Below are 144,179 nucleotides of genomic sequence, written 5' to 3'. Positions count from 1 at the left end.
TCTGCTGATCACTATGAGGAATCCGATAGATCGAAGAACTAAAGTCTTGCCTTCCACTACGAGGACAGGTAAGGAACTGCCATCTAGCTCTGCACTTGATTTACCCCCAGTTATGAGTAAGTTTGCGACATCGCCTCCTGCTAGAAATCTTGATATGTCACCTGTGCTTGATGATGCTACTTCTGCTGCCCATGATGCTTATGATGATGCTATGCTTGATACTATGCTTGATGATGCTATGCTTGATACTATGCCTGATGATGCTATGCTTGATACTATGCCTGATGATGCTATGCTTGATACTATGCCTGGTGATGCTATCTTGATACTATGCTTGATACTGCTTTGCCACTTGGTGCATTCATTGATGCACATATTGCTAGAGTTGCTTCTAGACGTGATGATACTTCTAAAACTGCTGATACTATTGAAGTAGAACCTGCCACTATGCCTGAATTGCGTGTTATGCTTGATACGCTTTATGTTATGGACTTCGAGTCTTCAAAAGCATCCACCTACTGTCTTGCGTATCGCGTTGTCAGTCGGATCTCCTTCGACATGAGCTGCGGTGAATCACCCTTGGCGTTGAGGGTACATGTGACGTGTTCGTGTGTCTACACACTTTTTGGCGACTCCGCTCGGGACAAAGCTTTGAACGGTCTCCAGTCCGTTCTTGCTACGAAGAGATCGTCATCTAGGGTTTGCAATCTATAAAGGTAATATCAGTACCCAATTCACTTATGTAGATGCAAATAATGTGTATGATGTTGCTTGATCATTTAATGAGCATAATGTATCGGCTAGCCCTAGTTTTATTCATCATGCATCTAATTATGTGCAACAGCCGATTCAGAATAATCTCCATGCTTCTACCTCATATAATTTTTGCAACATGCAACATATGTATTAGAACTCCCATGCATCGGCAACCCCACAAATCCACATGCCGATGAACACAATGATGAGTTCGGTTAATCAAGTTGAAACACCCCATATAGGAACTTTTCGTAGCATGCAACAAAGTGTTTCAACTTTTTATCCAATGGCAAATAACTTGCAATATGTTGATCTAAACATGCTGATGGATGGGGGTAATTTCCATGCTACTACTGGTTATTCGGCCAATTACCCTCAAACATCATGTGCTACACCCCGTGACACTAATTCTTTGGCGCCATATGCAACTGTGGATATTCATAATTCGGCTCCGCATCTTCATGCTAATGGCCGAATAAGTGAAAAATCTACTAAAGCGGATGTGTATTCACCTAATACCGTAGCATATAATGTTGCCCCTCCGCAATTGTAGAATTTTGGCACCATATCATTGCCGAAAGAGTCTAAAAGCTTTGGGGGGCAACCATATCCATACTGGGTAATTGAGAACAAGCTTACATTCTCTTGGGATTTGTGCAACTCTGTTCGCCAAGAACTAATAGATGACGGGAAGCCTCATGATTTTGCCGTTGTAAAAGCTAAAGTTGTACAAATGATGCATTTTCCCATTGTTGTAGCATCCTATGTACCCCCTAAACCATTTCAAAGTTTCGTCACCTCATTGCCGAAAGAATCTCAAAACATTGGGGGGTAATCCCATGAAGAGTTGATTGGAATTGAGATGAAAAAATTTAAAGCTCGCCAAGCTGACATGTGAGCAAAAATTAGACAAGAGCAAGAAGCCTTGCAAATTATAAAAGCAAAAAGTATTGATTTAGATAACAAAGACAATCACTTATTGAAGAAGCCGAATCAAATAGTACATGTACCGAATCTATTCAAGAAAAAGAGGATGACATGTTGTTGGGGAGCTATTCAAAAAAGGAAGAAGATATCATTAAAGTGGTACAATCATCATGCTCTTTTAACACATTTGAAGAGGTATTTCTAGCAAGTGATTTACCTATTTTCAGATTTGGTCGTAACATTATTGTTGACGCTTCTATAAGAAAAATCTCATAAGTGATGTTGAAAGACTAATGAAGAAGGCTAATTTATTTGTTAGCAGTAAAATCATTATAGAACATATCGGTCAACACATTGTACCATTCATAGAGACCGATAGTGACTTATTATTGCAGCCAAAGCTTTCCTCATTGCTTTACTTAAAACTTATATACAAGTTGGTAGCTTTGTTTGTTTCATACTAGGCTTACACATGGTCTCAATTGAGACATGTATGTTCTAACTATTTTGATTTTAGAAACTTAAAGCCAAGTTTATGTTCTATTGATAAAACCGATGTTGATATAATATCTTATCCAAAGACATCGGAGATAGAGTGCAAAATACAGTGCATAGCCGAATGGGGAGATTCCAAATCTGAACCATTCGTTTGCTTACCGCCAAAGTTGTTCGTACACCAAGATCGGCTAGAAAACAAGAAGCATGCCTTCAATTCAAGCATGTGTGATCAAATATTTGATTTCTTGCTGAAAATCAATTACATTAGAATTCTAGATAACCATGTCAAGCCATCAATCCAAGTATTGTAAGTTGCATGATTGTTCAAGCATTATTTTGAGGATTGCAACATGTTTCGTCAAATGGTTAAATCGGCCATTGATAAAGGACGATTAAAATTTGTTGAAACACCAAGAGATGGCCAGTCTATTTCGATTACTCCTGGTGGAAAATATTTTTTGCATCAGCTTCTTGAAGACAATTCATTTAAAGATGAGAAGGTAAAAAATACACGTGATGGGATCAAGCTTTCAAGTAAAGAAGTTGTTCAACAGCAAAATGAAAATATTCTTGAGGGCGAGAATTCCATTGAAGATAAAATGAAGACGCCAAGTACTGGGGGGCAGCAAGAAAATCCAAAGATTGATGCGAGCACAACCAAAGAAAGGAAAGACCGAGGCAATCACAAAGGTAAAAAGCCAAAAGTCACTTTCACACAGCTATTGGAAAAATATCAGAAGATAAGTGAGGATAAGAGTGCTTGTCGGCCAAGCAAATCAAACGCATCAAGATTACCCCCTAGGAGAAAATCCGAAGACCGGTATTGGCAAAGGGCAAATTTCAATGCATCATATTCAAATCCATATTTTGGGCCGCCAATGCCAATGCCATGGGTACCTCCCTATGCTCATGTCGATCCAAATCTATCATGGGATAGGTATGATACAAGGGCACGTTCTCCATCTTATGTTAAACCATCTCACCAGTATTATGTAGCTCTGAGATGATCAATATTTGAACAATCACATGTCAAAGACCATTTTGATTATAAAGAATCGGTCCAGAGCACAAGGAAGAGGAAAGAGGTGGTCAAGCTAGTGTACCGCGTTAAAAGAGATGGTCGTGAGAGTGCTATTTTAGAGATGGTCTCAAATGAAAAGGAGCGAATGAAAATGTTGACATTGGTTAATAAAGACGACGAGGCAAGAAACCAAGTGCGGAATCTGAAGAGAAGAAGTTGAGAGTGCACAAGGCCAAAAAAGAATTGCCATTGAATGAAACAGAATCACAGCCGGCATGCCCACTTGGCTTATCATATTGGCAAAAGAGGAAATTACAAACGCTTAGTGCACAAGAACTTGAAATGAGGAACATGGCATGGGTTCCCAAACGAGGCAATCAAAAGAAAAGTGATGTGCAAGATCCGATTGCAACAAGCACAAGAAAAGCAAAGAACGAGAAAAATGAAAGCAGTAAACAATTCAGCCGAAGGTTTCCATCACCCCATCAAAATCTTTGGTCCAGACGTTATCCATATTCTTCAGCTATGCCACCGATGCGAATGCCATGGAGTTCATCCTCAGGTATGATTGGTTATTCTACCTGGACTTATTTTAACCCATGGATGCAATATAATCTCTTACATCATGCAAAGGTATTACCACATCATCATACATTCGATTAGCTGCACTTTTGGTGCTGATGGCCGATACACAATTATCATCCTAAGAGTATAGACGAATGATATATACTTACCGTCCAAATAATATACAAATGGTCGATGGAGTGTTGACATCGTTCTTAGAACAAACATTGAACAAGTTATTTTTCGGCATGCAAGCTTCGCCGAAAAATAGGTGGGCATGTGTTGACACCAGATTTTGGCATGCAAGAAAACATAATTAAGATGACTTCAAATAAGGAAGTGTTCTACATGAAAAAGTTCCCTAGTGTTGATGTGAATGTTATATAAGTTTCGGCTATCGTGAGCTGATTTCATCTCGAAGGCCGAAATTGTGTTCAAAGTCTTGATATTTCAAATTAAGAGTAATGTTCGGCCAATTAAGCCCGCAAGACAACATCATATGGAAAAATATTCAGCACGAATTGTCTTCGTCTCGTTGAAATGATTGATTTTGATATATAAATCGTCTCAATCCGAATTTGTATGCAATAGTTAAAGCCATCGAAGTGTGACCCTACCACGAGGTCTAAAGTGGCGCGCCCAATCACACACATGTCTCATAGGTAGCGCCACCGATTGTTTGCCAGACCAGAAGCTAAAGACAAGCTCAAATGACTATCTGGATGACCTTGTACATAAAAGTATTCTAGATGAAAGTTGTGCGTATCATCGAAACATCAACTTTTCTTTTGGTCTCATCATGATTTGAGATAATATACAGCTCGTAAAATCTCTACAAAACTCAGACATCCTAGTCAACTACAGGACCGAATCTGACTGGAAGTTAAAGATGATCTCGTGTAGTACTCAAGATGGCCTTATTTGGAAAATTGATCAACAGAAGAATTGTTCGTCTCGTCGAGCCGATTGATTTTGATATATAAGTCGTCTCAATCGGAGATCTTATGCAGATTTTATGGCCCGAGCAAGGATCAATACATGAGTTTGGGTCAGATTCACGTTGAATCCGAGTTAGACTAGAATTGGGATTCTAGGACGTGATTTGGGTAAGGAAAGCCTAGATTAGTCCTTCGCTTGTACACGAAGTCCAGCCGCCTGTGATATATATTGGAGGTGATGGCCGATTGAAACAACACACAATCGAACAAATTAATTAGCTACTTTTTAAATTTACCTTTATCTCTCTCCCTTGTTCTTCTTTCTCGTTCTTTGTTTGGAGGGCAGCTATCCACGAGGCCCTAGGGGCGGCCTGACCGACCTAGGGCAGCCCATAGCCGCCACACTCCCTGACGGGGGGTCCTGATACGTCTCCATCGTATCTACTTTTCCAAACTCTTTTGCCCTTGTTTTGGACTCTAATTTGCATGATTTGAATGGAACTAACCCAGACTGATGATGTTTTCAACAGAATTGCCATGGTGTTGTTTTTGTGCAGAAATGAAAGTTCTCGGAACGTCCTGAAAATTTACGGAGAATTTTTATGGAAAATATGAAAAATACCTGCGCCAAGATCCACCAGAGGGGGTGGGCCAGTGGGCCACAAGCCCTGTTGCCGCAGCCACCCCCCTGGCCGCGGCAACCAAGCTTGTGGGGCCCACGTGGCTCTGCCGCCCCCAATCTCAGCTCTATAAATTCACTTTCGCCTAGAAAAAAAATCAGAAGAGAAGATTTCGTCACGTTTGCGATACGGAGGCGCCGCCACATCCTGTTCTTCATCTGGAGGACAGATATGGAGTCCGTTTTGGGCTCCGGAGAGGGGAAATCGTCGCCATCGTCATCATCAACCTTCTTCCCTCTCCATTTCCATGAAGCTCTTCATCATTCGTGAGTAATCTATTCGTAGGCTCGCTGGGCGGTGATGAGTAGGATGAGATCTATCATGCAATCGAGTTAGTTTTGACGGGGATTGGTCCCTAGTATCCACTATGTTATGAGGTTGATGTTGCTACTACTTTGCTATGCTTAATGCTTGTCACTAGGGCCCGAGTGCCATGATTTCAGATCTGAAATTATTATGTTGTCACCAATATATGTGTGTTTTAGATCCGATCTTGCAAGTTGTAGTTAGTACTATGTGTTATGACTCGGCAACCCCGGAGGGACAATAACCGGAACCACTCCCGGTGATGATCATAGTTTGAGGAGTTCATGTGTTCACCAAGTGCTAATGCGTTGTTCCGGTTCTTTATTAAAAGGAGAACCTTAATATCCCGTAGTATCCTTTTGGACCCCGCTGCCACGGGAGGGATGGACAATAGATTTCATACAAGTTCTTTTTCCTAAGCACGTATGACGACACACGGAATGCATGCCTACATCACATTAACGAACGAGAGCTAGCCACATATCTCTCCATGTTATAACTGTTGTATGATGAATATCATCCAAACGAATCACCGACCCATTGCCTACGAATTTGTCCTACTGCTGTTGTTACTTGTCTTGCTCTACTGCTACTGTTGTTACTTGTCTTGCTGTGCTGGTACTGTCGTTACTACTGTCGCTTGCTACTGTTGCTACTTGCTACCGCTGTCACTACTGTTGTTCCTTGCCACTGCTGTTACTCGTGACACTGCTACTACCTGCTACAATTTTAATTCGCTGATCGTTGACGGGAACAGGCAATTTCCGTCAACGAGGCAAATTCTGGCGACATTGATACGACAGTTAGGAATAGTCTGCCGTCAACGGATCGTTTGTGACACCGTTGTTATCATACTACTTTGCTATTGATACTTTGCTTGCAGATACTAATCTTTCAGATGTGGTTGAATCCGACATATTCAGCTGCTAATACTCGAGAGTATCCTCTCACCTCCATTTGGCTTTTCAACAAATTGGGTTGAATACTCTACCCTCGAAAACTGCTGTGATCCCACGCGCTGGTGGGCCGTCAACAACATTCTTCTAGTTTCGTTACCAGGGAGTGCTAGCAGCATTCTTCTGGTGCCGTTGCCAGCGAAGGTCTGTTGTCACACGGAGTCAGGTCCCTCCAGGGCGTGTGGGGCTTCGGGTCTTCAAAAGCATCCGCCGACTGTCTTGTGTATCGCGCTGTCGGTCGGTTCTCCATCGACGTGAGCTGCGGTGCATCACCTCTAGCGTCGAGGGTACACGTGATGTGTTCGTTTGTCAATGCGTCTTCCCACACGGGCGACGTCGAAATATTCGAACCCTGTCAAGGTATCCCCAATGTCTCGCAGAACTCCATAGAAGTGGGAAGGTTTGCGATCTCTTCTTTAGATCGTTTGCAAGGACGAGGCAATCCACCTCAAGCACGATTGGGCCTCTGTACTGAACTGCCAAAGCCTTCAAACCCGCCAGTGCCGCCCTGGCCTCAGCTTCCTCAACACTTCCGGCTACGCCGATCTTCTTACTCACTTACACCACAACCTGTCCACTGTGAGTCCTAGCGGCCGCTCCCGCCCAGCACTGTCCGCTATCCAGGAGGAAAGATGCGTCCGAATTGATTTTTACGACATCTCTCGCCAGACCATACCATTTTGGGGATGACTGGATTATAGAGGACATCATGTGGTTGGACAAAGGGCACACACTTTTCCCAGAATCCGTAGTATAGCTTTCAGTATTGGCAAGCACCAAGTCCTCCTCATACTTCTGAAGAAACAATGTAGACTGTCTAATTGACTCATTTCCTTTACCATGAGTGCAATCATCACGCACGTGCCAACCCCTCCACGGTAGCATCAGCATCCTAGCTCGTGTATCATGTGATGCTTTATCTAGGAGCACTTGCAGCTAGTCAGGTCCCGTATATCTGAAATCATATTCAGTTGGTAGATCCCAATCTTTCCTCATCTCATATCTAAGGGCTCTACTTTTGGTTCAATAGACCACCATGTGGAATTCATCTTCCTCGCCACATCCACAAATATTGCACGTGGCGTCCACTTTTAGCGTCCTCCTCCGCTTACTCTTTTTTATAGCAAGCGTGTTAGTAGCAACCTACCAACTCAAAATTCTAACTTTTGGAGGAACCTTGGCTTTCCAAATGAGACCCCAGATACTTCTTGCATTTGGCTCCCCCCTTCAAGTAGCTGGAACCTGCCGAGATTGTCCTTCAATTGCCGCGGCGAGCTTATATGCACTCCTGACTGTGAATATCACATTCCTCTCATAGTCCCACGTGATTCGGTCTTCAGTATTTGATTTCGGTATGGGAATTCTGCAGATTCTTTCCGCATCAAAGGGCTGAAAATTTTGCTTCGCCAGGGCAGTATTCCACTCCTTACTCTCTGCATGTATGAGCTGGTTCACCCACCTTAGCCTTGATTTCCTGGTAAAGGATGTCGTCCTCACCCCATCCTTGTGTGGGATCCATTGATCTCTTTCAATCTTGATGTTCTTCCCATCTCCTACTCTCCAATTAATGCCTTTCTTTAGAAGTTTCAAACCCGCCTCGATCCATCTCCACACTGGTGAAGCCTCCGATGAAAAAACCTTCCAAAGTATGGTTGAGGCTTTTCACCGATTTGGCGATCAACGGTAGCTTTTGGGCCTGCCCATTAACGTATTCCAGTGTTTTCGGTTTTGGGAACCTTCTAAAGTTCGAGTAATGCTACACCTACAAAGCCATACGTAAAGATTTTACGTACAAACTGATGTGTAAGATTGTCATTGGTAATTGAGGGATGAGGGGCCCCACCCCCGCTGAAAATCGGGGGGGGGGGGGGGGGGAGAGAAGAGTTAGTTTGAAAGGTTAAGTAAACATTTGTAAGTTTTTGTAGGTCTAAAATCTTTACGTAAGCCTTTGTAGGTGTAGCATTACTCAAAGTTCTCCAACCGTTGTTTTCTCTGTTTCTTTATTTTTGTTTTCTTTGTTTTTTTGTTGTTTTTTTTAATTCTTTTCTATTTCTTTTTTATTCGTTTATTTCTTATTTCTCAAGTTTAATTTATTTTTCGTAAAAGGTTAGATTTTAAAATTTGTTCGAAAACTCAACAATTCTTCGTGCTTTAAAAAATGTTAAATTTTTTAAATATGGTCGTGTTTCCAAAAATTCTTCTTAAATTAAAAAATGTTCAAATTCTTTAATGAGAATTCGTGAATTTCAAAAAGTGATCGGATATGTTTCCTTTATTAAAAGTTTCATGTTTCAACAATTGTCCATAAAATGTCATTTTTCCATGATTTCAATAAATATTCACGTTTCGAAAATTATTCGTGATTTTCAAAAATAGTTTGTTTTCTCTAATTTTGTTCGCTATGTTTTTCTTTATATTCTTCACAACTTCTTAAAAACTGTTCGGAGTTTGAAAATTGTTCTTGCTTTCAAAAATATTTGACATTTAAAAAAAAATGATCATGTTTCCATTTTTGCAGGAGTTTCCAATATTATTCGCAAATTTTCAAAAGCGTTCATGTTTTCAAATTTTTTGGTGTTTTTGAAAAATTGTTCTTAAGGTTACTTAAAAAATATTTGGAACTTCATAAAATGTTCTTGTTTTAAAATATTATTTACAGATTTATTTAAAAAAATCACATTTGGATTCTCTAGGAGTTACAAAAAATGTTCCCGCTTCAAAAATTGTTCACAAATTCCAAAAAATATTCGTGTTTTAAAGTTTCCTCCATACTTTAATTATTTTCTTATTTTCCAAATTTTGTTTTGGAATTATAAAATATGTTCCCCTTTCAAAAAATGTTCATGATTTTCGAAAAAATGTTCCAGAGATTCAAAAAATGATCCGAATTTCGATATTTGTTCAGCTTTTACAAATAATTCCAAAGGTTTAAAATTATGTTCAAAATTTCAAAATTTGTTCGTGTTTTCAAAAAAATTGCAGTATCAAAATTTGTTCATGTTTTCAAAAATGTGTAAAATGTTAATTTCTGTTCTCAGTTTTCAAAGTTTTATTAGATTTAATAAATACATTTCTATTTTTTAAGATTGTTCCTGTTTTCAAAAAAATGTTCTCATTTTTCCAAGAATTGTTCACAGATTCATAAGATGTTCACGAATTAAAAAATATACGTGAACATGAAACTATGTTCGTGGTTTCAGATTTTGTTTGGAATTTCGAAAATTGTTTCTGTTGTGATAACTTGTTCAAAGATTAAAAATATATTTGGGATTTCAAATTTTGTTCAAGTTTCCAGAAACGTTTGGTATGCCAAAATCCATTGTCATTTTCAAAACAATATTCGACATTTAATTGTGTTCTAAAATTTTCAAAAAGAAAATTGTAAAGATTCTTTTAAATGTGTCGCTTTGGTGATATCTTCAGCAAGTAGTGCCTTCTGTACAAGTAGCAGCCGATATATGCACTGACTAGAGACACACGTTCAAAACTCGATAGTTGCAAGTTAGAATCCTGGTAGCGCCTCGTTCGTTTCTCTCATTTTTATCCTTTGTTTTTTGTTATTGGACCCGCTCAGTCGCGGGCCCTCTGTTCGTCTGCGCGCTGTTGGACGCAAATAGCGTCAAACTGGAGCTCCTGAATCGAACGACGCTCCTAATCGGTGGGTAGGTCGTTAGACGAAATCACTAATTGAAGAATACTCCTTTTAAAGATCACTTTCACCTTCTCACATTGCGATAAGTGGCACACTGCATGTGTGTCACTTGTCACAACCTGAAAGTTTTCTATTTTTTCGTAGATCCGTGTTTTCAAAATGTTTTATCTTTTAAACCGTACGTTTAAATATCGAATCGTTTTCATCATTGGGTGTCTTGGGTCGAGATATTCAAAACTAGATTCCATGTTGATAGATTTTGATGAACTTTTATTTTATTAAATAAACTGAAAGAAAAAAACCGGACGAAAGAACTGTGTCTCTTGTGATTAAAAAAAAAGAACAGCCATGCCTCTCACGAAGGCAAAATCGCGCCTCTCGAAAAAATAGTTTTTCTGTTTTCGAGAGGCACGGACGAAAGCAAACCGTGCCTTCGCGAGAGGGACGGTTTTACTTTCACGAGATGGACAGTTTTGCCTTCGCGAGAAGGTAGTGACGAAAGCAAAACCGTCAGTTGCCAAAACTGTCCCATATGTGCAAACTTTGAATGGTCATGCACAAAGTCCACGGCCAAACGTTTTCATATTGAAGAACATGTTTGAAATTGCATACATTTTTTGGAACACGTGAACATTTTTTCCAAACCGATGAATATTTATTAAATTTTTGCAAGCATTTTTTTTAAATTCAGTAATATTTTTAGTTTTTTAGGGACATTTTTTTAGTTCACGAATAGTTTTTGAATAAGCAAACAATTTTCATTTTTTTTGAACATACAAACATTTTTCCAATTCTTGAACATAGTTAGAATTCAACGATTTATTTTATCCATGAACTTTTTCAAAATTCGCAATTTCTTTCAAATTCTGTAATATTTTGTAACATCAAATTCTACAACATTTTGTAACATTTTCTAAATCCCGCACACGGGGACTGGGCTGTACGCGCGGTGGCTTGCCGGCGCATACGACGCCAAATAGGAGCTCCTGAGTAGAACCAGCGATCTTATGGTTTCAAATTCGATGCACTAATCACCCTTCCACCAAACCACACGTGATAACATTTCTTCCCTTCTTTCCTTCTTTCTACTCTTTATACCTTTTTCTTTTTTCTTTCTTCCCGGTTAAAGGAACTTTATTCAAATTCATGATTTTTTTCTTCAAAATTGATGACTTTTTCTCAAATTTGATGAAGTTTTTTTGTTCGAATTCAATAACCTTTGTATCAAATTCGATGAATGTTTTAAAAACTGAAGATATGTTTTTTCAAATTCAGTGAACCTTTTGCAAATTTGGTGAACTTTTTCCACTATAGTTGACCCTTTTTAAAATTAGTGTTTTTTTTTCAAAATTGATGGACCTTTTTTAAAACTTGGTGAACTTTTTTTCAATTTCGATGAATTTTTTGTCAAAATCGATGAATGTTTTCCAAAATAGATGATATTTTTTTCTCAAAAGTGATCAACTGTTTCCATTCTCATTAACTTTTTTTTAAGTTTGTGATATTTTCTTCAAAAATGACGAAGTTTTAAGTTTGTGATCTTTTCTTCAAAACTGATGATTATTTTTAATTTTTACTATTTTTCTTCGAATAATTCAAAAATCTAAGTGATACTATACATGGTTTTGAGCAATAAATAGTGTGACCACTCTTGTTCGCACATTATTGACACAATTATCAGTCACAAGTGTCCAATGGCTCTAGTCTAAACCAAAGCTTTATTCATCAAATGCCACACGTTGTGGGATATAATTGGGATTATGGGATTGGCCAAACGAGACATGATGCCCCAAACCCAAAGATAGTGCATGCTTAGCTAAATTATGTGCTTCATAATTAACAACATGACCCGCAAAAGTAAAATTACATTGAAATAAGGATGCTCTAGATGATATCTTGCTAATGATAGCTCCATACTTCCCACGTCCATTGTTGTTGATATCTGCTATGACTTGTTTCGAGTCCGGCGCGATGATGAAATTGTGTATATGTAGATCCTTGGCTAAAGCCAAAGCCTCTCGGCATGCTATTGCCTCCATCGTGACTGGATCGTCCACATCCCCAATGACAAGGGTCGAGCTTCCCAAGAACGATCCATCTGCATCTCTGCATACAACTGCTCCTTCTTTACCTCTCCCATTCCCGATCCCCATGTCAACATAGATATTTGCATACCCGTGTGGCGGTGCTTTGGGTCTATTTGTTGAGGAGGGCTGGATGGGACCTCTAGCACGGCGTGTCCCTTGCCCCTCCTGTATCATATCCAGTTCCATGATATACCTGATAATGAAAGCGTTTGTTCCTTGAGGGCTTTGGAAAATTCCTTCATGAATCTCTTTATGCCATGAAGACGAGATAGCCCACAAAGTTACAGAAAGCTTGACAAACTGTGCATGTGATATGACTCCAAGAGCATGAACAACCAACTCTTTGCATTTGATTCGGAGGTCAACAATAGGGTTTCAGCTAGCTCCTCATCGGCTAATGCCCATGTGCGTCTCGCCACTGTACACTTGATGAGGGAGTGTTTCCATGAGTCTGGGAGCCACAGAATCCACATGCACTGCTATCGATCATGTGCCTATGAGACTGGATATCATTTGTTGGAATCGCCACAGAAAGTGCCTGACCTTGCGTGGTACTTCAGTCTTTCACAGTTCCTTCCAACAACTTTCCTCCTTACTCGATGTGGACGAGCCTGAGGAACCCTCCAACCAAGCTTCTCTCCTCTCGTGTGTCGCCACAAGCATTATATATGTCGACTTTACAGAGAAAATGCCGCTTTTTTCATAACTCCAGCTCCAGAAATCTTCTACATTTCTTGTGCAGATTGGTATGCCCAAGATTGGTACGTCCAATGGCTCTAGTAGTTAGCTAAGCTCGGATAAGGAAACAAGGACGCGAGTTTGATTCCGATGATGGCTCTCTTTTGCAGTCTTGTGGTCTTTTGGCATTTGTTATGTTGCTCCTTCGCAGGCGGCCCAACAGGGCCCTGCAGTGTGCGTCGGGGAACCGGTCGAACGCAATAGGCGCGAAAGACACGCTCCATGTCTTGCTTACATCGAGACTAGCATCCAATTCGCTTGAAGCTTTCCTGCATTGCACACATGTATATGTCGGTGAAGTAGTGTGTTGTTCGTCGATCTATTCGTTGATGTGTTCGTTTATGTTTCCTTTTGTTTCCTTTTTTGGGGGGTGGGGGTTCTTCATTTTTATACTTCAGTTTTTTTCTTTCGATTTTATTTTATTTCCCGTGTTACTTTTATGGGTTTCATCGGTCCTTCTTTTCTTTCTAAGTTTCCTTCTTCTTTTCTTCTGTTTTATTTCTTTCTTTGTTTTCTTCCTTTTCTTTATAAGTTTTCATTGTTTTTATTTCTTTTGTACTTGTTTCTTTGGTTTTTTGGTTTCCCTTATATCTTTTTTGGTTTTTTCAGTTTTTTTTTGTTTTTTTCACTTACATTATACAATTATCGTATACATTAAGAACTTTTTCTAAGACACATGTAACATTTTTTAAATACACATTTAATATTTTAATACATGATCAACATTTATGTACACTTTTTTAGCATTTTTAATTTGTGATTAATATTTTTTAAATACACGAGTAATAGTTTTTAAATACATTGGGAGTTTTGTACACATTTTAACCTTTTTAAATGCTTGATTAACATTGTTTAATACAATATTAAATTTTTAGTACTTGGCCAACATTTTCTCTATGCACATTTATGCCTCGTTTGATTCGTAGGATTTGCGCAAGATTTTTTGTATGATCTAGATCCACCGGATTTTTTCCTGTGATGTTTTCTGATTTACAGGATCGTGTTCCATCGGGACCGGTCTTATAGGAAATCCATAGTTCAGTTTGACAGGAAAAACATAATCAGGTTAGACTACACGGAAAAATCCTATCGGGAAGAAAACGCGTGCGTGCAGGCTGGTGCCTCGCTCGCGCCAAAAATCGCATAGCTATTTCTTTGAATGTTCAAATATCTAATATATTACTAAATGCTCATGAGTTCATATGGTTTTCCTGTGCTACAATCAAATAGCAGTTGTGTGAGAACTCTGTTTTGCTATCCGGTTGATTTCACTCGACATGACATGCTATTCCTCTAGTTCTCATTTTTTTAGAAAACTCGCCCACTTTATTGATCCAAAGTATTCCTCTAGTTTTCATGTTCCTACATTTTACAAATCCTATAAATCAAACGAGGCCTTAATATTTGTAAATGCTTGATTGGCATTTTTTAAATGCAAATTTAACTATTCTTGAATGCATGGTCAATATTTTTTCTATGCGCATTTAACATTTTTAAGATGCTTGATTAACATTTTATTAAATGCTTGATTATTGTTTCTTAAATACATAATCATTTTTTTCATACACATTGTATTTTTTGTACGCATTTATGTATAGATCGTAAACATTTCCTCTATACACATTTAATATTTTTCAAATGCATGCTTAACATTTTTTCAAATGTATTAGTGTTTTTGTAATATATTTATTTGGAATATTTTAAAGTACAAAAATAAAATAAAATAAAATAAATAAAACAAAAATGTGATTTTTTTAAAGAGAGGTTGTGGCCCCCTGAGCGCCTGGGTCGGTCCATCTCGCACCTCCCTTCCGTAGAGGCTTCCCTCTGTCTTGCATGAAGCTAGGCATAGATGCGCCCTTTACCACATAGTGTTCTTGCAACTTGGCGCACACAGCCGGTTCGACCTCAAGCTCGGTCTATTTACCATTTTCTTCTTTTTCTCATTTGCACAATGGATACACCGTGTGCCACGCGTGCTAGGTCATCATCTTGTACGCTAGTTACTATATGTCTGGTCCATATAGAGTTTTTCCTCACCGTTTTGAAAACCTTCTAGAAGGAAGTGTGAAGGTCCGTCTTCCGGGAGACAAAATCCCAAAAAATCACCCTCGTGTCATCACCAGCCCCAAGATCATTGTTCGCTGGTGGAAACATCCTTGATACACATTGCCAAGTGGTTACAAGAATTTGGATACAAGACGATACAAGTCTAATAAGTACAACAATGATTTTTAACGGAGAATGAGAGACGCAACTCGTGGATCTCCAACATTGATGGGGCTCCATTCCCACATGATCGGTTGACCTGGATGACTCTTTTGTCACGTGGCTGCTATCTTTGATTTCCTAGGCTCAAAGGACATCTTTATAGCACTCTTCTTTGAATCATGACCTGACCACGGACAAGAGAGTGAGTATGTTTGAATGTACTTGAAAACATTATGAACAAAAGATATAATAAAGCACGCAAGATGCATGCAATTAAACTTCAAATATATTCAACAATATTATGACGTGAGAAGAATTAATCAAAGAATCCGATCCTATCACTAGTGGGGACGGGGCCTTTAGCCCCGGCCCGTAAGGGGCTTTAGTCCCGGTTCACCAACCGGGACTAAAGGGGCGGGACTAAAGGCCTAACCTTTAGTCCCGGCCCTGTTACAAGCCGGGTCTAAAGGTGCTTCACGTGGGCGCCTGGTAGCGCCCCAGGGGCAGGACCTTTAGTCCCGGTTCGTTACACGGGCCGGGACTAAAGAGTTTCAGATTTTGTTTATTTTTGGGGTTTTTTTTAATGAAATTATTTTTGGGTTTTAGGGTTTTAGGGTTTAGGTGTTCGGGAGATTAACGTGATGCCTCGTTTGGTGTTCGGAAATTAGTTTTCATATAATTTAAATAGAAATAATTATGCATATATATATATAAGGTTAACTTATCTTACAAGCGAGCATATATATACAATTATATGGAGATCTGAATTATCGGGACTAGAGCCCGTCTATTCGATTACATGGACGAACATCAGTAATGGCCCCTAGCTACACTAAATCGTCCTTTGTCATCTATAGCTTCCGTCCTCAGAAAGGTCGCAAGCTCCTCTGCAACAGCAATCGCGCGTTGCTCTGGTAGGACCTTCGTCGTCATGGCCGTGTGCTATATAAGAAGAGGAGATGAATATGAATATCAATCATGATAACAAAGAATGACGGGTAAAATAGAGGTGTGAATGTTCATTGCTTACGTCGAATCTGTGATCCTTGTGCTCAGAGGTAAACGTGCGAATGGTCTCGCAAACATAGTATCCGCATAGATGCGTTCCCCGGGGCTGCTGGTCGCACTTTACGAGAATAGAATATATATAATCAAAATAATAATCTAGCATCATAAATGTATTGAAAATAGAAGTATATCATACTACTACTTACCTGAGCCGCTCTAAAGGTCAGCATCTCATGCTCGATACCGGGAGTCACGCACTTGAACCGCTTCCAAACCCTGCCCGACAAGGATAATGATTTGCTAAGTTTTTCATTAATTGATATATCAGAAAATCATCGAAAGAGACCGATAGAGCGCAAGAATGATTGAAACTACCCTTGGAGCATGTCCGGCAGGCTTTGGAACTGTTTCAAGGGTCTCGATAATGGGTCGAAGGCATCAACTCTTCCCTTATCAATTTGAATGTCCAACAGAATCCAATGAAAGCTGCACATGTATATATATATATATATATATATATATATATATATATATATATATATATATATATATATATATATATATATATATGTGTGTGTGTCAGTAACTTATCAATTACACTTATAAGTGAATGGACACAACAGAGTAAAGACCCTCACCTGAAGTTGTATGGAAACAGTATGTGGTCACAGAAATTTTGATCTGTTAGAAACCTTAAAAGGTTTTCCTCCGTCTCCTTGGGATAATCAGTTAGCGTCGCTATATGTATTTTATCTGGGTCAATAAACCCAATATTTAGGATGCTCTTACTTTTACAATACAGAATCTTCATTCTGCATAATAGAGTACAAGTTATATATAGACAATGAATTGAAATAACTAAACAAGTTATATGTAGACAACGAATTGAAAAACTTACAGACAATAGCAACTCATAAGCGATTTGTCGAGGGCGTCGCCATTGTACATCTGGAAGAGTTCATCAAAGTCGATATGGATTTGTTCGGGGCGACCGTAGTACTCTTGTGGGACACTCAACACGATCATCGTTCTCTCATTCTTTGATTCACTTAAGTACCATTGATGCAAGTAACGCATATTTGTTGGGAGATCATCTTTGCTGACCAAAGGCTCACCCATGACAAACTGTGGCTTAGGGGCTACCACAGCCTTGGGTATCCTGTCGTCTTGGGAAGCCAGCAAATCTTCAACCGAGACACCACATTCAGCCGCCAACTCCTTTGCTCTTTCAAAAGCTAGCCCCTGCACCGGAGGGGGAACATTCTCGGTTAACACCTTGAGGGGTGGGATCGACTGTTTGGCCTGTTGTCCAAGCTGAGGAACGTCTAATTTTTTCTTGCTTGTAGTTGAACTTGATTTCCTCCCACTTGCACTTGCACGTGATCTGCTCTTTTTCACTTCCTTCTGCAATGTGCGTGTATAGTCATCAGGCTTATGGTGTAAGTCATACTGTGATGGAAGGGTCGTGAAGTATTTTGCAAATGCTATTTGCTTCTCGGTGTATTCCGGGCGGGGCTCGGGTTCCTTCTTTTTCATCTGCGCATCATGATGTTCCTTTGCTATCCTGGCGTTTTCCTCGGGGGTACGATCATAAGGTCTGATAGGAAGATTAGCATGACGTACCTTTGGGAGGGGCGACCGTTTGCGCTTTGGGGTGCTCCGTGGCTTAGGAATCGTCGGCGGAGCGTTCTTGGTGGCACGCTCCCGCTTAGTATCCGGAGCGGGCGGCGGCAGAGACGGACGACCCAAGTCCGGCGGCGGTGATCGAGATGTACTCGTGTTGTGCTGGCCGACGTCATGTGGAGGGCTTGCACGTGATCTGCTCTTTTTCACTTCCTTCTGCAATGTGCGTGTATAGTCATCAGGCTTATGGTGTAAGTCATACTGTGATGGAAGGGTCGTGAAGTATTTTGCAAATGCTATTTGCTTCTCGGTTTATTCCGGGCGGGGCTCGGGTTCCTTCTTTTTCATCTACGCATCATGATGTTCCGTTGCTATCCTGGCGTTTTCGTCGGGGGTATGATCATAAGGTCTGATAGGAAGATTAGCATGACGTACCTTTGGGAGGGGCGACCGTTTGTGCTTTGGGGTGCTCCGTGGCTTAGGAATCGTCGGCGGAGCGTTCTTGGTGGCACGCTCCCGCTTAGTATCCGGAGCGGGCGGCGGCGGAGACGGACGACCCAAGTCCGGCGGCGGTGATCGAGATGTACTCGTGTTGTGCTGGCCGACGTCATGTGGAGGGCTTGCACGTGATCTGCTCTTTTTCACTTCCTTCTGCAATGTGCGTGTATAGTCATCAGGCTTATGGTGTAAGTCATACTGTGATGGAAGGGTCGTGAAGTATTTTGCAAATGCTATTTGCTTCTCGGTGTATTCCGGGCGGGGCTCGGGTTCCTTCTTTTTCATCTACGCATCATGATGTTCCGTTGCTATCCTGGCGTTTTCGTCGGGGGTACGGTCATAAGGTCTGATAGGAAGATTAGCATGACGTACCTTTGGGAGGGGCGACCGTTTGCGCTTTGGGGTGCTCCATGGCTTAGGAATCGTCGGCGGAGCGTTCTTGGTGGCACGCTCCCGCTTTGTATCCGGAGCGGGCGGCGGCGGAGACGGACGACCCAAGTCTGGCGGCGGTGATCGAGATGGACTCGTGTTGTGCTGGCCGACGTCATGTGGAGGGCTTGGAGGTAATGGAGGTGTAGGTGACCTGCGACGACTCGGAGGCGGTGTTGTCCTTGGGGCCGAGCCTGGAAGCTTGATGTAGTTCTTGTCCCACAGGATGACTCCACCCAGTACTTCTCCGAGTGTCCTCTCATCTTCGGGTCCAGCTATGTCGAGCTCCATATCACAAAACCCCATCAGGATTTCATCCACCCCGACTTTAGCAAAGCCAGCTAGAATCTCACGGCCATGCCAGCGTGCATCAGGGCCAGAAGGTAAAGCTTGTCCGACGACCACCTTCATGGATATGTTCTTGAATTTCTGATGGAGTTCACATGAAGTTGACTCCTTGATTCCATCCACGGGGTAGCCGGGACCGCCCTCTATCATTCTTCGTGCATCGTCGGGCGGGGCCTCAGATTCAGCCACGCTGCTTTTCCGCTTAGATGGGGCGCCAGTAATATCAAGTGCAGGGTCTTCCTGGCGCGGTACTCTTCTAAGCTCATCAATCTGCTTCTGTTGCTCGTTAATCTTGGCAAGCAACTGGTTGAACTTGTCATTCTCCTCATCCTGCTGCCGCTTCTTTGCTCTCTCTCGGCTTCTGTAAGTGTCTTGGTCTCTGGCAAACCCAAGCCACCACGGGTAAGAAGGACCGAAGCCTCGCGTTCGTCCTCCATGTTCGTCATTGCCGAGGACCAGTGTGAGAAAATCTTTATCTCTATCTGCAGTGAACTTTGTTTTTCCCTCCTTAATTTCTTTCACTATCCTTTTCCAATTCTCCCTGGGTATCCTAAGACTGTCATTGCAGATGAGGTCCCCTGTTTTTTCGTCGTACGACCCACCATGCGCAAGGAACCAATTTCTTGCTCTCAATTCCCACTCATCACGGAGTGGTTCAGGTACGATGCCTTTATCTAGCAGATCTTGCTCTTTCTTATCCCACTTTGGGATGACAGTCTCATAGCCCCCTGGCCCCAGCTTGTGGTGATATTTCTTCTTGTCGGCATTTATCTTGTTCTTTTCTGATAATGCCTGGGCATCTTCTGACTCCTTGTACTCTTGAAATTCCTTCCAGTGATTCGCCTGCTTGGCTAGATACCCCTCGAATACTGGCACTTTCTTTGTCTTCAGATGTTTTTCCATAGCTTCTTCTTCCAGCTACGGAACAGTTCGGCCATCTTCTTTAGAGTCCACTGCTTGACTTTGGCCCTCAGTTTGTCTGCGGCGTCTTCATTCTCACATTCTGGCAGGTTGAAATGTGACATGAGATCATTCCAAAGATTATCTTTGTACCTTTCGGTGACATAGTCACTATCGGCTGCCCCTTTGCGCTTGTTCCACTCCCGAACGCTGATCGGGACGTGATCCCTAACGAGAACTCCGCATTGCTTCTTGAATGTGTCAGCAGCATTCTTAGGAAGCTTGGGTTCGCCCGTAGGCATTATCACCTCAAAGGTGTAATGCGTCCGTGCATCCAACTTTCTAGTCGGGCCTCGTTTCGTAGATTTGCTCGATGTGGAGGCCTAAGAGGGAGAAACATTCGTCAAATGAATGTATATGTATACAATATAGAGCTATCTCCAATATTTTTCACATATTACAAGTGATTGTCGAACTTCATATGTATACCTCGTCGGACTTTATTATTTCTTCACCGGCTTCTCCATCAGTGGAGCTATCACCTTCTCCGTCATTGGACCTATCTCCTGCCCCATCGGCTTCATCTTCGTGTCGCTCGACCTCCATTCCATATTCGGAGTCGTTTAGATATGACGACGGAGATTCAGCTAGTTCAACGTCGGGGCCGTCTTTGATTATATCTTCGAGAAGTTCTTCCTCTTCGAGGTTCCTGATATGTGGATCCATAGTTCTGCAAAAAACGGACATTTGATTAACTAATAAACTAACAAACTATATAAGAGGGGTTGGAAACTTCGAAGTGTCGTTTTATATAGGAGGACCTTTAGTCCCGGGTCTTGGCTAGAACCTAAACTCTAAAATACCAGCCGGGCGGAGCCCAGTCCCGGACACTTAAGCATATACAACAGCAAAATTAAACTAGTTCTATTAATTTTCTTGCTAAAAATAAACTATTAACACTTAAGCATATACAATAGCAAAATTAAACTATTAACACTTAAGCATATACAATAGCAAAATTAAGCAATAATCTAAGAAACACTATTAACACTTAAGCATATACACTATACAATAGCAAAATTAAATGAAAAAAAAATATATTTCTTCTTCTTGTAACCCTAAACTATTTTTTCCTCTTCTTCTATTTCTCCTCTTCTTCTACTTCTTCTTCTACTTCTACTTCTCCTATTCTTCTACTACTTCTCCTCTCCTCTTCTTCTCCTCTCCTCCTCTTCTTATTCTCCTTTTTCTTCTTTTCTTCTCCTCCTCTTCTTATTTTCCTTTTTCCTAATTCTACATATTACTAACCCTAATAATCTAGCACAAACCTAATAACAATAGGAATTAAATGACAAAAAAAATATTTTTCTTCTTTTCTTCCCTTTTTCTTCCTTTCTTCTCCTTTTTCTTCCTTTCTTCTCCTTTTTCTTCCTTTCTTCTCCTTTTCCTTCCTTTCTTCTCCTTTTTCTTCCTTTCTTCTCCTTTTTATTCTTTTCTTCTCCTTCCCTTTTTCTTCCTTTCTTCTCCTTTTTCTTCCTTTCTTCTCCTTTTTCTTCCTTTCTTCCCTTTTTCTTCTTTTCTTCTCCTTTTTCTTCTTTTCTTCTCCTTCCCTTTTTCTTCCTTTCTTCTCCTTTTTCTTCCTTTCTTCTCCTTTTTCTTCCTTTCTTCCCTTTTTCTTCTTTTCTTCTCCTTTTTCTTATTTTCTTCTCCTTTTTATTCCTTTCTTCTCCTTCCCTTTTTCTTCCTTTCTTCTCCTTTTTCTTCCTTTCTTCTCCTTTTTCTTCCTTTCTTCTCCTTTTTCTTCCTTTCTTCTCCTTTTTCTTCCTTTCTTCTCCTTTTTCTTCTTTTCTTCTCCTTTTTTCTTCTTTGCTTGTGCTGGCCGGAGTGTTGGGGAGGAGGGGGCGTGGGGCTTACCGGCCGGAGGTGTCGACGGCGCGCGGCGAGGAGGACGGCGCCGCACGGCGAGGAGGACGGCGGCGGCAAGCAGGACGGCGGGCAGCCTGACGGCGTCGTCGAGTTCGTCGCTGTGCCGCACCGGGCAGGAGAACGAGAGGAAGAAGAAGAGAAATGGACGATTTGGGTTCCAAATTTTCTAACTCCCGCTTATACAGGTGGATCTTTAGTCCCGGTTCGGGGCTCGATCCGGGACTAAAGACCCCTTTAGTCCCGGGTGGAGCCACGACCTGGGACTAAAGGCCCTTTTTCGGCAGACCAGAAGGCGGGAAGCAGGGGCCTTTAGTCCCGGTGCGTGGCTCCAACCGGGACTAAAGACCCCCTTTAGTCCCGGGTGGAGCCACGACCCGGGACTAAAGGCCCTTTTTCGGCAGACCAGAAGGCGGGAAGCAGGGGCCTTTAGTCCCGGGACGTGGCAAGAACCGGGACTAAAGTGTTGCCTATATAAACCCTCGCCCTGCCCACCATATCCCCTGTTTTTTGGTTGTTGAAGTGTGACCATGCCATGCTCTTGCCACTCTAGTTCATGCACATGACGTGTTCGATGAAATGCCCGAGCCACTCTACTTAAGCTTTCTCCTCTCCAAGCTCGACCTCCAAGCTCCATTTTCCTTAATATTTGTCTAGGTTTGGCCGTGCACCAACTGCACAAGTGTTTTAAAAGGTTAGCTACTTCATCCTTTCATTTGTCACTGCTAGTGTAGCTCATTTCAAATGCTCAAATTAACTTCTTAGAGTCTGCACATGCGTAGGGTGTCGTCCCGTGCCCGTCCTCACCATTGTCGATCGCCCCGTGCCGATCTCGTCGCGAGCACCACCGTGGTGAGCCTCTTGTTCGTATCTTCTTTTTAAAAGAAAAAAAATCTTACTTGTATGATTTAGATACATACTTGTATAAATTACTCACTTTCATTATTTTTTGTTATTATATAGTGCGATGGTTTTGGTATCGCCTCAGTCGGCCCTCGTCCTGTCTAAGATTCGGATGTGGTATATATTATCTTTTATAACTATTTGTTTTATTTAGTGTTTATGACAATTATGACGACCAACGTGACATATATTTTTTTAATCTAGGAGGTATGTGAACCGGAAATTCCAACCCACATAAAAATTCTTGTCGAGAAGTTAAATTTGGTTGAAAAAGAAAACAAATACTTGAAGAAAAAATTGAAAATAATTGAGGACAAGAATATGGAACTGGAGTTGCATGTCGCCGATGTCATCGATGATCGCAAGATGAAGATCGATGCGATGCGGTTGAAGATGGATGCAATGCGCTTGAAGATGGATGAAATGCGCTTGAAGATTAGGAATATTAGAAAACATGCCATTGATAAAGAGGCTTGGTATCATTATGCTGTTGGGTCAATTGTTACCTTAGTTGCGATTTTGATCGCGTTTGTTGTTGCATTTAAATGTTTTACATAGTTGTATGTTGTTTTATGAGAGAACTTTATGTATTTATTTTTTGCAACAGTAACATTTGATCACTACTGTTCTTTGGCTTTAATGTGATGATGAACTTGTATTAATTTGGTCATATGTTCTGCAATGGTTTTTTGATATATTTAATTTCATAATAGAGATGAATCGCCAATGATACTATTTAATTTCATAATATGGTTTTTTGAACTCCATACTTTTTGACTTCATTTGGTATATTTTGTGGATTTACTTATTTTTTTTGAGCTAGTTGACCCTGAAATTGAAAAGCACTACAAATGAACTCTGAAAATGTTGAAAGTTGGCATGCTATCATCATTTCACCCACATAGCATGTTTAAAAAGTTGAGAGGGCTACGACAAAAACTCGATGCACTTCGTGTACAAAACAGACAATCTCTCTCGAAGTATCAGGGTTTCGAACGAGAACTCATCTCTTACAAAGGGATTTCATTTTTTTGAACATATTTGAACTCCATACTTTTTGTGTGTTCAAAATACACCATTCAAAGGCACATCACAAAAATTCAACAATTTCTGACTTCATTTGGTATATTTCGTGGATTTACTTTTTTTTTGAGCTAGTTGACCCTGAAATTGAAAAGCACTACAAATGAACTCTGAAAATGTTGAAAGTTGGCATGCTATCATCATTTCACCCACATAGCATGTGTTAAAAAGTTGAGAGGGCTACGACAAAAACTGGATGCACTTCGTGTATAAAACGGACAATCTCTCCCAAAGTATCAGTGTTTCGAACGAGAACTCATCTCTTACAAAGGGATTTCATTTTTTTGAACTTATTTGAACTCCATACTTTTTGTGTGTTCAAAATGCACCATTCAAAGGCACATCACAAAAATTCAAAAATTTCCGACTTCATTTGGTATATTTCGTGCATTTACTTATTTTTTTTGAGCTAGTTGACCCTGAAATTGAAAAGCACTACAAATGAACTCTGAAAATGTTGAAAGTTGGCATGATATCATCATTTTACCCACATAGCATGTGTTAAAAAGTTGAGAGGGCTACGACAAAAACTGGATGCACTTCGTGTACAAAACAGACAATCTCTCTCGAAGTATGAGGGTTTCGAACGAGAACTCATCTCTTACAAAGGGATTTCATTTTTTTGAACTTATTTGAACAGCATACTTTTTTTGTGTTCAAAATGCACCATTCAAAGGCACATCACAAAATTTCAACAATTTCTGACTTCATTTGGTATATTTCGTGCATTTACTTATTTTTTTTTGAGCTAGTTGACCCTGAAATTGAAAAGCACTACAAATGAACTATGAAAATGTTGAAAGTTGGCATGCTATCATCATTTCACCCACATAGCATGTGTTAAAAAGTTGAGAGGGCTACGACAAAAACTGGATGCACTTCGTGTACAAAACGGACAACCTCTCTCGAAGTATCAGGGTTTCGAACGAGAACTCATCTCTTACAAAGGGATTTCATTTTTTTGAACTTATTTGAAATCCATACTTTTTGTGTGTTCAAAATGCACCATTCAAAGGCACATCACAAAAATTCAACAATTTCTGACTTCATTTGGTATATTTCGTGCATTTACTTATTGTTTTTGAGCTAGTTGACCCTGAAATTGAAAGGCACTACAAATGAACTCTGAAAATGTTGAAAGTTGGCATGCTATCATAATTTCACCCACATAGCATGTGTTAAAAAGTTGAGAGGGCTACGACAAAAACTGGATGCACTTCGTGTACAAAACGGACAATCTCTCTCGAAGTATCAGGGTTTCGAACGAGAACTCATCTCTTACAAAGGGATTTCATTTTTTTGAACTTATTTGAACTCCATAATTTTTGTGTGTTCAAAATGCACCATTCAAAGGCACATCACAAAATTTCAACAATTTCTGACTTCATTTAGTATATTTCGTGGATTTACTTATTTTTTTGAGCTAGTTGACCCTGAAATTGAAAAGCACTACAAATGAACTCTGAAAATGTTGAAAGTTGGCATGCTATCATCATTTCACCCACATAGCATGTGTTAAAAAGTTGAGAGGGCTACGACAAAAACTGGATGCACTTCGTGTACAAAACGGACAATCTCTCTCGAAGTATCAGGGTTTCGAACGAGAACTCATCTCTTACATGGATACTATGAAAATGAAAAGTGTTTGAAATTTAGTACATTCCATACATGCATTACATAAAAGGTTTAATACATTATTACATTATTGCACCAATATTCCTATCTATTATTTCTGTTTTCTTTTGGGTCGTAGCCATGGAGAATCTTCATCATTCAGTAGGATGCTTGGGTCAGTTTTCACTTTGAAGTGCGGAATTTCATGAAACTTATTATAATCTTCTAACATGTCTGTCTTGTCATCTACTCCCACGATGTTTCTTTTCCCTGAAAGAACTATGTAGCGTTTTGGTCATCGGACGATATCTTCTTTTGCGGATTTCTTTTTCTCGTTTTTGTAGACATGTCCTTGACATAGAAAACCTGAGCGACATCATTGGCTAGGACAAATGGTTCGTCCATGTACGCAAGATTGTTGAGATCAACTGTTGTCATGCCGTACTTTTGGTCTACAACTACCCCGCCTCCTGTCAGCTTCACCCATTTGCACCGAAATAAAGGGATCTTAAAAGTAGGTCCATAGTCAAGTTCCCATATCTCCTCTATGTACCCGTAATATGTTTCCAAACAGTGCCCATTCTCGTCTGTTGCATCAAAGCGGACACCACTATTTTGGTTGGTGCTCTTTTTATCTTGGGCAACCGTGTAAAATGTATTCCCATTTATCTCATACCCTTGGAAAGTACATATAGTCGAAGATGGTGGCCTGGCCAAACAGTACGGCTCATCTCCAACGGTGTCGTCATTCATGAGATGTGTCTGCAACCAACTGCCGAAAGTCTTCTCGTGTTCCCCTTTAATCCAAGAGTCAGCCTTCCCCGGGTTTTCGGAGCGTAGAATATTCTTGTGTCTCATGATATACGGAGCCACCATGGTGGAATTGTGTAGAACTGTGTAGTGTGCTTGAGAGAAAGAATGCCCGTCCATACATACTTTTGCTTTCCTTCCTAGTGTGCCTTTTCCTGTCAGCCTACCCTCATACCGAGATTCAGGAACACCAATCGGCTTAAGGTCAGGAAGAAAGTCCATACAAAACTCAATGACCTCCTCTGTTCCATAGCCCTTGGAGATGCTTCCTTCTGGCCTAGCACAGTTATGAACATATTTCTTTAAGACTCCCATGAACCTCTCGAAGGGGAACATATTGTGTAGAAACACAGGACCGAGAATTCTAATCTCTTCGACTAGGTGAACTAGGAGGCGTGTCATTATATTGAAGAAGGATGGCGGGAACAACAACTCAAAGCTGACCAGACATTGGACCACATCAATCTGTAACCCTGATAGACTTTCTCGATCGATTACCTTCTGAGAAATTGCATTGAGGAATGCACATACCTTCACAATTGCCAGGCGAACATTTTCCGGTAGAATTCCCCTCAATGCAACCGGAAGCAATTGCGTCATAAGCACGTGGCAGTCATGAGACTTTAGGTTTTAGAATTTTTTGTCTTTCATATTTACGATTCCCTTTATATTCGACGAGAAGCCAGTCGGGACCTTGATACTGAAAAGGACTTCAAAGAAGATTTCCTTCTCTTCCTTAGTAAGAGCGTAGCTGGCACGCCCTTGAAACTGCCCTGGATGCATGCCATCTCTTCCTTTATGACGTTCCTCGTCCTCCCGTGCTTCCGGTGTATCTTTTGACTTCCCATACAAGCCCAGGAAGCCTAGAATATTCACGCAGAGATTCTTCGTTAGGTGCATCACGTCGATTGCCGAGCGGACCTCATGGACTTCCCAGTAGGGTAGCTCCCAGAATATAGATTTCTTCTTCCACATGGGTACGCGCTTATCAGGGCCGTTAGGAACAGGTTGGCTGCCAGGACCCTTTCCAAAGATTACTTTTAAATCTTTGAACATATCAAATACTTCAGCACCAGTACGGTTGACAGGCTTCCCCCGGGGTACTGCCTTGCCATTGAAATGCTTGCCTTTTTTTTTCTTTAAGGGATGCTTGGGCGGAAGAAAACGATGATTGTACGGATACACATTCTTCCTACATTTGTCCAGATATATACTTTCTGTCTGATCCAAATAGTGCGTGCATGCATTGTATCCCTTGTTTGACTGTCCTGAAATGTTACTAAGAGCAGGCCAATCATTGATGGTTACGAAAAGCAACGCTTGAAGGTCAAATTCCTCTTGTTTGTGCTCGTCCCACACACGTACACCTGGTTCGGCCCACAGCTGTAAAAGTTCATCAATTAATGGCCTTAGGTACACATCAATATCGTTGCCGGGTTGCTTTGGACCTTGTATAAGCACTGGCATCATAATGAACTTCCGCTTCATGCACAACCAAGGAGGAAGGTTGTAGATACATAGAGTAACGGGCCAGGTGCTGTGACTGCAACTCTGCTCCCCAAAAGGATTCATGCCATCTGTACTCAGACCTAACCATAAGTTCCTTGCGTCAGCTGCAAATCTCGGGAACTCTCTCTCGATTTTTCTCCATTGCCGACCATCAGCCGTGTGCCTCAACTTATCGTCTTTCATACGATCTTCCATGTGCCATCGCAACAACTTCGCATGATCTTTATTTCTGAACAGACGTTTCAACCGTGGTATTATAGGAGCATCCACATCACCTTGGCAGGAACCCTCTTCCTGGGTGGCTCGCCCTCAATATCACCAGGGTCATCTTTTCTGATCTTATACCGCAATGCAGTGCATACCGGGCATTTATCCATATTCTCGTACTTCTCACCGCGGTAGAGGATGCAGTCATTAGGGCATGCATGTATCTTCTGCATGTCTAATCCTAGAGGGCAGACAAGCTTCTTTGCTTCGTACGTGCTGGCGGGCAATTCGTTCTTTCTTGGAAGCATCTTCTTCATCAGTACCAGCAACTTTCCGAATGACGAGTCAGTCACACCGGCCTCTGCCTTCCACTTCAGCAATTCCAGTGTGCTACCCAGCTTCTTCTGGCCATCTTCACAAGTTGGGTACAACAATTTGTTGTGGTCCTGTAACATCCGCTCGAACTGCAACCTCTCCTTTTCTGTGTCGCAACCTCGCCGTGCATCAGAAATGACCCGCCCAAGATCATCAGCGGGCTCATCTGGTTCCCGTTCTTCATCCTGATCTTCTTCTTCATTGTCTTCCATTGCGGTATCAGCATACTCAGGGAACATAGATCGGTAGTTGTCATCATCGTTCTCTTCTTCTTCATCGCCGTCTTCCATCATAACCCCTCTTTCTCCGTGCTTGGTCCAAACATTATAGCCCGACATAAAACCAGACCGAAGCAGGTGGCTCTGAATGACTCTTGAGGAAGTGTAATCCTTCTCATTCCAACATTCAACACATGGACAAAACATATAGCCACCACCATGCTTGTTCGCATCGGCTGCATCTCGAAAAGAATGCACGCCTTCTCTGTAAGCGGCTATGCGTCGATCACCGTACATCCATGGATGGCTCATCTGTGTTATACGACAGTATATCAAATACAATCACGATCCTAAAAATTAGTACCGCACGGTCTAAACGAGGAAATATAGTTGCTAACCTTTTAGAATAAGTAGAAATAAAGAGGAAGAGGTTTAAGCGTGGCTCAGGCATCTCATATCGTAGTTGTGTTCGGTGAACTAAAGCGGCATCGCTCTAACACACATTTCAAAAAACACCTCTAGTGCATCAAAAAAAGTGGAGAGCTAGCACACACCCACAATCCTCCATCCAAGAAAAATGCAAGGAAGAGGGGAGAGGGGGGCTGTGCTATATATAGGCAGAGGACTTTAGTCCCGGTTTGAGACACAAACCGGGACTAAAGATGGCGCACATGCGGGCTGCCCACCGCGTATCCCTTTAGTCCCGGTTTGGGACACGAACCATGACTAAAGGCTCCTTACAGGCCGGGACTAAAGCCTCGAGGGAGGCATTGAGAATTGGGGCGACGTGGCCGGGCCTTTAGTCCCGGCCCAGAGGCAGGCCGGGACTAAAGGGTCCCGGCCAAAGGCCCATTTTCCACTAGTGTATATAATTCTACATTTGCATAGGATTAAATGTTAGCCAACCAATTTTTGTGGTGTATAAAACAAAATTTTATAGTTGGGTTCATGAGGTAGAACCGTCCCGAAAGATCCCAAGAGGAAGTGTAAAAGAATGCCACGGCTGGGCGTCTTCGCGATGCACACAAAGGGCTTTTAAAGGAATGTAAAATAGAGCATACAAGTATTGACGATAGCATAGGGTTAGTTCATAACTATATTAGTGATAATAATCATCCATCATAATTATGGCCAATTCTTTGTTTAGTTAATTTATTCCAAGACCGGCATTAAGACCGACTCTTGATCCTTACTAGACTGTAGCCCTTAACCAGAGAAACGGCTATTCAAATAGATTTTTAAACTATGTAGAGGGTGCGCTCTTTACCCATAAGTAAATAATTTTTTTAGTCAACCCCAAGACGTTGACTAACTCCGATTACAGTCTCTGGGTTGAAAACACACCTGACGAACACACACCATCTTAACTTTTCTGATGCCCAAAGTCACCCAAAGCAACAATTAAGTAAGACTATAAGTGGGAAGGACACAACCTCCAATAGCATGGGTCACAATATTTATAATGCGCGCAAAAATAAGCCCCCCTCTCGGCCCCAACCAGATAGACCCATGCTCGTGACCAAGTGCCATGCCAACCATGGAACAGTGGTATATTTCACTATGGACTCTTTGTACGGTGTGTGCAGGAAAGGGGTTAACAACTTACTGAAGCATAACCTACCTCGAGTATGGACATGTGGTAACACAAATCAAGTTTGGGGGTTACCGGTGTTAAGACTCATTCTATAGTCGACTCGGGAGGTTTATTTCTTGCAGCGGTTAGCACAATAAAATTCCTTCACCATTACCAACACGGTCACAACCCAACATGTCCCAACATGCCATCATCGATCATTCTTGTCACAACGGGATTCTTGTCTCACGGTAACTTTTACTCGTGGCAGATTCTTTTCTACGGGCTACAAATAACAAGTGTAGGCATGTTTGGTATGAGGTAATAAACACATCCACGTATGTTTCATGTTTAAGTTCAATAAAAAATGGTATGGGATGAAACTTTGCATAATCATCAATTTGCAATTTTATTTGGAGTGACATAAACACGTTTGAAAAATTCTAGGAAGCAATTAACCAATCAGTCATCATATCAAGTGTTCAAGATGCTTGCCTTGTGTATGTAGAGGTATTGAGTACAACCCCAAAGCTTTAAAGAAAATATTTTCCTCCATTTTCATATTTCCAAAAATTTCCAAAAATCACATAAATCCAAAACAGTACTAAAAAGTTCTTTGGAAAATTTTGAAATAACTACTAAAATAAACTAGGTAAAAAGTGAAGGATTTTAGAAAAGAATTAATTCATTTGGTGTTCTGGTTTAAAAATTAGAGACACTCAAAGTTTGGTCAAAACTCTGACTTTTATTTAGACATTAGAACAAAACAATTAGGATGAAAATACGTTTTCTAGAGGAGGAGGCATACTTTGCATACTAGCTTTCCTTTAACCAGGTGACTTAGGGATCACATACGGTGGGTCCCGTAGGCCACTAGTCAAGTCCGACAAGTCCTCGCGTGGGAACATGGAAATGAGCTTCTGCCTGCAGAGATTGCCGGCGAACAACGACGATCCACTATGGGATGAGCACATGGGCGTGCTCAAGAGGTCGATGCCACCACGTGGAGGTGTGCCACAATCACTAGAGTGGGTGGAGTCGTCGTCGGCAGGCTAACAATGGTGATATTGACAAGTGGGATGGATCTGTGGTTCCTCAAGGAAGTTAGAGGTGAAGAAGTTGTCTACGAGGAGGTACTAGTTGCGTCGGAATTGACCGAAAGGCCATGGCTGCCGAAGGCGAGAAAGACAACCATCTTCGGCCGAACTACTTTTATGCGAAGCTTATAGAGGGAGGAGGGGATTTGGTGGTGAGCTGAGCGAACTCGAGAAGGGGGGCTTTTTATAGCCGGGGAAGGTCGGTTCCGCGGGTTTCAAAGATAAACATGGTTGTGGTGGCCATTAGTGTTGCAGGTGAGGTCGTTAAGGCTAGTGGCCGTGGTCGGCGGGGTCTGTGCTGGATGGTGGAGCTCTGGTGGGTGGCCATTAGTGCAAGGCCGTGCTGGCCGGCTCGGAAATGAGCCATGTGTCATGCGCGGTGGCATGCCCGAGACGCGGTGGCCATGGCCGATGCTGGTGTGAGCTGACCGGCGCTAGTGGCCAAGGGAGAGTGTTGACATGCTTCTAGGTCCATTTGGTCATCCGAAGGAGGGCCAGGACGAGGGAGGGAAGCAACAGGGGCTCGACTCCCAGCGGCTACAGTACAGTGCTCTAGCCATGCTATGGACATCCACTCAACGTGCTTGACGAAATGCCAAGGCAACCTAGGCTAGTCCACACTAGCTAAGTTTTAACATAATGATATATTACTAGTTCCTAGTGATGCTCGACGTGGGGTCCATAGGTTGCCAAATTTCTATCATCTCACTACAAGAAATATGCTATCTTCTGACCCTCCAAATTGGTCCCTTAATGGTCGTTATTTTTCATTTATGACATTTTTGTGACAAAAATAATTTGTCAAAAGTTGAGCTTCGTAAATCAAACTTAACGACCTTTTGTGAAATGGTCGTAGAAGGTAAGGACCAAGATAAAAGGTCACAAATTATACGGCCAATTATTTTGGTGACGTGACATAATTGTGACCAAATAGTTGGTCATAGATTGGAATCAGCCCGGTCTAGTTTAACCGTCTTTATGGTCCAAGCCGAATAATTCATCCCATTCAATATTTTTCCCTATTAATGTTGGTTAGCTACATGGTGCAAACCCACAAATTTGGCCTTTCTTGCTTTCTTAGCTTCGTCCAATTTTTTAGGCCTCCGCCTTTTAAACTCCATCTATTTTTTCATTTCATTTTTGAAATGGTTCGGTGCTTGTTGGTATGTGGCCTTTTTCAAGCCAATTATTTGTCAAGTGATAGATCTCAGCCTTTTGAAAGATAAATTTTGGACCAACATTTTGATGTTGAGAATCGTTTTAGTCCAAGACCTCTTTAGCCCAGTTACACACATACATCCACCCTTATTTCATATTCAAATCAGGAAAACTCTAGGTCAACTCCAAATCATTCATCATATCACATCACATAAAACATCTTTGAGCTTTACATAACACAACACATCATCTTAGGAATACATTTCCTTACATATGAATATAGCAGTAACGAAGGGAATATACAATAAGACAATTATGACACATCTGCTACTATCCTAACTGTACAATGGACCTAATTTATCTTTTATGAGACATGCTCCAGCTGCGACAACGTGGCATCCTACAAAATGAGGTATATCACAATGGACTTCATGAACATTATAGGAGCAAAACACACAATCAACAACAATAGCTTAATAAAGCCTTAGCTAGCATGCATTCGAAATTTAGATAGTTGGCATAACCTCATCAAGCAGGAAATAAATTACTCAAAGTAAACGAGGACTAGACTTTACAATTACAGTACACTATCAGAAAATTCCAGCAATCCACGAGGCAAAACATGAGAATCCAGGCAGAAAGGGATACCTATTTTGATCCAGAGGGGCCCGTGAGTGTGGCCTTCTTCTGGAAGAGGTTGACCTAACGCACCCGGGATCATACTGCACCCTAGATAAAAAAGGGCTCATGATCTGGGAGCTCATAGGTTGTCCTGGTTAGTGAGAAGGGCCTCCGCATCGTGGGTCATACTCCTAGCCTGGGCTAGGGTGCAGAAAGATCAGAGCAACAATTTCGACTTGGTTTTAGCGAACAGAGACTGTAAATCAATAGCGCCAATTTTCTTGGATGTAGAGAGAAGAGGAGCAACGCAACATAGAAAGGAGGGACAATGTCGTACCTATAGGTGATGTTCGAGCCAAGGAAGATACACGGGGTGAGCCTTGCATGTGTGATTGATTCACCTGTGCATGCGTCACCATATCAGCCAAGCAAATAAGCATCATCGACATCTACTCACCGCTTTCCGGCAATGAAGAAAGAGTAAAACAAAAAATATTAGACCATAATATGACACCAGGCCACATATCAATAACTTTGAATCACAAAGTGTATCTATTACAATAAAATAGTCTCACACCCCAGTTTTATTTGAGTATATCACATGTAGTTTATTTTCATAAGGTGTTGTATGCACGATAAGTCCAAAAACATGGAAGGGTACAATACACTACTCCCTCCGTAAAGAAATATAAGAGTGTTTACATCACTACTTTAGTGGTCTAAACACTCTTATATTTCTTTACAGAGGGAGTACTAATATACATTCATTATTACAATAGCTGGTGATGCTACAAGAACACCTACCATAGAATTCAGTATTTAGTTGTAACTAAAAATAAATGTATAAATGACAGGTAGAATACAATCCTACTACACATTCACTATCATTAAAGAAATTCATCATGTTACAACCTTACCTACCCTCAAAATTCAGCAACTGAGTTTATGTCCAGACAAATATCAATTGAAACAAACTATAGCAAGGAACAAGAAATAGATCATCTACATGTTATTTCTCATGCTTTTGAATATACACACCCCAATCGAACAAACATAAACAATGAGTCCACGCTGAGAGTTTGAGGCACACAAACGTGAGCCGCCATTGAAGTAGGTGGTCAAAACAATCATGCCCCGAGACAAAAAACCAACGACTACATCATGAGAATCAGCTAAACATGTGATAAAAACAAAACCTCGAGAATTAAGCATCTATCAGTGTAACGCCCCGGACACACCCGACGTTACTCCTCGCGGGATCTAAACTGGCCCCACATATCAATACTAGTCTTTTCTGCGCACTTTGTCCTCACTCATGCACACTCGGGATCAACTTCCCGGTCGGTCACCCATCCTAGAACTACTCCAAGTCGAGCACGCTTAACCTGAGAATTCTGTTTGAATGGGCTCCCGAAAAAAAAGGAATTTCCTTATTGATATGAGGAATCTATCATCCTTAATAAGCCACGCTATCACAATCAGCAAGAGTCTCTACCAGGAGAAGGATGACTTATCAACAAACTGAACTTACTCTAGTAGAAAATGGCCCATTTGTCACGGTTCCAGAGGCCCATTAGCCCCGGTTCCCGAACCGGGACTAAAGGGTCGGGACTAAAGCCCAAAACCTTTAGTCCCGATTCCTTTACCAACCGGGACAGAAGGGCCTCCACGTGGCCTGTGAGGGGAGCCCAGGCAGGAGGGCCTATAGTCCCGGTTGGTAATACCAACCGGGACGAGGAGATGTTTTTTTTGAATGGTGTGTGTGTTGGGGGGTTCTGGAGGGTTAATTTAAGGGTTTCATATTGTGTTAGCTAGCTAATAGAGAGAAGTGTCCTCTCTTTCTCCGTGATGTAGAAGTAATGACTTTAGAAAGTTATCCTCGGTCTCTTAGGTATTGTGGCGTACCGACCATTGATTTACAACATCTGGGATAATGAACCCAACGTCAAAGATTCATCCACACATGAATCTAATCCGCTTTCCTTCCCCCAATGATATAATAACCAATCATGATCATAACAACAAATCATCATGAAGACGGAGAAGTAGATGAGTTCTCCGGCATCGTGATGGCGCTCCGGTGGTGGTGAAGGATCTACTCTTGCAGGGCTCCGCCCGAGCTTCGCAGAAATACGATCTAGAGGAAAAACCGTGGTGTTTATGGTCGGGCTGCCGTGGGAAAAGTTGTCTCAAATCAGCCCTGAAAGTCCACTATATATAGGAGGAGGGGAGGGGAGGCTTGACTTGAGGGCCAAGGCCCCCTTGGTGCGCCGGCTAGGGATAGGAGGAGTCCTTCTCCAATCCTAGTCCAACTAGGATTGTAAGGTGGAGTCCTTCTCCTCCTTCCCACCTCATTTTTTTTTCTTTTCTCTTTGATTTCTCATCCTTGGCGCATAGGGCCCCCTTGGGCTGTCCCACCAGCCCACCAAGGGCTGGTGCGCCACCCCTAGGGCCTATGGGCTTCCCTGGGTGGGCTGCCCCCCTCCCAGTGAACACCCGGAACCAATTCGTCACTCCCGGTACATTCCCGGTAATGCCCGAAAACCTTCCGGTAATCAAATGAGGTCATCCTTTATATCAATCTTCGTCTCTGGACCATTTCGGAAACCCTCGTGACGTCCGTGATCTCATCCGGGACTCCGAACAACATTCGGTAACCACACATATAACTCAACTATACTAAAACATCGCCGAACCTTAAGTGTGCAGACACTACGGGTTCGAGAACTATGTAGACATGCCCCGAGGTACTCCTAGGTCAATATCAACTAGCGGGACCTGGATGCCCATATTGGATCCTACATATCCTCAGAATAACTTATCGGTTGAACCTCAGTGTCAAGGATTCATATAATGCCCTATGTCATTCCCTTTGTCCTTCGGTATGTTACTTGCCCGAGATTCGATCACCGATATCCGCATACCTATTTCAATCTCGTTACCGGCAAGTCTCTTTACTCGTTCCGTAATACAAGATCCCGTGACTTACACTTAGTCACATTGTTTTCAAGGCTTGTGTGTGATGTTGTATTACCGAGTGGGCCCCGAGATACCTCTCCGTCACACGGAGTGACAAATCCCAGGCTTGATCCATACTAACTCAAGGGACACCTTCGGAGATACCTGTAAAGGACCTTTATAGTCACCCAGTTCCGTTGTGACGTTTGATACACACAAGGAATTCCTCTGGTGCCAGTGAGTTATATGATCTCATGGTCATAGGAACAAATACTTGACACACAGAAAACTATAGCAATAAAACGACACGATCGATATGCTACGTTCATAGTTTGAGTCTAGTCCATCACATGATTCTCCTAATGATGTGATCCAGTTACCAAGCAACAACACTTTGCATATAGCCAGAAAACCTTGACTATCCTTGATCAACTGGCTAGCCAACTAGAGGCTTGCTAGGGACATTATTGTGTCTATGTATCCACACATGTATCTATGTTTTCATTCAACACAATTATAGCATGGATAACAAACAATTATCTTTAAACAGGAAATATAATAATAACTATTTATCATTGCCTCTAGGGCATATTTCCAACAGTCTCCCACTTGCACTAGAGTCAATAATCTAGTCCTCATATCGCCATGCGATTTACATTGTAATAAATCGAACACCCATACAGTTCTGGTGTTGATCATGTTTTTCTCGTGGGAGAGGTTTAGTCAGCGGGTGTGCTACATTCAGATCCGTGTGCACTTTGCAAAAATTCACTTCCTCTTCTTCGACGTAGTCGCGGATGAGGTTGAAGCGTCGTTTGATGTGTGTGGTCTTCTTGTGAAACCTTGGTTCCTTTTCTAAGGCAATGGCACCAGGGTTGTCACATAACAGAGTCAATGGATCTAGTGTGCTTGGCACAACTCCAAGATCTCTCATGAACTGCTTCATCCAGACACCCTCCTTTGCGGCCTCCGAGGCAGCCATGTACTCTGCTTCACATGTAGAATTAGCTACGACGCTCTGCTTGGAACTGCACCAGCTTACCGCACCCCCATTAGGAATAAATACGTATCCAGTTTGAGACTTAGAGTGATCCGGATCAGTGTCAAAACTTGCGTCGACGTAACCTTTTACGGCGAGCTCTTTGTCACCTCCATATAGGAGAAACATTTCCTTAGTCCTTCTCAGGTACTTCAGAATATTCTTGACCGCCGTCGAGTGATCCACTCCTGGATTACTCTGAAACCTGCCTGCCATACTTATGGCCAAGCTGACGTCTGGTCTAGTGCACATCATTGCATACATGATAGAACCTACGGCTGAAGCGTAGGGGACAGAACTCATTGTCTTTCTATCTTCCGCAGTTGCTGGGCACTAAGTCTTACTCAATTTTATACCTTGTAACACTGGCAAGAACCCTTTCTTGGACTGATCCATTTTGAACTTCTTCAAAACTTTATCAAGGTATGTGCTTTGTGAAAGTCCTATCAGGCGTTTCGATCTATCCCTATAGATCTTAATGCCTAGAATGTAAGCAACTTCTCCTAGGTCCTTCATAGAGAAACTTTTATTCAAGTAAACTTTTATGCTCTCCAAAAGCTCCACGTTGTTTCCAATCAGCAATATGTCGTCCACATATAATATTAGAAACGCCACAGAGCTCCCACTCACTTTCTTGTAAATACAAGATTCTCCAACCACTTGTATAAACCCAAATGCTTTGATCACCTGATCAAAACGCTTATTCCAACTCCGAGATGCTTGCACGAGTCCATAAATGGATCACTGGAGCTTGCACACTTTGTTAGCATTCTTAGGATCGACAAAATCTTCGGGTTGCATCATATACAACTCTTCCTTAAGAAAACCGTTAAGGAATGCCGTTTTGACATCCATCTGCCAGATTTCATAATCGTAAAAGGCAGCTATTGCTAACATGATTCGGACAGACTTAAGCATTGCTACCGGTGAGAAAGTCTCATCGTAGTCAATTCCTTGAACTTGTGAAAAACCCTGTGCCACAAGTCGAGCTTTATAAACGGTCACATTACCATCTGCGTCCGTATTCTTCTTATAGATCCATTTGTTCTGAATAGCCTTGCGGCCTTCAGGTAGTACTTCTAAAGTTCACACTTTGTTCTCGTACATGGATCCTATCTCGGAATTCATGGCCTCCAACCATTTGTTGGAATCCGGGCCCACCATTGCTTCTTCATAATGCGCAGGTTCATTGTTGTCCAACAACATAATCGTTAAGACACGATTACCGTACCACTCGGGAGCAGTATGTGATCTTGTCGACCTGCGAGGTCCGACAGTAACTTGATCCGAAGTTTCATGAGCATCATCATCAACTTGTTCCTCAACCGGCGCCGCAGCAACAAGGGTTTCCCCTTGCCCTGCGCCACCATCAATACGAATTAGAGGTTCGACAACTCATCAAGTCCTATCTTCCTCCCACTCAATTCTTTCGAGAGAAACTCCTTCTCAGGAAAAGCTCCATTTTTAGAAACAAACACTTTGCCCTCGGATTTGAGATATAAGGTATACCCAACTGTCTCTTTTGGGTAACCTATGAAGACGCACTTTTCTGCTTTGGGTTCCAGCTTTTCAGGCTGAAGCTTTTTGACATAAGCATCACATCCCCAATTTAAAGTGAATGCAACTGTCTCTAATGCATAACCCCAAAATGATAACGGAAAATCGGTAAGAGAAATCGTAGATCGCACCATCTCTAATAAAGTACGATTACGACGTTCGGACACACCATTACGCTGTGGTGTTCCACACGGTGTTAACTGTGAAACAATTCCACATTGTCTTAAGTGAGCACAAAACTCGAAACTCAGATATTCACCCCCACGATCAGACCGTAGGAACTTGATCTTCTTGTTATGATGATTTTCGACTTAACTCTGAAATTTCTTGAAATTTTCAAACGTCTCAGACTTGTGCTTCATTAAGTAGACATAACCAGATCTACTCAAATCGTCAGTGAAGGTGAGAAAATAAAGATATCCGCCGCGCGCCTCTACACTCATCGGACCACACACATCGGTATGTATGATTTCCAACAAGTCACTTGCACACTCCATTGTTCCGGAGAACGGAGTTTTAGTCATCTTGCCCATGAGGCATGGTTCGCATGTGTCAAGTGAATCAGAGTCAAGTGACTCCAAAAGTCCATCGCTATGGAGTTTCTTCATGCGCTTTACACCAATATGACCTAAGCGGCAGTGCCATAAAAACATGGTGCTATCATTGTTAACTCTAACTCTTTTGGTCTCAATGTTATGTATATGTGTATTATCACTATCAAGATTAAATATGACATTCCTCTCACATTGGGTGCGTGACCATAAAAGATATTACACATAGAAATAGAACAACCATTATTCTCTGACTTAAACGAATAACCGTCTCGCAACAAACAAGATCAAGATATAATGTTCATGCTTAACGCAGGCACTAAATAACATTTATTTAAGTTCATAACTAATCCTGATGGTAACTGAAGTGAAACTGTGCCGACGGCGATTGCATCAACCTTGGAACCATTTCCCACGCGCATCGTCACTCATCCTTCGCCAGCCTTCGCTTATTCCGCAGTTCCTTTTTTGAGTTGCACATATGAGCAACATAACCGGTATCAAATACCCAGGAACTACTATGAGATCTGGTCAAGTACACATCAATAACATGTATATCGAATATACCTGATTTTTCCTTGGCCGCCTTCTTATCAGCCACATACTTGGGGCAGTTGCGCTTCCAGTGACCCATACCCTTGCAATAATAGCACTCCGTTTCAGGCTTAGGTCCAGCTTTGGGTTTCTTCGTCGGATTAGCAACATGCTTGCCGCTCTTCTTTGAATTACCCTTCTTTCCTCTGCCGTTTCTTTTGAAACTAGTGGTCTTATTCACCATCAACACTTGATGCTCTTTATGGAGTTCCGACTCTGCGACTTTCAGCATCGCGAATAACTCATCGGGTGACTTGTTCGTCCCTTGCATGTTATAGTTCAACACAAAGCTCTTATAGCTTGGTGGCAGTGATTGAAGAATTCTGTCAGTGATAGCCTCTTGCGGGAGTTCAATCCCCAGCTCAGCTAGACGGTTTGAGTACCTAGACATTTTGAGCACATGTTTAGTGACAGACGAATTCTCCTCCATCTTGCAAGCATATAATTTATCAGAGGTCTCATACCTCTTAGTCTGGGCATTCTTCTGAAAGATAAACTTCAACTCCCGGAACATCTCATATGCTCCATGATGCTCAAAGCGACGTTGAAGTCCCGGCTCTAAGCCATACAAGACTACACATTGAACTACTGAGTAGTCCTCCTTGCATGCTAACCAAGCGTTCTTAGCATCTTGGTCAGCCACGGCGGGTGGTTCATCTCCTAGCGCAGCATTAAGGACATAATCCTTCTTCCCATCTTGCACGAGCAACTTAAGATTATGAGCCCAGTCTACAAAGTTGCTTCCATCATCTTTCAACTTAGCTTTCTCTAGGAACGTATTAAAATTCAGGGTGACTGTCGCGTGAGCCATTGATCTACAACACAAATATTTTCAAAGTGGACTTAGATTATGTTCAAGATAATTAGAGTTTAACTAATCAAATTACTTGCTAAACTCCCACTCAAAAAATACATCTCTCTAGTCATTTGAGTGGTACACGATCCAATTCCACTAGCTCAAGTCCGATCATCACGTGAGTTGAGGATAGTTTCAGTGGTAAGCATCCCTATGCTAATCATATCAACTATATGATTCATGCTCAACCTTTCAGTCTCATGTGTTCCATGGACATGTCTGCACATGCTAGGCTCGTCAAGATTAACCCGAGTGTTCCGCGTGTGTAACTGTTTTGCACCCGTTGTATGTGAACGTTGAGTCTATCACACCCGATCATCACGTGGTGTCTCGAAACGACGAACTGTAGCAACGGTGCACAGTCGGGGAGAACACAGTTTCGTCTTTGAAATTTTAGTGATAGATCACCTCATAATGTTACCGTCGTTCTAAGCAAAATAAGGTGCATAAACATCACATGCAATTCATAAGTGACATGATATGGCCATCATCATGTGCTTCTTGATCTCCATCACCAAAGCACCGGCACGATCTTCTTGTCACCGACGCCACACCATGATCTCCATCAACGTGTCACCATCGGGGTTGTTGTGCTACTCATGCTATTACTACTAAAGCTATGTCCTAGCAATATAGTAAACGCATCTGCAAGCACAAACATTAGTTTAAAGACAACCCTATGGCTCCTACCGGGTGCCGTACCATCGACGTGCAAGTCGATATTAACTATTACAACATGATCATCTCATACATCCAATATATCACATCACGTCCTTGGCCATATCATATCACAAGCATACCCCGCAAAAACAAGTTAGACGTCCTCTAATTGTTGTTGCATGTTTTACGTGGCTGCTATGGGCATCTAGTAGACCGCATCTTACTTACGCAAAAACCACAACGGGGATGTGCAAATTGCTATTTAACCTCTCCAAGGACCGCCTCGGTCAAAACCAATTCAACTAAAGGTGAAGAAACCGACACCCGCCAGTCATCTTTATGCAACGAGGTTGCATGTCAAGCGATGAAACCAGTCTTTCGTAAGCGTACGAATAATGTCGGTCCGGGCCGCTTCAATCCAACAATACCACCGAATAGAAAAAGGCTAAGGAGGGTAGTGACTAGCACTCTCTGCCAATAGCTGGACGAATGCTAATTCTGTGACAACAAACCGTTCCTAGCAACGACACCAGAAGAATGCTGCTTGCACTCCCCCGCAACGAAACTAGAAGAATGTTGTTGATGGCCCACCATCACATGGGTTCGCAGCAGTTTTCGAGGGTAGAGTATTCGACCCAAATTTGTTGATCGCCAAACAGGAGGTGAGAGAATACTCTCGAGTATTAGCAGCTGAATTTGTCAGATTCAACCACACCTCAAAGATTAGTATCTGCAAGCAAAGTAGTAACAGCAAAGTAGTATGATAACAACGGTGTCAGAAACGATCTGTTGACGATAGACTATTCCTAACGATTGTATCAATGGCGCCAAGTTGCCTCGTTGACGGAAATTGTCTGTTCCCATCAACGACCAGCGAATCAAGATTGTAGCAGGTAGCAGCAGTGTAACGAGTAATAGCAGTGGCAAGGAACAACAATAGTGATAGCAATAGAAGTAGCAACGGTAGCAAGCGACAATAGTAGCAACAGTAGCAGCAGAGCAAGGCAAGTAACAGCAGCAGAGCAAGACAAGTAACAGCAGCAGAGCAAGACAAGTAACAACAGCAGTAGGACAAACTCGTAGGCAATGGGTCGGTGACTTGTTTGGATGATATTCATCATGCAACAGTTATAACACAGAGAGATATGTGTCTAGCTCCCGTTCGTCAATGTGATGTAGGCATGCATTCCGTGTGTTGTCATACGTGCTTAGGGAAAAGAACTTGCATGACATCTATTGTCCATCCCTCCCGTGGCAGCGGGGTCCAAAAGGAAACTAGGGGATATTAAGGTCCTCCTTTTAATAAAGAACCGGAGCAACGCATTAGCACTTGGTGAACACATGAACTCCTCAAACTATGGTCATCACCGGGAGTGGTTCCGGTTATTGTCACTCCGGGGTTGCCGAATCATAACACATAGTAGGTAACTACAACTTGCAAGATCGGATCTAAAACACACATATATTGGTGACAACATAATAATTTCAGATCTGAAATCATGGCACTCGGGCCCTAGTGACAAGCATTAAGCATGGCAAAGTAGTAGCAACATCAATCTAAGAACATAGTGGATACTAGGGATCAATCCCCATCAAAACTAACTCGATTACATGATAGATCTCATCCTACTCATCACCGCCCAACGAGCCTACGAATAGATTACTCACGAACGACGAAGAGCTTCATGGAATTGGAGAGGGAAGAAGGTTGATGATGACGATGGCGACAATTTCCCCTCTCCGGAGCCCAAAACTGACTCAAGATCTGCCCTCCAGATGAAGAACAGGATGTGGCGGCGCCTCCGTATCGCAAACGCGACGAAATCTTCTCTTTTTATTTTTTCTGGGACGAAAGTGAACTTATAGAGCTGAGATTGGGGGCGGCAGAGCCGTGTGGCCCCCACAAGCTTGCCCACCGCCACCAGGGGGTGGCGGTGGCAGGGCTTGTGGCCCACTGGCCCACCCCCTCAGGTGGATCTTTGCACTGGTATTTTTCCTATTTTCCAAAAATGTTCCCCGTAAATTTTCACGACGTTCTGAGAACTTTGATTTCTGCACAAAAATAACACCAAGGCAATTCTGCTGAAAACAGCGTCAGTCTAGGTTAGTTCCATTCAAATCATGCAAATTAGAGTCCAAAACAAGGGCAAAAGAGTTTGGAAAAGTAGATACGATGGAGATGTATCAACTCCCCAAGCTTCAAACCTTGCTTGTCCTCAAGCAACTCAGTTGACAAACTGAGAGAGAAAGAAAAACTTTGACAAACTCTGTTTGATCTTGTTTTTGCAACTATGTCTAACTCATAACCAGAATTTCAGCAAGATCACAAGTTAACCACATAAGCAAGTGACACAAAGGTCTCACAGTAAACTAATATCAATGACATAATCAGCTAACGAGCAAATAATAATGAGTTTCAAATACCAACACTTCAATCAAAACAAGCATGAAGCAATATGAATAGGTGGTATCTCGCTAGCTCTTTCTGAGACCGCAAAACATAAATGCAGAGCACTTTCAAAGATCAAGAGCTGACTAAACATTGTAATTCATATAAATGAAGATCCAGTCATAGTCATACTCAATATCAATCAAAAGCAAAGCATAAAAATGATAGAAGTGCTCTCTAATTGGTGCTTATATAAGAGGAGGATGACTCAACAGGAAAATAAATAGACATGCCCTTCACAGAGGGAAGCATTGATTTGCAGAGGTGCCAGAGCTCAAGCTTTGAAAACAGAGATAATAATTTTGGGTGGAATGCTTTCATTGCCAACGCAATGACCAAGAGTTCTCAATATCTTCCATGCTACACATGCTATAGGCGGTTCCCAAACAGAAAAGTAAAGTTTTAACTCCCCCACCACCAATCAATCACACTCCACGGCTAGCCGAATCCTCAGGTACCGTCCATACTAACATCAATCCGGGGGGGGGGGAGTCTTGTTTTACAGTTATGTTTTCGATTTAAGCGTGGAACTGGGCATTCCAATTACCGGCCCCTTTCTCGTGAATGACAGTGAATAAACACATGTCGAGGATAACACTCCTAGAATGGAAGATACCAATAGCCCCCTGTCACCACATGAGCGGTTCGGGCATGCAAAACAGATTATTTCTTGAAGGTTTAGAGAATGGCACATGCAAATTTACTTGGAACGGCAGGTTGATACCGCAAATAGGTAGGTATGGTGGACTCTCATGGAAAAACTTTTGGGTTTATGGAGGTGGATGCACAAGCAGCATTCCCGCTTAGTACAAGTGAAGGCTAGCAAAAGATTGGGAAACGACCAACTAGAGAGCGACAACAGTCATCAAGATGAAATGAGTTTGACTAACATTAAATGCAAGCATGAACAGGATATAAATCACCATGAACACGAACATCATAGAGGCTATGTTGATTTAGTTTCAACTACATGCATGAACATGCGCCAAGTCAAGCCACTTGAAACATTCAAAGGAGAATACCATCCTATTATACTACATCATAGTCATCTCAAAATCTATGTTGGCATTCAAGACAAACCATTATAAGCTCCTAGCTAAATAAGCATGGCATCAGAAACTATGATCTCTAAGTTGTCATTGCAAACATGGTTCTCTCACAACAAAGCTGAATGTGGGATGACAAGCTAGTCATATTTACAAAAACAAAATAGATAGAGTTCATACCAGCTTTTCAGTCTCAGTCACTTCATCATATATCATCATTATTGCCTTTCATTTGCATGACCGAACGATGTGAACAATAATAAGAGTGCTCGAGCATTGGACTAAGCTGAATCTGCAGGCAAACACAAAGGAGAAGACAAAGTAATATGGCTCTTTGAAAGCTAAACAGGTATGCATGCGAGAGCCACTAAACATTGTAACCAATATCTTCTACCTTGACCCACAGAAAAAGCAAACTATTTACACGGGAAAGCTCCCAACAAGCAAAAGAAGAGGAAAATCTTTTTGGGTTTTCTCAAAAGGACACAAAACAAGAAAACAAGAAAACGAAAATAAACTAGCATGGATAATACAGTGGCAAAGTGTGAACACCAGCTAACAAAGTGAAAGCATAAGCATGAATGTAAAGTCGGTGAGAACACGTACTTCCCCAAAGCTTAGGCTTTTGGCCTAGCTTGGTCTACTCCCATGGATGGTCCTGGCGAAACCCAAAATCATAATCGGTGTTATACGGGAGTGCTGCAGCCACTGCCTGAATAGCTGCATCGCGAAGTCGAGCAGCCGTCGCCTCCCTCTCATACTCCTCTGCCTCTCCTACGATTATGTAGTATCTTTGTTTTACTTGAAAGTCAAAGAAAGCAGGAGCAGGAAGGGTAATATGGAAAACACGCTGCCAGTTAAATATCAAGCGGTATAGGAGGGATCCATGATCTCTCTCAAGGAACCGGTAGCGTGTTAGAGCGACACGATCAAGGTAGGCTGTACGGAGAGGAGGGTCTTCTGAACGGATGGATATTCCTAAAAACTTTGCTAAGCGTGTAGCATAAACTCCACCAAAGAAATCCCCCTCACTGGCATTTTTATTCAGCTTCCTTGCTATTATAGCTCCCATATTGAAGCTCCTGTCACCTGTTACTGCGCTCTTAAGGATACTAAGGTCGGAAGCGCATAGGTGACAATGTGCACCCTTGCCGTTAATGCACCTACCTATGAAGAGGGCAAAGTAGTGCAAGGCAGGGAAATGGATTCTTCCTATGGTGGCTTGCGTGATATCTCTGGTTTCTCCAACAGTTATACTAGAGACAAAGTCTCTGACCGAAGACTTAGAAGGATCGTTAATACTACCCCCATCGGGTATCTTGCAAATCCTATTGAAATCCACCAAATCCATGGCATAGGATTTATCGTACAGATCAAACAGTATGGATGAGTCACGGCCAACTGAAAATTTAAATCTACGCACGAAAGAGGCAGTGAGCATAGCATACTGTTCACATTTATTTGAGAGGAACTCTTCTAACCCGGCATTGCGGACAAGTGTATCAAACTCATCCTTGAAACCTGCTTCGATCATGAACTCATCGGAAGACCATTCACATGGTTGTACCGGTGCGTCCCTTAGTTGAAAAGGTTCGGGCTCCCGAAAAGAAAGACGAGGACCCTTCTTACTTGAGGAACCACCATGAAACTTCCTCCTGAACATAATTTCCTTTTGCTGAAATTTTTGAAGTTCAAGAGAAAGTTGAATGAAGACCCACCACACCTTGTAGCAACTACTCCTACTAGTGCCTAGAGACCATATCACGCGCTAAAACTACTTGGAACCAGCTAAAATCAACATTTCTTGCTCAAGAACAGGTTCACCAAGGTAGCAAGAATACGCGAAAGATAAAGCACTAGAGCAAAAACTAATTAGACCAATGAAGGAGTCACTTACCAAGGAGTAATTTCCCCAAAACGGTCCGGAGAATGGTGCTTTGAGCAAGGAGATCGAAAATCGCAGCCAAATGAGCAAGAACACGGGTTTGAGCTGCGAAACAATTTTTTCTGGAGGTGGAAGAAGAGGCTGGGAGCTGGAATGAGTGGAGGGGGTCCCTGTGGGCCCCACAATCTTGTTAGCCACCACCATGGGGGTGGCGGTGGCAGGGCTTGTGGCCCACTGGCCTGGCCCCCAGGACAGCTCTCAGGCCCAGTAATTTTAAAAAATTCCAGAAAAAATCATACTAAATTTTCAGGACCATTGGAGAACTTTTATTTTCGAGGTATTTTTCTCCGGGACGCTAAAACAGAGAACAGGAAAAGCTAAACTAATTCCATCATTTTTCTTTTAAGCAACAGAAAATGAAAGCTCAAAACACAGGTATGTGACTCTTTGATTCATCCATTTCATGGTCATCGAAAGAAATCCGTCAATGGGGTTGATCAAGTCCTCATGACAAAACCTTCTCGAATCGCAAGAGAGAACAGAGAATTTTCGAATAGCCACTAAGTCACCTCAATGGGGATATGTATCTCCCCAACAAGCAATTCATACTTCATCTTGACACGAGGAATAGGGCATTCAAAGCTCCCAATAAGAATCGATGAAGTCTTTTCAATAGCTTTGATGCAATGTACTTGATATCGTTTCTTCGGAAAGTGCACTGTGTGCTCCTTACCGTTGACATGGAAAGTGACATTTCCTTTCTTGCAATCTATAACAGGCCCTGCAGTGTTTAAAAAGGGTCTTTCGAGGATGACAACCATGGCATCATCCTCAGGAATATCCAAGATAACAAAGTCTGTTAAGATAGTGGTATTAGCAACCACAACAGGCACATCCTCGCAAATGCCGATAGGGAAAGCAGTTGATTTGTCGGCCATTTGCAGAGAAATTTCAGTGGATGTCAACTTATCCAACTCAAGTCAACGATAAAGAGAGAGCGGCATAACACTAACACCGGCTCCAAGGTCAGATAAGGAAGTTCTTACGTAGTTTCCTTCAATGGAACAAGGTATAGTGGGCACTCCGGGATCACCAAGTTTCTTAGGAGTTCCACCTTTGAAAGTGTAATTTGCAAGCATGGTGGATATCTCAAGATCTGGTATCTTCCGTTTATTAGTCACGATATCTTTCATGTACTTGGCATACGGAGACATCTTGAGCATATCAGTTAACCGCATCTGTAGAAAGACGGGTCTTATCATCTCAACGAAGCGCTCAAAATCCTCATCATCCCTTTTCTTGGACCGCTTAGGAGGAAAGGGCATAGATCTCTGAACCCATGGCTCCCTTTCTTTACCATGCTTCCTAGCAGTAAAGTCATTCTTATCATATCTGTTAGGTTGTGGGTTATCAGGATTAACCGAAGGTTCAATCTCCACATCCTCATCATTGCTAGGTTGAGCATTATTATGAACATCGCTGTCCATATTGTCACCAGGTTAATGTTCATCACCAGATTGTGTTTCTGCATGAGACGCAGAAATATCATTAGGTTCTTCAGGTGTGACAGTATTCGGTGAACTGGCATGTAGGTTTCTATCATCCTTCTTCTTCTCCTTAGGATGACTAGGTGTATCAGCATTGATTCCTTGAGAATCTTGATCAATTCTCTTAGGATGACCTTCAGGACACAAAGGTTCCTGAGTCATTTTGCCTCCTCTAATAATGACTCTGACAGAGTTGTCATTTAATTCATTGAGCAAGTCATTCTGAGCTTTAAGTACTTGTTCTACCCGAGTAGTAATCATAGAGGCATGTTTACTCAGAAGCTTCAGATCATTGACATTTCTGTCTACACAAGCACTTAAATGGCTAAGCATACGAGTACTTTGTTCCAAATGTGTGCTAACATAATCATTGAAACTCTGTTGTTTGGCAACAAAGTTGTCAAATTCATCAAAGCATAGGCTAGCAGGTTTGTCAAAAGGAATATCACTCTCATCAAACCTACGCAGAGAATTCACTTCTACTACTTGTATCGGGTTATCGAGACCATGGATCTCTTCGATAGTTGGTGGATTTTTGACATCTTCAAATCTAATGCCTTTCTCTTGCATAGATTTCTTGGCTTCTTGCATATCTTCGGGACTGAGGAATAGAATACCTCTTTTCTTCGGAGTTGGCTTAGGAGGTGGTTCGGGAATAGTCCAAGCATTATCGTTGATCAAGATGTTATTCCGTAGGGTCTCAGCTTGTTCTACAGTTCGTTCCCTAAAAACACAACCGGCACAACTATCTAGGTGGTCTCTAGAGGCATCGGTAAGTCCGTTATAGAGGATATCAAGTATCTCGTTCTTCTTAAGAGGGTGATCAGGCAAAGCATTTTGTAGATGGACGAGCCTCCCCCAAGCTTGTGGGAGACTCTCTTCTTGGAGTTGAGCAAAGTTGTATATTTCCTGCAAGGCAGCTTGCTTCTTATGGGCAGGGAAATATTTCTCACAGAAGTAATAGACCATATCCTAGGGACTACTCACACATCCAGGAGCAAGAGAGGTGAACCAGGCTTTAGCGTCATCCTTTAGAGAGAAAGGAAACAACTTAAGGATATAGTAGTGGCGAATCTTCTCCTCATTAGTGAAAAGGGTGGCTATATCATGTAGTTTGGCAAGATGGGCTACGATCGTCTTAGACTCATAACCGTGAAAAGGATCAGATTCGACTAGAGAGATTATCTCACGGTCGACAGAGAATTCATAATCCTTATCGATGATAAAGATAGGTGAAGTGGCAAACTTCGGGTCGTATTTCATCCTAGCTTTCAGAGATTTTTCCTTCCACTTGAGAAGTAATTTCTCAGCGTCATAGGCATCCTTACACGCAAGAAAATCCTCAGCTATCTCTCCCTCCATAACGTAACCCTCAGGTATATCACGCAATTCATATCTAGGAGAGTTAGATCTAACAGGAGCAAAAGCAGGTTCTATCTCAATAGTATCGGCAGTTTCAGAAGCATCACGAGCATTGGCAGTAACTCTAGCAATATGAGCATCAAGGAATACCCCTAGTGGAACATCAGGCAAAGTAGTGTCTCTAGCAGTATCAAGCATAGCAGTATCACTTGGCTAGTGGAGTGGATCTACAACCCAGCCACCCAAGTTCCAGTCCCCACGGGCGCGAATTTGGGTTCTTATTATTAAAAAAACTCGATGTGGGGGGTTTCCCTTACAGTTTTCCTTCAAAAAAAGCATAGCAATATCAGGCATAGCATCTCTAGCAGTATCAGGCAAAGCAGTATCAAGCATAGCATCTCTAGCAGTATGAAGCATAATATCACCAGGCATAGCATCTCTAGCAGTATCAGGCAAAGCAGTATTAGGCATAGTATCAAGCATAACATCTCTAGCAGTAGCATCATAAGCATCATCAAGAACATGCGACATATCAAGATTTCTAGCAGGAGGTGATGTCGCAAACTTACTCATAACTGAAGGTGAATCAAGTGCAGAGCTAGATGGCAATTCCTTACCTCCCCTCGTAGTTGAGGGCAAGACTTTGGTTTTCGGATCCTTCAGATTCTTCATAGTGATCAGCAGATATAAATGCCAAGTGACACAGAGAATATAGCAATACCTCCCCGGCAACGGCGCCAGAAAAATGCTGACTGGCACTTTCTGGCAATAACTAGACGAATGCTGATTCTGTGACAACAAACTTTCCCTCGCAACGGCACCAGAAGAATGCTGCTAGCACTCCCCGACAACGGCGCCAAAAAATGCTGACTCGCACTCTCTGGCAATAGCTGGACGAATGCTGATTCTGTGACAACAAACCTTCCCTTGCAACGGCACCAGAAGAATGCTGCTAGCACTCCCCGGCAACGAAACTAGAAGAATGTTGTTGATGGCCCACCAGCGCGTGGGTTCGCAGCAGTTTTCGAGGGTAGAGTATTCGACCCAAATTTGTTGATCGCCAAACAGGAGGTGAGAGAATACTCTCGAGTATTAGCAGCTGAATTTGTCAGATGCAACCACACCTGAAAGATTATTATCTGCAAGCAAAGTAGTAACATCAAAGTAGTATGATAACAACGGTGTCAGAAACGATCTGTTGACGGCAGACTATTCCTAACGATTGTATGAATGGCGCCAAGTTGCCTCGTTGACGGAATTTGTCTGTTCCCGTCAACGACCAGCGAATCAAGATTGTAGCAGGTAGCAGCAGTGTAACGAGTAATAGCAGTGGCAAGGAACAACAGTAGTGACAGAAGTAGCAAGTAGCAACAGTAGGAAGCGACAATAGTAGCAACAGTAGCAACAGAGCAAGGCAAGTAACAACAGCAGAGCAAGACAAGTTACAGCAGCAGAGCAAGACAAGTAACAGCAGCAGTAGGACAAACTCGTAGGCAATGGATCAGTGATTTGTTTGGATGATATTCATCATGCAACAGTTATAACACAGAGAGGTATGTGGTTAGCTCCCGTTCGTCAATGTGATGTAGGCATGCATTCCGTGTGTCGTCATACGTGCTTAGGGAAAAGAACTTGCATGACATCTATTGTCCATCCCTCCCGTGGCAGCGGGGTCCAAAAGGAAACTACGGGATATTAAGGTTCTCCTTTTAATAAAGAACCGAAGCAACGCATTAGCACTTGGTGAACACATGAACTCCTCAAACTATGGTCATCACCGGGAGTGGTTCCAGTTATTGTCACTCCGGGGTTGCCGGATCATAACACATAGTAGGTAACTACAACTTTCAAGATCGGATCTAAAACACACATATATTGGTGACAACATAATAATTTCAGATCTGAAATCATGGCACTCGGGCCCTAGTGACAAGCATTAAGCATGGCAAAGTAGTAGCAACATCAATCTAAGAACATAGTGGATACTAGGGATCAATCCCCATCAAAACTAACTCGATTACATGATAGATCTCATCCTACTCATCACCGCCCAGCGAGCCTACGAATCTATACCTACTAATAAAGCACCTATTGCTTCTGTGATACGTCATTAAATTTGCCCCTAAAATTCGCCAAAATTACTCACCAATGCCACCCGTAAGTGACAAAAATGATTCGTTTTTGAACTTCAATTCGGCTCTTTGTTTCTCATTCTAAAGGCTGACGTTTCCATATTTTACCACAACAACAGGCTAGGCCAACTGGTTGGGTGCGCCCCGCCCCATCCAGAAGACCCAGGTTCGATCCCGACTACAACCCTTTTCTTCTATTTCACACTTTTTCTATTTTTTTTTCTCTTTTGCCTTTATTTCGATAAACTTTGCACACATGTTATCATGGATTAAAGAAATGTCAAATTTGTAGACACAAAAGTTCCCACATATACAAAAAAATGTACAATGCCTATGGACAATAAAAAAATGTACAAACCTTTTTGTTCTTCTATTTCACACTTTTTCTATTTTTTTCTCTTTTGCCTTTATTTCGATAAACTTTGCACACATGTTACTTTTCTTCTATTTCACACTTTTTTTATTTTTTTCTCTTTTGCCTTTATTTCGTAAACTTTGCACACATGTTATCATGGATTAAAGAAATGTCCAATTTGTAGACACAAAAGTTCCCACATATACAAAAAAATGTACAATGCGTACGGACAATAAAAAAATGTACAAACCTTTTTGTTCTTCCATTTCACACTTTTTCTATATTTTTTTCTCTTTTGCGTTTATTTCGATAAACTTTTCACATATGTTAATCATGGATTAAAGAAATGTCAAATTTGTAGACAAAAAAGTGTACAATGCGTATGGACAATAAATAATATATATTTCTTTTATTTTGAAAAATATTGATCGTGTATTCAAAAGACTTTAAATGTGCATAGGAAAATGTTTCGGGTGTATAAAGAACATATACAAAAATATATAATGTGTATGGAACAAAGTAGACATAGAAAATAGAACTTTTCAAAAATGTTAATCGTGTATTTTAATAATGTAAAACATGTATATAGAAAATATTCATGATTATTACAAAATATGTAAAATGCATATTAAAAAATTAGACATAAAAAATCAATAATGTTTGTGATGTCACACGCAAAAAAAATGTTTCTAATGTATAAAAAATATACAATGTTGTTTATACAAGCTTTACATAAAAAATGGCAGAGCTTTGATTTTTCATATATATAAACTGTTTTGCTAATTATTATTTTAAGAATATCGATATTGATACGCAACCTCGAACATTTGGTATGCATGTACTTACAAATTGATTGTTTTCGATGTAGCTGTCTAATATGTTTGCAACCAAATTAAGACTCACTTAGATTACAAATGCAAACACATATATCAGCAAGATAAAAATAATGTTCTAATGCATATGCTATCATTAATTAACAAAATAAAATTGCAAATGAATCTGTTAGTCATAGAAATTAATTAATTACGAAAAAAATATTAAAAGAGCCAACTTCTATTAAATTTATAGACCGTTGCAACGCACGGGCATTTGTACTAGTAGATTACTCACGAACGACAAAGAGCTTCATGGAATTGGAGAGGGAAGAAGGTTGATGATGACGATGGCGATGATTTCCCCTCTCCGGAGCCCAAAACGAACTCCAGATCTGCCCTCCAGATGAAGAACAGGATGTGGCGGCGCCTCCGTATCGCAAACGCGACGAAATCTTCTCTTTCTATTTTTTCTGGGATGAAAGTGAACTTATAGAGCTGAGATTGGGGGCGGTAGAGCCGTGTGGGCCCCACAAGCTTGCCCACCGCCACCAGGGGGGTGGCTGTGGCAGGGCTTGTGGCCCACTGGCCCACCCCCTCGGGTGGATCTTTGCGCAGATATTTTTCATATTTTCCAAAAATGTTCCCCGTAAATTTTCAGGACGTTCTGAGAACTTTGATTTCTGCACAAAAATAACACCAAGGCAATTCTGCTCAAAACAGCGTCACTCCAGGTTAGTTCCATTCAAATCATGCAAATTAGAGTCCAAAAGAAGGGCAAAAGAGTTTGGAAAAGTAGATACGATGGAGATGTATTAGGCAGCAAATCGAACATCACCGTCCACAAAACCCTTTGTGTTCTACTCAAGATTGCATCTACGCATGAACCTAGCTCATGATGCCACTTTTGGGGAACTTTGCATCTACACGCACGAAGACCTATCATGGTGATGTCCATCTACGAGAGGAGATTTTGATCTATGTACCCTTGTAGATCGCACAGCAGGAAGCGTTAAGAAACGCGGTTGATGTAGTGGAACGTTCTCATATCCCTCGATCCGCCCCACGAATCGTCCCACGAACCGTCCCGCGATCCGCCCCACAATCCGTTCCGATCTAGTGTCGAACGGACGACACCTCTGCATTCAGCACACATACAGCTCGACGATGATCTCGGCCTTCTTGATCCAGCAAGGAAGACGGAGAAGTAGATGAGTTCTCCAGCAGCGTGACGGTGCTCCGGTGGTGGTGAAGGATCTAGTCCTGCAGGGCTCCGCCCGAGCTCCGCAGAAATACGATCTAGAGGAAAAACAGTGGTGTTTGTGGTCGGGCTGCCATGGCAAAAGTTGTCTCAAATCAGCCCTAAAACTCCACTATATATAGGAGGAGGGGAGCGGAGGCTTGCCTTGAGGGCCAAGGCCCCCTTGGTGCGCCATCTAGGGATAGGAGGAGTCCTCCTCCAATCCTAGTCCAACTAGGATTGGAAGGTGGAGTCCTTCTCCTCCTTCCTACCTCCTTTTTCTTTTTTCTTTTCTCTTTGATTTCTTATCCTTGGCGCATAGAGCCCCCTTGGGCTGTCCCACCAGTCCACCAAGGGCTGGTGCGCCACCCCTAGGGCCTATGGGCTTGCCCGGGTGGGCTGGCCCCCTCCCGGTGAACATTTGGAACCCATTCGTCACTCCCGGTACATTCCCGGTAATGCCCGAAAACTTTCCGGTAACGAACTGAGGTCATCCTATATATCAATCTTCATCTCCGAACCATTCTGGAAACCCTCGTGATGTCCATGATCTCATCCGGGACTCCGAACAACATTCGGTAACCACACATATAACTCAACTATACTAAAACATCGCCGAATCTTAAGTGTGCAGACCCTGCGGGTTCGAGAACTATGTAGACATGCCCCGAGGTACTCCTCGGTCAATATCCAATAGCGGGACCTGGATGCCCATACTGGATCCTACATATTCTCCGAAGATCTTATCGGTTGAACCTCAGTGTCAAGGATTCATATAATCCCGTATGTCATTCCGTTTGTCCTTCGGTATGTTACTTGCGAGAGATTCGATCGTCGGTATCCGCATACCTATTTCAATCTCGTTACCGGCAAGTCTCTTTACTTGTTTCGTAATACAAGATCCCGTGACTTACACTTAGTCACATTGCTTGCAAGGCTTGTGTGTGATCTTGTATTACCGAGTGGGCCCCGAGATACCTCTCCGTCACACGGAGTGACAAATCCCAGTCTTGATCCATACTAATTCAACGGACACCTTCAGAGATACCTATAGAGCACCTTTATATTCACCCAGTTACGTTGTGACGTTTGATACACACAAGGCATTCCTCCAGTGCCAGTGAGTTATATGATCTCATGGTCATAGGAACAAATACTTGACACGCAGAAAACTATAGCAATAAAACGACACGATCAATATGCTATGTTCATAGTTTGGGTCTAGTCCATCACATGATTCTCCTAATGATGTGATCCACTTATCAAGCAACAACACTTTGCATATAGCCAGAAAACCTTGACTATCCTTGATCAACTGGCTAGCCAACTAGAGGCTTGCTAGGGACATTGTTATGTCTATGTATCCACACATGTATCTATGTTTTCATTCAATACAATTATAGCATGGATAATAAACGATTATCTTTAAACAGGAAATATATTAATAACTATTTACCATTGCCTCTAGGGCATATTTCCAGTAGTTCTGGAGGGTTAATTTAAGGGTTTCATATTGTGTTAGCTAGCTAATAGAGAGAAGTGTCCTCTCTTTCTCCGTGATGTAGAAGTAATGACTTTAGCAAGTTATCCTCGGTCTCTTAGGTATTGTGGTGTACCGACCATTCATTTACAACATCTGGGATAATGAACCCAACGTTGAAGATTCACCCACACATGAATCTAATCCGCTTTCCTTCCCCCAATGATATAATAACCAATCATGATCATAACAACAAATCATCATGATAATCATGATCAGCATCATCATCATATTAATATAAAAACTCTTGCATCACTATAGCTAATAATCATCATAGTCATTACCACCAACACTATTTAATCATCGTTTTCGTCAATGAGACATCACATAACAAAAGTTGGTCACTAGTCATAATCACAACTCCTCCTCCCCATCATCATCAACTATAACACATTGTAGCACATAATAACACATTGTACCTAGGACCTACTCCTCTCTCATAGGACCTAGTCTACCCTCTCTTAGGTAGAATATCATAAAACAAGATAGGCCCTGACTCTCCATTATGGAGAATGGAGGTCATCTTGTCTCCCATTCTTGGCCTACGCACAATGTTGCTTCCAAGTAGCTCTCTACGATTGACCATACATTTTTTCCAATCTTTTATTGTCATTTCATCGGTTTTAGAAATCCGGTATGGACAGGAGTGATGCAGATACCTAGGCTGACCTAGCCGTGCTGGTCGTATGCTCATAACATCAACGCGACCTCTTGGAAACATTAGATGAGGCACACAATCTTGCGGGATTTTCTGTTGAAAAACATAGTATTAACTTTGTAGCTAGCAATGTAGTTTAGTTTACAAGTATTTATGCAAAAGATGCACGGATGTCGTAATAGTAGAAAATCTTACCATGCAATCTCCATGCATGTTACCGTAGTTCACCACGTGCACTAGTGGCACGTATTGACCATAATGTGGGGGAGTTTGCTGATAAGTATTGTAATTCTCAAGATCATTGATAAATGTGACAAGATGATGTTTCTCCTTACAAGTTAATTCCGCTTCATCATTGTAGCAATAGGTTCTGTCTACCATCTTCCGTACATTTTTTGAAGAACGAAAATAAGCTGTCAATGGAAATAAGTTGTTAACTATTTTTAAATAAACAATATAAATTACTTAATAAATATGGTTGAGAAACTCACATAATGGTAGAACTAGAGGCATTTGCATATCGACCCAGATGTCGATATTACCTTCAATTTCATCTTCCGGACGAATATCAAAGGTGATAAACATATTAGGCTCAAATGCATAAGCCTTGAATAGTGTTTGCCAATTTGTGCATTCAAAATAGGAGTAGGTGTCTGCATTGTACAACTTTACGGCAAAAGTATAACCATGTTCGGTCCTCAAGTGAACTCTCTTTACCTCCATAGTTTTGTCAGTACGGAAACCAATCTTATCCAAGACATAAATTCTTGCATGGTAGGGATACGCTAGTAGAATAGTAAAAAATAAAAATTATAAGTTGAAGCAAAAGAAGTCATGCTTAATGATGAAAAAAGACTTGTCGTTGTGACTTACTGTATCCACTTAGAAGTCCTCATCCAGCATGATGCTGAAGCGCTTATCATCAACTAGGTGAGGCGTGTCGCACACGCCGCGCTCGTCTTGGCAGTATTCACACATAGCGAATTTTCTTTCATCGTCAAACATTTCCTTCCTAAAACTGATCAAAACATAGATCACTATTACTCAATATGCAACGGGTTGACTTTAGGTCTGTCGAGTCTTTCCTTCCTAAACTCTCATCTCACGTATATGGTGGACACTCCCTCTGATATTTCGACCGTCGGTGATGGTCGCTACTCCTCCTTTCCCTAGTGCATTACAAATATCTAGCACAAGGAAAAGAAGGAGAAGCGACCCTCACGACAACAGTCGGGATTCTTCCTCTATCTAGAACACAAGGAAAAGAAGGAGAAGCGACCCCCACGACACCTAAAGTCAACACGTTCCATTCATCAAATAAATGACATATAACTCATCATCATCTTACTCATTTAACAACTCATGAAAGTCATACAAGGAGCAACGAAAAACCAAAACATAACCGATATTATCACTAATACATATCGAATATTATCATACAACATCACTAATAAAAATCCAGTTGACGTCTCACGGTGCAGGAGGTGGCAACCCAAAGATAAGGAACCATCACCGAATCATAGCTCGGTTGATGTCCCTGGAGAACCTGCCAGGTATTGGAGAACTTGGCATCCAATGCAGCCATGTAGCGACAGACGTGCTCGTCCTCCTCCGTGACACGGCAACGTACCACCTCCGTGTGGGCCATCTCCCGCTCCACCAATAATGGCCCACGCGACTGCCACCAAAGAAGCTCCGGGTCAACGATGAGACCCGGATTCCTCACCAAGGTGCGCCCCCCGGAAGGTAGCACCTACTAGTGCCAGCTCGGTGGAGCCCAGTCCCTGACATGCTGGCACCTATCAAGCAGGCTCTCGCTGACCACTCGACGACGAGGATGCGGGCCGGGCATCATCGACGTCGAGACAAATTCCTGTGATAATATTTTTGTTGGGGAACGTCGCATGGGAAACAAAAATTTTCCTACGCGCACGAAGACCTATCATGGTGATGTCCATCTACGAGAGGGGATGAGTGATCTACGTACCCTTGTAGATCGTACAGCAGAAGCGTTAGAGAACGCGGTTGATGTAGTGGAACGTCCTCACGTCCCTCGATCCGCCCCGCGAACAATCCCGCGATCAGTCCCACGATCTAGTACCGAACGGACGGCACCTCCGCGTTCAGCACACGTACAGCTCGACGATGATCTCGGCCTTCTTGATCCAGCAAGAGAGACGGAGAGGTAGAAGAGTTCTCCGGCAGCGTGACGGCGCTCCGGAGGTTGGTGATGATCTTGTCTCAGCAAGGCTCCGCCCGAGCTCCGCAGAAACGCGATCTAGAGGAAAAACTATGGAGGTATGTGGTCGGGCAGCCGTGAGAAAGTCGTCTCAAATCTGCCCTAAAAGCCCCATATATATAGGAGGAGGGAGGGGGACCTTGCCTTGGGGTCCAAGGGATCCCCAAGGGGTCGGCCGAGCCAGGGGGGAGGACTCTCCCCCCCAAACCGAGTCCTACTTGGTTTGGTGGGAGGGAGTCCTTCCCCTTTCCCACTTCTTCCCTTTTTTTTTCCTTTCCTTTGATTTTTTCTCTCTTGGAGCATAGGGGATTGGTGGGCTGTCCCACCAGCCCACTAAGGGCTGGTGTGACCCCCCCAAATGCCTATGGGCTTCCCCGGAGTGGGTTGCCCCCCCCTCCGGTGAACTCCCGGAACCCATTCGTCATTCCCGGTACATTCCCGGTAACTCCGAAAACCTTCCGGTAATCAAATGAGGTCATCCTATATATCAATCTTCGTTTCCGGACCATTCCGGAAACCCTCGTGACGTCCGTGATCTCATCCGGGACTCCGAAAAACATTCGGTAACCAACCATATAACTCAAATACGCATAAAACAACGTCGAACCTTAAGTGTGCAGACCCTGCGGGTTCGAGAACTATGTAGACATGACCCGAGAGACTACTCGGTCAATATCCAATAGCGGGACCTGGATGCCCATATTGGATCCTACATATTCTACAAAGATCTTATCGTTTGAACCTCAGTGCCAAGGATTCGTATAATCCCGTATGTCATTCCCTTTGTCCTTCGGTATGTTACTTGCCCGAGATTCGATCGTCGGTATCCGCATACCTATTTCAATCTCGTTTACCGGCAAGTCTCTTTACTCGTTCCGTAATACAAGATCCCGCAACTTACACTAAGTTACATTGCTTGCAAGGCTTGTGTGTGATGTTGTATTACCGAGTGGGCCCCGAGATACCTCTCCGTCATACGGAGTGACAAATCCCAGTCTTGATCCATACTAACTCAACTAACACCTTCGGAGATACCTGTAGAGCATCTTTATAGTCACCCAGTTACGTTGCGACGTTTGATACACACAAGGCATTCCTCCGGTGTCAGTGAGTTATATGATCTCATGGTCATAGGAATAAATACTTGACACGCAGAAAACAGTAGCAACAAAATGACACGATCAACATGCTACGTCTATTAGTTTGGGTCTAGTCCATCACGTGATTCTCCCAATGACGTGATCCAGTTATCAAGCAACAACACCTTGTTCATAATCAGAAGACACTGACTATCATCGATCAACTGGCTAGCCAACTAGAGGCATGCTAGGGACGGTGTTTTGTCTATGTATCCACACATGTAAATGAGTCTTCATTCAATACAATTATAGCATGGATAATAAACTATTATCTTGATACAGGAATTATAATAATAACTATACATTTATTATTGCCTCTAGGGCATAATTCCAACAGTCTCCCACTTGTACTAGAGTCAAGAATCTAGCCCTCACATCACCATGTGAATTACATTGTAATAAATCTAACACCCATACAGTTCTGGTGTCGATCATGTTTTGGCCGTGGAAGAGGTTTAGTCAGCGGGTCTGCTACATTCAGATCCGTGTGCACTTTGCACATATTTACGTCCTCCTCCTCGACATAGTCGCGGATGAGGTTGAAGCGTCATTTAATGCGTCTGGTCTTCTTGTGAAACCGTGGTTCCTTTGCTAAGGCAATGGCACCCGTGTTGTCACAGAACAAGGTTATTGGATTCAGTGCGCTTGGCACCACTCCAAGATCCGTCATGAATTGCTTCAACCAGACACCCTCCTTAGCCGCCTCCGAGGTAGCCATGTACTCCGCTTCACATGTAGAATCTGCTACGACGCTTTGCTTGGAACTGCACCAGCTTACCGCACCCCCATTAAGAATAAATACGTATCCGGTTGGCGACTTAGAGTCGTCTGGATCTGTGTCAAAGCTTGCATCGACGTTACCTTTTACGGCGAGCTCTTCGTCACCTCCATACACGAGAAACATCTCCTTAGTCCTTTTCAGGTACTTCAGGATATTCTTGACCGCCGTCCAGTGATCCACTCCTGGATTACTCTGGAACCTACCTGCCATACTTATGGCCAGGCTAACGTCCGGTCTAGTGCACAACATTGCATACATGATAGAACCTATGGCTGAAGCATAGGGGACGGTGCGCATATGCTCTCTATCCTCATCAGTTGCTGGGAACTGAGTCTTACTCAATCTCGTACCTTGTAAAACTGGCAAGAACCCTTTCTTGGACTGTTCCATTTTGAACCTCTTCAAAACTTTATCAAGGTATGTGCTTTGTGAAAGTCCTATCATGCGTTTTGATCTATCCCTGTAGATCTTAATGCCTAGAATGTAAGCAGCTTCTCCTAGGTCCTGCATAGAGAAACTTTTATTCAAGTAATCCTTTATGCTCTCCAAAACCTCTATGTTGTTTCCAATCAGCAATATGTCATCCACATATAATATTAGAAACGCCACAGAGCTCCCACTCACTTTCTTCTAAATACAAGATTCTCCAACCACTTGTATAAACCCAAATGCTTTGATCACCTCATCAAAGCATTTGTTCCAACTCCGAGATGCTTGCACCAGTCCATAAATGGATCGCTGGAGCTTGCACACCTTGTTAGTATTCTTAGGATCGACAAAACCTTCGGGTTGCATCATATACAACTCTTCCTTAAGGAAACCTTTAAGGAACGCCGTTTTGACATCCATCTGCCAGATTTCATAATCGAAAAATGCAGCTATTGCTAACATGATTCTGACGGATTTAAGCATCGCTACGGGTGAGAATGTCTCATCGTAGTCAACTCCTTGAACTTGTGAAAAACCCTTTGCCACAAGTCGAGCTTTATAAACGGTCACATTGCCGTCAGCGTCCGTCTTCCTCTTAAAAATCCATTTGTTCTGAATAGCCTTGCGGCCCTGAGGTAGTACTTCCAAAGTCCACACTTCGTTCTCATACATGGATCCTATCTCGGACTTCATGGCTTCTAGCCATTTGTTGGAATCTGGGCCCACCATTGCTTCTTCATAATTTGCAGGTTCATTGTTGTCTAACAACATGATTGACAAGACGGGATTACCGTACCACTCTGGAGCAGCACGTGGTCTCGTCGACCTGCGTGGTTCGACAGAAACTTGAACTAGAGTTTCATGATCATCATCATTAACTTGCTCCTCAACCGGCATCGCAACGACAGAGGTTTCCCCTTGCCCTGCGCCACCATCCAGAGGGATGAGAGGTTCGACAACCTCGTCAAGTTCTATCTCCCCCCCACTCAATTCTCTCGAGAGAAACTCCTTCTCGAGAAAAGCTCCATTTTTAGCAACAAACACTTTGCCCTCGGATTTGAGATAGAAGGTGTACCCAACTGTCTCTTTTGGGTAACCTATGAAGATGCACTTTTCCGCTTTGGGTTCCAGCTTTTCAGGCTGAAGCTTTTTGACATAAGCATCACATCCCCAAACTTTAAGAAACGACAACTTTGGCCTTTTGCCATACCACAGTTCATATGGTGTCGTCTCAACGGATTTTGATGGTGTCCTATTTAAAGTGAATGCAACTGTTTCTAATGCATAACCCCAAAACGATAACGGCAAATCGGTAAGAGACATCATAGATCGCACCATCTCTAATAAAGTATGATTACGACGTTCGGACACACCATTACGCTGTGGTGTTCCAGGCGGTGTCAATTGTGAAACAATTCCACATTGTCTTAAGTGAGCACCAAACTCGAAACTCAGATATTCACCCCCACGATCAGACCGTAGGAACTTGATCTTCTTGTTACGATGATTTTCAACTTCACTCTGAAATTGCTTGAACTTTTCAAATGTTTCAGACTTGTGCTTCATTAAGTAGACATAACCATATCTACTCAAATCATTAGTGAAGGTGAGAAAATAACGATGTCCGCCGCGTGCCTCCACGCTCATCGGACCACACACATCGGTATGTATGATTTCCAACAAGTCACTTGCACGCTCCATTGTTCCGGAGATCGGAGTTTTAGTCATCTTGCCCATGAGGCATGGTTCGCACGTGTCAAGTGAATCAAAGTCAAGTGACTCCAAAAGTCCATCGGCATGGAGTTTCTTCATGCGCTTTACACCAATATGACCTAAGCGGCAGTGCCACAAAAATATGGCGCTATCATTGTTAGCTCAAACTCTTTTGGTCTCAATGTTAGGTATGTGTGTATCGCTATCAAGATTCAATATGAACAATCCTCTCACATTGGGTGCATGACCATAAAAGATGTTACTCATAGAAATAGAACAACCATTATTCTCTGACTTAAAAGAGTAACCGTCTCGCAATAAACAAGATCCAGATATAATGTTCATGCTCAACGCAGGCACTAAATAACAATGATTCAAGTTCATAACTAATCCTGATGGTAACTGAAGTGAAACTGTGCCGACGGCGATTGCATCAACCTTGGAACCATTTCCTACGCGCATCGTCACTTCATCTTTCGCCAGCCTTCGTCTATTCCGCAGTTCCTGTTTCGAGTTGCAAATATGAGCAACAGAACCGGTATCGAATACCCATGCACTACTACGAGAGCCGGTTAAGTACACATCAATAAAATGTATATCGAATATACCTGATTTTTCTTTGGCCGCCTTCTTACCAGCCAGATACTTGGGGCAATTGCGCTTCCAGTGACCCATACCCTTGCAATAGTAACACTCTGTTTCAGGCTTAGGTCCAGCTTTGGGTTTCCTCATTGGATTGGCAACAGGCTTGCCGCTCTTCTTTGATTTACCCTTCTTGCCTTTGCCGTTTCTCTTGAAACTAGTGGTCTTATTCACCATCAACACTTGATGTTCTTTACGGAGTTCAGACTCTGCGACTTTCAGCATCGCAAACAACTCGCCGGGTGACTTGTTCATCCCTTGCATGTTGTAGTTCAACACAAAGCCTTTATAGCTTGGCGGCAGTGATTGAAGGATTCTGTCAGTGATAGCCTCTTGCGGGAGTTCAATCCCCAGCTCAGCTAGACGGTTTGAGTACCCACACATTTTGAGCACATGTTCACTGACAGACGAGTTCTCCTCCATCTTGCAAGCATAGAATTTATCGGAGGTCTCATACCTCTCGATCCGGGCGTTCTTCTGAAAGATAAACTTCAACTCCTGGAACATCTCAAATGCTCCATGACGCTCAAAGCGACGTTGAAGTCCCGGTTCTAAGCCATACAAGACTGCACATTGAACTACTGAGTAGTCCTCCTTACGTGCTAACCAAGCGTTCTTAACATCCTGATCAGCCATAGCGGGTGGTTCATCTCCTAGTGCAGCATTAAGGACATAGTCCTTCTTCCCAGCTTGTAAGATTAGCTTAAGATTACGAGCCCAGTCTACAAAGTTGCTTCCATCATCTTTCAACTTAGCTTTCTCTAGGAACGTATTAAAATTCAGGGTGACTGTCGCGTGAGCCATGATCTACAACACAAATATATTCAAAGTGGACTTAGACTATGTTCAAGATAATTAGAGTTTAACTTAATCAAATTATTTGCTAAACTCCCACTCAAAAAGTACATCTCTCTAGTCATTTGAGTGGTTCATGATCCACTTACACTAGCTCAAGTCCGATCATCACGTGAGTTGAGTATAGTTTCAGTGGTAAGCATCCCTATGCTAATCATATCAACTATATGATTCATCATCGACCTTTTGGTCTCATGTGTTCCGAGGCCATGTCTGCACATGCTAGGCTCGTCAAGCTTAACCCGAGTGTTCCGCGTGCACAACTGTTTTGCACCCGTTGTATGTGAACGTTGAGTCTATCACACCCGATCATCACGTGGTGTCTCGAAACGACGAACTGTAGCAACGGTGCACAGTCGGGGAGAACACAATTTCGTCTTGAAATTTTAGTGAGAGATCACCTCATAATGCTACCGTCGTTCTAAGCAAAATAAGGTGCATAAAAGGATTAACATCACATGCAATTCATAAGTGACATGATATGGCCATCATCACGTGCTCCTTGATCTCCATCACCAAAGCACCGACACGATCTTCTTGTCACCGGCGCCACACCATGATCTCCATCAACGTGTCGCCATTGGGGTTGTCGTGCTACTCATGCTATTACTACTAAAGCTACATCCTAGCAAAATAGTAAACGCATCTGCAAGCACAAACATTAGTATAAAGACAACCCTATGGCTCCTGCCGGTTGCCGTACCATCGACGTGCAAGTCGATATTATCTATTACAACATGATCATCTCATACATCCAATATATCACATCACATCGTTGGCCATATTACATCACAAGCATACCCTGCAAAAACAAGTTAGACGTCCTCTAATTTTGTTGTTGCATGTTTTTACGTGGTGACCATGGGTATCTAGTAGGATCGCATCTTACTTACTCAAACACCACAACGGAGATATATCTTGCTATTTAACCTCATCCAAGGACCTCCTCGGTCAAATCCGAATCAACTAAAGTTGGAGAAACTGATACCCGCCGGTCATCTTTGAGCAACGGAGTTACTCGTAGCGATGAAACCAGTCTCTCGTAAGCGTACGAGTAATGTCGGTCCGAGCCGCTTCGATCCAACAATACCGCGGAATCAAGAAAAGACTAAGGAGGGCAGCAAAACGCACATCACCGCCCACAAAAACTTTTGTGTTCTACTCGAGAAGACATCTACGCATGAACCTAGCTCATGATGCCACTGTTGGGGAACGTCGCATGGGAAACAAAAATTTTCCTACGCGCACGAAGACCTATCATGGTGATGTCCATCTACGAGAGGGGATGTGTGATCTACGTACCCTTGTAGACCGTACAGCAGAAGCGTTAGTGAACGCGGTTGATGTAGTGGAACGTCCTCACGTCCCTCGATCCGCCCCGCGAACCGTCCCGCGATCAGTCCCACGATCTAGTGCCGAACGGACGGCACCTTTGCGTTCAGCACACGTACAGCTCGACGATGATCTCGGCCTTCTTGATCCAGCAAGAGAGACGGAGAGGTAGAAGAGTTCTCCGTCAGCGTGACGGCACTCCGGAGGTTGGTGATGATCTTGTCTCAGCAGGGTTCCGCCCGAGCTCCGCAGAAACGCGATCTAGAGGAAAAACCGTGGAGGTATGTGGTCGGGCTGCCGTGGAAAAGTCGTCTCAAATCAGCCCTAAAACCTCCGTATATATAGGGGAAAGAGGGGGAGCCTTGCCTTGGGGTCCTAGGACACCTAAGGGTTTCCACCGAGCCAAGGGGAGAAGGTCTCCCCTTCCAAACCGAATCCAACTTGGTTTGGAAGGTGGAGTCCTTCTTCCCTTTCCCACCTCCTCCTTTTTTTTCTTTTCTCTTTGATTTTCTTCCTATGGTGCATAGGGCCTTCTTGGGCTGTCCCACCAGCCCACTAAGGGCTGGTGTGCCACCCCCAAGGTCCATGGGCTTCCCCGGAGTGGGTTGCCCCCCCGGTGAACTCCCGGAACCCATTCGTCATTCCCGACACATTCCCGGTAACTCCGAGAACCTTCCGGTAATCAAATGAGATCATCCTATATATCAATCTTTGTTTCCGGACCATTCCGGAAGCCCTCGTGACGTCCATCATCTCATCTAGGACTCCGAACAACATTCGGTAACCAACCATATAACTCAAATACGCATAAAACAACGTCGAACCTTAAGTGTGCAGACCCTGCGGGTTCGAGAACTATGTACACATGACCCGAGAGACTCCTCGGTCAATATCCAATAGCGGGACCAGGATGCCCATATTGGATCCTACATATTCTACGAAGATCTTATCGTTTGAACCTCAGTGCCAAGGATTCATATAATCCCGTATTCATTCCCTTTGTTCTTCGGTATGTTACTTGCTCGAGATTCGATCGTCAGTATCCGCATACCTATTTCAATCTCGTTTACCGGCAAGTCTCTTTACTCGTTCCGTAATACAAGATCCCGCAACTTACACTAAGTCACATTGCTTGCAAGGCTTGTGTGTGATGTTGTATTACCGAGTGGGCCCTGAGATACCTCTCCGTCACACGGAGTGACAAATCCCAGTCTTGATCCATACTAACTCAACCAACACCTTCGGAGATACCTGTAGAGCATCTTTATAGTCACCCAGTTACGTTGCGATGTTTGATACACACAAAGTATTCCTCCGGTGTTAGTGAGTTATATGATCTCATGGTCATAGGAACAAATACTTGACACGCAGAAAACAGTAGCAACAAAATGACACGATCAACATGCTACGTCTATTAGTTTGGGTCTAGTCCATCACGTGGTTCTCCTAATGACATGATCCAGTTATCAAGCAACAACACCTTGTTCATAATCAGAAGACACTGACTATCTTTGATCAACTGGCTAGCCAACTAGAGGCTTGCTAGGGACAGTGTTTTGTCTATGTATCCACACATGTAAATGAGTCTTCATTCAATACAATTATAGCATGGATAATAAATGATTATCTTGATACAGGAATTATAATAATAACTATATTTATTATTGCCTCTAGGGCATAATTCCAACAGAAAATTCGATAACTCCCGCCTTATATGCGAAAACCTGTTGTCCCGGTTCAAGGAACAAACCGGGACTAAAGGCCAACTTCCAGCAGCCTAACGGGCGGGAAGAAGAGACCTTTAGTCCCGGTTTGTGCTGCAAACCGACACTAAAGGGGGTCTTTGGTCCCGGTTTGTACCACCAACCGACACGAAAGGATGTCTTTGGTCCCGGTTTTTAGGCGATGCTAGGTCGACACCTATGGAGATCAACATGATACCCTTGTGATCGTAGGGCGGGGAAAGACAACGTCAAGAGCAGATCTAACGATCAACATCCGGCAAGCCTTTTTACCCAGGTTTGAGCCGCTTACGCGTAAAACCCTATGTCCTGCTCGTCTGATCGTTTTAAGCGTTTTTGTTGTTTGTTACAGTGATGATAACCGTCCTCTTGGCCAATCTCCAAAGAGTCTAACCCCTTGTGAATGAGCTAAGGGCCTCCTTTTATTGGCAAAGGGGTCACCTACAGTGCTCGATGGTAGGTTCACGAGATGTTACAGTGAACCTAGAGCGGTGCTTATCCATCTACCGCTGCCAGGTGCATTAAATGCACATCTTGTCCTTGTCAGCAAAGTGCTGGTGAATATATGTGTCGAGGTGTTTTGACACCTGGACGCCCCGCTGGCGCATGCGGAATGCGCTGGAACTCGGGGGGCGGTGGCACTGTGGCAAGGGCGGTCACCCTCCAGTGTCTAGCCACGTCATCCCGGGAAGGGTGCTTGCCGGGGCCTTGGGTCTTCGTCCCGGCAAGGAAGCTTGCCGGGGGCTTCGGCTGTCTTCCCGGCGAGGGAGGTTCTCCGGGGTTTTGTGCTTGGTGCGTTCATCATGTCCATTAAACGGACGTGGCCTTGGGTATCTTCCTAGCAAGGCAGGCTTGCCGGGGCCTTGGTAATCTTGGGGGTGCATCTTGTATGGATTCTGCCACGCCCTGCCGTCAGGGGCTCTTCCCGCCCGTGCACAAGACTGGGGCACTAGGGACCCCAAACCTTAGTGCACCGACACAGTTGGTGCCACAAACCAACACGAATGGCCTGTGCATGCCACGGCCGAAGTGCTTGGTGAAGAACCACCAAAAACAAGATCTATTCTTCACATGATTCGGCGAAACCCTAACGCCGCCAACCCTATATAATCTCCTCCCCAACCACGCCGCCTAATTTTCCCCGCCCACAGCCTCCAACCCCTCCCCCAACCCGAAACCCATCGGCGGCAGCGCATCGCGAGGAGAGGAGAAGGAAGATGGTGAAGTTCCTGAAGCCGGTCAAGGCGGTGATCTAGCTGCACGGCACGTACACCGGGAAGAAGGCGGCGATCGTGCGCGTGTTCGAGGAGGGCACCCGCGACCGCCCCTAGGGCACTGCCTGGTCGCCGGCTTGGCCAAATACCCGAAGAAGGTGATCCGCAAGGACTCGGCCAAGAAGACGGCCAAGAAGTCCCGCATCAAGGTCTTCCTCAAGCTCGTCGACTTCACCCACCTCATGCCCACCCGCTACACCCTCGACGTCGACCTTAAGGAGGTGGTATCCGGCTCCCTCGACTCCCTCACCACCAAGGACAAGAATCTCACCGCCGCCAAGTCCTCCAAGGCCAAGCTCGAGGAGAGGTTCAAGACCGGCAAGAACAGGTGGTTCTTCACCAAGCTCCGCATGATCGACATGATTCAAGAAATGCCAACAAGATCTATTCTTCACATGATTCAACATGATTCAAGAAATTCCAACAAGATCCATTCTTCACATGATTCAACATAATTCGACATGATTCGACATGATTCAATAAATTCCAACAAGATCTATTCTTCACATGATTCAAGAAATGCCAACAAGATCTATTCTTCACATGATTCGACATGATTGAAGAAATGCCAACAAGATCTATTCTTCACATGATTTAACATGATTCGACATGATTCAAGAAATTCCAACAAGATCTATTATTCACATGATTCGACATGATTCCACATGATTCGACATGAACACTCTGCAGGGCTATCGAGACGTTGCAAAAACTCGTTGTTTTTGTTGTTTCGGGCGATTTTGTCAGCTATAACACAGTGTTTTGGGGTCCCGGGTCAATTTTTGATGCTCCATGAATCGTGTGCACGGTTATCAAGACGTCACAGAAACTCGTTGTTTTTGTCGCTCGGGCTAGTTTCGTGGGCTACGCACTGTTCTGGGGTCTGGGTTCAATTTTGGATACTCCATGAACCGAGTGCACGACTATCGAGACGTCAGAAAAACTCGTTGTTTTTGTCGTTTCGGGCCAGTTTCGTGGGCTATAATGCAGTATTTTGGGGGTCCCGGGTAGATATTTTATGCTCTATGAACCATGTGCACGGCTATCGAGACGTCGCAAAAACTCGGTGTTTTTGTCGTTTCGGGCCAGTTTCGTGGGCTATAACGCACCGTTTTGGGGCCATAGATTGATTTATGACGCTCCAAGAACCCTGTCCATGGCTACCGAGTCATCGCAAAAAGTCGGTGTTTTTTTCGTTTTGGGCCACTTTCGTGGGCTATTGCGCACTGTTTTGGGCCCCGAATCGATTTTTTATGCTCTATGAACCTTGTGCACGACAATCGAGATGTCGCAAATACTCGGTATTTTTGTCGTTTCGGGCGAGTTTCGTGGGCTATAGCGCACTATTTTGGGGTCCCGTGTCGATTTTTTATGCTCCATGAACCATGTGCACGGATATAGAGACGTCGCAAATGCTCGTTGTTTTTGTCATTTCACGCCAGTTTCGTGGGCTATAGCGAACTGTTTTGGGGTTCCGGTTTAATTTTCGATGCTGCATGAACCTTGTGCACGACAAAACACTGAAACTGGCGTGATCGACAAAGACAACGAGTTTCTGCGACGTCTCGATAGCCGTGCACACGGTTCATGTAGCATAAAAAATCGACCCGGGACCCCAAAACAGTGCGTTATAGGTGACGAAATTCGCCCGAAACGACAAAAACATAAAAATTTTGCGACGCCTCGATATCTATGCACAAGGTTCATGGAGCATCAAAAATTGACCCGGGACCCCAAAACAATGCGCAATAGCCCATGAAACTGGCCCGAAATGACAAAAAACGTGTTTTTGCTATGGCTCGATAGCCGTGCACAACGTTCGTGCAGAATCAAAAATTGACTCGGAACCCCTAAATAATGCGCTATAGATCACGAAACTCACCTGAAATGACAAAAACAACGAGCATTTGCGACATCTCTATATCCGTGCACATGGTTGATGGAGAATCAAAAATCAACACGGGACCCCAATACAATGTGCCCATGAAACTCGCCCGAATTGACAAAAACACCGAGTATTTGTGATTTCTCGATTGCCGTGAACAGGGTTTATGGAGCATAAAAAATTGATCTGGCCCCTAATAAATGTGATATAGCTCACAAAAGTGGCCTGAAATGACAAAAACACTGAGTTTTTGTGATGTCTCGATAGCCCTGCACGGGGTTCATGGAGCATCAAAAATCAAACTGTGGCCCCAAAACGGTGCGTTATAGACGACGAAACTGTCATGAAACGACAAAACCAACAAGTCTTTTGATGTCTCGGATCCGTGCACAGGTTTCGTGCAGCATAAAGAACAACCAGGGACCACAAAACAGTGCGCTATAGCCCACGAAACTGGCCAGATCGACAAAACAACGAGTTTCTACGACGTCTCCATAGCGGTGCATATGTTTCATGGACCATCAAAAATCGACCCGGGACCCAAAAACACTGCATTATAGCCGACGAAACTCACCGAAACAACAAAATCAAAGATTTTTTCCGACGTTTGATAGCCCTACATTCGGGTCGACCTCGGACCACAAAACAATGTGCTATAGCCCACGGAACTAGCTCGAAATGACAAAAACAACGAGTTTGTGCGACGTCTCGATAGCCTTGCATAGGGTTCATGGAGCATCAAAAATCGATGTGGGCACCAAAACAATGCGCTCTATCCCACGGATCTGTGCGGAACGACAAAAATAACAAGTTTTAGCAATGTCTCGATAGTCATGCACGCGGTTCATCGTGCATAAAAAATTTACCCGGGACCCGAGAACAGTGCGTTATAGCCGACGAAACTCGCTCGAAACGACAAAACAATGAGTTTTTGCAACCTCTCGATAGCCGTTTACAGGGTTTGTGGAGCATCAAAAATTGACCCGGGAACCCAAAACAATGTGCTATAGCTCAGGAAAGTGGCCCGAAACGACAAAAACACCGAATTTTTGCAATATATTGATAGTCGTGCACACGGTTAATGGAGCATCAAAAATCAATCTGTGGCCCCAAAACGGTGCGTTATAGCCCACGAAACTGGCTAGAAACGACAAAAACATCGAGTTTTTTACGTCTCGATAGCCGTGAAATGGTTCATAGAGCATAAAAATCAACTCGGGACCCCCAAAACAGTACGTTATAGCCCACGAAACTGGCCCGAAATGACAAAAACAAGGAGTTTTTCTGCCATCTCGCTGGTCGTGCACAGGTTTCATGGAGCATCCAAAATTGAACCGGGACCCGAAAACAGTGCGCTATAGCCAACGAAATTGGCCCGAATGACAAAACCAAGGAGTTTCTGCGACGTCGCACTTCAAAGGGTTGATGGAGCATCAAAAATCGACCCGATACCGCAAAACAATGCACTATAGCCCACGAAACTCTCCCAAAATGACAAAAACAATGAGTTTTCGGGACATCTCGATAGCCATGCACAGGCTTCATGGAGCATCAAAAATCGATCTGGGACCCCAAAACAGTGCGAAACTAGCCCGAAACGACAAAAACACCGAGTTTTTGGGATGCCTCGATAGCCGTTCACACGGTTCATGGAGCATCAAAAATCATCCCGGGACCCCCAAACATTGCGTTATAGGCCATGTAACTTGCCCAAAACGACAAAAACACGGAGTTTTCCCGACGTCTCGATAGCCGTGCACGGGGTTGATGGAGCATCAAAAATCAACCCCGAACCCCAAAACAGTGTGCTATACCCCACGAAACTGGTCTGAAACGACAAAACAACGAGTTTATGTGAAGTCTAGATAGCCGTGCACAGGGTTCATGGAGCATCAAAAATTGACCCATGACCCCAAAACAATGCGCTATAACCGAGAAAATAGGCTCGAAACGACAAAAACACCAAGTTTTTGCGTCGCCTCGATAGCCATTAACGGGGTTCATGGAGCATCAAAAGTCGATCCGGGGCCCCAAAATAGTGAGCTATAGCCCATGAAATAGGCTCGAAACTACAAAAACACATTTTTTGCGGTGTTTCGATAGCCGTGCACAGGGTTCTTGGAGCATCAAAAATTGACCCTGGACCCCAAAACATAGCCCACGAAACTGACCCGAAATAAAAAAACAACGAGTTTTTGCGACGTATCAATAGCCTACACAGGGTTCATGCAGGATAAAAATCAACCAGGGACCACAAAACAGTGCGCTATAGCCCAAGAAACTAGCCCAATCAAAAAATAACGAGTTTCTGCGGTATAGCTGATGAAACTCACCCGAAACGGCAAAAACAACTACTTTTTGTGACGCCTTGGTAGTCGTGCAAGGGTTCATGGAGCATCAAAAATCGACCAAGGACCCCAAAACAGTGCGCTATAGCCCACGGAACTGTCCGGAACGACAAAAACAACGAGTTTTTGCGACGTCTCGATAGCCATGCACACGGTTCTTGGAGCATCAAAAATCGACCCGGGACCGCAAAACAGTGCGTTATAGCCGATGAAACTCGCCCGAAACGACACAAACAATGAGTTTTTGCGACGTCTCGATAGACGTGTACAAGATTCTAGCAATATCAAAATTGACTTGGAACCCCAAAACAATGAGTTATAGCCCATGAAACTCGCGTGAAATGACAAAAACAACGAGGATTTGCGACGTCTCAACATCAGTGCACATGGTTCATGGAGCATCAAAAATCATCACAGGACCCCAACACAGTGCGTAGCCTACGAAACTCGCCTAAAACGACAAAAACACCGGGTATTTGCGACGTCTCGATTGCCGTCCACACGGTTCATGGAGTATAAAAATCGATCCGGGGCCCCAAAATAGTGCGCTATAGCCCACGAAAGTGTCCCGAGACGACAAAAACTACGACTTTCTATGATGTCTCGATAGCCATGCACATGGTTCATGGAGCATCAAAAAACGATATGTGGCCCCAAAACAGTGCGCTATAGCCCACGAAACTGGCCCGAAATGACAAAAACACCAAGTTTTTGCGACGTCTCAATAGCCGTGCACAAGGTTCATAGAGCATAACATATCAACCCGGGACCCCCAAAATAGTGAGTTATAGCCCACGAAACTGGCCCAAAACACCAAAAACAAAGAGTTTATCTGACGTCTCGATAGTCGTGCACAGGGTTTATGGAGTATTCAAAATTGAACCGGGACCCCAAAACAGTACGCTATAGCCCACGAAAGTGGCTAGAACGACAAAAACAACGAGTTTCTGCGACGTCTCTATAGATGTGCACATTGTTCATGGCGCATCAAAAATCGACCCGGGACCCAAAAACTTTGCGTTATAGCCGACGAAACTCACCACAAACGACAAAAACAATGAGTTTTTGCGACGTCTCGATAGACCTGCATAGGGTTCATGGAGCATCAAAAATCGACCCAGGACCACAACACAGTGCGCTATAGCCCACGAAACTAGCCCGAATGAAAAAAACAACGATATTTTGCGACATCTCGGTAGTCGTGCACAGGGTTCGTGGAGCGTTAAAAGTCGATCCAGAACCCCAAACAGTGCGCTATAGCCCACGAATCTAGCCCGAAACGACAAAAACAATGTGTTCTTCCAACGTCTCGATACCCGTGCACAGGGTTCATGGAGCATCCAAAATTGACTTGGGACCCCAAAACAGTGTGCGCCCATGAAACTCGCCCGAATGACAAAAACAACGAGTTTTTCTCACGTCTCGATAGCCATGCACACGGTTCTTGGAGCATCAAATATCGACCCGGGACCTGATGACCCACAAGTGTTGCGGATCTATCGTAGTCCTTTCGATAAGTAAGAGTGTCGAACCCAACAAGGAGCAGAAGAAACTGACAAGTGGTTTTCAGCAAGGTATTCTCTACAAGCACTGAATTTATCGGTAACAGATAGTTGTGTGGTAAGTTGATTCGTAGCAAGTAGCAAGTAACAAAGGTACAACAAAGTGGACCAATCCATTTTGTAGCAAGGGACAAGCCTGGACAGACTCTTATAGGAGGTAAAGCGCTCCCGAGGACAAATGGGAATTTCTGTCAAGCTAGTTTTCATCATGTTCATATGATTCGCGTTCGCTACTTTGATAGTTTGATATGTGGGTGGAAGGGTGCTTGGGTGCTGCCCTTACTTGGACAAACATCCCACTTACGATTAACCCCTCTCGCAAGCATCTGCAACTACGAAAGAAGAATTAAGACAAAGTCAAACCATAGCATTAAACTAGTGGATCCAAATCAGCCCCTTACGAAGCAACGGATAAACTAGGATTTAAGATTCTGTCACTCTAGCAACCCATCATCTACTTACTACTTCCCAATGCCTTCCGCTAGGCCCAAATAATGGTGAAGTGTCATGTAGTCGATGTTCACATAACACCACTAGAGGAAAGAAATCATACATCGCATCAAAATATCGAACGAATACCAAATTCACATGACTACTTATAGCAAGACTTATCCCATGTCCTCAGGAACAAAATTGACTACTCAGAAAGCATAATTATGTTCATGACCAGAGACGTATTGAATAGCATCAAGGATCTGAACATATAATCTTCCACCGAGTAATCCAACTAGCATCAACTACAAAGAGTAATTAACACTACTAGCAACCTCTTACAAGTACCAATTGGAGTCGCGAGACGGAGATTGGTTACAAGAGATGAACTAGGGTTTGGAGATGAGATGGTGCTGATGCAGATGTTGATGATGATGAGTCCCCTCCAATGAGAGGAGTGTTGGTGATGACGATGGCGACGATTTCCCCCTCTGGCAGGGAAGTTTGCCCGGCAGGACGGCCCTGCCGGAGCTCTAGATTGGTTCTGCTCAAGTTCCGCCTCATGGCGGCGGTGATTCCTCCCGAAAGCCTCCTCCTCATTTTTTTTCTGGAATGAAATCCTCCTTATAGCAAAAGATGGGAGCCAGAGGCGAAACAGGGGGCCCACAAGCCACCTAGGCGCGGCCAGGGGGTAGGCCGCGTGTGGCAGGCTTGTGGCCTACTGGTGGTTCCCCTCTGGTACTTCTTCCACCAAATATTTTTTTATAAAATCCAAAATAATTCCTCGTTGATTTTCACGGCTTTTGGAGTTGCGCAGAATAGGTATCTCAAACTTGCTCCTTTTTTAGACCAGAACTCCAGCTGCCGACATTCTTCCTCTTCATGTAAACCTTATAAAATAAGAGAGAAAAGGCATAAGTATTGTGCCGTGAAGTGTAATAACAGCCCATAAAGTGATAAATATCAACATAAAAGCATGATGCAAAATGGACGTATCAACTCCCCCAAGCTTAGACCTCGTTTGTCCTTAAGCGAAAGCCGAGATCAATAAATATGCCCACATGTTTAGAGATAGAGGTGTCGACAAAACAAAATACGGACATGCAGGCATCAAGATCATAATTAGAACAACAATAGCGTCATATAAACTCTTATGCTAAAGTGACAATTCCTTCAAAAAGTAAAGTATGGATCAAGAACCTTATTGAGAATTAACAACCAATAGCCTTTAGTCATTGAAGCAATTGCAATTTATCATAAAGTTGGAAAGAGTCATATAAGAGCTTGTAAAGCAAATCCACATACTCAATCATCCTTTCATCTTCTACAATTGCTAAAACTCACGTGGTACTCATGACATCAAAGTTTCAGTTGGACACAAAGAAAGATAGGGCTTATAGTTTTGCCTCCCAACTACTTACCTCAAGGGTAATGTCAACAATAATAATTCATGAATACTTACTTCCAAGTTTACATATGAATATAGATCTTTCCCTAGCATATGACGTTAGCCAAGATAAAGGCGAAATAAGGAATTGGTGTCAATCACCATGACACTTTCAAGGACAAAAAGTAAAGGTACAAGATAGGCCCTTCACAGAGGGAAGCAGAGGTTGTCATGCGCTTTTGAGGTTTGGATGTGTGGCCTCTTAGTGTGAAGGAACTTCACATTATATTGCCTCCTGTGATAAAGAACTTTATTATGCAGTCTGTCGCTTTTATGTCTTCCTCATCACAGGTTCGTACAAAGCTTATTTTCCACACACTAATAGATCATACATATTTAGGGAGCAATTTTTTATTGGTCGCACCGATGACAACTTACTTGAGGGATATTCTTCAATCCATAGGTAGGTATGGTGGACTCTCATGGCAAAACTGGGTTGAAGGTTTATGGATGCACAAGTAGTATCTCTACTTAGTGCGTAAGTTTTGGCTGATATGAGGTGGAAGCAATCGTCACATGCTAAGGGATCTCTAGTCATATAACATTGTTCGGAACCAAGCAAACATAATTCATTATGTTGTCTTCCTTATCCAACTTCTACTTCCAAGCATGTAATAGTTTAATGAGTGTTCACAATCATAGATGGTTCCCAAGATGATATATTTATATGTGAACCTCTCCTTCTTTATTACTTTCTATTAATTGCAGCAATGACCAAGGTCTACGTTTGTCCACCCACAACAAGTTTCAATCAACATTCTTTTTATATGTTGAAGCCATCACTTCTTATAAGATCATTACAGGATCTTTCATGCTTTTGTTCTCTTATTATTATTTTCTTTAGATCATGGCATGAAGCAAGGACCTTAACTAAAACACTCTTTATTATATGACTCACGAGCTCGAATACATTGGGGGTAGCAAAAAGCAAAACTCAAGCCTGGAACACTGAGAAATTTATTCTACTAGAGAAAGATAAAACCAAAAAGGATGGAACTAATAAAAAGGTAAAGGCAAAACATGTGATGGTGATACGATATGGGGCAACTCCCCCAAGCTTGGCACAAGCCAAGGGGATTGCCCATACCCGTGCCTAGTTGTCTTCCTTTGAAAGTGATGGTGGTGGAGTTGTTGCAACCTGGGTTTGATCCTCCGTCTTCCAAGGCATAGGTGTGTTGGGGAACATCGCATGGGAAACAAAAAAATTCCTACGCGCACGAAGTCCTATCATGGTGATGTCCATCTACGAGAGGGGATTTCCGATCTACGTACCCTTGTAGATTGCACAGCAGAAGCGTTAAGAAACACGGTTGATGTAGTGGAACGTCCTCACGTCCCTCGATCCACCCCGTGAACCGTCCCACGAACCGTCCCGCGATCCGTCCCACGATCCGCTCCAATCCAGTGCCGAACGGACGGCACCTCCGCGTTCAGCACACGTACAACTCGACGATGATCTCGGCCTTCTTGATCCAGCAAGAGAGACGGAGAGGTAGATGAGTTCTCCGGTAGCGTGACGGTGCTCTGGAGGTTGGTGATGATCTTATCTCGGCAGGGCTCCGCCCGAGCTCCGCAGAAACGCGATCTAGAGGTAAAACCGTGGAGATATGTGGTCGGGCTACCATGGCAAAGTTGTCTCAAATCAGCCGAAAAACCTCCGTATATATAGGGGGAAGAGGGGGAGCCTTGCCTTGGGGTCCAAGGACCCCCAAGAGGTTCGGCCGAGCCAAGGGGGGGAGTCCTCCCCTTCCAAACCGAATCCAACTAGGTTTGGAAGGAGGAGTCCTTCCCCTTTTTCCCACCTCCTCTTTTTTTCTTTTCTATTTGATTTTCTTCCTATGGCGCATTGAGCCTTCTTGGGCTGTCCCACCAGCCCACTAAGGGCTGTAGTGCCACCCCAAGGCCTATGGGCTTCCCCGGGGTGGGTTGCCCCCCAGGTGAACACCCGGAACCCATTCGACATTCCCGGTACATTCCCGGTAACTCCGAAAACCTTTCGGTAATCAAATGAGGTCATCCTATATATCAATCTTTGTTTCCGGACCATTCCGGAAACCCTCGTGACATACGAAATATCATCTGGGACTCCGAAAAACATTCGGTAACCAACCATATAACTCAAATACGCATAAAACAAGGTCGAACCTTAAGTGTGCAGACCCTACGGGTTCGAGAACTATGCACACATGACCTGAGTGACTCCTCGGTCAATATCCAATAGCGGGACCTGGATGCCCATATTGGATCCCACATATTCTACAAAGATCTTATCGTTTGAACCTTAGTGCCAAGGATTCATATAATCCCGTATGTCATTCCCTTTGTCCTTCGATATGTTACTTGCCCGAGATTCGATCGTCAGTATCCGCATACCTATTTCAATCTCGTTTACCGGCAAGTCTCTTTACTCGTTCCGTAATACAAGATCCTGCAACTTACACTAAGTCGCATTGCTTGCAAGGCTTGTGTGTGATGTTGTATTACCAAGTGGGCCCCGAGATACCTCTCCGTTACACGGAGTGACAAATCCCAGTCTCGATCCATACTAACTAAACGAACACCTTCGGAGATACCTGTAGAGCATCTTTATAGTCACCCAGTTACGTTGCGACGTTTGATAGACACAAAGCATTCCTCCGGTGTCACTGAGTTATATGATCTCATGGTCATAGGAACAAATACTTGACACGCAGAAAACAGTAGCAACAAAATGACACGATCAACATGCTCTGTCTATTAGTTTGGGTTTAGTACATCACGTGATTCTGCTAATGACGTGATCCAGTTATCAAGCAACAACACCTTGTTCATAATCAGAAGACCCTGACTATCTTTGATCAACTAGCTAGCCAACTAGAGGCTTGCTAGGGACAGTGTTTTGTCTATGTATCCACACATGTATATAAGTGTTCATTCAATACAATTATAGTATGGATAATAAACGATTGTCATGAACTAAGAGATATAATAATAACTAATTTATTATTGCCTCTAGGGCATATTTTCAACAGTATCCCACTTGCACTAGAGTCAATAATCTAGTTCACATCACCATGTGATTCCAACGAGTCCAACACCCATATAGTTATGGGGTCTGATCACGTCTTGCTCGTGAGAGAGGTTTTAGTGAACGGTTCTGAAACTTTCAGATCCGTGTGTTCTTTACAAATCTTTATGTCATCTTATAGATGCTGCTACTATGTGCTATTCGGAAATACTCCAAATATCTACTCTACTATATGAATCCGTTTCACTACTCATAGTTATTCGGATTAGTGTCAAAGCTTGCATCGACGTAACCGTTTACGACGAACTCTTTAACCACCTCCATAATCGAGAAAGATTCCTTAGTCCATCAGTTACTAAGGATAAATTTTGACCGCTGCTAGTGATTCAATCATGGATCACTCTTTGTACCTCTCAACAGACTTTGAGTCAAGGCACACATCAGGTGCGGTACCCAGCATGGCATACTTCAGATTCTACGGCCAAGGCATAGAAGACGACCTTCGTCTATTCTCTTTATTCTGCCGGGGTCGGGTTTTGAGTCTTACTCAAATTCACACCTCACAACGCAACCAAGAACTCCTTCTTTGTTGATCTATTTTGAACTCCTTCAAAAACTTGTCAAGGCATGCATCTTGTTGAAACTTCCATTAAGCGCTTTCGGTCTATCTCCATAGATCTTTGATGCTCAACGTTCAAGTAGCGCAATCCAGGTACTCCTTTGAAAACTCCTTTCAAACAACCTTGTATGCTTTACAGAAATTCTACATTACTTCTGATCCACAATATGTCAACCACATATACTTATCAGAAATTCTATAGTGCTCCCACTCACTTCTTTGGAAATACAAGTTTCTCATAAACCTTGTACAAACCCAAAATCTTTGATTATCTCATCAAAGTGTATATTCCAACTCCGAGATGCTTGCACCAGTCCATTGAAGGATCGCTGGAGCTTGCATACTTGCTAGTATCTTTAGGATCGACAAAACCACCTGGTTGTATCACATACAATGTTTGCTCAAGGAAATCGTTGAGGAAACACTGTTTTGACATCCTATGTGCAATATTTCATAAATAATGCAGCAACTACTAACATAATTCTAACAGACTTTCAGCATCGCTACGAGTGAGAAACTCTCATCATAGTCAACTGTTTCATCTTGTCGGAAACATCTTTGCGACAAGTCGAGCTTTTCTTAATAGTGACTTATCACCATCATCGTCTGTCTTTTCAAAGATCCATCTTTACTCAATAGTCCTATGACCATCAAGTAGTTCTTTCCAAAGTCTACACTTTGTTTTCATACATGGATCCTCTCTCGGATTTCATGGCCTCCAGCCATTTGTCGGAATCCGGGCCCACCATTGCTTTGTCCATAACTCGTAGGTTCATTGTTGCTCAACAACATGACCTCCAAGACAGGGTTACCGTACCACTCTGCAGTAGTACGTGACCTTGTCAACCTACGAGGCTTGTAGTAACTTGATCTGATGCTTGATGATCACCATCATAAGCTTTCACTTCAATTGGTGTAGGCGCCACAGGAACAACTTCCTGCGCCCTGCTACACACTGGTCGAAGTGATGGTTCAATAACCTCATCAAGTTCTACCACCCTCCCACTCATTTCTTTCGAGAGAAACCTTTCCTCGAGAAAGGATCCGTTTCTAGAAACAAACACTTTGCTTTCGGATCTGAGATAGGAGATGCACCCAACTGTTTTGGATATCCTATGAAGATGCATTTTTTCGCTTTGGGTTCGAGCTTATCAGACTGAAACTTTTTCACATAAGTGTCGAAGCCCCAAACTTTCAAGAAACGACAGTTTAGATTTCTCTAAACCTCAGTCTATACTGTGTCATCTCAACGGAAATACGCGGTGCCCTATTTTAAAGTGAATGCGGTTGTCTCTAATGCATAACCCATAAACGATAGTGGTATTTCGATAAGAGACATCATAGCATGCACCATACAAAATAGTGCGTGGCTATGACGTTCAGACACATCATCACACTATGATGTTCCAGGTGGCATGAACTGCGAAATTTTTTCCAAATTGTCTTAATTGCGTACCAAAACTCGTAACTCAGATATTCATTTCTATCATCATATCGTAGACAGTTTATCCTTTTGTTACGACGAACTTCACTCTGAAACAGAATTGAACTTTTCAATATTTCAGACTTGTGATTCATTAAGCAAATACTCTTGTATCTGCTCAAATCGTCATTGAAGTAAGAACATAATGATATCCACTGCGTGGCTCAGCACCCGTTGGACTGCATACATCAAAATGTATCACTTCCAACAAGATACTATCTTGTTTCATCTCAATGAAAAACAAGGCCTTGCTCATGTGGTATGATTTGCATGTCACTAGTGATTCAAAATCAAGTGAGTATAAAGATCTATCAGCATGGAGCCTCTTCATGCAATTTATACCAACATGACTCAAGCGGCAGTGCCACAAGTAAGTGGTACTATCATCATTACCTCGTGTCTTTTGGCACCAATATCATGAACATGTGTAACACTACGATCGAGATTCAATAAACCATTGAAGGTGATGATTCAAGCAAATAGAGTAACCATTATTCTCTTTAAATGAATAATCATATTGCAATAAACACGACCCAATCATGTGCATGCTTAACGCAAGCACCAAATAACAATTATTTAGGTTTAACACCAATCCCGATGGTAGAGGGAGCGTGCGATGTTTTGATCATATCAATCTTGGAAGCACTTCCAACACGTATCGTCACCTCGCCTTTAGCTAGTCTCCGTTTATGCCGTAGCTATCATTTCGTGTTACTAATCACTTAGCAACCGAACCGGTATCCAATACCCTCATGCTACTAGGAGTACTAGTAAAGTACACATCATGTATATCAAATATACTTCTTTCGACTTTTGCCAGCCTACTTATCTACCAAGTATCTAGAGTTGCTCCGCCTCAGTGACTGCTCCCCTCATTACAGAAGCACTTAGTCTCAGGTTTGGGTTTAATCTTGGGTCTCTTCATTAGTGCAGCAACTGTTTTGCCGTTTCACGAAGTATCCCTTCTAGCCCTTGCCTTTCTCGAAACTTAGTGGTTTTACTAACCATCAACTTATGACGCTCCTTCTTGATTTCTACTTTCGCAGTGTCAAACATCGCGAATCACTCAAAGATCATTGTATCTATGGTTGATATGTTATAGTTCATCACGAAGCTCTCATAGCTTGGTGGCAGTGACTTTGGAGAACTATCACTATCTCATTTGGAAGATAAACTCCCACTTGATTCAAGCGATTGTCGTACTCAGACAATCTGAGCACACGCTCAACGATTGAGCTTTTCTCCTTTACTTTGTAGACAAAGAATCTTGTCGGAGATCTCGTACCTCTTAACAAGGGCACGAGCATGAAATCACAATTTCATCTCTTTAGAACATCACTTATGTTCCGTGACGTTTCAAAACGTCTTCGGCGCCTTGCTTCTAAGCCATTAAGTATTTTGCACTGAACTATCGTGTAGTCATCAGAAACGTGTATGTCGGATGTTCACAGCATCCACAAACGACGCTCGAGGTGCAGCACACTGAGTGGTGCATTAAGGACATAAGCCTTCTGCGCAGCAACGAGGACAATCCTCTTCAAAGTTTGCTACATCAACTTTCAACTAAATTTTCTCTAGGAACATATAAAAACAGTAGAGCTATAGCGCAAGCTACATCGTAATTCGTAAAGACCATTAGACTATGTTCATGACAATTAGTTCAATTAATCATATTACTTAAGAACTCCCACTCAAAAAGTACATCTCTCTAGTCATTTGCGTGGTACATGATCCAAATCCACAATCTCAAGTCCGATCATCACGTGAGTCGAGAATAGTTTCAGTGGTAAGCATCTCTATGCTAATCATATCAACTATACGATTCATGCTCGAACTTTCGGTCTCATGTGTACCGAGGCCATGTCTGCACATGCTAGGCTCGTCAAGCTTAACCCGAGTGTTCCGCGTGTGCAACTGTTTTGCACCCATTGTATGTGAACGTTGAGTCTATCACACCCAATCATCACGTGGTGTCTCGAAACGAAGAACTGTCGCAACGGTGCACAGTCGGGGAGAACACAATTTCGTCTTGAAATTTTAGTGAGAGATCACCTCATAATGCTACCGTCGTTCTAACCAAGATAAGGTGCATAAAGGATTAACATCACATGCAATTCATAAGTGACATGATATGGCCATCATCATGCGCTTCTTGATCTCCATCACCAAAGCACCGGCACGATCTTCTTGTCACCGGTGTCACACCATGATCTCCATCATCATGATCTCCATCAACGTGTCGCCATCGGGGTTGTCGGGCTACTCATGCTATTACTACTAAAGCTACGTCTTAGCAATATAGTAAACGCATCTGCAAGCAAAAACGTTAGTTTAAAGACAACCCTATGGCTCCTGCCGGTTGCCGTACCATCGACGTGCAAGTCGATATTAACTATTACAACATGACCATCTCATACATCCAATATACCACATCACATCATTGGCCATATCACATCACAAGCATACCCTGCAAAAACAAGTTAGACGTCCTCTAATTTTGTTGTTGCATGTTTTACGTGGTGACCATGGGTATCTAGTAGGATCGCATCTTACTTACGCAAACACCACAACGGAGATATATGAATTGCTATTTAACCTCATCCAAGGACCTCGGTCAAATCCGATTCAACTAAAGTTGGAGAAACTGACACTTGCCAGTCATCTTTGAGCAACGGGGTTACTCGTAGCGATGAAACCAGTCTCTCGTAAGCGTACGAGTAATGTCGGTCCAAGCCGCTTCAATCCAACAATATCGCGGAATCAAGAAAAGACTAAGGAGGGCAACAAAACGCACTTCACCGCCCACAAAAACTTTTGTGTTCTACTCGAGAAGACATCTACGCATGAACCTAGCTCATGATTCCATTGTTGGGGAACGTCGCATGGGAAACAAAAATTTTCCTATGCGCACGAAGTCCTATCATGGTGATGTCCATCTACGAGAGGGGATTTCCGATCTACGTACCCTTGTAGATCGCACAGCAGAAGCGTTAAGAAACGCGGTTGGTGTAGTGGAACGTCCTCACGTCCCTCGATCCGCCCCGCGAACCGTCCCACGAACCGTCGCGCGATCCGTCCCACGATCTGCTCCGATCCAGTGCCGAACGGACAGCACCTCCGTGTTCAGCACACGTACAGCTCGATGATGATCTCGGCCTTCTTAATCCAGCAAGAGAGACGGCGAGGTAGATGAGTTCTCCGGCAGCATGACGGCGCTCCGGAGGTTGGTGATGATCTTATCTCGGCAGGGCTCCGCCCGAGCTCCGCAGAAACGCGATCTAGAGGTAAAACCGTGGAGATATGTGGTCGGGCTACCATGGCAAAGTTGTCTCAAATCAGCCGAAAAACCTCCGTATATATAGGGGGAAGAGGGGGAGCCTTGCCTTGGGGTCCAAGGACCCCCAAGAGGTTCGGCCGAGCCAAGGGGGGGAGTCCTCCCCTTCCAAACCGAATCCAACTAGGTTTGGAAGGAGGAGTCCTTCCCCTTTTTCCCACCTCCTCTTTTTTTCTTTTCTATTTGATTTTCTTCCTATGGCGCATTGAGCCTTCTTGGGCTGTCCCACCAGCCCACTAAGGGCTGTAGTGCCACCCCAAGGCCTATGGGCTTCCCCGGGGTGGGTTGCCCCCCAGGTGAACACCCGGAACCCATTCGACATTCCCGGTACATTCCGGGTAACTCCGAAAACCTTCCGGTAATCAAATGAGGTCATCCTATATATCAATCTTCATTTCCGGACCATTCCGGAAACCCTCGTGACGCCCGTGATCTCATCCGGGACTCCGAACAACATTCGGTAACCAACCATATAACTCAAATACGCATAAAACAACGTCGAACCTTAAGTGTGCAGAACCTGCGGGTTCGAGAACTATGCAGACATGACCCGAGTGACTCCTCGGTCAATATACAATAGCGGGACCTGGATTCCCATATTGGATCCTACATATTCTACGAAGATCTTATCGTTTGAACCTTAGTGCCAAGGATTCATATAATCCCGTATGTCATTCCCTTTGTCCATCGGTATGTTACTTGCCCGAGATTCGATCGTCAGTATTCGCATACCTATTTCAATCTCGTTTACCGGCAAGTCTCTTTACTCGTTCCGTAATACAAGATCCCGCAACTTACACTAAGTCACATTGATTGCAAGGCTTGTGTGTGATGTTGTATTACCGAGCGGGCCCCGAGATACCTCTCCGTTACACTGAGTGACAAATCCCAGTCTCGATCCATACTAACTCAACGAACACCTTCGGAGATACCTGTAGAGCATCTTTATAGTTACCCAGTTACGTTGCGACATTTGATACACACAAAGCATTCCTCCGGTGTCAGTGAGTTATATGATCTCATGGTCATAGGAACAAATACTTGACACGCTGAAAACAAAAGCAACAAAATGACACGATCAACATGCTCCGTCTATTAGTTTGGGTCTAGTCCATCACGTGATTCTCCTAATGACGTGATCCAGTTATCAAGCAACAACACCTTGTTCATAATCAGAAGACCCTGACTATCTTTGACCAACTGGCTAGCCAACTAGAGGCTTGCTAGGGACAGTGTTTTGTCTATGTATCCACACATGTATATAAGTCTTCATTCAATACAATTATAGCATGGATAATAAACGATTATTATGAACTAAGAAATATAATAATAACTAATTTATTATTGCCTCTAGGGTATATTTCCAACAAGGTGCTCCATCATGGAAAGATGACCGAGTCTCCGGAATTCTCAAATCTGCAGCCAACCGTATCGATTTAAATCTATACCCGTACTCACAGTTTTGGTTATGCAGGTCATAGATCTGGGCTTGGAGGTGATCAATTCTATCATAGAGCATGGAGAGGTGCTTCCCGATGTCATTGGCATCAATCTTGTGCTTGTTGGTGAACTCTGTGATCATCATGTGGTTAGCGTTGAGTCCGTGTTCCACCATCCCTTGGCATTTGAAGACTTGCTGCTCCATTGCTTCGAGTCTAGCCTCGATGCTTTCGGTCTTCTTGGGCCCCTCAACATCACGGATGTGCAGCACCCCCTCATGCATCTCGATAGATTGAGGGTGTTGCAGCACTCCCACGAGGTAGGGATTGATGACCTTCTCGAAGAACTTGTCCTTCAAAACTTTTGGGGATGCCATAGCGATCTAGATCTGTCTGCACAGTAGCTCGAAACGAAAACAGAGGATATTTGCGTGATACGAGGGTCAGACCTTTCGGGAGAATATATAATGAATTTTCCCAACCAAAAGGAGTACTCCGCAAGAAAACGGAGTCCTGGAGGCACATGAGGTGCCCACCAGCCACCTAGGCGCAGCCAGGGGGGGTAGGTCGCGCCTCGCAGGCTTGTCGCCTCCTCGTGCGCTTTCCGGACTACTTTAATAATTTCTAATTTTCTAATAATTCCAAAACGGAGAAAATTTGCTACTGGAAAAGTTTTAGATTCGGTTTACTTACCGAATCACATACCTCTTCATTTTTGGAGTCTGAAACAAGCTGATAAATATCCCATATGTACTCCTCCGGAGTTATGGTATTAATAACATTGCTTTCAACATTTATGGGAGTACCTGAGATATAATGCTTGATTCTTTGCCCATTTACCACTCTCGGAAAATTACCTTCCGTGTTGTTGATTTTCAAGGCACCGGAACGATATACTTCCTCAACAATGGAAGGACCTTCCCATTTAGAGAGAAGTTTGCCTGCAAAAAATCTTAAACGAGAATTGTATAGCAAGACATAATCACCTACATTGAACTCACGTTTTTGTGTCCTTTTATCATGCCAGCTCTTGACCTTTTTGTTCGAAATATGCCCTAGAGGCAATAATAAAATGGTTATTATCATATTTCCTTGTTCATGATAATCGTCTATTGTTCATGCTATAATTGTATTAACAAGTAACAGTAATACATTTGTGAATAAATAGATCACAATGTGTCCCTATCAAGCCTCTAGTTGGCTAGCTCGTTGATCAATAGATGATCATGGTTTCCTGATCATGGGCATTAGATGTCATCGATAATGGGATCACATCATTGGGAGAATGATGTGATGGACAAGACCCAATCCTGAGCATAGCACTAGATCGTATTGTTCGTATGCTAAAGCTTTTCTAATGTCAAGTGTCTTTTCCTTCGACCGTGAGATTGTGCAACTCCCGGATACCGTAGGAGTGCTTTGGGTGTATCAAACGTCACAACGTATCTGGGTGACTATAAAGGTGCACTACGGGTACTTGCGAAAGTGTCTGTTGGGTTGGTACGAATCGAGATCGGGATTTGTCACTCCGTGTGACGGAGAGGTATCTCTGGGCCCACTCGGTAGAACATCATCATGAGCTCAATGTGACTAAGGAGTTAGTCACAAGATGACGTGCTACGGAACGAGTAAGGAGACTTGCCGGTAACGAGATTGATCAAGGTATAGGTATACCGACGATCGAATCTCGGGCAAGTTCTATACCGATAGACAAAGGGAATTGTATACGGGATTGATTGAATCCTTGACATTGTGGTTCATCCGATGAGATTATCGGGGAACATGTGGGAGCCACCATGGGTATCCAGATCCCGCTGATGGTAATTGGCCGGAGAGTGTCTCGGTCATGTCTACATGCCTCCCGAACCCGTAGGGTCTACACACTTAAGGTTCGATGACGCTAGGGTTATAGGGAAATGTTATACGAGGTTACCGAAAGTTTTTTGGAGTCCCGGATGAGATCCCGGACGTCACGAGGAGCTCCGGAATGGTTCGGAGGTAAAGATTGATATATAGGATGGATGTGTTTGGACACCGGAAATGTTTCGGGCGTCACCGGTAGCGTACCGGGACCACCGGAAATGGTCCCAGGGTCCACCGGGAGGGGCCACCAGCCCCAAAAGGTAGCATGGGCCAAAAGTTGGAGTGCAACCAGCCCAAAGTGGGCTGGTGCGCCTCCCACAAAGAGGCCCAAGGCGCAGGAGGTGGAGAAGGGGGGAAACCCTAGTCGCTGGTGGTCCTAAGGCCCAACCAGGGGTGCGCCACCCCCTCCCCCTGCCCTGGCCGCCGCACCTCCCATCTGGGGGGGCTGCCGCACCACCTAGGGTGGGAACCCTAGGGGTGGCACCCCCTCCCCTCCTCCTATATATAGAGAGGGTTTTGGGGCTGTTTTGCACACGGTTTCCCTCTGCCTCGGCGCAGCCCTACTCCCCTCCTTCCTCCTCTCCCACGGTGCTTGGCGAAGCCCTGCCGGGAGATCTCGTCTCTCCATCGACACCACGCCATCGTGCTGCCGGAGATCTTCCCATACCTCTCCCTCCTCCTTGCTGGATTAAGGTGCGGGAGACGTCACCGGGCTGCACGTGTGTTGAACGCGGAGGTGCCGTGGTTCAACACTAGATCGGAATCACACCGCGATCTGAATCGCCGCGAGTACGACTCCATCAACCGCGTTCTAGTAACGCTTCCGCTTAGCGATCTTCAAAGGTATGAATATGCACTCACCCCTCTCTCGTTGCTGGTCTCCCCATAGGAAGATCTGAATATGGCGTAGGAAATTTTGAATTTATGCTATGTTACCCAACAGTGGCATCCGAGCCAGGTTTTCTATGCGTAGATTCTATGCACGAGTAGAACACAAAAGGTTGTGGGCGATGATTTGTCAATTGCTTGCCGCTACTAGTCTTATTAGTTTTCGGCAGTATTGTGGGGTGAAGCGGCCCGGACCGACCTTACACGTACGCTTACGTGAGATTGGTTCCACCGACAGACATGCACACCGTGCATAAAGGTGGCTAGCGGGTGTCTGTCTCTCCCACTCTAGTTGGATTGGATTTGATGAAACGGGTCCTTATGAAGGGTAAATAGCTTTGGCATATCATCGTTGTGGCTGTCACATAGGTAAGAAGGCGTTCTTGCTAGAAACCCAAATCAGCCACATAAAACTTGCAACAACAATTAGAGGACGTCTAACTTGTTTTTGCAGGGTTTGACATGTCATGTGATATGGCCAAAGTTGTGATGTTGCATGTGTGATGTATGAGATGATCATGTTATTGTAATAGGATTCACGACTTGCATGTCGATGAGTATGAAAACCTACAGGAGCCATAGGAGTTGTCTTAATTTATTGTATGAGATGCAACACCATGTGTTTACTACTTTTACTTCATTGCTAACGGTTAGCTATAATAGTAGTGGTAGTAGTAGTTGGCGTGACGACTTCACAGAGACACGATGATGGAGATCATGGTGTTATGCCGGTGACAATGATGATCATGCGATGCCTGAAGATGGAGATCGAAAGAGCAAAGATGATAATGGCCATATCATGTCACTATATGATTGCATGTGATGTTTATCATGTTTTTCATCTTATTGCTTAGATCGACGGTAGCATAATAAGATGATCCCTCTTTAAAATTTCAAGAACGTATTCCCCTAAGTGTGCACCGTTGCGAAGGATCGTTGTCTCGAAGAACCACGTGATGATCGGGTGTGATTGATTCTAACGTTCGCATACAACGGGTGTAAGCTAGGTTTACACACGCGAAACACTTAGGTTGACTCGACGAGCTTAGCATGTACAGACATGACCTCAAATACAAGAGACCGAAAGGTCGAACATGAGTCGTATGGTTGAATACGATCAGCATGAAGTTGCTCACCATGACGACTAGTCCGTCTCACGTGATGATCGGACACGGGTTAGTCAACATGGATCATGTATCACTTAGATGACTAGAGGGATGTCGATTTAAGTGGGAGTTCATACTTAATTTGATTAAATGAACTTAATTGTCATGAACTTAGTCTAAAAGTTGTGTTTATAAATATTGTAGATGGCCAACGTCAACCTCAATTTCAAAGCATTCCTAGAGAAAAACAAGTTGAAAGATGATGGTAGCAACTATGTGATACGTCTCCAACGTATCTACAATTTTTTATGGTTTCATGCTATTATCTTATCAAACTTTGGATGTTTTGCGTGCCTTTTATATATTTTTTGGGACTAACTTATTAACTCAGTGCCATGTGCCAATTCCTGTTTTTTTCCATGTTTTGACCCCTTTCAGAGGAGATTTTGAACCGGAGTCCAAACGGAAGAAAATCCCCGAAATGATTTTTTTGGAATGGAAGAAGATCGGGGAGCTTGGGAGCCAAGGCAGGGGAGCCCTAGGGGCCCCACAAGCCCCCACCCCGCGGCCAGGGGGGCCGCGCCATCCAGGCTTGTGGGCCCCCTGGACGCCCTTTGCCCTAGGTAGTTCTCCTATATATTCCCATAAATTCCAGAAAAAATCAGGAGATCATCGCAATCAGTTTTCCGCTGTCGCAAGCTTCTGTCTCCGCAATATCCCATCTGGGGCACGTCCTGGTGCCCTGCCAGAGGGGGGATTCGGACACGGAGGGCTTCTCCATCAACACCATGACCTCTCCGATGATGCGCGAGTAGTTCACCATAGACCTACGGGTCCATAGCTAGTAACTAGATGGCTTCTTCTCTCTCTTGGATCTTCAATACAAAGTTCTCCATGATCTTCATGGAGATCTATCCGATGTAATCTTCTTTTGCGGTGTGTTTGTCAAGATCCGATGAATTGTGGATTTATGATCAGATTATCTATGAATCTTATTTGAGTTTCTTCTGATCTCTCTTATGCATGATTTCATATCCTTGTAATTCTCTTCGAGTTGTGGGTTTTGTCTGGCCAACTAGATCTATGATTCTTGCAATGGGAGAAGTGCTTGGTTTTGGGTTCATACCATGCGGTGACCTCACCTAGTGACAGAAGGGGTAGCGAGGCACGCATCGTGTTGTTGCCATCAAAGGTAAAAAGATGGGATTTTCATCATTGGTTTGAGATTATCCCTCTACATCATGTCAGCTTGCTTAAAGCGTTACTCTGTTCGTCATGAACTCAATACACTAGATGCATGCTGGATAGCGGTCGATGTGTGGAGTAATAGTAGTAGATGCAGAAAGTATCGGTCTACTTGTCTCGGACGTGATGCCTATATGTATGATCATTGCCTTAGATATCATCATGACTTTGCGCGGTTCTATCAATTGCTCAACAGTAATTTATTCACCCACCGTGATACTTGGTATTTTGAGATAAGCCTCTAGTGAACACTATGGCCCCCAGGGTCTACTCCACACCATATTTTTAGCCTTACACTTTTTACTTCGTTGCACTTTCCTCCTTCAGATCTCACTTTGCAAACAATCTTGAAGGGATTGACAACCCCTTTGAAGCGTTGGGTGCAAGCTTGTTTGTGTTTGCGCAGGTACTCTGGACTTGACGATACCCTCCTTCTGGATCGATACCTTGGTTCTCAAACTGAGGGAAATGATGGGGAACGTCGCATGGGAAACAAAAATTTTCCTACGCGCACGAAGACTTATCATGGTGATGTCCATCTACGAGAGGGGATGAGTGATCTACGTACCCTTGTAGATCGTACAGCAGAAGCGTTAGAGAACGCGGTAGATGTAGTGGAACATCCTCACGTCCCTCGATCCGCCCCGCGAACAATCCCGCGATCAGTCCCACGATCTAGTACCGAACGGACGGCACCTCCGCGTTCAGCACACGTACAGCTCGACGATGATCTCGGCCTTCTTGATCCAGCAAGAGAGACGGAGAGGTAGAAGAGTTCTCCGGCAGCGTGACGGCGCTCCGGAGGTTGGTGATGATCTTGTCTCAGCAGGCCTCCGCCCGAGCTCCGCAGAAACGCGATCTAGAGGAAAAACTATGGAGGTATGTGGTCGGGCAGCCGTGAGAAAGTCGTCTCAAATCTGCCCTAAAAGCCCCATATATATAGGAGGAGGGAGGGGGACCTTGCCTTGGGGTCCAAGGAATCCCCAAGGGGTCGTCCAAGCCAGGGGGGAGGACTCTCCCCCCCCCCAAACCGAGTCCTACTTGGTTTGGTGGGAGGGAGTCCTTCCCCTTTCCCACTTCTTCCCTTTTTTTTCCTTTCCTTTGATTTTTCTCTCTTGGCGCATAGGGGATTGGTGGGCTGTCCCACCAGCCCACTAAGGGCTGGTGTGACCCCCCAAATGCCTATGGGCTTCCCCGGAGTGGGTTGCCCCCCCTCCGGTGAACTCCCGGAACCCATTCGTCATTCCCGGTACATTCCCGGTAACTCCGAAAACCTTCCGGTAATCAAATGAGGTCATCCTATATATCAATCTTCGTTTCCGGACCATTCCGGAAACCCTCGTGACGTCCGTGATCTCATCCGGGACTCCGAACAACATTCGGTAACCAACCATATAACTCAAATACGCATAAAACAACGTCGAACCTTAAGTGTGCAGACCCTGCGGGTTCGAGAACTATGTAGACATGACCCGAGAGACTCCTCGGTCAATATCCGATAGAGGGACCTGGATGCCCATATTGGATCCTACATATTCTACTAAGATCTTATCGTTTGAACCTCAGTGCCAAGGATTCGTATAATCCCGTATGTCATTCCCTTTGTCCTTCGGTATGTTACTTGCCCGAGATTCGATCGTCGGTATCCGCATACCTATTTCAATCTCGTTTACCGGCAAGTCTCTTTACTCGTTCCGTAATGCAAGATCCCGCAACTTACACTAAGTTACATTGCTTGCAAGGCTTCAGCGTTCTTCTGAAAGATAAACTTCAACTCCTGGAACATCTCAAATGCTCCATGACGCTCAAAGCGACGTTGAAGTCCCGGTTCTAAGCCATACAAGACTGCACATTGAACTATTGAGTAGTCCTTACGCGCTAACCAAGCGTTCTTAACATCCTGATCAGCCGTAGCGGGTGGTTCATCTCCTAGCGCAGCATTAAGGACATAATCCTTCTTTCCAGCTTGTAAGATTAGCTTAAGATTACGAGCCCAGTCTACAAAGTTGCTTCCATCATCTTTCAACTTAGCTTTCTCTAAGAACGTATTAAAATTCAGGATGACACTTGCGTGAGCCGTGATCTACAACACAAATATATTCAAAGTGGACTTAGACTATGTTCAAGATAATTATAGTTCAACTTAATCAAATTATATGCTAAACTCCCACTCAAAAAGTACATCTCTCTAGTCATTTGAGTGGTTCATGATCCACTTACACTATCCCAAGTCCGATCATCACGTGAGTTGAGAATAGTTTCAGTGGTAAGCATCCCTATGCTAATCATATCAACTATATGATTCATGATCGACCTTTCGGTCTCATGTGTTCCGAGGCCATGTCTGCGCATGCTAGGCTCGTCAAGCTTAACCCGAGTGTTCCGCGTGCGCAACTGTTTTGCACCCGTTGTATGTGAACGTTGAGTCTATCACACCCGATCATCACGTGGTGTCTCGAAACGACGAACTGTAGCAACGGTGCACAGTCGGGGAGAACACAATTTCGTCTTCAAATTTTAGTGAGAGATCACCTCATAATGCTACCGTCGTTCTAAGCAAAATAAGGTGCAAAAAAGGATTAACATCACATGCAATTCATAAGTGACATGATATGGCCATCATCACGTGCTTCTTGATCTCCATCACCAAAGCACCGGCATGATCTTCTTGTCACCGGCGCCACACCATGATCATGCATCAACGTGTTGCCATCGTGGTTGTCGTGCTACTTATGCTATCACTACTAAAGCTACATCCTAGCAAAATAGTAAACGCATCTGCAAGCACATATGTTAGTATAAAGACAACCCTATGGCTCCTGCCGGTTGCCGTACCATCGACGTGCAAGTCGATATTTCTATTACAACATGATCATCTCATACATCCAATATATCACATCACATCGTTGGCCATATCACATCACAATCATACCCTGCAAAAACAAGTTAGACGTCCTCTAATTTTGTTGTTGCATGTTTTACGTGGTGACCAAGGGTATCTAGTAGGATCGCATCTTACTTACGTAAACACCACAACGGAGATATATGAGTTGCTATTTAACCTCATCCAAGGACCTCCTCGGTCAAATCCGATTGAACTAAAGTTGGAGAAACCGACACTTGCCAGTCATCTTTGAGCAAACGGGGTTACTCGTAACGATGAAACCAGTCTCTCGTAAGCGTACGAGTAATGTCGGTCCAAGCCGCTTCAATCGAACAATACCGCGGAATCAAGAAAAGACTAAGGAGGGCAGAAAAACGCACATCACCGCCCACAAAACCTTTTGTGTTCTACTCGAGAAGACATCTACGCATGAACCTAGCTCATGATGCCACTGATGGGGAACGTCGCATGGGAAACAAAAAATTTCCTACGCGCACGAAGACTTATCATGGTGATGTCCATCTACGAGAGGGGATGAGTGATCTACGTACCCTTGTAGATCGTACAGCAGAAGCGTTAGAGAACGCGGTTGATGTAGTGGAACGTCCTCACGTCCCTCGATCCGCCCCGCGAACAATCCCGCGATCAGTCCCACGATCTAGTACCGAACGGACGGCACCTCCGCGTTCAGCACACGTACAGCTCGACGATGATCTCGGCCTTCTTGATCCAGCAAGAGAGACAGAGAGGTAGAAGAGTTCTCCGGCAGCGTGACGGCGCTCCGGAGGTTGGTGATGATCTTGTCTCAGCAGGGCTCCGCCCGAGCTCCGCAGAAACGCAATCTAGAGGAAAAACTATGGAGGTATGTGGTCGGGCAGCCGTGAGAAAGTCGTCTCAAATCTGCCCTAAAAGCCCCATATATATAGGAGGAGGGAGGGGGACCTTGCCTTGGGGTCCAAGGGATCCCCAAGGGGTCGGCCGAGCCAGGGGGAGGACTCTCCCCCCCCAAACCGAGTCCTACTTGGTTTGGTGGGAGGGAGTCCTTCCCCTTTCCCACTTCTTCCCTTTTTTTTCCTTTCCTTTGATTTTTTCTCTCTTGGAGCATAGGGGATTGGTGGGCTGTCCCACCAGCCCACTAAGGGCTGGTGTGACCCCCCCAAATGCCTATGGGCTTCCCCGGAGTGGGTTGCCCCCCCTCCGGTGAACTCCCGGAACCCATTCGTCATTCCCGGTACATTCCCGGTAACTCCGAAAACCTTCCGGTAATCAAATGAGGTCATCCTATATATCAATCTTCGTTTCCGGACCATTCCGGAAACCCTCGTGACGTCCGTGATCTCATCCGGGACTCCGAACAACATTCGGTAACCAACCATATAACTCAAATACGCATAAAACAACGTCGAACCTTAAGTGTGCAGACCCTGCGGGTTCGAGAACTATGTAGACATGACCCGAGAGACTCCTCGGTCAATATCCGATAGCGGGACCTGGATGCCCATATTGGATCCTACATATTCTACGAAGATCTTATCGTTTGAACCTCAGTGCCAAGGATTCGTATAATCCCGTATGTCATTCCCTTTGTCCTTCGGTATGTTACTTGCCCGAGATTCGATCGTCGGTATCCGCATACCTATTTCAATCTCGTTTACCGGCAAGTCTCTTTACTCGTTCCGTAATACAAGATCCCGCAACTTACACTAAGTTACATTGCTTGCAAGGCTTGTGTGTGATGTTGTATTACCGAGTGGGCCCCGAGATACCTCTCCGTCATACGGAGTGACAAATCCCAGTCTTGATCCATACTAACTCAACTAACACCTTCGGAGATACCTGTAGAGCATCTTTATAGTCACCCAGTTACGTTGCGACGTTTGATACACACAAGGCATTCCTCTGGTGTCAGTGAGTTATATGATCTCATGGTCATAGGAATAAATACTTGACACGCAGAAAACAGTAGCAACAAAATGACACGATCAACATGCTACGTCTATTAGTTTGGGTCTAGTCCATCACGTGATTCTCCCAATGACGTGATCCAGTTATCAAGCAACAACACCTTGTTCATAATCAGAAGACACTGACTATGATCGATCAACTGGCTAGCCAACTAGAGGCATGCTAGGGACGGTGTTTTGTCTATGTATCCACACATGTAAATGAGTCTTCATTCAATACAATTATAGCATGGATAATAAACTATTATCTTGATACAGGAATTATAATAATAACTGTACATTTATTATTGCCTCTAGGGCATAATTCCAACAGGAAATACTTATTGCTCCTATGCTGCATCACCCTTTCCTCTTGAAGGGAAAAACCAACGCAAGCCTAGCCTCTGTCAACGTGTCAACTTCTGGCGCTGTTGTTTGTGGGATAGCACTATGCGGACTGTGACCGCAACTTGAAGCTCATCCTTGAAGCAGGTAAAAAGGCTTATTTCCTTGATGCGACGCTAGGTGACCCTCCTGCTCCCGCACCAACCCAGGACATTCTAAACGTCTGGCAAACGTGGAGTGATGACTACTCTCTGGTTAGGTGTGGCATGTTATACAGTTTGGAAACGGGGCTCCAAAGGCGTTTTGAGCAACACAGTGCATATGAGATGTTCGAAGAGCTGAAACTAGTTTTTCAAGCTCATGCCCGTGTCAAGAGATATGAAGTCTCCGACAAGTTCTTTAGTTGTAAGATGGAGGAGAACAATTCTGTCAGTGAGCACATACTCAAAATGTTTGGGTTACACGGTCGTCTGACTTCACTTGGAGTCGAACTTCCGGATGATGCTATAATTGACAGAATCATCCAGTCTCTCCCACCAAGCTACAAAGGTTTTGTGCTGAACTACAACATGCAAGGGATGCTCAAGTCTGCAGAAGTAGAAATCAAGAAAGAGCATCAAGTGTTGATGGTCAACAAGACCACTAGTTTCAAGAAAGGCAAGGGTAAGAAGAACTTCAAGAAAGACGGCAAAGCCGTTGCGGTGCCTGGTAAGCCAGATACCGGGAAGAAGAAAAAGAATGGACCCAAGCCCCAGACTGAGTGCTTCTATTGCAAGGGAAAATGTCACTGGAAGCGGAACTGCCCCAAGTACTTAGCGGACAAGAAGGTCGGCAACGTTAAAGGTATATGTGATATACATGTTATTGATGTGTACCTTACCAGCGCTCGTAGTAGCTCCTGGGTATTTGATACCGGTGCTGTTGCTCACATTTGCAACTCAAAGCAGGAACTGCGGAATAAGAGGAGACTAGCCAAGGACGAGGTGACGATGCGCGCCGGGTATGGCCCCAAGGTCGATGTGATCGCCGTCGACACGCTGCCTCTACATCTACCATCGGGATTAGTTTTAAATCTTAATAATTGTTATTTAGTACCATCTTTGAGCATGAATATTGTATCAGGGTCTTGCTTAATGCGAGACGGCTACTCATTTAAGTCAGAGAATAATGGTTGTTCTATTTATATGAGTGATATGTTTTATGGTCATGCTCCGCTGGTGAATGGTTTATTCTTGATGAATCTCGATCGTGATGTTACACATATTCACAGTGTGAGTACCAAAATATGTAAAGTTGATAATGATAGTCCCACATACTTGTGGCATGATGACCCACAAGTATAGGGTATCAATCGTAATCCTTTCCGTAAGTAAGAGTGTCGAACCCAACGAGGAGAATAAGGCTGTGATAAACGGTTTTCAGCAAGGTAATAATTGCAAGCACTGAAATTAGCAGTAACAAGTGATGGTGTAGTGAGGTGAAACGTAGCAAGCGAAAAGTAACAAGTGACAAGTAGTAGCAGCGGTGCAGCAAAGTGGCCAAATCCCTTTTGTAGCAAGGGACAAGCCTGAGCAAAGTCTTATAAGAGGAAAAACGCTCCCGAGGACACACGCGAATTTCTGTCATGCTAGTTTCATCATGTTCATATGATTCGCGTTCGTTACTTTGATAGTTTGATATGTGGGTGGACCAGCGCTTGGGTACTGTCCTTACTTGGACAAGCATCCCACTTATGATTAACCCCTCTCGCAAGCATCCGCAACTACGAAAGAAGAATTAAGACAACGTTTAACCATAGCATTAAACTAGTGGATCCAAATCAGCCCCTTACGAAGCAACGCACAGACTGGGGTTTAAGCTTCTGTCACTCTAGCAACCCATCATCTACTTACTACTCCCCAATGCCTTCCTCTAGGCCCAAAGATGGTGAAGTGTTATGTAGTCGACGTTCACATAACACCACTAGAGGTAAAACAACATACAACATATCAAAATACCGAACGAATACCAAATTCACATGACTATTATTTGCATGACTTATCCCATGTCCTGAGGAACAAAAGTAACTACTTACAAAGCATAATCATAATCATAATCAGAGGTGTAATGAGTAGCATCAAGGATCTAAACATAAACTCTTCCACCAAGTAATCCAACTAGCATCAACTACAACGAGTAATCAACACTACTAGCAACCTTACAAGTACCAATCGGAGTCGCGAGACAGAGATTGCTTACAAGAGATGAACTAGGGTTTGGAGAAGAGATGGTGCTGATGAAGATGTTGATGGAGATGACTCCCCTCCGACGAGAGGAGTGTTGCTGATGACGAAGGCGATGATTTCCCCCTCCGGGAGGGAAGTTTCCCCAGCAGGATCGTCCTGCCGGAGCCCTAGATTGGTTCTGCTCCAGTTCCACCTCGTGGCGGCGGCGAATCCACGAAAAAGCTCCACCTTATTTTTTTCTCGGACGAAACCCTTCATATAGCAAAAGAGGGGGGCTAGTGGGCCACCAGGGTGCCCACAAGCCCTGTTGCCGCGGCCAGGGGGGTAGGCCGCGACAACCAGGCTTGTGGGCCCCTCGCAGCTGCCCTCTGGCACTTCTTTCGCCCAGTATTTTTTATATATTCCCAAAAAATTCCACATTGATTTTCAGGGCATTTGGAGTTGCGCAGAATAGAGGACTCAGACTTGCTCCTTTTCTAGTCCAGAATTCCAGTTGCCGGTATTCTCCCTCCTCAAATAAACCTTGCAAAATAAGAGAGAAAATGCATAAGTATGGTTCCACATAGTATAATGACAGTCCATAAAGCGATAAATATCAACATGAAAGCATGATGCAAAATGGACGTATCAACTCCCCCAAGCTTAGACCTCGCTTGTCCTCAAGCGAAAACCAATACCCAAAACACGGCCACATGTTTAGGGATGAAGGTGTCGATAAAACATAATATGGACATGAGGGCATCATGATCACACATAGAACAACAATACATCATAAATATTATTATGGGGAAAGTAACAATTCCTTCACAAAGCGAAGTATGAAACAAAAACCTTAGCGAGAAGTAGCCAACAACAGTCCATAGTCATTGAAGCAATTGCAATTTATCATATTATCAGAACGAGTCAAATAAGAGCTTGTAAGGCAAATCCACATACTCAATCATCTCTTTTGTTTTCCACAATTGTTACAACTCACGTGGTACTCATGATATCAAAGTTTCAGTTGGACACAGAGAAAGATAGGGGCTTATAATTTTGCCTCCCAACCATTTACCTCAAGGGTAAAGTCAACAATAATAAAGCATAAGTACTCAGCTCCAAGTTGATATATGAATATAGATCATTCCCAAGCATATGACGTTCACCAAGAAAAAGGCTAAATAAGGAATTGGTGAAGATCACCATGACTCTTACAAAGGCAAAAAGTAAAGGTACAAGATAGGCCCTTCGCAGAGGGAAGCAGAGGTTGTCGTGCGCTTTTGAGGTTTGGATGTGTGTCCTCTTAGTGCGGAGGAACGTCACTTTATATTGGCTCCTGTGGTAAAGAACTTTATTATGCAGTCTGACGCTTTTATGTCTTCCTCATCACAGGTTCGTACAAAGCTTATTTTCCACACACTAATAGATCATACATATTAGAGAGCAATTTTTATTGCTTGCACCGATGACAACTTACTTGAGGGATCTTATTCAATCCATAGGTAGGTATGGTGGACACTCATGGCAAAAATGGGTTGAAGGTTTATGGATGCACAAGTAGTATCTCTACTTGGTGCGGGAGTTTTGGCTAATATGAGGTGGAAGCAGTCGTCACATGCTGAGGGATATCTAATCATATAACATTGTTTGGAACCAAGCAAACACAATTCATTATGTTGTCTTCCTTGTCCAACATCTATTTCTAAGCATGTAATAGTTTGGTGAGTGCTCACAATTATAGAAGGTGTCTAAGATGATATATTTATATGTGAACCTCTCTTTCCTTATTACTTCTTATAAATTGCAACAATGACTGAGGTCTATGTTGGTCTACTCTCAACATGTTCCAATCATCATACCTGTTATATGTGAACTATCACCTTCCATAAGATCATCTCATGATCTTTCATGCTATTGTTCCTTTCATACTTTCGATCACGGCACAAAACAAAGCCCTTGACTAAGATACTCCTTATTATATAGCTCGCAAGCTCGAATACATCGGGGGAGACACAAGGCAAATGACTCAAACTAAACACTAAAGGCTAATTCCACTAAGAAAAGAAATAAAAACTAAAAAGGAAAGAACTAAAACAAAGGTAAAAGCAAAAGATATAAAGGTTATACGATACCAGGGGAACTCCCCAAACCTTGGAATAAGCCAAGGGAGTTGCCCATACCAATGCTTAGTTGTCTTCCTTTGGTGGTGATGGTGATGGAGTTGTTGAAGCAGTCTTGAGCTTGTCTAATTTCCACTTGAGCATAAAGTTCTGCTCCCTCAGATCGTCATTCTCCTCCTCAAGCTTCAACACTCTATGGCAAAGTTCCTGCTTACTCTCCTGCAAGAAACGAGAAGGGATAAACAGGGTCTTAGGCTTCTTCCTTTGGTCGGGGAGGCTTGACTTCTTGAACTCCACATGAGTGCGTCCAGGTTGAGGTAGAGGAGCCTCCTCTTCATCGGAACTCATTTGTTCCTTCCCCTTGGGATCATAGTCCTCTTCCTCGTCAGTGGTCCAGCCATAAGGCTCCAAGTCCCCATAGACCTTGGGGTTAGCAAGGTAATCAGCCACATAGCTCTCCCCCTCTGAATCCTGAGAAGACATCTTGACCTAGATCTGCGGCAGAAAACAGGCTCGAAACGAAAACAGAGAAAAACTGCGCGATACGGAGATCAAAACCCTCGGGCGTATATATAATGATTTTTTTCTGGACCAGAAGGAGTGCTCCGCAAAAAAACGGAGTCCGGGAGGCACACGAGGTTCCCACAAGCCCTGTTGCTGCGACCAGGGGGGAGGCCGCGACAACCAAGCTTGTGGCCGCCTCGTGCGCTCTCCGGAGTGCTTTTTATTTTTCTAATTTTCCATCAATTCCAAAACGGAGAAAATTTCCTATTGGAAAAGTTTCGGAGTCCAATTACTTACCGAAACACATACCTCTTCGTTTTCATGGTGTGAAACAGGCTGATAAACATCCCTTATGTACTCCTGTGGAGTTATGATATTGATGATATTGGTCTCAACATTTATGGGAGTACGGGATGTAATGCTTGATTCTTTGCCCATTTACCACTCTAGGAAAATTACCTTCCGTGTTATTGATTTTGATGGCACCGGAACGATATACTTCCTCGACAACGTAGGGACCTTCCCATTTAGAGAGAAGCTTGCCTGCGAAGAATCTTAAACGAGAATTGTATAGCACGACATAATCACCTACATTGAACTCTCGTTTTTGTATTCTTTTATCGTGCCATCTCTTCACCTTTTCCTTGAACAACTTGGCATTCTCATATGCCTGGGCCCTCCATTCATCTAATGAGCTAATATCAAACAACCGCTTCTCACCGGCAAGTTTGAAATCGAAGTTGAGCTCTTTGATTGCCCAATAAGCTTTGTGTTCCAGCTCAAAAGGTAAATGACAGGCCTTACCGTAAACCATTTTATACGGCGACGTGCCCATGGGATTCTTATAAGTAGTCCTATAAGCCCATAGTGCATCGTCAAGTTTGCTAGACCAATTCTTTCGAGATCTATTGACGGTCTTTTGTAAGATCAATTTGATCTCCCTATTACTCAACTCCACTTGACCACTAGACTGAGGATGATAAGGAGATGCAACTCTATGGTTGACATCATACTTAGCGAGCATCTTGCAGAAAACACCATGAATGAAGTGTGAACGGCCATCAGTCATCAGATATCTAGGGACTCCAAATCTTGGGAAAATGACTTCTTTAAAAATCTAAATAGAGGTGTGGTGATCAGAATTTCTAGTGGGGATAGCTTGTACCCACTTAGTGGCATAATCCACAGCAACTAAGATGTGAGTATACTCATTGGAACTCGGGAAAGGTCTCATATAATAAAAGCCCTAGACATCAAATGGTTCAATGACAAGTGAATAGTTCATAGGCATTTCTTGACGCTTACTCATATTCCCTATTCTTTGGCATTTGTCACAAGACAAGACAAACTTACGGGCATCCTTGAAGAGAGTGGGCCAATAGAACCCTGATTGCAATACCTTAAGAGCAGTTCTGTCTCCAGCATGGTGTCCTCTGTAGGCTTCGGAATGACACTTCCGTAGGATCTGTCCCTGTTCATGTTCAGGCACACAACGTCTAATAACACCATCTACTTTTTCCTTATAAAGGTGAGGATCATCCCAAAAGTAGTGTCTCAAATCAAAGAAGAATTTCTTCTTTGGGTGGTATGTACTTGGCTACGATATAGTTTGCGTAATCAGCATACCACAGTGCACTATGTGAAGTGCGGATGACATTCAATTGCTCATCAGGAAAGTTGTCATCAATAGGTCGTGGGTCATCAAGGACATTCTCTAGCCTAGACAAGTTATCTACTACAGGGTTATCAGCACCCTTTCGGTCAACAACGTGCAAATCAAATTCCTATAGCAGGAGAACCCATCTGATTAGCCTAGGCTTAGTGTCCTTCTTCTCCATAAGGTACTTAATAGTAGCATGATCAGAATGAATAGTGACTTTGGAGTCAACTATATAAGATCTGAACTTTTCACATGCAAACACGACTGCTAAAAACTCCTTCTCCGTAGTGGCATAGTTTCTTTGGGCACTGTCTAGAGTTTTACTAGTGTAGTGAATGACATTCAACTTCTTGTCAACTCTTTGTCCTAGAACAACACCAACAGCATAATCACTAGCATCGCACATGATTTCAAAGAGCAAGTTCCAATCAGGTGGTTGAACAATAGGTGCGGTTATCAAGGCCTTCTTAAGTATTTCGAAAGCTTCCTCACAATCGTCATCGAAAACAAAAGGAACATCCTTTTGCAAGAGGTTGGTAAGAGGCCTAGAAATCTTAGAGAAGTCTTTAATGAACCTTCTATAGAAACCAACATGACCTAGGAAACTACGTATACCTCTGATATCTGTGGGGCAAGGCATTTTCTCAATTGTATCTACCTTAGCCTTATCAACTTCAATGCCTTTCTCAGAGATTTTGTGTCCTAAGACGATGCCCTCATTAACCATGAAGTGGCACTTCTCCGAGTTCAAGACGAGGTTGGTATCTTTGCATCTCTGTAAGACTCGATCAAGGTTGCTGAGGCAATCGTCAAATGAAGAACCGTAAACAGAGAAATCATCCATGAAAACCTCAACAATCTTTTCACAAAAGTCAGAGAATATAGCCATCATACATCTTTGAAAGGTGGCAGGTGCATTGCACAAGCCAAAAGGCATACGTCTATAAGCAAAGGTACCGAAGGGGCAGGTGAAAGTGGTTTTCTCCTGATCAGATTGTGCAACAGGTATCTGTGAGAAACCTGAATAACCGTCTAGAAAGCAGAAGTGTGTGTGTTTAGATAGCCTTTCTAGCATTTGGTCGATAAACGACAAAGGATAATGGTCTTTCCTGGTTGCCTTGTTCAGTTTCCGGAAGTCTATCACCATCCTATAGCCAGTAATAATCCTCTGTGGGATTAGTTCATTCTTATCATTAGGAACGACGGTGATACATCCCTTCTTAGGTACGCAATGTACTGGACTTACCCAGTCACTATGAGCAACAGGATAAATGATTCCTGCTTCCAGAAGCTTTAATATTTCTTTTCTCACGACCTCTTTCATCCTCGGATTTAATCTCCCTTGATGATCAGCAGCTGGCTTAGAATCAGGATCGGTTTTAATCTTGTGCTGACATAGAGTGGGACTAATACCCTTAAGATCATCAAGAGTATATCCAATAGCAGCACGGTGCTTCCCCAAAGTTTTTAATAACTTCTTCTCTTCGTGATTTGAGAGGTGAGCACTAATAATAACAGGATATATCTCCTTCTCATCAAGATAGGCATACTTAAGAGTATTTGGTAACTGTTTTAGCTCGAACACAGGATCACCCTTTGGTGGGGGAGGATCCCCAAGCAGTTCAACAGGCATATTATTCTTGAGAATAGGGTATTGTTCTAAAACAATTTTATCTATCTCATCTTTTTCATCCATATGCATATTATTTTCATGCTCAAGCAGATATTGCTCTAAAGGATCCGTAGGAGGTACGGCAATAGAGGCAAGAGCAATGATTTCATCCCTACCACACAACTCTTTTTCATGGGGTTGTCTTCCAAACTTGGAGAAGTTAAATTCATGAGACACACCCTCGAAACTAACAGTGAGAGTTTGTTTAATGCAATCAATGTGAGCATTGACAGTGTTGAGAAAGGGTCTACCAAATATGATGGGACAAAAGCTATCTTGTGCAGTAGCAAGGACGAGGAAATCAGTAGGATACTTCGTCTTACCACACAAGACTTCTACGTCTCTCACAATTCCCAGAGGGCAGATAGTGTCTCTATTAGCTAGCATAATAGTGACATCAATGGGTTCTAACTCAGCAGGTGCAATCTCATCTTTGATTTCATCATATAAGGATCGGGGTATTGCACTAACACTAGCACCCATATCACATAAACCATGATAACAGTGATCTCCTATCTTGACAGAAACAACGGGCAGGCCAACTACAGGTCCGTATTTGTCTTTCACGTGAGGTTTAGCAATTTTAGCGGAGTCCTCACAGAATTTGATAACATGCCCGTCTATGTCTTCGGCTAAGAGATCTTTGATAATAGCAACACTAGGTTCAACTCTAATTTCCTTAGGGGGTGCAAGTGGTCTAATGTAACCCCTACGTATCATAGTTGGAGCTTTAGAATAATCCTTTTTCCTAGTAGGGTAAGGTGGTTTCTCAGCGTAGGCACAATGAACAATAGGATCACTAAAGTTAATGATTTTCTCTTCAACTAGATTGGGTTTAACTTTGTTGACTTCTACAGGAGGATGATACTTAAACCACTTATCTTTGGGAAGATCAATATGAGCAGCAAAAGATTCACATAGAGAAGCTACTATCTCAGAGTCAAGTCCATACTTAGCGCTAAAATCTCTATAAGTGTTTGTTTCAACAAAAGATTTAACGCAATCAAACTGGAAATTCATACCTGACTCCTTACCTTCTTCAAGCTCCCAATCTTCAGAGATACGTTTCATTCTTTCCAATAAATTCCACTTGTGGTCAATATCCTTCTTCATAAAAGAACCGGTACAAGAAGTGTCAAGCATGGTACGATCTTCATGAGAAAGCCAAGCATCAAAGTTTTGAGTGATAATTTCTCTCGAGAGCTCATGATTGGGGCATGAATATAGAATTGATTTAAGCCTCCCCCAAGCTTGAGCTATGCTTTCCCTGTCACGAGGACAAAAGTTATAAATATAATTCCGATCATGATGTACTAAATGCATAGGATAAAACTTTTGATGAAATTCCTATTTCAACCGATTCTAGTCCCATGATCCAGTATCATCACATAGCCTATACCATGTCAACGCCTTATCCTTCAAAAATAAAGGAAAGACTTTCTTCTTTACCTCATCCTCGGGCAAACCTGCAAGCTTAAATAAACCACAAACTTCATCTACATAGATTAGATGCAAGTCTGGATGTGAAGATCCATCTCCTGTAAAAGGATTAGCCAACAGTTTCTCAAGCATACCCGAAGGAATTTCATAAAAGATATTTTCAGTAGGTACCTCAGGCTGAGGAACAACTCCTCGTGCTTCCGTTCGTGGTGAAGATACCACGAACAAATTCCTCAAAGGAACAGTTTCCATAGTGACAAGTGACAATAAATTTCAGCATAGTATATAAATGTTTCCTTACCAAATTCCACTTACCAAAGGCGCTTCCCTCCCCGGCAACGGCGCCAGAAAAGAGTCTTGATGACCCAAAAGTATAGGGGATCAATCATAGTCCTTTCGATAACTAAGCGTGTTGAACCCAACGAGGAGAAGAAGGCTCTGATAAACGGTTTTCAGCAAGGTAATAACTGCAAGAACTGAAAGTAGCGGTAACAAGTGATGGTGTCGTGAGGTGAAACGTAGCAAGCGAAAAGTAAGAAGTGACAAGTAGTAGCAGCGGTGCAGCAAAGTGGCCCAATCCCTTTTGTAGCAAGGCACAAGCCTGAGCAAAGTCTGATAAGAGGAAAAATGCTCCCGAGGACACACGGGAATTTCTGTCATGCTAGTTTCATCATGTTCATATGATTCGCGTTCGTTACTTTGATAGTTTCATATGTGGGTGGACCGTCGCTTGGGTACTGCCCTTACTTGGACAAGCATCCCACTTCTGATTAACTCCTCTCGGAAGCATCCGCAACTACGAAAGAAGAATTAAGACAACGTCTAGCCATAGCATTAAACTAGTGGATCCAAATCAGCCCCTTACGAAGCAACGCACAGACTGGGGTTTAAGCTTCTGTCACTCTAGCAACCCATCATCTACTTACTTCTCCCCAATGCCTTCCTCTAGGCCCAAAGATGGTGAACTGTTATGTAGTCGACGTTCACATAACACCACTAGAGGAAAAACAACATACATGATATCAAAATACCGAACGAATACCAAATTCACATGACTATTATTAGCATGACTTATCCCATGTGCACAGGAACAAAAGTAACTACTCACAAAGCATAATCATAATCATGAACAGAGGTGTAATGAGTAGCATCAAGGATCTGAACATGAACTCTTCCACCAAGTAATCCAACTAGCATCAACTACAAAGAGTAATCAACACTACTAGCAACCTTACAAGTACCAATCGGAGTCGCGAGACGAAGATTGGTTACAAGAGATGAACTAGGGTTTGGAGAAGAGTTGGTGTTGATGAAGATGTTGATGGAGATGAATCCCCTCCGATGAGAGGAGTGTTTGTGATGACGAAGGCGACGATTTCCCCCTCCGGGAGGGAAGTTTCCGTGGCAGGATCGTCCTGCCGGAGCCCTAGATTGGTTCTGCTCAAGTTCCGCCTCGTGGCGGCGGCGAATCCACGAAAAAGCTCCACCTTAATTTTTTCTCGGATGAAACCCTTCATATAGCAAAAGAGGGGGGCTAGTGGGCCACCAGGGTGCCCACAAGCCCTGTTTCTGCGGCAAGGGGGGTAGGTCGCGGCAACCAGGCGTGTGGGCCCCTGGCAGCTCCCCTCTGGCACTTCTTTTGCCCAGTATTTTTTATATATTCCCAAAAAATTCCACGTTGATTTTCAGGGCATTTGGAGTTGTGCGGAATAGATGACTCAGACTTGCTCCTTTTCCAGTCCAAAATTCCAGTTGCCGATATTCTCTCTCCTCAAATAAGCCTTGCAAAATAAGAGAGAAAAGGCATAAGTATGGTTCCACAAAGTATAATAACAGTGCATAAAGCGATCAATATCAACATGAAAGCATGATGCAAAATGGACGTATCATGGCACTGCCGCCTTGGTCATGTCGGTGTTAAGCGCATGAAGAAGGTCCATACTGATGGACTATTAGAGTCTCTTGACTTTGAATCATTTGACACATGTGAACCGTGCCTCATGGGCAAGATGACTAAGACTCCATTCTCAGGAATAATGGAGAGAGCGACCGACTTATTGGAAATACTACATACTTATATGTGTGGTCCAATGAACGTTGAAGCTCGCGGTGGCTACCGTTATGTTCTCACTCTCACTAATGATTTGACTAGGTATGGGTATATCTACTTGCTGAAGCACATATCTGAGACGTTTGAAAAGTTCAAGGAATTTCAAAGTGAGGTTGAGAATGAACGTGGCAGAAAAATTAAGTGTCTACGATCTGATCATGGAGGAGAATATTTGAGTCACGAGTTTGGCACACACCTAAGGAAGTGTGGAATCGTTTCACAACTAATGCCGCCTGGCACACCGCAACGCAATGGAGTGTCTGAACGTCGTAATTGCACTTTATTAGATATGGTACAATCTATGATGTCTCTTACCGACTTACCGCTATCATTTTGGGGATACGCATTAGAAACTGCAGCATTCACTTTAAATAGGGCACTGACGTCAGCTGTGCTTCCCTGGCAATAGCTCCAGAAAAGTGTTGATCCTGCAATCTCTAGTGTTAGCTAGATGAATGCTTATAACAACTAACCTTCTCCTGCAACGGCACCAGAAGAATGCTGATCGCACTTCCCGGCAATGGAACTAGAAGAATGTTGTTGATGGCCCACCAGCGCGTGGGTTCGTAGTAGTTTTCGAGGGTAGAGTATTCGACCCAATTTGTAGGTACGCCAGTCAGGAGGTGAGAGTATACTCTCAAGTATTAGCAGTTGAATTTTTCAGATTCAACCACACCTGAAAGGTTAGTATCTGCAAGCACAATCGTTGCAGTGAAGTAGTAACAACGAAGTAGCGGGTATCGGCAGTGTAACGAGCAATAGCAGTGGCGAGGAACACCAGTAGTGACAGCAGTAGCGAGTAGCAACAGTAGCAAGCAACAGTAGTAGCAACAGTAGCAGCAGAGCAAAACAAGTAACAGCAGTAGCAGCAGTAGTAGCAGCTGAGCAAGACAAGTAACGGCAGTAGCAACAGTAGTAGCAGCACAGCAGGACAAGTAACGACAGTAGCAACAGTAGTAGCAGCAGAGCAAGACAAGTAACGGCAGTAACAACAGTAGGACAAACTCGTAGCCATTGGGTCGGTGATTTGTTTGGATGATATTCATCATGCAACAGCTATAACACGGAGAGATATGTGGCTAGCTCCCGTTCGTCAATGTGATGTAGGCATGCATTCTATGTGTCGTCATACGTGCTTAGGGAAAAGAACTTGCATGACATCTATTGTCCATCCCTCCCGTGGCAGCGGGGTCCAAAAGGAAACTATGGGATATTAAGGTTCTCTTTTAATAAATAACCGGACCAACGCATTAGCACTTGGTGAACACATGAACTCCTCAAACTATGTTCATCACCGGGAGTGGTTCCGGTTATTGTCACTCCGGGGTTGCCGGATCATAACACATAGTAGGTAACTACAACTTGCAAGATCGGATCTAAAACACATATATATTGGTGACAACATAATAATTTCAGATCTGAAATCATGGCACTCGGGCCCTAGTGACAAGCATTAAGCATGGCAAAGTAGTAGCAACATCAAATCTCAGAACATAGTGGATACTAGGGATCAATCCCCATCAAAACTAACTCGATTACATGATAGATCTCATCCTACTCATCACCGTCCGGCGAGCCTATGAATAGATTACTCACGAACGACGAAGAGCTTCATGGAATTGGAGAGGGAAGAAGGTTGATGATGACGATGGGAATGATTTCCCCTCTCCGGAGCCCAAGACGGACTCCAGATCTGCCCTCCATATGAAGAACAGGTGGTTGCGGCGCCTCCGTATCGAAAACGCGATGAAAACTTCTCTTTTTATTTTTTTGGGATGAAAGACAATTTATAGAGCTGGAGTTGGGGGCGGCAGAGGCCTGTGGGCCCCACAAGCCTGCCCACCGCCACCACGGGGTGGCGGAGCAGGGGCTTGTGGCCCACTGCCCACCCCCTCAGGTGGATTCTGGCGCATGTATTTTTGATATTTTCCAAAACTACTCCCCGTAAATTTTCAGGACGTTTGGAGAACTTTGATTTCTACACAAAAATAACACCAAGGCAATTCTGCTGAAGACAACGTCAGTCGAGGTTAGTTCCTTTTAAATCATGCAAATTATAGTCCAAAACAAGGGCAAAAGAGTTTGGGAAAGTAGATACATTGGAGACGTATCAACTCCCCCAAGCTTAAAACCTTGCTTGTCCTCAAGCAACTCAGTTGACAAACTAAGAGAGAAAGAAAAACTTTGACAAACTCTGTTTGATCTTGTTGTTGCAACTATGTCTAACTCATAACCAGAATTTCAGCAAGATCACAAGTTAATCACATCAGCAAATGAGACAAAGGTCTCACGGTAAACTAATATCAATGGCATAATCAGCTAACGAGAAAATAATAATGAGTTTCAAATACCAACACTTCAATCAAGACAAGTATGAAGCAATATGAATTTGTGGTATCTCGCTAGCTCTTTCTGAGACCGCAAAACATAAATGCAGAGCACTTTCAAAGGTCAAGGGCCGACTAAACATTGTAGTTCATAGCAACAAAGATCCAGTCATAGTCATACTCAATATCAATCAAAAGAAAATCATAAAAATGACAGAGGTGCTCTCTAATTGGTGCTTATATAAGAGGAGGATGACTCGACAGGAAAATAAATAGACAGGCCCTTCGCAGAGGGAAGCATTGATTTGCAGAGGTGCCAGAGTTCAAGCTTTGAAAATAGAGATAATAATTTTGGGTGGCATGCTTTCATTGTTAACGCAATGACCAAGAGTTCTCAATATCTTCCATGCTACTCATGCTATAGGCGGTTCACAAACAGAAAAGTAAAGTTTTAACTCCCCCAACCACCAATCAATCACACTCCACGGCTAGCCGAATCCTCGGGTACCGTCCATACTAGCATCAATCCAAGGGGGAGTCTTGTTTTAGAGTTATGTTTTCGATTTAAGCATGGAAGCATCCCAAATACCGGCCACTTTCTCGTGAATGACTGTGAATAAACACATGTCGAGGATAACACTCCTAGCATGGAAGATACCAATAGCCCTCTGTCACCACATGAGCGGTTCGGGCATGCAAAACAAATTTATTTCTTGAAGGTTTAGAGAATGGCACATGCAAATTTACTTGGACTCTCATGGAAAAACTTTTGGGTTTATGGAGGTGGATGCACAAGCAGCATTCCCGCTTAGTACAAGTGAAGGCTAGCAAAAGATTGGGAAACGACCAACTAGAGAGCGACAACAGTCATCAAGATGAAATGAGTTTGACTAACATTAAATGCAGGCATGAACAGGATATAAATCACCATGAACACGAACATCATAGAGGCTATGTTGATTTTGTTTCAACTACATGCATGAACATGCGCCAAGTCAAGCCACTTGAAACATTCAAAGGAGAATACCATCCTATCATACTACATCATGGTCATGTCAAAATCTATGTTGGCAATCAAGACAAACCATTATAAGCTCTCAGCTAAATAAGCATGGCATCAGAAACTATGATCTCTAAGTTGTCATTGCAAACATGGTTCTCTCACAACAAAGCTAAATGTGGGTCGACAAGCTAGTCATATTTACAAAAACAAAATAGATAGAGTTCATACCAGCTTTTGAGTCTCAGTCACTTCATCATATATCATCATTGTTGCCTTTCATTTGCACGATCGAACGATGAAAACGATAATAATCACATTGGACTAAGCTGAATCTGCACGCAAACACAAAGGAGAAGACAAAATAATATGGCTCTTTGAAAGCTAAACAGGTAAGCATGTAAGAACCACTAAACATTGTAACCAATATCTTCTACCTTGACACAAAGAAAAAGAAAACTATTTACACGGGAAAGCTCCCAACAAGCAAAATAAGAAAGAAAAATCTTTTTGGGTTTTCTCAAAAGGAGAAAAACAAGAAAAACAACAAAACGAAAAGAAACTAGCATGGATAATACAGTGGCAAAGTGTAAACACCGGCTAACAAAGTGAAAGCATAAGCATGAATGTAAAGTCGGTGAGAACACGTACTCCCCCAAGCTTAGGCTTTTGGCCTGGCTTGGTCTACTCTCATGGATGATCCTGGCGAAACCCAAAGTCATAATGGGTGTTATACGGGAGTGCTGCATCCACTTCCTGAATAGCTGCCTCGCGAAGTCGAGCAGCAGTCGCCTCCCTCTCATACTCCTCTGCCTCCCCTATGGTTATGTAGTATCTTCGTTTAACCTGAAAGTCAAAGAAAGCAGGAGCAAGAAGGGTAATATGGAAAACACGTTGTCGGTTAAATATCAAGCGGTATAGAAGAGATCCATGATCTCTCGCAAGGAACTGGTAGCGTGTTAGAGCGACACGATCAAGGTAGGCTGTATGGAGAGGATGGTCTTCTGGACGGATGGATACCCCAAGAAAATTTTCTAAGCGTGTAGCATAAATTCCACCAAAGAAATCCCCCTCACTGGCATTTTTATTCAGCCTCCCTGCTGTAATAGCTCCCATATTGAAGCTCATGTCACCTGTTACTGCGCTCTTAAGGATACTAAGGTCGGAAGCGCATAAGTGACAATGTGCACCCTTGCCGTTAATGCACCTACCTATGAAGAGGGCAAGGTAGTGCAAGGCAGGGAAATGGATGCTTCCTATGGTGGCTTGCGTGATATCTCTGGTTTCTCCAACAGTTATACTGGAGACAAAGTCTCTGACCGAAGACTTAGGAGGATCAATAACACTACCTCCATTGAGAATCTTGCAAATCCTATTGAAATCCTCCAGACCCACGGTATAGGATTTATCGTACAGATCAAACTGTATGGATGACTCATGGCCAGCTAAAAATTTAAATCTACGCACGAAAGAGGCAGTGAGCATAGCATACTGTTCACATTTATCTGAGAGGAATTCTTCTAACCCGGCATTGCGGACAAGTGCATCAAACTCATCCTTGAAGCCTGCTTCGATCATGAACTCATCGGAAGGCCATTCACATTGTTGCACCGGTGCGTCCCTTAGATGAAAAGGTTCGGGCTCCCGAAAGGAGAGACGAGGACCCTTCTTACTTGAGGAACCACCATGAAACTTCCTCCTGAACATAATTTCCTTCTGCTGAAAGTTTTTTTAAGTTCAAGAGAAAAGTGAATGAGGACCAACCATACCTTGTAGAAACTACTCCTACTAGTGTCTAGAGACCGTATCACGCGCTAAAACTACTTGGGACCAGCTAAAATCAACTTTTATAGCTCAAGAACAGGGTCACCAAGGTAGCAAGAATTCGCGAAGGATAAAGCACTAGAGCAAAAACTAATTGGAACAATGGAGGAGTCACTTACCAAGGAGTAATTTCCCCAAAACAGTTCGAAGAATGGTGCTTTCAGCAAGGAGATCGAAAATCACAGCCAAATGACCTAGAACACGGGTTTGAGCTGCGAAACAATTTTTTCTGGAGGTGGAAGATGAGGCTGGGAGCTGGAATGAGTGGAGGGGATGCCTGTGGGCCCCACAAGCTTGCACCCCGCCACCAGGGCATAGGTGGCGGTGGGGGGGGGGGCTTGTGGCCCATTGGTTAGTCCCCCTGACCAGCTCTCAGGCCCAGAAATTTTTAAAAATTCCAGAAAAAATCATACTAGATTTTCAGGACCATCAGAGAACTTTTATTTTCGAGGTATTTTTCTCCAGGACGCTAAAACAGAAAACAGGAAAAGCTAAACTAATTCTATCATTTTTCTTCTAAGCAAGAGAAAATGAGGACTCAAAACAGAGGTATGTGACTCTCTGATTCATCCGTTTCATGGTCATCGGAAGAATTTCGTCAATGGGGTTGATCAAGTCCTTATGACAAAACCTTCTCGAATTGCAAGAGAGAATGGAGAATTTTCGAATAGCCACTAAGTCACCTCAATGGGGATATGGATCTCCCCAACAAGCAAATCATACTTCATCTTGACACGAGGAATAGGGCATTCAAAGCTCCCAATGAAGTCTTTTCGATAGCATTGATGCAATGTACTTGATATCGTTTCTTCGGAAAGTGCACTGTGTGCTCATTACCATTGACGTGGAAAGTGACATTGCCTTTGTTGCAATCTATAACAGCCCCTGCAGTGTTTAAAAAGTGTCTTCCGAGGATGATAGCCATAGCATCGTCCTCGGGAATATCCAAGATAACAAAGTCTGTTAAGATAGTGGTATTAGCAACCACAACAGGCACATCCTCGCAAATGCCAATAGGGAAGGCAGTTGATTTGTCGGCCATTTGCAGAGAAATTTCAGTGGGTGTCAACTTATCCAACTCAAGTCTACGATAAAGAGAGAGCGGCATAACACTAACACCTGCTGCAAGGTCACATAAGGCAGTTTTTACGTAGTTTCCTTTGATGGAGCAAGGTATAGTGGGCACTCCGGGATCACCAAGTTTCTTAGGAGTTCCACCTTTGAAAGTGTAGTTGGCAAGCATGGTGGAGATCTCAAGATCTGGTATCTTCCGTTTATTAGTCACGATATCTTTCATGTACTTGCCATACGGAGACATCTTGAGGCTATCAGTTAACTGCATCTGCAGAAAGAGGGGTCTTATCATCTCAACGAAGCGCTCAAAATCCTCATCATCTTTTTTCTTGTATGGCTTAGGAGGAAAGGGCATATGTCTCTAAACACATGGCTCTCTTTCTTTACCATGCTTCCTAGGAGTGAAGTCATTCTTATCGTATTTCTTAGGTTGTGGGTTATCAGGATTAACCGTAGGTTCAATCTCCACATCCTCATCATGGCTTGGTTGAGCATTATTATGAACATCAATGTCCATATTGTCATCAGGTTCATGTTCATCACCTGATTGTGTTTCTGCATCAGACGCAGAAATATCATTAGGTTCTTCAGGTGTGATAGTATTTGGTGAACTGGCGTGCAGGTTTCTATCATCCTTCTTCTTCTCCTTAGGATGACTAGGTGTATCAGCATTGATTCATTGAGAATCTTGATCAATTCTCTTAGGATGACCTTCAGGATACAAAGGTTCATGAGTCATTTTGCCTCCTCTAGTAATGACTCTGACAGAGTTGTCATTTAATCCATCGAGGAACTCATTCTGAGCTTTAAGTACTTGTTCTACCTGAGAAGTAATCATAGAGGCATGTTTATGTTGGAAATATGCCTTAGAGGCAATAATAAAATGGTTATTATCATATTTCCTTGTTCATGATAATCGTCTATTGTTCATGCTATAATTGTATTAACAGGAAACAGTAATACATGTGTGAATAAATAGATCACAATGTGTCCCTAGCAAGCCTCTAGTTGGCTAGCTCGTTAGTCAATAGATGATCATGGTTTCCTGATCATGGGCATTAGATGTCATTGATAACGGGATCACATCATTGGGAGAATGATGTGATGGACAAGACCCAATCCTAAGCATAGCACTAGATCGTATTGTTCGTATGCTAAAGCTTTTCTAATGTCAAGTGTCTTTTCCTTCGACCGTGAGATTGTGCAACTCACGGATACCGTAGGAGTGCTTTGGGTGTATCAAAAGTCACAACGTAACTGGGTGACTACAAAGGTGCACTACGGGTATCTCTGAAAGTGTCTGTTGGGTTGGCACGAATCGAGATCGGGATTTGTCACTCCGTGTGACGGAGAGGTATCTCTGGGTCCACTTGGTAGAACATCATCATGAGCTCAATGTGACTAAGGAGTTAGTCACACGATGACATGCTACGGAACGAGTAAAGAGACTTACCGGTAACGAGATTGAACAAGGTATTGGTATAGCGACTATCGAATCTCGGGCAAGTTCTATACCGACAAACAAAGGGAATTGTATACGGGATTGATTGAATCCTTGACATCGTGGTTCATCCAATGAGATCATCGTGGAGCAAGTGGGAGCCACCATGGGTATCCAGACCCCACTGATGGTTATTGGCCAGAGAGGTGTCTCGGTCATGTCTGCCTGTCTCCCGAACCCGTAGGGTCTACACACTTAAGGTTCGATGACGCTAGGGTTATAGGGAATTGTTATACGAGGTTACCGAGAGTTTCTCGGAGTCCCGGATGAGATCCTGGACGTCACGAGGAGCCCCGGAATGGTCCGGTGGTAAAGATTGATATATAGGACGGATGGTTTTGGACACCGGAAGTGTTTCGGGCGTCACCGGTAACGTACCGGGACCACCGAAGGTGGCCCCAGGGGTCCACCGAAGGGGGGCAACGACCCCAAGAGGGTAGATGGGCCAAGTGCGGGAGGGAACCAACCCCTAGGTGGGCTGGTGCGCCTCCCACACCCAGCCCAATGCGCAAGTGGTGGGGAGAGAGGGCAACCCTAGGCACAGGTGGGCCTTAGGCCCACCAGGTGGTGCGCCACCCCCTGCCACCCTAGCCGCCGCCCCCTTTCCCATCTGGTGGCTGCCGCACCACCTAGGGGGGAACCCTAGGGGTGGCGCAGCCCCCTCCCCCTCCTCCTATAAATAGAGAGGGTTTTTGACCCTTGGGAGATAGACTTCTCCCTCTCCCTCGGCGCAGCCCTGCCCTTCTTCCTCCTCTCTGCCGGTGCTTGGCGAAGCCCTGCCGGGAGACCTCGTCTCTCCATTGACACCACGCCGTCGTGCACGTGTGTTGAACGCGGAGGTGCCGTAGTTCGGCACTAGATCGGAACCGCTGCCAGTACAAACTCCGTCAACCGCGTTCTAGCAACGCTTCCGCTTAGCGATCTTCAAAGGTATGAAGATGCTCTTACTCCTCTCTCGTTGCTGGTCTCTCCATAGGAAGATCTGAATATGCATAGGAAAATTTTGAATTTATGCTACGTTACCCAACAGTGGCATCCGAGCCAGGTTTTCTATGCGTAGATTCTATGCACGAGTAGAACACAAAAGTTGTGGGCGATGATTTGTCAATTTGCTTGCCGCTACTAGTCTTATTCTTTTTCGGCGGTATTGTGGGATGAAGCGGCCCGGACCGACTTTACACGTACGCTTACGTGAGACTGGTTCCACCGACAGACATGCACACCGTGCATAAAGGTGGCTAGCGGGTGTTTGTCTCTCCTACTCTAGTTGGATTGGACTTGATGAAAAGGGTCCTTATGAAGGGTAAATAGCTTTGGCATATCATCGTTGTGGCTGTCACGTAGGTAAGAAGGCGTTCTTGCTAGAAACCATAATCAGCCACGTAAAACTTGCAACAACAATTAGAGGACGTCTAACTTGTTTTTGCAGGGTTTGACATGTGATGTGATATGGCCAAAGTTGTGATGTTGCATGTATGATGTATGAGATGATCATGTTATTGTAATAGGTTTCACGACTTGCATGTCAATGAGTATGACAACTAGCAGGAGCCATAGGAGTTGTCTTAATTTATTGTATGAGATGCAACGCCATGTGCTTACTACTTTTACTTCAATGCTAACGGTTAGCTATAGTAGTAGTGATAGTAGTAGTTGGCGTGACGACTTCACGGAGACACGATGATGGAGATCATGATGATGGAGATCATGGTGTCACCCCGGTGACGATGATGATCATGCGATGCCTAAAGATGGAGATCGAAAGCGCAAAGATGATAATGGCCATATCATGTCACTATATGATTGCATTGTGATGTTTATCCTGTTTTTCATCTTACTGCTTAGAATGACGGTAGCATAATAAGATGATCCCTCTTAAAATTTCGAGAACGTATTCCCCTAAGTGTGCACCGTTGCGAAGGTTCGTTGTCTCGAAGCACCACGTGATGATCGGATGTGATAGATTCTAACGTTCGCATACAACGGGTGTAAGCCAGATTTACACACGTGAAACACCTTGGTTGACTCGACGAGCTTAGCATGTACAGACATGACCTCGAATACAAGAGACCGAAAGGTCGAACATGAGTCGTATGGTTGAATATGATCAGCATGAAGTTGCTTACCATGGTGACTAGTCCGTCTCACGTGATGATCGGACACGGGTTAGTCAACACGTATCATGTATCACTTAGATGACTAGAGGGATGTTGATTTAAGTGGGAGTTCATACTTAATTTGATTAAATGAACTTAATTGTCATGAACTTAGTCTAAAAGTTGTCTTTATAAATATTGTAGATGGCCAACGTCAACCTCAATTTCAACGCATTCCTAGAGAAAAACAAGCTGAAAAATGATGGTAGCAACTATGCGGACTGGGTTCGCAACTTGAAGCTCATCCTTGAAGCAGCTAAAAAGGCTTATGTCCCTTATGCGCCGCTAGGTGACCCTCCCGCTCCCGCAGCAGCCCAGGACAGTCTGAACGTCTGGCAAACGCGGAGTGATGACTACTCTCTGGTTAGGTGTGGCATGTTATACAGTTTAGAAACGGGGTTCCAAAGGCGTTTTGAGCAACACGGAGCATATGAGATGTTCCAGGAGCTGAAGCTAGTTTTTCAAGATCATGCCCGTGTCGAGAGATATGAAGTCTCCGACAAGTTCTTTAGCTGTAAGATGGAGGAGAACAGTTCTGTCAGTGAGCACATACTCAAAATGTCTGTGTTACACGGTCATGTGACTTCACTTGGAGTCGAACTTCCGGATGATGCTATGATTGACAGAACCCTCCAGTCTCTCCCACCAAGCTAAAAAGGCTTTGTGCTTAACTACAACATGCAAGGGATGGAGAAGACCATTCCCGAGTTGTACTCGATGCTCATGTCTGCAGAAGTAGAAATCAAGAAAGAGCATCAAGTGTTGATGGTTAACAAGACCACTAGTTTCAAGAAAGGCAAGGGTAAGAAGAACTTCAAGAAATACGGCAAAGCTGTTGCCGTGCCCGGTAAGCCAGATGCCGGGAAGAAGAAAAAAGAATGGACCCAAGCCTGATACTGAGTGCTTCTATTGCAAGGGAAACGATCACTAGAAGCGAAACTGCCCCAAATACTTGGCGGACAAGAAGGCCGACAACGTTAAAGGTATATGTGATATACATGTTATTGATGTGTACCTTACCAGCGCTCGTAGTAGCTCCTGGGTATTTGATATCGGTGATGTTGCTCACATTTGCAACTCAAAGCAGGAACTGCAAAATAAGCGGAGACTGGCCAAGGACGAGGTGACGATGCGCGTCGGGAATGGTTCCAAGGTCGATGTGATCTCCGTCGGCACGCTACCTCTACATCTACCGTCGGGATTAGTTTTATACCTTAATAATTGTTATTTAGTACCAGCTTTGAGCATGAACATTGTATCAGGGTCTTGCTTAATGCGAGATGGCTACTCATTAAAGTCAGAGAATAATGGTTGTTCTATTTATATGAGTGATATGTTTTATGGTCATGCTCCGCTGGTGAATGGTTTATTCTTGATGAATCTCGATCGTGATGTTACGCATATTCATAGTGTGAGTACCAAAAGATGTAAAGTTGATAATGATAGTCCCACATACTTGTGGCACTGCCGCCTTGGTCATATCGGCATTAAGCGCATGAAGAAGCTCCATACCGATGGACTATTAGAGTCTCTTGACTTTGAATCATTTGACACATGCGAACCGTGCCTCATGGACTAGATCACTAAGACTCCATTCTCAGGAATAATGGAGAGAGCAACCGACTTATTGGAAATAATACAGACTGATGTGTGTGGTCCAATGAACGTTGAAGCTCGCGGTGGCTATCGTTATGTTCTCACTCTCACCGATGATTTGAGTAGGTATGGGTATATCTACTTGATGAAGCACAAATATGAGACATTTGAAAGGTTCAAGGAATTTCAGAGTGAGGTTGAGAATCAACGTGACAGAAAAATCAAGTGTCTACGATCTGATCGTGGAGGAGAATATTTGAGTCACGAGTTTGGCACACACCTAAGGAAGTGTGGAATCGTTTCACAACTGACGCCGCCTGGCACACCGCAACGCAACGGAGTGTTTGAATGTCGTAATCGCACTTTATTAGATATGGTACGATCTATGATGTCTCTTACCGACTTACCGCTATCATTTTGGGGATACGCATTAGAAACTGAAGCATTCACTTTAAATAGGGCACCGTCTAAATCTGTTGAGACGACACCGGATGAACTATGGTTTGGCAAGAAACCTAAGTTGTCGTTTCTTAAAGTTTGGGGCTGCGATGCTTATGTGAAGAAACTTCAACCAGAAAAGCTCCAACCCAAAGTGTTGAAATGTGTATTCATAGGATACCCTAAGGAAACTATTGGGTATACCTTCTATCTTAGATCCGAAGGTAAAACCTTTGTTGCCAAGAACGGATCCTTTCTAGAGAAAGAGTTTCTCTCGAAAGAAGTAAGTGGGAGGAAGGTAGAACTTGATGAGGTAATTACACCCCCTCTCGAACAGGATAGTAGCGCAGCACGGGAAGTTGTTCCTGTGGCGCCTACACCAACTGAAGAGGAAGTTAATGATGATGATCATGAAGCTTCGGATCAAGTTACTACTGAACCACGAAGGTCCACAAGGGCACGCTCCGCACCAGAGTGGTACATCAACCCTGTGATGGAAATCATGTTGTTAGACAACGGTGAACCTTCGAAGTATGAAGAAGCGATGGCGGGCCCGAATTCCAACAAATGGCTTGAGGCTATGAAATCTGAGATAGGATCCATGTATGGGAACAAAGTATGGACTTTGGTGGACTTTCCCGATGACTTGCGAGCCATAGAAAATAAATGGATCTTCAAGAAGAAGACTGATGCAAACGGTAATGTAACCGTTTACAAAGCTCGACTTGTCGCAAAGGGTTTTCGACAAATTCAAGGAGTTGACTACGAAGAGACTTTCTCTCCCGTAGCGAAGCTGAAATCAGTTCGAATCATGTTAGCAATTGCCGCCTTTTATGATTATGAAATTTGGCAAATGGACGTCAAAACAGCGTTCCTTAACGGGAACCTTAAGGAAGAGTTGTATATGATGCAACCAGAAGGTTTTGTCGACCCTAAGGGCGCTAACAAAGTGTACAAGCTCCAGCGCTCCATCTATGGGCTGGTGCAAGCATCTCGGAGTTGGAACATTTGCTTTAATGAGGTGATTAAAGCGTTTGGGTTCATACAGGTTTACGGAGAAGCCTGTCTGTACAAGAAAGTGAGTGGGAGCTCTGTAGCTTTCCTCATACTGTACGTGGATGACATATTATTGGTGGGGAATAATATAGAGATGTTGGAGAGCATAAAGGCCTATTTGAACAAAAGTTTTTCAATGAAGGACCTTGGAGAAGCTGCATACATATTAGGCATCAAGATCTATAGAGATAGATCAAGACGCCTCATAGGTCTTTCGCAAAGTACATACCTTGACAAGATATTGAAGAAGTTCAATATGGAAAACTCAAAGAAAGGGTTCTTGCCAGTTTTGCAAGGTATGAGATTGAGTAAGACTCAGTCGCCGACCACGGCAGCAGATAGAGAGAAGATGAGTTATGTCCCCTACGCATCAGCCGTGGGCTCTCTAATGTATGTCATGTTGTGTACCAGACCTGATATAAACCTTGCCATAAGCTTGGTAGCGAGGTACCAAAGTGATCCCGGTATGGAACACTGGACAGCGGTCAAGAATATCCTTAAGTACCTGAAAAGGACTAAGGAAATGTTTCTCGCTTATGGAGGTGACGAAGAGCTCTTCGTAAAGGGTTACGTCGACGCTAGCTTCGACACAGATCCGGATGACTCTAAGTCACACACCGGATGCGTATATGTGTTGAATGGTGGGGCAGTGAGCTGGTGCAACAGCAAGCAAGAAGTCGTGGCAGCATCTACATGTGAAGCGGAGTACATAGCTCCTTCAGAAGCAGCTCATGAAGGAATTTGGATGAAGGAGCTCATCACCGACCTTGGAGTGGTTCCAAGCGCGTCGGGTCCAATGACACTCTTCTGTGATAACACTGGGGCATTGCCATAGCCAAGGAGCCCAGGTTTCACCGAAAGACGAAGCACATCAAACGCCGCTACAACTCCATCCAGGACCATGTCCAGAGAGGAGTAATAGATATTTGTAAGGTACACACGGATCTGAATATTGTAGACCCGCTGACTAAACCTCTTCCACGAGCAAAACATGATCAACACCATAATGCTATGGGTGTTCGATACATCACAATGTAACTAGATTATTGAATCTAGTGCAAGTGGGAGACTGTTGGAAATATGCCCTAGAGGCAATAATAAAATGGTTATTATCATATTTCCTTGTTCATGATAATCGTCTATTGTTCATGCTATAATTGTATTAACAGGAAACAGTAATACATGTGTGAATAAATAGATCACAATGTGTCCCTAGCAAGCCTCTAGTTGGCTAGCTCGTTAGTCAATAGATGATCATGGTTTCCTGATCATGGGCATTAGATGTCATTGATAACGGGATCACATCATTGGGAGAATGATGTGATGGACAAGACCCAATCCTAAGCATAGCACTAGATCGTATTGTTCGTATGCTAAAGCTTTTCTAATGTCAAGTGTCTTTTCCTTCGACCGTGAGATTGTGCAACTCACGGATACCGTAGGAGTGCTTTGGGTGTATCAAACGTCACAACTTAACTGGGTGACTATAAAGGTGCACTACGGGTATCTCTGAAAGTGTATGTTGGGTTGGTACGAATCGAGATCGGGATTTGTCACTCCGTGTGACGGAGAGGTATCTCTGGGCCCACTCGGTAGAACATCATCATGAGCTCAATGTGACTAAGGAGTTAGTCACACGATGACATGCTACAGAACGAGTAAAGAGACTTACCGATAACGAGATTGAACAAGGTATTGGTATACCGACGATCGAATCTCGGTCAAGTTCTATACCGACAGACAAAGGGAATTGTATACAGGATTGATTGAATCCTTGACATCGTGGTTCATCCGATGAGATCATCGTGGAGCAAGTGGGAGCCACCATGGGTATCCAGACCCCACTGATGGTTATTGGCCAGAGAGGTGTCTCGGTCATGTCTGCCTGTCTCCCGAACCTGTAGGGTCTACACACTTAAGGTTCGATGATGCTAGGGTTATAGGGAATTGTTATACGAGGTTACCGGAAGTTGTTCAGAGTCCCGGATGAGATCCCGGACGTCACGAGGAGCTCCGGAATGGTCCAGTGGTAAAGATTGATATATAGGATGGATGGTTTTGGACACCGGAAGTGTTTCGGGCGTCACCGGTAACGTACCCGGGACCACCGGAGGTGGCCCCGGGGGTCCACCGAAGGGGGGCAACGACCCCAAGAGGCTAGATGGGCCAAGTGCGGGAGGGAACCAGCCCCTAGGTGGGCTGGTGCGCCTCCCACACCCAGCCCAATGCGCAAGTGGTGGGGAGAGGGGGCAACCCTAGTCACAGGTGGGCCTTAGGCCCACCAGGTGGTGCCCCACCCCCTCCCACCCTAGCCGCCGCCCCCTTTCCCATCTGGTGGCTGCCGCACCACCTACGGGGGAACCCTAGGGGTGGTGCCCCCCTCCCCCTCCTCCTATAAGTAGAGAGGGTTTTTGACCCTTGGGAGATAGACTTCTCCCTCTCCCTCGGCGCAGCCCTGCCCTTCTTCCTCCTCCTCTCTGCCGGTGCTTGGCAAAGCCCTGCCGGGAGACCTCGTCTCTCCATCGACACCATGCCGTCGTGCTGCTGGAGTTCTTCCCCAACCTCTCCCTCCTCCTTGCTGGATCAAGGTGCGGGAGACGTCACTGGGCTGCACGTGTGTTGAACGCGGAGGTGCCATCGTTCGACACTAGATCGGAATCGCTGCGAGTATGACTTCGTCAACCGTGTTCTAGCAACGCTTCCGCTTAGCGATCTTCAAAGGTATGAAGATGCTCTTACCCCTCTCTCGTTGTTGGTCTCTCCATAGGAAGATGTGAATATGCGTAGGAAAATTTTGAATTTATGCTACGTTACCCAACAGTTTACTCAGAAGCTTCAGAGCATTGACATTTCTGTCTACACAAACACTTAAATGGCTAAGCATACCAGCAATTTGTTCTAAATGTATGCTAACATAATCATTGAAACTTTGTTGTCAAATTTTTCAAATTCATCAAAGCATAGGCTAGCAGGTTTATCAAAAGGAATATCACTCTCATCAAGCCTACACAGAGAATTCACTTCCACTACCTGTATCGGGTTATCGAGACCGTGGATCTCTTTGATAGGTGGTAGGTTTTGACATCTTCAGATCTAATGCCTTTCTCTTGCATAGATTTCTTGGCTTCTTGCATATCTTCGGGACTCAGGAATAGAATACCTCTTTTCTTAGGAGTTGGCTTAGGAGGTGGTTCGGGAATAGTCCAAGCATTATCATTGATCAAGATGTGATTTAGTAGGATCTCAGCTTGTTCTACATTTCGTTCCCTAAAAACACAACCGGCACAACTGTCTAGGTGGTCTCTAGAGGCATCGGTAAGTTCGTTATAGAGGATATCAAGTATCTCGTTCTTCTTGAGTGGGTGATCATGCAAAGCATTCTGTAGCTGGACGAGCCTCCCCCAAGCTTGTGGAAGACTCTCTTCTTGGAGTTGAGCAAGATTGTATATTTCCTGCAAGGCAGCTTGCTTCTTATGGGCTGGGAAATATTTCTCACAGAAGTAATAGACCATCTCATGGGGACTACGCACACATCCAGGAGCAAGAGAGGTGAACCAGGCTTTAGCATCATCCTTTAGAGAGAAAGGAAACAGCTTAAGGATATAGTAGTGGCGGATCTTCTCCTCATTAGTGAAAAGGTTGGCTATTTCGGATAGTTTGGCAAGATGGGCTATGACCGTCTCAGACTCATAACCATGAAAAGGATCAGATTTGACTAGAGAGATTATCTCAGGGTCGACAGAGAATTCATAATCCTTATCGGTGACAAAGATAGGCGAAGTGGCAAACTTCGGATCATTTCTCATCCTAACTACCCGAGATTTTTCCTTCCACTTGAGAACTAATTTCTCAGCGTCATAGGCATCCTTGCACACAAGAAAATCCTCAGCTATCTCTCCCTCCATAACGTAACCCTCAGGTATATCAGGCAATTCATATCTAGGAGAGCTAGGTCTAACAGGAGCAGAAGCAGGTTCTATCTCAATAGTATCGGCAGTATCAGAAGCATCACGAGCATTGGCAGTAACTCTAGCAATATGAGCATCAAGGAACGCTCCTAGGGGAACATCAGGCAAAGTAGTATCTACCATAGCATCTCTAGCAGTATCAGGCATAGTATCAAGCATAGTATCAGGCATAGCATCTCTAGCAGTAGTATCAAGCATAGCATCATCAGGCATAGTATCAAGCATAGCATCCCTAGTAGTAGTATCACCAGCATCATCAAGCACAGGCGACGTATCAAGATTTCTAGCAGGAGGTGATGTCGCAAACTTACTCATAACTGAAGGTGAATCAAGTGCAGAGCTAGATGGCAATTCCTTACCTCCCCTCGTAGTTGAGGGCAAGACTTTGGTCTTCGGATCCTTCAGATTCTTCATAGTGATCAGCAGATATAAATCCCAAGTGACTCAGAGAATATAGCGATACCTCCCCGGCAATGGCGCCAGAAAAGTGCTGACGTCAGCTGTGCTTCCCTAGCAATAGCTCCACAAAAGTGCTGATCCTCCAATCTCTAGTGTTAGCTTGACGAATGCTTATAACAACTAACCTTCTCCTACAACGGCACCAGAAGAATGCTGATAGCACTCCCCGACAATGAAACTAGAAGAATGTTGTTGATGGCCCACCAGCGCGTGGGTTCGCAGAAGTTTTCGAGGGTAGAGTATTCGAGCCAATTTGTAGGTACGCCAGTCAGGAGGTGAGAGTATACTCTCAAGTATTAGCAGCTGAATTTGTCAGATTCAACCACACCTGAAAGATTAGTATCTGCAAGCACAATCGTAACAGCGAACTAGCGGGTATCAGCAGTGTAACAAGCAATAGCAGTGGCAAGGAATAGCAGTAGTGACAGCAGTAGCAAGTAGCAACAGTAGCAAGCAACAGTAGTAGCAACAGTAGCAGCAGAGCAAAAGAAGTAACAGCAGTAGGTGCAGTAGTAGCAGCAGAGCAAGACAAGTAACGGCACTAGCAACATTAGTACCAGCAGACCAAGACAAGTATTGGCAGTAGCAATAGTAGTAGCAGCAGAGCAGGACAAGTAACGACTGTAGCAACAGTAGGACAAACTCGTAGGCATTGGGTCGGTGATTTGTTTGGATGATATTCATCATGCAACAGCTATAACACGGAGAGATATGTGGCTAGGTCCCGTTCGTCAATGTGATGCAGGCATGCATTCCGTGTGTCATCATACGTGCTTAGGGAAAAGAACTTGCATGACATCTATTGTCCATCCCTCCCGTGGCAGCGGGGTCCAAAAGGAAACTACGGGATATTAAGGTTCTCCTTTTAATAAAGAACCGGACCAACGCATTAGCACTTGGTGAACACATGAACTCCTCAAACTATGGTCATCACCGGGAGTGGTTCCGGTTATTGTCACTCCAGGGTTGCCGGATCATAACACATAGTAGGTAACTACAACTTGCAAGATCGGATCTAAAACACACATATATTGGTGACAACATAATAATTTCAGATCTGAAATCATAGCACTCGGGCCCTAGTGACAAGCATTAAGCATGGCAAAGTAGTAGCAACATCAAATCTCAGAACATAGTGGATACTAGGGATCAATCCCCGTCAAAACTAACTCGATTACATGATAGATATCCTACTCATCACCGTCCAGCGAGCTTACGAATAGATTACTCACGAACGACAAGCATTAAGCATGGCAAAGTAGTAGCAACATCAAATCTCAGAACATAGTGGATACTAGGGATCAATCCCCGTCAAAACTAACTCGATTACATGATAGATATCCTACTCATCACCGTCCAGCGAGCTTACGAATAGATTACTCACGAACGACGAAGAGCTTCATGGAATTGGAGAGGGAAGAAGGTTGATGATGACGGTGGTGACAATTTCCCCTCTCCGGAGCCCAAGACGGACGCCAGATCTGCCCTCCAGATGAAGAACAGGTGGTGGCGGCGCCTCCGTATCGAAAACGTGATGAAAACTTCTCTTTTTATTTTTTCTGGGATGTAAGACAACTTATAGAGCTGGATTTGGGGGCGGCAGAGGCCTGTGGGCCCCACAAGCCTGCCCACCGCCACCAGGGGGGTGGTGGCGGAGCAGGGGCTTGTGGCCCACTAGCCCACCCCCTCAGGTGGATTCTGGCGCAGGTATTTTTGATATTTTCCAAAACTGCTCCCCGTAAATTTTCAGGACGTTTGGAGAACTTTGATTTCTGCACAAAAATAACACCAAGGCAATTCTGCTGAAAACAGCGTTAGTCCAGGTTAGTTCCATTCAAATCATGCAAATTATAGTCCAAAACAAGGGCAAAAGAGTTTGGAAAAGTAGATACGTTGGAGACGTATCACACACCGTCTAAATCCGTTGTGACGACACCGTATGAACTATGGTTTGGCAAGAAACCTAAGGTGTTGTTTCTTAAAGTTTGGGGCTGCGACGCTTATGTGAAGAAACTTCAACTAGAAAGCTCGAAACAAAAGCGGAGAAATGCATATTCATAGGATACCCTAAGGAAACTGTTGGGTATACCTTCTATCTTAGATCCGAAGGTAAAACCTTTGTTGCCAAGAACGGATCCTTTCTAGAGAAAGAGTTTCTCTCGAAATAAGGAAGTGGGAGGAAAGTAGAACTTGATGAGGTGATTACACCCCCTCTCGAACCGGAGAGTAGCGCAGCGCGGGAAATTGTTCCTGTGGCGCCTACGCCAACTAAAGAGGAAGTTAATGATAATGATCATGAAGCTTCGGATCAAGTTGCTACTGAACCGCGAAGGTCCACAAGGGTACGCTCCACACCAAAGTGGTACGACAACCCTGTGATGGAAATCATGTTGTTAGACAACGGTGAACCTTCGAACTATAAAGAAGCAATGGCGAGCCCGGATTCCAACTAATGGCTTGAGGCTATGAAATCCGAGATAGGATCCATGTATGAGAACAAAGTATGGACTTTGGTGGACTTGCCCGATGATCGGCGAGCCATAGAAAATAAATGGATCATCAAGAAGAAGACTGGTGCAAACTGTAATCTGACCGTTTATAAAGCTCGACTTGTCGCAAAGGGTTCTCGACAAATTCAAGGATTTGACTATGAAGAGACTTTCTCTCTCGTAGCAAAGCTGAAGTCAGTCCGAATCAATTTAGCAATTGCCGCATTTTATGATTATGAAATTTGGCAAATGGACGGCAAAACAGCATTCCTTAACGGGAATCTTAAGGAAGAGTTGTATATGATGCAACCAGAAGGTTTTGTCGACCCTAAGGGTGCTAACAAAGTGTGCAAGCTCCAGCGCTCCATCTATCGGCTGGTGCAAGCATCTCGGAGTTGAAACATTCGCTTTAATGAGGTGATTAAATCATTTTGATTCATACAGGTTTATTGAGAAGCCTGTCTGTACAAGAAAGTGAGTGGGAGCTCTTTAGCTTTCCTCATACTGTATGTGGATGACATATTATTGATGGGGAATAACATAGAGTTGTTGGAGCGCATAAAGGCCTATTTGAATAAGAGTTTTTCAATGAAGGACCTTGGAGAAGCTGCATACATATTATGCATCAAGGTCTGTAGAGATAGATCAAGACGCCACACAGGTCTTTCGTAAAGTACATACCTTGACAAGATATTGAAGAAGTTCAATATGGAAAACTCAAAGAAGGGGTTCTTGCCAGTCTTATAAGGTATGAGATTGAGTAAGACTCAGTCACTGACCACGGCAGCAGATAGAGAGAAGATGAGTACTGTCCCCTACGCTTCGGCCATAGGCTCTCTAATGTATGCCATGTTGTGTACCAGACCTGATATAAACCTTGCCATAAGTTTGGTGGGGAGGTACCAAAGTGATCCCGGTATGGAACACTGGACAACGGTCAAGAATATCCTTAAGTACCTAAAGAGGACTAAGGAGATGTTTCTCGTTTATGGAGGTGACGAAGAGCTCGTCGTAAAGGGTTACGTTGATGCTAGCTTCGAGACAGATCCGGATGACTCTAAGTCACAGACCAGATACGTCTATGTTTTGAATGGTGGGGCAGTGAGCTGGTGTAGCAGCAAGCAAGAAGTCGTGGCAGAATCTACATGTGAAGCGGAGTACATTGCTGCTTCAGAAGCGGCTCATGAAGGAATTTGGATGAAGGAGCTCATCACCGACCTTGGAGTGGTTCCAAGCGCGTCGGGTCCAATGACACTCTTCTGTGATAACACTAGGGCCATTGCCATCTCCAAGGACCTTCCCATTTAGAGAGAAGCTTGCTTGCGAAAAATCTTAAACGAGAATTGTATAGCAAGACATAATCACCTACATTGAACTCACGTTTTTGTATCCTTTTATCATGCCACCTCTTGACCTTTTTTTTGGAAATATGCCCTAGAGGCAATAATAAAATGGTTATTATCATATTTCCTTGTTCATGATAATCGTCTATTGTTCATGCTATAATTGTATTAACAGGAAACAGTAATACATGTGTGAATAAATAGATCACAATGTGTCCCTAGAAAGCCTCTAGTTGGTTAGCTCGTTAGTCAATAGATGATCATGGTTTCCTGATCATGGGCATTAGATGTCATTGATAACGGGATCACATCATTGGGAGAATGATGTGATGGACAAGACCCAATCCTAAGCATAGCACTAGATCGTATTGTTCGTATGCTAAAGCTTTTCTAATGTCAAGTGTCTTTTCCTTCGACCGTGAGATTGTGCAACTCACGGATACCGTAGGAGTGCTTTGGGTGTATCAAACGTCACAACTTAACTGGGTGACTATAAAGGTGCACTACGGGTACCTCCGAAAGTGTATGTTGGGTTGGTATGAATCGAGATCGGGATTTGTCACTCCGTGTGACGGAGAGGTATCTGTGGGCCCACTCGGTAGAACATCATCATGAGCTCAATGTGACTAAGGAGTTAGTCACAGGATGACGTGCTACGGAACGAGTAAAGAGACTTACCGGTAACGAGATTGAACAAGGTATAGGTATACTGATGATCGAATCTCGGGCAAGTTCTATACCGACAAACAAAGGGAATTGTATACGGGATTGATCGAATCCTTGACATCGTGATTCATCCGATGAGATCATCGTGGAACATGTGGGAGCAACCATGGGTATCTAGATCCCGCTGATGGTTATTGGCTGGAGAGTGTCTCGGTCACGTCTACATGCCTCCCGAACCCGTAGGGTCTACACACTTAAGGTTCGATGACGCTAGGGTTATAGGGAAATATTATACGAGGTTACCGAAAGTTGTTCGGAGTCCCGGATGAGATCCCGGACGTCACGAGGAGCTCCGAAATGGTCCAGAGGTAAACATTGATATATAGGATGGATGGGTTTGGACACCGGAAATGTTTCGAGCATCAGCGGTAGCGTACCGGGACCATCAGGACCACCGGAAATGGTCCTGGGGGTCCACCGAGAGGGTCCACCAGCCCCAAGAGGTAGCATGGGCCAAAAGGTGGAGTGCAGCCAGCCCAAAGTGGGCTGGTGCGCCTCCCACAAAGAGGCCCAAGGCGCAGGAGGTGGAGAAGGGGGGAAACCCTAGGCGCTGGTGGGCCTAAGGCCCACCTAGGGGTGCGCCACCCCCTACCCCAGTCCTGGCAGCCGCACCTAACATCTAGGGGGTTGCTGCACCACCTAGGGTGGGAACTCTAGGGGTGGCACCCCCCTCCCCTCCTCCTATATATAGAGAGGGTTTTGGGGCTGTTTTGCACACGGTTTTCCCTCTACCTCGACGCGGCCCTGCTCCCCTCCTTCCTCCTCTCCCACGGTGCTTGGCGAAGCCCTGCTGGGAGACCTCGTCTCTCCATCGACACCACACCGTCGTGCTTCCGGAGATCTTCCCCAACCTCTCCCTCCTCCTTCCTGGATCAAGGTGTGGGAGACTTCACCGGGCTGCACATGTGTTGAACGCGGAGGTGCCCGTGGTTCGGCACTAGATCGGAATCACACCGTGTCGGTGAATACTCACAACATATGCCATAGGTAGGCTAAAGTCAGTGAGAACCGAAGGGACAAAGGTGGACGCTGGGAACGAGGTTGGTACATGCATGGGACGCACGATGTACCCAGGTTCAGGGTTCTCCGTAGAGATAATACCCCTAATCCTGCCGGAGTGTTTGATGTATATGAACAGAGTACAATGTTGCTCCTGGAGCTGTGTCGGGAGGAGGAAGAGGGGAGCAGCCGGCTCGTCTCTACCTCTCTCTCCGTGGTTGGTGAGTGTGCTGTGTTGTATGACACGTGAATGATCGGCCCCCTGCATGGAGGGCGACCGGGGGGTTTTATAGACGAACCCGCCGGCCTACAATATGGATAAAGGGTACAAGGGTGGGACCCGGCTGGCCAGGGCCCCACGAGAGTCTTGTCTTGTCGCTTGAGGGGCCCGCCGGCTGCATGGTATCGATTAGCAGTGGGACCCGCCGGCTGGCCAATGAGGATCTCGCGTGAGGCAGACGTTGAGCACGCGCTGTACGTCAAGCGTCTCCCCGCGAGATTCGTCATGGGGAGGTAGTACGACCGCCTCCACTGTTCCCCATGCCGAGTGCAGTAATGGAGTGGGAGTGTGATGGTCCGACACTATGCTAGGTCATGGATCAGAGCCGGGGTAGGTCAGCGGCGTGGCCGCCGACGCTCTAACCTGCCGGGCGCCCCGATCTAGTACCTTTGCTGACGCGTATCTACCTTTAATCATAAGGTCTTATCCTGACCTACGATCTGATGTGACTTGTGATCTTCGGTCGGCTAGCCTGCTTGGCTAGCCGGCTTATGTGCAGCCTCCTCCTCCCTAGCCCGGCTGACGGGGTCAGGCCGGCTCCGAAGAGGAGGCCGCCTCGGCTCCAGCCGGCAGGGGTTGCTTGGCCGGCCAGAGAGATGGCGGCCTCGTCCTCTAGCCGGTAGGTGCTGCCTAGCCGGCCAGAAGACTTGGGCCTTGGGAATCTGTATACGTTCATGTCCATTGGGCCGGAAATGAAGGAACAGGCTTGCCGAGCCTACCCCGGGGTTATCCCCTCGACAATAGTCCCCGAAGCTGGCGAGGCCTGCCGCCTGCAGGCGGGCGGCCTCACCGGCTTGTCGATTGGTCTTAATATTTTGGGCGCTGCTCGCGATGAAGGACGCCGGCTCCGAAATCGGTTGGCTTCGAAGCGACGCTTCGGTCTCGTCGCAACTTGCTTGGAGAACGCCACGTGTCAGGCCCCGCCTGGGGTAATGATGGTGATTACTGATGACGGGACCGGGCCTGAGCCCTGGGTCCCACCACGATGCCCCCTCGGCCTCCGAGCGGGGGATCCTCTGCGGATTTACCCCGCGACGGTTGGTCTTAGGGAAGCTCTACCGCCCGTAATACACGGGATTAATGGGGCCCGCCGCGCACTGGATCCCCTCCCCACGACGCTTCGTGTGGGTTTAAATGGGATGCGGGGGTTCCGAGGAGGCCGTTCGCCCCCCCACTTCCTGCCTCGCATCCGCTCTCTCTTTCTCCCTGCGCTCAGAGAGAAAGAGCTCGCACCCTTCGTCTTCTTCGTCTTCGTCGCCGCGAAATCGCCGACCCCTTCGAGTTCTCGTCGCCCGCTGCCATGGCCGGCGGTTCTTCCTCGAAGAAGTCATCGGCGCAGAAGGCATCCTTGCAGGGAGCCTGGTTGGGCAGCGACGTTGACGAGGGGCACATCGAGGCGCTTCGTCACCACCGACTGCTGCCCCCGGCCTCCCAAGTGTTGGTGCGCCTCCCTGGCATCGAGACCGCTCCCGCACCCGCCGCGGGAGAGGTTGTGGTCTTTGTCGAGCATTTCTACCGGGGCTTCGGGCTCCCGGCTAGCTCTTTCTTCGCCAAATGGATCCATTTCTTCGGCCTGCAACCGCATCACCTGGCGCCGAACGGCATTCTGCAGTTGGCGGCCTTCATGGTCCTGTGCGAGGGCTTCGTGGGGATCGAGCCCCGTGTCGATCTGTGGCGTAGCCTGTTCTTTTTCAAACAGCAATCCATCGCCATGGAGAAATCCGAGGTGGAGAAGCTCACGGGGCCGCGCCCAATGACGCCGTGCGGGGCCACATTGGTGCATCATCGCTCGAAGTCTGGCTTCCCCTAGTTGCCTCTGCCAGAATCCATCAAGCATTGGCAGAAGGGTTTCTTCTACGTGAAGAGCGCCGACCCGGCCCAGGACGCCCTTAACATGCCCCCGTTCGACATCGCCCCGCCGACGCTGCGGAACTGGGATGCGAAGACCCCCAAACCGATTCCTGAGGTGGCACTTATCTGTGCCCACCTCGATATTTTGGAGAAGAGCGGCCTCCTTGGCCGCGACCTTCTCACCACCATGGTGGTCCGCCGGATCCTACCCCTGCAGAGACGGCCGCATCTGGTTTGCCAGATGGGCGGACGGCATGATCCATGCTGGCTATCCACCAAGAGGTTCACCCCAGGCGTTGTAGAGCGAAGGGTGAACCTGATCTCCATCGCCCGCATGGATGAGAGCGGGGAATGGACGTGGGGGATGTCCCCGTTCAACAGGGCTCATCCGCCTCCGATGGTAGGTGGCTGCTATATTCTTTGTTGTTTGCCTTGAAGCCGGTTGTGTTGCTGAGCCGTTGGTTGAATCCTTTTCCGTAGCTGTTCGAGAACCTGGAGGGGTCCCTCCGTCCGCCCACTCCCGATGTGGAGGTGTCCGACGCCTCAGAGATTGAGGACGAGGGCGTGATGGAATCTCACTCGCATCTTAGCACTTTGTGAGCTACATGCAAAGCACCTACAGCCACCCAACTATGACAAATAATATATGTGGCTGTAGCTAGCCAAGGATACTACCAGCACAAGCAAGAATCACACAAAAAGGAATTAAGCACAGGAAGATACAAGGCTGCAAACTTTCCCAAAACCATCAGATCTCACGGACTTAGTGAAAATTCCTGCGCGCTTGTTTATGGAACATAACACCGGTATCCGAAACTAAGGGGGCAAAGGTGGAACAAAACACCAGGCTAGAAAGGCCGAGCCTTCCACCTTTTACCAAGTATATAGGTGCATTAAATTAAATAGCATTTAATATGGTGATATAACAAAGAACCCATGTTTTCACATGGAAGCATCTGCATCTCCAACTAGCAACGCTAATAACAGGGTTAAGCAAGCGGTAACATAGCCAATCAGTGGTTTGCTAGGTCAAACAAGTTGAAGGTAATCATGGCATTGTTGAGAGGCTGATATTTAACATGTGGTGGGCAACGAGACATAATCGATAGAAGCTATAAAACTAGCATGGAAATGATAGTAATGGTATCTGGGGAAATGGTCATCTTGCCTGAGATCCCGCTTGGAAGAAGAATGACTCGATGGAGTCGGCGAACCGCGTAGTCGAACGGGTCCTCACATTCCGACACGCTTGCAAAACTCTATCGAGACGGAGCAAACCGGAAACAAACATCAACACAAACATTCACCACACGATGCACAACATGATGCATAACCTACTATGATGCATGATCAGATCAATGATGCAAGGCATGGCATGGCAATTCACCTCACACAAACACTACACATTAAGTGAAGCTCGATATGCAACGAGTTGCATATCGACGGAACTCCACGTTTGAATATTTAGTTCACTCCCGATTATTTACACGACAATATTAAATTGTTGTTATCATGGCAAGGGGTGAAGCGGTGATCCTACATTGCATCCTAGACGGTTAACACGTGGAGCAAGAACGGAGTTACGTCACAAGAAACATGCAACACAATATATCATGCCATGAATGCGTTATGCATGCAAGTTACAACATCACCACGTCAAGAAGAGAAGGAAACATGTGTCGCTACGCGAGCGGAAGGGAACCATGGCGACAAGTCGGAAGCGATGCCACGACAACGTTCCTATCCCCATAACTCGTCAAGATATCGTGCCAACGTATATGAAGCGTGTGCGGAAACGTTAAATAAAGGTGGGGTTATCCCGATTACCGGGTTCCCATGTGTCAGGGCACAACATAAGAGGGACAACGTGCAATGGGCAACATACGGTGCAACACACGATACAACTCATACATCACATTCGTTCGTTACTCGACACGTCTCATCGGTATACCTTCGACGCGTGCGAATCGGAGGGGTTCAGTCGAAGCGGACGTCGTGGAGGTCGTGGTCGTCGTGGAAGTCGAGGTACTCGGTCTCGTCGATGGTAGTCGTTCGCTCGGTGTCGTGGTTCTCGGGTCTTCGGCGTCGGTAGTCGATCACGTCTCCGTCGATGTTCGGGGTTCGTCGAGGACGTCGTGTACCCGCCGATCTTGTCGGTCCCATGAAGGAGGGGATGACGCATGCGGTCTTCGCCGTCATAACCAGCGACATCAAACAGCAACGCGACGCAAGCAGCACCACAGCAATGGCGAGCAGAGGCCACTGCTACTAGGGGCAGCAACTAACATCGCCGCTAGCATCTAACGGCAAGCTACGGCACAAGCTAGCAACATCTATCAACAACTAACTATAGCAGCTACTAGCATCTAACTAGCAGGCTAGCAAGCAAGCGCAGCAAGCTGCCAGCATGCAAAAACGGAAGCAACAGCTACTAGCAACACCTGCAGCGGCTAAGCAACAGCTCGACAGGAGGAGCAGCTCCAGCAAGCAACACATGGGCAACAGCACGGGACAGCTACAACAACTCGGCAACAGCATCAGCGGCAAGGCAAGCGCATCAGCATCTTCGCGAGCTCGACAGAGGAATGGAGCCACGGCTCCTGTAGCAGGCAAGACGGCTGGCGACCAATCGACGAGAGGAGATGGCCGGTGGGCGGCGAGCCACGGGACGAGGGAGGCGCGCGGGGAAGAGCACGATAGGGCGCAGCGCACGGAGGCGAGCTTGCGAGGGGCGAGGGGCGAGGCGGCGCATGGGGCTGCTGGCGCAGGGAGGTGCAGGCGGCGCAGCTGGGCGGCGTGGGGCTGGAGGCGGTCAACCGGCGGCGAGGAAGAGGAGAGGCGAGGCCAGGGCGCGGGCATGGCGGCGGGGCCGGAGCTGCGCAGGTGAGGCTGAGGCCGAGGCCAGCGACGCGCGCAGGGTACGGCGAGCCAACATGGCGGGTGTCGTGGTTTTGTCACGGTATATGTCCTCGTGAAAGGACTTGCTACTGGAGCCATCGCACCTTGGTGGCGACTCAAAGGGGTTAAGCGGGAGAGACACGGCGATTTACCCAGGTTCGGCCCCTCGTGAGGAGGTAAAGGCCTACGTCCTGCTTTGGTTTGTATTGATGTGGTTTCGATTACAAGGAGGGCGTAACTCGCCAGACCTAGCACTCGATGATTTCTAACCTACCCTCTCCTTCCCTGGGACTCGCCTTTATATACAGGTCGAATCCTCAGGGTTTACAAGGGTACTTTCCTTTCCTACAAATCGTGACCCCTGTGGTCTCTAAGTCGCCGTCCTTCAAAGCTTGGAGACCTTCCGAAAATCATAAACCGCCATACGGCCTTGATCTGACCAGGCCAAGGCCCAAATCACGCTCAGGTGAATCGCCTAATTTGGTGACCCGGCCCAACTAGGGCTGGTTATTAACAGGTAATATCCCCAACATTAGGCCCCAGATTGACTTGAACTCTTTTCACGCCAATATTTCTGCTCAGTTAAAACGATTCTTTCTTCATTCCTCTTCATACGTCAAAAATTGTAACTCGCCATCTGGCGCTGAAAATCTTTAAGTCGCCAAACCATTTCCCGTTGGCATCTTCTTATCCCTTGAATTCCGGGAAGACTGACGTAATCTCAACGGATCCTGGTGCATCGTTATCCCAAAATTTTCGGAACGCCATTATAGCGAATCTTTCTATACCCCGGCGGTTCCCGCTCACGGCGCCTTGATTCCAGCACCCGTCCTGTTAAATAGATGGGAGGGGACAGGACTGGCGCTTCCCACCTACCAGTCTCGTCAATCTCCTCCTCATTATCACAGCAAGGAAGTCTTATCACCTCCCGAGGGCTCCGCCGCTGACCGCACTTCCTGTCTTCGCCCGAGAGGCTTCGGCGCCGCCCATAGATCTTCGCCGTCGTCAAACTTCGTGCCGCGGCCGATCCGCTTGTCGCCATTGACCACTGCGTCGCCGTCGACCACCTCCCCGCTCGCCAAAAACTCCGTCGCCGCCGAAGATTTCCTCGCTCGACAAGACCTCCGTGCTTCTCCAACAGCCTCCATCGCCGTCGACCACTTCCGACCGAAAGCATGAGGTTAGGCCACCGCCCATTTAAGAACAGATCTATTCTTTGTTCGAAGCGCCAACACTGCCATGTTCTTGATGTTCTTCGCGAGCATTTGTTGTCTGTCCTTGACTGATTAACACAAATGTCGACGAGATAGCCAATGCTTTGAATACCTTCATTTATCCGCTCTTACTTGCGAATCTAGAGTAATGTTTCGTCAAGCGAAGGACATCACCTTGTCCTGGTAGTAAATTGCTGCATCCAGCCATTTTTCTCATGTTTTTTTCATCTGTCCAGTAGATCCATAATTTACCTATTGATTGCAAAAAGCTGTTTGTAGTCTTCACACTTTGCTGTTTTGAATGAACGTCTCCGACACCTTTAGAACGCAGCTCTCGTGAATAGCCAAACTTCGTAAGTCGCCATAGCAACCCAACTCGGCTCTTAATATGGCGGGTCAAGTTTTTTCCCTCAGTCCGTGAACAAATTATTTGGCGAGTCAAATGAACTTATTTCACCCCTTCCAGTAGATGTTCGAGGCGTGTAAATTCATCCGTACTTTACTTCTTTGTAGCATGGGCACCGTCTTCAAAAGTGACTGGCTTCCTACCAAAGTCAACGACACCATACTAGTAGACTATGTGAAAACGGGCAACTTGGACCCTCAGAATGTTATCGGCTGGCGTACCGGGTTCGGAGATGATCTCCCCAACCCCAAAGAAGGGGAGATAGTCGTTTTCGTTGAACACCTGGAGCGAGGTTTTAAGCCGCCCGGATCGAAGTTTCTTAGAGAAGCCATGGCTTTCATGAACGTCCGCCTCCAGGATCTGTGACCTAACTCGATAAGTAACCTATGCCAATTCCAAGTGTTTTGTGAGGCTTATCTACGGATTGAACCCTCAGTCCCCTTATTCTGGCACTTTTTCCACCTGAATCGCCAAACGGAATTTCACAATGGCCCCAGCCTGGAACTCGGCGGTGTCAATGTTCAGCGCCGCAGGGATAGCCCATTTCCCTCACTCGCCATGCCAAGCCATCCCAAAGGTTGGGGCGAGTCTTGGTTCTATTGTCAAGAGACCTCACCTGCAGGCGAAAAAAAGCTTCTGGGCTACAGGAAAGATCGCCTTCCAACGAACTTCAAGCTTCCAGACAAGCTCACCGAGGAGGAGGAATCAGACTTCATCCCTGTATTGTCCGAGTTAAGATCTTTGACAAACAACGGCCTTACTGGGGTTGACTTGATCCGCTGCTGGGTCGAATGGCGCATCCTCCTTCTGAGTCGCCGGGACGGGCTAATGTGCGAATTTGATGGCACCTTAGATCATCCTCAATGTTATTTCCATACGGCTTTAACAGAAAAGGATATTGTCACCATCATCAAGAAGCTGGCTGGCGAGCCTGCGGGAAAATGCGGCCAAATCGGCCTCAAGCCTTTTTGCAAAATTAATCCGGCGCCCAAGGTGAGCAAATCTAACCCGCCTTTTGTCTTTACTTCTTATGTTTCACTTGTATTGTGGCTTTTGTAACATATGCTATTTCAGAAAGGTGATAAATTTTGGTCCAAGAAACCCAAAAGGCCAGCCATGAAGCACGCTAAGCCGCCCCCAAAGAAAACCAAAGGCAAGGGCAAAGCTGCTGCGGCTGAGCCATCCGAAGTCGATGAGTCTCAAGTCGGCGATGCACTTTCGGAGGTAAAAACCTATCCTCTTTTCACTCGCCATCCACCGCTGTTAACTTTGTATTTATATCTCTGCCTCTCTTGAATAGAATGAAGACAACGAAAGCCAGGAGGACTCTGTTGAGGTAATTTCTGTTTCCTCCGATTCATCTCCTTCTCCACCTAAGCCGGCCAGGCGAATTTGTGGGAAAGTTCCCTTCTCACAGCCAAATGCTTGTTTGGACCCAAATTTCCTACTGAAGAAAGCACAACATACTTCAAATTGGAAGACCCGAAGTCATTCCGGTGATCTGGTGTCCGGCTTACCAGCAACGAACAAGAGGAAACCAAATGAGGTACTCATGAATAACAATTCTTCATGTTTCTTGGATCACGTCTGTAACCCGCCTATATTTTTGACGTATAATTCTTGCAGAACTCTCCTCCTACATCTGGCGACTCAGTGATGTCGACACTTCCGCCAATGATTCGAGTCCCTGGGTAAGTCTTTTGATAATCTTACTTTGAATCTGATGGTAATAAACTTTCAGTTCCTTAATGCGCTTCTCCCCTCTTTTAGGGCACAGGCCAAGAAAAGGAAAACCAGCGGACCAACTCCTGTCATAATTTCAGAGCCCATCAAAGAGTCAGTGCCGATCCAAGATAAGCCGGATCAAGGTGAGCCCGAAAATCAAATGGATCTTCCAAACTCGCCCAAGGAAACAATGGATGCCCCTAAGCCGCCAAGTCCATTGATGACAGCAGAAGACCCGGATGCTGTAGTTATTACTGGTACCGGCTTCTCCAAACCGGTGGCAACGGTTTTGTCAAAGCATGTGGCATCCTCCTCTCAAACCATTCCTGAGTCTGGACTCTCCAAGGCTAAGCTTTCTGAATATGAAAATCTGGAGTTCAAAGAACTCTGCTCTGGTTTTGCAAGTCGCCTGGAGGCGAGTTATGAGATGGAGAAAAGCATGCTGCGGATGCTAAAAAACAAACATGAGGTAAGCTTTGTTATATTGTATTACTCCCATTAACCCCCAAGGGTCGGGTCATCAGTAAAAAGATGAGCCGGGTCTTGATAAATTTAGAAAAAACTTTCGACCAGTAACCCCCAAGGGACGGTCATCAGTAAAAAGATGAGCCGGGTCTTGATAAATTTAGGAAAAACTTTCGACCAGTAACCCCCAAGGGCCGGGTCATCTGTAAAAAGATGAGCCGGGTTTTGATAAATTTAGAAAAAAACTTTCGACCAGTAACCCCCAAGGGTCGGGTCATCAGTAAAAAGATGAGCCGTGTCTTGGTAAATTTAGAAAAAAACTTTCGACCAGTAAACCCCAAGGGCCGGGTCATCAGTAAAAAGATGAGCCGGGTATCGATAAATTTAGAAAAAACTTTCGACCAGTAACCCCCAAGGGCCGGGCCATCAGTAAAAAGATGAGCCGGGTCTTGATATTGTATAATTTCATCTGAAAACAAAAAAATATACATTAGCCCCCAAGTGTCAGGGATATTGCTTGCAATAGTTCTCAGACTTGCCCCTTATTTTGTACTTTCAACAGGAAACTCTTGCTCGGACTGAATCGGCGCTTGGCGATTTAAAGAAAAACTTATCTGGTCAGCAAGATGCCCGAGCTAAGTCGGAGGTGAAGTATCAATTGGTCCTGGCTGAGCTGGAAAAACTCAAAACCGATTTGAAAAGAGCTCAAACTGACCAAGATGCTGCCACAAAAAGAGTAGAGAAGGCTGAAGCCAGGCTGGCTACTGTGCAACAAGAATTGTCCGGCTTGAAGCGTCATATCTCAAACATGACGCAAGCCGTCTTTGGTAAACTTACTCAAACTTTTGATCTTTTCTCCTTTTTTTATCAATAACTCTTATTGTAAGTCGCTGATTATCATGACCCCTTACACAGGTCCGAGAGCCGCCAACCTTCAGGATGATTGCGTGCTGACGCTGAAGGCGATTTACACGCTTACAGAGCAACTGTACACCAGCAGTGTTTTAACTGTTAAAGTTGTGATGGGTGCCAAAGAGCCTATAACTTCCATAAAGAAGATGCTTGGCTGCCTATCCACGCTTCCCCCTCAGATTGGCGAGTTAACTCGGTCAGCCGCCCGGAAGGGGGTACTGACTGCCTTGAGTCGCTGCTTGGCGTATGCTCCAGAGATCAACCCGGAAGAGGTAGCGGCAGGCGTTTCTCAACTCAAAGATGATGGGTCAGAATTCGTCGAAGAGGACTATCAACGTGTTGTCAAGGACTCCCGGCTGGCAGCAACCCAACTCGCAGCAAGTCTGGATTTATCAAAGTATCAGGCTGCTTATGACAGCAAGAACAAGAAGGTCAACCCGCCAACCTTTGTGACGACCAGTTTAACTCCTCGGCGACCCAAGAACCCTTTTGACTTGGAAGAAGATCTGGCATCAATCCTGACTGATGAAGATGACTTCGCAGCTCTGGCCAAGTGTAACTGGGTAGTGGGCGACTTGCAAATTGAGGTCGGCCAAAGCTCGCAGCAAAATGATCCGAAGGCGCCAACAGAATAAACCTCATCGATTTGGCCTGAGAGCCATGTAATAGGTATTTTTCATAAGTCGGTACTGCTTTTGTGATACTCTCGAAAGAATCTTTATATCGCCCTTAAGGCGATTTGAAATATTTGACCCGCCATTTGAGAATCCTTTATAATGCTTAATCCTCCATGGATGAAGTGACTTTGATCATCAACCTGATTTAGGCTTTGAAAACAACATATGTGAAACCAAATAAATGATAACAAATATTTTCAAGATGAATCAGAAAAAAGGTTTTGAAACCCTCGAGGCTATGCCACGAAGGAAAATAAAAACAGCAATTTCGTCGGCTCATAAGGTCGCGACAGGATGGAGCGAGTCAGAAAGCTCGAGCACACACCCAAAATGATGGTTTCGTCGGCTCATAAGGTCGCGACAGGATGGGGCGAGTCAGAAAGCTTGAGCACACACCCTAAAATGATGGTTTCGTCGGCTCATAAGGTAGCGACAGGATGGGGCGAGTCAGAAAGCTCGAGCACACACCCTAAATGATAGTTTCGTCGGCTCATAAGGTCGCGACAGGATGGGGCGAGTCAGAAAGCTCGAGCACACACCCTAAATGATAGTTTCGTCGGCTCATAAGGTCGCGACAGGATGGGGCGAGTCAGAAAGCTCGAGCACACACCCTAAGATGATGGTTTCGTCGGCTCATAAGGTCGCGACAGGATGGGGCGAGTCAGAAAGCTCAAGCGCCACCCTAAGATGATGGTTTCGTCGGCTCATAAGGTCGCGACAGGATGGGGCGAGTCAGAAAGCTCAAGCGCCACCCTAAGATGATGGTTTCATCGGCTCATAAGGTCGCGACAGGATGGGGCGAGTCAGAAACTCAAGCGCCACCCTAAGATGATGGTTTCGTCGGCTCATAAGGTCGCGACAGGATGGGGCGAGTCAGAAAGCTCAAGCGCCACCCTAAGATGATGGTTTCGTCGGCTCATAAGGTCGCGACAGGATGGGGCGAGTCAGAAAGCTCAAGCGCCACCCTAAGATGATGGTTCTGTCGGCTCATAAGGTCGCAACAGGACGACAAAATTGATCTTTAAATGAAGAAGCCCTCAAGTCGGGGAGTATTTTTAACTTTATTACTTCATAATGAAACTGAAAAACTTACAAAATGCAGAGCTTAAGAGCTCAAGTGTAAAGGCCGCAAGTGGGCAATATTCCAGGGGCGAGTTGACTCGGCCTCCGTGGTTGGCCGATCAGGCCGAAGATCCACCAGATAATAAGAGCCATTGCGGAGATTCTTGCTGACGACGAACGGTCCTTCCCAAGGTGGTGACAACTTATGCATGCGAGTACGATCTTGTATGAACCGAAGAACCAAGTCGCCTTCCTGAAAGGTCCGACTCTTAACCCGGCGGTTGTGATAACGCCGTAGATCCTGCTGGTAGATAGCTGAACGGGCCGCAGCCACATCACGTGCCTCCTCTAAGGCGTCCAAAGAATCCTGACGCGCCACCGCATTGTCTTGTTCCACATATGCGGCGACTCTAGGTGAGTCATGCCTTATATCAGTAGGAAGAACGGCTTCTACTCCGTAGACCAGGAAGAAAGGGGTGAAACCTGTGGACCGGTTCGGGGTGGTCCGAATACTCCACAGTACTGAAGGTAATTCTTGAACCCAACACCCTGGGGTTTTCTCCAGGGGAACCATGAGTCAGGGCTTAATTCCTCGCAAAACCTCCTGATTCGCCCGCTCCGCTTGCCATTAGATTGTGGGTGAGCGGCTACAGAAACATCAAGCTGGATATGTTCTCGACGGCAAAACTCCTGCATCACCCCTTGGGACAAGTTAGTACCATTATCAGTAATGATACTCTGCGGATATCCAAACCGGAAAATCAGCTTTTTCAAGAATTTGACTGTCGTCTCCGCATCGCAAGCTCCAATAGGTTCCGCCTCAACCCACTTGGTGAACTTATCAACCGCCACCAGCAGATGGGTCTTCTTGTTACAGGACATTTTAAAGGGGCCGACCATGTCCAGCCCCCAGACCGCAAAAGGCCAAGTGACGGGGATCATTCTTAATTCTTGAGCCGGCACATGAGCCTCTCGCCCATAACGCTGGCATCCTTCGCACCGACGAACTATATCTTCTGCATCTGCATGAGCCGTCAGCCAAAAGAAACCATGACGGAAAGCCTTTGACACCAAAGAGCGTGACCCGGCATGATGCCCATGGTCTCCGGAATGAATGTCATTTAAGATTATGCATCCTTCTTCGGAGGAAACGCATCGCTGAAACACTCCAGAGGCGCTCCGCTTATATAACTCGCCATTGATGATGACCATGGATTTGCTGCGCCGAACGATCTGACGAGCCGAAACTTCGTCTATTGGTAACTCGCCCTGGCCGAGATAAGCCAGATAAGGAAGAACCCAATCCGGCGTGACGTGGAGAGCCGCCACGAGCTGAGACTCAGGATCTGGTATCGCCAATTCCTCCTCCGATGGTAGAATCACGGATGGTTTATGCAAAATATCTAGAAAAACATTGGGAGGAACTGGTTTTCATTGGGAACCAAGTCGTGAGAGGGCGTTGGCTGCCTCGTTGAGGCGTCGATCAATGTGGTCCACCCGATAACCATGAAAATGACCCGCCACATCAGACACAGCTCTTCTGTAAGCTGCCATCATGGGGTCCCGAGAATCCCA

General features: G+C 44.5%; 1 pseudogene; it reads left to right on the top strand.

Annotated features, from left to right (window-relative positions):
- The first annotated feature begins 68,561 nt into the window (after window positions 1–68,561).
- LOC123450800 lies at window positions 68,562–133,204 on the top strand (annotated as a pseudogene).
- Window positions 133,205–144,179: the final 10,975 nt, after the last annotated feature.

This window comes from Hordeum vulgare, chromosome 4H (genome assembly GCF_904849725.1).
Source record: "Hordeum vulgare subsp. vulgare chromosome 4H, MorexV3_pseudomolecules_assembly, whole genome shotgun sequence".
Taxonomy (NCBI): Eukaryota; Viridiplantae; Streptophyta; class Magnoliopsida; order Poales; family Poaceae; genus Hordeum; species Hordeum vulgare.
This window is presented reverse-complemented; position numbering and strand designations above follow the sequence as displayed.